The sequence below is a fragment of the Pseudonaja textilis genome, chromosome 1 (genome assembly GCF_049901715.1).
Source record: "Pseudonaja textilis isolate UNSWEBS1 chromosome 1, rPseTex1.2, whole genome shotgun sequence".
Classification (NCBI taxonomy): domain Eukaryota; kingdom Metazoa; phylum Chordata; class Lepidosauria; order Squamata; family Elapidae; genus Pseudonaja; species Pseudonaja textilis.
In genome coordinates this window covers 225,166,547-225,310,725 of record NC_141990.1, presented here as the reverse complement: position 1 = coordinate 225,310,725, position 144,179 = coordinate 225,166,547, and the positions used below count along the sequence as shown (strand labels likewise).

General features: G+C 38.9%; 5 protein-coding genes and 1 long non-coding RNA gene across 8 annotated transcripts in view; 2 read left to right on the top strand and 4 right to left on the bottom strand.

Moving 5' to 3' along the window:
* The window catches only part of TMX2 (thioredoxin related transmembrane protein 2), a 10,148-nt gene extending 7,713 nt beyond the window's left edge, over positions 1-2,435 (bottom strand). For both annotated transcript variants that reach the window (XM_026719729.2, XM_087920758.1), the window contains exons 1-2: positions 2,212-2,435; positions 52-112 (exon numbers count right to left, since the gene is read on the bottom strand). In XM_026719729.2, coding sequence (XP_026575514.1) covers positions 52-112; positions 2,212-2,400 — 250 coding nt within the window. In that variant the 5' untranslated portion in view covers positions 2,401-2,435. The remainder of the gene's footprint in view (positions 1-51; positions 113-2,211) is intronic.
* Positions 2,436-2,760: 325 nt separating this feature from the next.
* Positions 2,761-9,541, top strand: MED19 (mediator complex subunit 19). The gene is made up of 5 exons (XM_026719730.2): positions 2,761-3,014; positions 4,996-5,252; positions 7,289-7,385; positions 7,535-7,629; positions 7,818-9,541. Exons 1-5 carry the CDS (start codon positions 2,810-2,812, stop codon positions 7,884-7,886), a joined length of 723 nt encoding a protein of 240 aa, XP_026575515.1. The 5' UTR covers positions 2,761-2,809; the 3' UTR covers positions 7,887-9,541.
* Positions 9,542-28,811: 19,270 nt separating this feature from the next.
* ZDHHC5 (zDHHC palmitoyltransferase 5) lies at positions 28,812-93,852 on the bottom strand. The gene is made up of 12 exons (XM_026719643.2): positions 93,727-93,852; positions 72,463-73,765; positions 46,046-46,167; positions 44,637-44,794; positions 42,566-42,738; positions 42,282-42,384; positions 42,119-42,210; positions 36,035-36,167; positions 35,506-35,629; positions 34,387-34,499; positions 31,294-32,183; positions 28,812-30,429 (listed from the first exon to the last, which is right to left on the bottom strand). The coding sequence occupies exons 2-12, from the start codon at positions 72,564-72,566 to the stop codon at positions 30,264-30,266; spliced, it is 2,178 nt and encodes a 725-aa protein (XP_026575428.2). The 5' UTR covers positions 72,567-73,765; positions 93,727-93,852; the 3' UTR covers positions 28,812-30,263.
* A 3,517-nt stretch (positions 93,853-97,369) lies between these two features.
* CLP1 (cleavage factor polyribonucleotide kinase subunit 1) lies at positions 97,370-117,152 on the bottom strand. Of its 2 annotated transcripts, none has more exons than XM_087920707.1 (3): positions 117,039-117,152; positions 100,632-101,256; positions 97,370-98,674 (listed from the first exon to the last, which is right to left on the bottom strand). In XM_087920707.1, the coding sequence occupies exons 2-3, from the start codon at positions 101,235-101,237 to the stop codon at positions 98,003-98,005; spliced, it is 1,278 nt and encodes a 425-aa protein (XP_087776833.1). In that variant the 5' UTR covers positions 101,238-101,256; positions 117,039-117,152; the 3' UTR covers positions 97,370-98,002. The 2 variants fall into 2 exon arrangements, with proteins under 2 accessions (XP_087776833.1, XP_026575429.1); XM_026719644.2 differs by lacking the exon at positions 117,039-117,152 and adding an exon at positions 102,238-102,465.
* A 1,477-nt stretch (positions 117,153-118,629) lies between these two features.
* Positions 118,630-123,232, top strand: YPEL4 (yippee like 4). Its single transcript, XM_026719645.2, has 4 exons — positions 118,630-118,770; positions 119,044-119,087; positions 121,420-121,528; positions 122,122-123,232. The coding sequence occupies exons 1-4, from the start codon at positions 118,630-118,632 to the stop codon at positions 122,209-122,211; spliced, it is 384 nt and encodes a 127-aa protein (XP_026575430.1). The 3' UTR covers positions 122,212-123,232.
* Positions 119,258-131,947, bottom strand: LOC148128053 (uncharacterized). Its single transcript, XR_015740855.1, has 2 exons — positions 131,730-131,947; positions 119,258-119,418 (listed from the first exon to the last, which is right to left on the bottom strand). It is a non-coding gene; the product is annotated as an uncharacterized LOC148128053 (long non-coding RNA).
* Positions 131,948-144,179: the final 12,232 nt, after the last annotated feature.

Genomic DNA, 144,179 nt, shown 5'->3' with positions numbered 1-144,179 from the left:
TGTAAGATACAGGTGTAGATATTTTCCCTATCCACAAATAGCATTACTTACTGGATCGGCGATTCTTCATCATCACAATGGCACTCAGAAACATTAAGATCTCTACTTCCCGCTAAAAAGAAAGCAAAACTGGGTACTTAAGGAGTCAGTAGAAGGGGAGGAGCAAAAAAAAAGTTAACTAGACACAAGAACAGTGTTAAATGCAACATCATAGTATAGCTTTTCAACATCATAGTATAGCTGTGGCAAATTAATCTGTGATACCATTACACAGCTGCCCATTTTGAAAAAAAGGCCACAAAGCAAGCAGATGGATGTGCAATCTTTCGGTATGTGAATACAGCTGCAATACCATACATTGGAATCTAAATATATTTGGGGTATTTATTAAATTATTTACATAATCTGGATGCAATGACATTTTAAGATATTTCAGTAACTGCAAGGTTTATTAAATCATACAATTTATCTTCAGTGATGTTCCTACACATTGCACCACTTGTTCAGCGATTGCAGAATAGAATATTCTGCTCTTACAGAAACATCCAGATTATAAAATGTTTCATAAGAAATCATGTTAGCCTGATACAAGAATAGATACTTCTGCAGCCTCTTAAACATATGAATTTTAGAATATAAACTGTTGGATTAGACTCCTGTCCCAAGTAATTCAGCAATGTGATCTTAGCTGCCAATTAACTGCATAAAGAAGTCTATTACTTTCTCAGCAGGTGGTCTTCAGAGGTACTTAGAGGTACTCTCTACTATCAAGGTTAAGTCATTGATCCCCATGACATCCATGAATTGAGCCAACACTTTTTCTGAAACTATCCAAACTAGTAGTAGCAGCCACATTTGATAACAAAATTTTAATTGCACATTGGATGACCAAAATATTGCCGGTCCTGATCCTTTCAAGATTAATTTCATTGGGTGACTGCTAGTTCTAGTATTTTGAGAGGGAAAGTAGCTTCTCCACTTTATCCATATCACAAATGTTTTGTTTTAAATATGCTGACTAAACCAAAAAGTCCCATATGTTGCAACTTTTCCTCATGGGGAAGATGCTCCAGCCAGGCCGTTAATGGTTGATAGCCCCTTGATAACTGCCCAGTCACCTTATAGGTGGCATAAAATTTAATAAATAAAAGTCCTCTGTGCTTTTTCCACCTCCATTATTCCAGATGTGGTCTTATTATTAGTCTATATAGGGGTATTATGATACTGGTATCATTATTTTCAAGACTTCATTGTCCATTAACAGGCTGATTTTTTTAGCAGATGCATACCTTTTGTATATTGAACCTTTCACTTAAAAATGTCCTTAACATGGACATAGACTTCAATTAATTCTTGAAGATACTGAAAATGTACGCTTTTGTTCTGACAAACAGAAACCATTAGCTGGTCCCTGTACAAATCAGAGCTTCTTCACAATATATTGATCAAAGTAACTCATGTGTGGCTCTTCACATGGGCATGTATACACAGAATTAGAGAGATTACCCACCTACTCCGAACCTAAGATTAAACAAGCTTTTCAAAGCTCAGAAGACGTTCTTAAAAACTTGTGTGGACCTGCAGTGATAAGCTTCCTCAATTAAATATCTACAATCTCACCACGGATGGTGGAAACTTATTTTTCAAAACATTTGTACAATGTCCGCTTGAAAAAAGCCGATTTGAATGGATTGCACGACAGGTCTCCGCTTACTGGGGCGTGCCACGAGCGAAGACCACACCCCCACATCCCAAAATGAGTACTAGAAATTTAAAACAGGTGAAAATCTCCACCATGTTAACCGCTACACTTAAGGATCACATCCCTAGAGGCGAGAAAGGAAAACTGCCCGACACTACAGAGGGACTTCTCAGAGGTCGACCGTCATTTCTGCACTCATGCTTAACCGACTGTATGAGCTTTTAGATGCCGGAACATGCTCCTCCAAACGCAGCTTCGAACCAGTAAATTCAAGGCCTCACTACCATCGGCTCTTGGGAGACGGTCAAAGTAGGAAGCTGCTCGGATCCCGCTTGTAGCGTGATTCCTGGGTGAAATGTGGGAGCCCCGGGGCGCCCTACCCAGGACTCCGAAGCATGAAAAGGCCTGCAGGCACTTGCCGAAGAAGCAGACCCAGGAAGCGATGCAAGGCCAAACCCGATGCAGGCCACCAGGAGAACCGCCTGTGGGTCTCCGGAGGCCGATCTTACCCAGTCGAAGTCGCAGGAGTTCCCGTCTTCCCGCTGGCTGGGCAGTCCGTGGCATAGCGGTGGCACCTTCCGCACCAACAAGAAGGCTGCCGAAAGGAGGAGGGAGAGCGGGTAGTAAGGCTGCGCCAGCCAGCGGCAAAGCCCAGGCACCGAATAGAAGAGGGCCAACAAAGGGGCCAAAACCGCCATCTTCACCTCTCGCCGACCAAGATCCGTCGCAGGACGGCCTCCCGCCCACCCCGAGTCCCCTTCTTTTGCTTTTGATTGAGCGGTGGGTGACAACGTCGATCAAAGGAAAGGCGGGCCTCCGTGGACAACGCTATGCCCTCATTGGCTGGGAGAGTATCGCCCTGAAACTCTTCAGAACGGCAACCCGAGGGACGGCTTTCGTTCTCTGACGTGTAACATTGACGTAATTCCGCTATTTAAAAGGGTCTCGTTCTGCTAAGCAACCATCGTATCATATCGTATCAGTTCCAGGTAAATTTAGCCAATCGTATGCAGAGGAGGGGTCCCCGCCTTCCAATGACGCCGGAGCAAACGTAGAAAAACGTCAGATGCGAAGCCAATAGGAGGAGACTGCGCAAAGCACGCCGGGATGATGGAGAATTTTTCTGCTCTCTTCGGAGGGACAGAACCTCCTCCGTCTACAACAGCTGCCGCGCTAGGCTTTGGCCCAGGAAAACCGGGAGGCCCCGGCACTGGACAGCCTCCTGTACCAACGGTGACTTCGGTCGGAGAAGAGGCAGCACGCAAAGCGGCGGCAGCCAGCGGTCCCTTTTACCTAATGCGCGAGTTACCAGGTAGTGGCTTGTAAGGGGCGGGCTTCAGGAGCTCTGTAACCAACCGCCGCCTCGAGGCGGGCGTTGCTGTTCTGCTCCGTGTTGCTTGACGGATTTAATACATCACGGGGGGGATGTGCCAATAGAATGGCTCGCTGCGGCTGATGGGCAGTTGCCCCGCCTTTGCGGGGACTCGGGCCCAGCCTCTGTAGAGGCTTGACTGCTGGGCTGAAGCGCCGAGTGGGTGGCAACTCGCGCGACTGGCAGTTGCTCGGGCCACTGAACGAGCCGGGGAATGGCCTCGTTTGCGTGTCTTTGGCGTCCTCGAGTTAAAAGCCATCGAAGTTTCTTGTGGGAACGGTGGTGGGCGAGTTTTGTGGCATTTGTACGAGAGTAAAGGAGCGTGTGGCCGCTCGGTTCGTCCCGCAACTGTTGCTTCTTTGTGACTCATTTGGGCTACTACAGGCGCTGCTGCGTGTCCCTTCAAAAATCTGCCCTCCTCTGAAAAGTTGTACAACCCATCTTAAGTGGGTAGCCATGCCTGTTCGTGAAATTTCTGTCACTGAGAGCAAATATGCATCGGGTTACAAAGTTAGTCATTTTCTCCACTTATGTAAGCAGGACTACAGGTAGTCCTCTGCTTAACAACAGTTCATTTAGTGACCGATCAAAGTTACAGCGGCACGGAAAAAAGTGACATGACTGTTTTCTACATTTATGATCATTGCAGCATCCCCTTGGTCAGGTAATCAGAACTTGGACACTGGCTCATATTTATGACGGTTGCTGTGTCCTGCGATCACGTGATCCCCTTTTGCAACCACCAGACAAGCAAATTCAAGGGGAAAGCCAGATTCACTTTACAGTGGTGTTACTAACTTAACAACTGCAGGGATTCATTTAACAAATGTGGCAAGCAAAGTCATAAAATGGGGCAAAATTAACTTAAGAAATGTCTCACATAGCAACATAAATGTTGGATTCAATTATGGTTGTAAGTCAAGGACTACCTGTATTTTAGCTTTGGAAAGTTGTGCAGTGTTCAATTTTAGAGTTATTTTGGATCACGAATCTCTGGGACACTGAGAAAAATGGGAACTGAAAGTAGCAGATGGTCAGCAAATTGGCATATACCTACAAGTGAGTTAATTGACGTTCAGTATGGGGGAAGTAAATCCAGTAAGATTACATGCCACTGGGTGGGCTTCAGAAGAAGGGTATAAAACAAGGGTCTTCAAACTTGGCAAGTTTAAGACTTGTGGACTTCAACTCCCGGAATTCCTGAGCTAACATGACTGGAGGAGGAATTCTGGGAGTTGAAGTCTACAAGTCTTAAAGCTGTTAAGCTTGAAGACCCCTGGTATAAAAGGAGGGGGTAAATCTCAAATCATGGCCACTGATAGTAGGTATCCTTTATGGGGTTAGCTACTGTTTCTGGACCTCATTGCAATGGGTTATTGATATAAGTAATGTTATGATGGCTTTTCATGTTCCAAATTGCTCATGAAATAAATCTCTGATCTTAAAGTAAGATTTATTGCTTATGGTTTGTCTATGTTCCTCTTTTATTGGGATATTTTTATAACAATCTAAATGAGATGGTAGCCACTAGAGATCTTCACAGCATCTCTCTTCCTCTTTCAGTCATATACTCACTTAGAAAGCATTTTGCTTCCAATTTAAGAAACATTAGGGTCACTGGGTAAGGAGAGGGTGTGTCTGTTTTACTTGGTTTTTTAGCTTTAATATTTTCTTGAGTATAATGCATCAAACGATCTTATGTTAAGGCCAGGCTGTAAATGTTTTAAATAATTCAATTCTCACTGCTAGTATTTCAGGTCATATAAAATAGGATTTGTATCATTGTCATTGTTATTTGCCTGGTTTCAAAATCAGCTTCTACCAAATTTTAGGGGTTTCTTAAATTTTTTATCTGTGCTGTTAATTTAGGCAAAACAATCAGTAACATTGTTACTTTTCGATGTTATTCATTTCTTGCCAGGTACCACAGAACTAACGGGAAGCACAAATTTGATCACCCACTACAACTTAGAGCATGCCTACAATAAATTCTGTGGCAAAAAGGTGAAAGAGAAGCTCAGCAACTTTCTGCCTGATCTGCCAGGAATGATCGATTTGCCAGGCTCACATGATAACAGCAGCTTGCGTTCTTTAATTGAAAAACCTCCCATTTGCGGTAGCTCATTCAACCCTATCACTGGTGCCATGTTAACAGGGTTTCGTCTCCATGCTGGCCCGGTGAGTTATGCTTTGGATGAAAGACATGTTATACTAAAGGTTTTTAACTATTATAAACAAAACACACAGTGATGCCTCGAATGAAAAAGAAACTTGCCAAACTGGTAACTAAGAATATTACAGGTTTGTTTGTTATGGTCTGACAATTATCAGTTTAGAATCTGAATATAAATTCACCTCTAAGCATATTGATTATCAGCCATATGTCAGTAGACATATTTGTGGAACTACATTACAACCTAGATGCAAATAAATAAGTAATTTAAATGACAGACTACAGTGCAAAAATCTTGAATACTGTGTGTACTTTATTAGATATTGACCATGTTGTACCTTATAAAAAAGGAATTCAGGGTGTTCTGGGCAGTGTGGATGCTATAGTATAGACACCTTGCCAGCCCAAGAATCAAGTGGACTGGAATCTTTTAGAATATGGTATATAGCGCGTGACTATTGATTATGGTTCTGTATAGGAATGAGGAAGCCTGAGTTCTCCTTCTATCCTATGGATGGAAGCAAGCCAGATTCTTTGGGACCAGTCAGTCCTAGGAAAAAGGCAACAATAATCAACTTCTGAAAATGTTGCCAGAAAATGTCTAGAATATCTATGTACTTGCCAGGAATAAAGACTGACTTAAAGGCAACCACTGCCCCCCCACCCCCCAATAAAATAAAATAAAATAACTCTGGTTATACTCTATCAGAATAGACTTTTAAGGTTGAAGATAGGAAGAAATTCCAGGCAAAGCGGGTAAAAGAGGTTATCCTTTAAAAAGGAATTGTTGAACCTGTCTTTCACCTTATATTTATAGAATCTGTACATATTTATATTTCATATTTCTAAACAGTCTATTTCCCTCAAAGAGGGTCTCAGCATATGATATACTGAGCCATAAAGTTTGCACAGTACAGTGAAACAAGAACCACAGTGGCTATGTTAGCACAACATGTCTAGTTGTTCAAATAGAAGCAAGAGAAAATGATAAATCCTTGTTAAAATTGTCATCTCAAACAACCAGCAAATCTTTTTTGTTGATATATTTGTCATAGCTATTGGATTGGTCAAAAATGGTAATTATCTGTGATAAGTATTCCTAAGAGTTATGAGAGATCTGATCATAAGAGACCCTGTATCTGCATTTCATGTATTTATTCATTACATTTATATCCTGATTTTCTCTATCCTCAGAACAATCTGAGACGTTCAGGCGGAGGATAAGTGATAAGTCTAAGGTTACCCAAGTAAATTTCTCTAGCTGAGGGTATAGGTTTTCATGAGTTTTTCTCTCTCTAGTTCAATATTGGAGTGCTATACTGTGCTGGTTCTCATTTTGAAGCCAGAAAGCTTTGCAGTGCTGCATTTGTAAAGTTAGAAGCTGGAAGTGATGAAAATCTAGATTAGAATAATTTTGCTTTAGCACATAAATCCTTAATTTGCAATAAGCTAAGTGAATATACAGGTGGTCCTTGCTTAATGACCAGTACTTCAATAACAGTTCAAATTTTTTAAAAAATTAATTTTAATTTTTTAAAAACAGTTCAAATTTATGATGGTGCTACTTACAACTGGTCCTCATATTTATGTTTACAGTGTCCAACCAGTCATAGCCCCCAGCTCACAATTATGACATCACAATGTTCCACAGTATGTGATTGCCATTTGCAACCTTCACTGCCAGCTTCTAACAAGCAGAGTCAATGGAGAAGCTGGCACGAGGTTGCAAATGGCGACCATGTGATGTTGCACTTCATAACAGCAATCAGAAGTGCCAGAACTGTTGTCACTAAGTAGTCGAGTCATATGATGTCATGTTTTACGAACATTTCACTTAGCAATGGAAATTCTGGTCCCAATTACCATTGTGAAGAGTTCTGTACTGTCTGTAGTAGAAGTTTTTCTAATGGAAAATTTGATGGAGAATATTATTTGATCAGCTTGCAAAAAATATAGACCTGGAAGTCTATTATATATGTTTTCTTCGATGGTACTTGGGAAGTTCATGTATTGATGTGTCTTTCTGTTTTTGTTACACCAGTTGCCAGAACAATGTCGCTTAATGCACATCCAGCCACCTAAGAAAAAAAATAAGCATAAACATAAGCAGAGCCGAACCCAAGACCCTGTCCCTCCAGGTGAGAAGTCTATTTTTTAGGACATATGATAATAATGTCCCCACACACATATTGCTGATATAGAATTGTTCAGCCTGATAGCCTAAATTGAATCACTCCCTCCTTCTAAAACAAATATCTTCTTCAATTGCTCTCTCTTATTTTACCAGAAACGCCCTCGGATTCTGATCATAAGAAAAAGAAGAAAAAGAAAGAGGATGATCCTGAACGGAAAAGAAAGAAAAAAGAGAAAAAGAAAAAAAAGGTAAGTTGGAAAATAGTTTTCAGCTGTTGATATTTATAAGTTCATTGTAAAACAACAAAGTTAAGTACTTTGCTTAGAGTTTGGCATCAGATCTAAGATAGCTTTTTGGGCCAAGAAAATCTACATGGCTGTTTTTATTGCCTCTGGAATTTCTTATTTGTGTCTCTGTGTGTGTTTTTTTAAAATAGAATCGCCATAGCCCTGAACATCCAGGTGTGGGCAGCTCACAAGCCAGTAGCAGTAGCAGCCTCCGGTAGGATCCTACCCAAGATTATATTAAAGAGAGTTCTCCATGAAATGCTACAGACATATTGAGAGGAGGAGGAAGAGGAAGAGGAAGATTAAGGACAGGAAAACCACAACTACCTTGTATATCTCCTTTTCATCTTTCGGAGCAGTATATAAAAGATTATATTGGATGGAGCTTCAGGACTTCATAGCTTTCTCTACAAAGAACACAGACTTTGCTTGGGACATGGAAGCTGAGGCCTTTATATGGAAATTATGTACTGTATATTATTTTGTGTTTTGTAAAAAAAATGATCCTGACTAAGTTGGGATACGTTTGTTTCATATTTTAATTAAATCTCTGTTGGAGGAGATGCTAATGATTTCAAGGAATCCTGAGTACTGGACTTTTCCTGTGTTGTATTGCAAACAGTTCTGAATTATTTTGCAATTAATAAATTGTGAGCAGAAATTCCAGAAGTTGCTTGAGATATAGGTTGGATAAGTAGTGTGATAAAAACACCTTATGTGACTTAAGCTATTTTGGGTAGAGGAGAAGAAAAGACAAAATTTTAAATTGGCAGGAAAAACAATATAAGGTTGGATTTCACTTCCATGTTATTAGTTTTGTGAGGAGTAGATCTGCTTTAGAATAACATGAACAACTAATACAAAGTATTGACCAAAATCCATGTAACAGTAAAAGATGTCAATAGGAAATGATAATCTGTGAATTAGAGGACAAGATTGTTGTAAAATTCTTTTCTTCAAAGAATCACTTATAAGGTAAATATTTTTCTACACATTCCCTTGTTTAATTAAAGAAGTAGATTTAATTTTTGCCAGGAGGAAGGAGAAATATGTTGGGAGATTTAAATTGAATATATAAAGCCATTTCCAGGAACCTTATTTTTCATTCCTTCTGTTAAGCATATTTTGCTCTCTTTGACCTCACTATCTCATTACAAGTATGCTGGCAAAAATTATTACTTAAAACTATTTAATTTGCTTCTTTTCCTGTTCTAAACATCAGAGAGAATTATAATCTGGCTCCATTTTAAAATAACTGGGGAAAATATGAAGCAAAATGTTCATGATTGAGAAATATTTGCTCTTTGCTGCCTCTTCTTGCTTGCAAAAGAATAGTAAGGCTTTCAGCAATGCCTCTTAGGATCAATTTCATGTAATATGGGAGAACCCTACTAAAATGCTTTTGCAATTTCCTTCAAATAAAATTGTGAGTGGGCATTTAACTTAGGAACAGTACTGTATATGGGCAACTAGGCAGCAGCTTTTCATAGGACTCCTTTGCTTTAAGCAAAAAGACAGGTGGGCATTTTCACCTCTTTCTACATCTGCAGCTGATTTTGTTTTAGAGAAATCATAACACTATCATAAAAATAGCTTGGATGAACTTTCACCCCAATATTGTGGCCTTGATTGTAAAAAATAACCATTTTTGACCAAAGAAAAGGGTTAGGAAATACTTTCAGGGACCTTCCCTATCATATTTGGTTATTGAAAAATTGAAAAAGTTTCTTTTATAGCATTTGAATAGCAGATGGGGATGCTTGGGTTTATAGTATCTAAGTTTTCTAATGATTGATTCTATATTCTAAATGACTTTTATGCTCCTAGCTTGTACAGAGCAGCTTGCTTCATCCCAAAATAAATATGTTCCATGAAGTAGAGAAATTGTTACACCAATTTCAGGTGCAAACTATTATTCCTTGACTAATTGGCTTAAAGGGTCAAAGAAGGGTAGGTTTGGTAACTGATGTATCTTATGCAACAGCCTTAAACATGGTTATTTATGCTCTTATATCCTTCATTGATTCAAATAGGAAGGAAGTAACATAATAGAAATACAAGTTTACAGCTGATTATCTGAGGAGAAAGAAGCAGTTGAGTTTCTTCCCCCTTCCTTTTCCCTCCTGAATTGATGGTAAGCTATTTAAGCAACTGAAAGGTTAATTCAAACCTATAATCACAAAACCAATGATAGCAAATTGTGAACAGCTGTTGCTATACTTGTTATAACTGTTGGAAATTGTTGAGAGTCTGCTTGGGCAGGGAGGGGTTTGTGCTAGGTGAACTATAAAAGCTGAATGGAAAGTAATGCCTTCAGTGTTAAGAAACACTTATGGATGATAGTGTTGCTATGCTAGAAACTGTGTGTTCTTTATCATCTGTTATTTCACTTCAGTTGTTAGGAAGTTGCTGTGAGGAAAAAAAATTGAGTGGGCATTGTTTATGAAATGAAAACCTGAAATGGGTAATCATAAGTTAATTTAATCAACACACCATGGTAAAATTTTCAGTTGACGAAAGAGTCTCTCCAGTTAAAATTCACCTCCGAATCAGGTTGTTTATGGCAATCAGCATGTTGATATAAATCCTGTGTATCACTGACCTTCCCACCACCACCATATGTGGGAAGAGCTGATTTGTGTGATCAAGAATGAAGCAGATGACCTGTCAGCAACCTAAGAGTTTCAGGTGCAAATGATTGATAAACCTATTGGGTCACTCAAAAGAAATTACTATCAAGCTTGACATTTCGCACAAGAATATATGGATCACATTGCTGTATTGATATTTTCCAGTATCAAAGCACATGACAGATTCCTTGCAAGTTGAGGGAGAGATGATACCTTTGAGTAGTAAGAAGTCACAGCCCCGAGTGCTCCTACCATCCCTGGGATCACATTTGCCCTTATTTTCCACAGTCTTTCTAGTTTCTTCGAAAGGCCCGGTACTTTTCCAGTTTCTCATACTTCAGATTCCCCCCACCCCACCCCATCTTTAATATAACACATAAGCAGTAAATTTCAACTGAAAATGCAAACATTTTTTGATAGGGGGGGGGAATAAAAAAATTGGAATAATGTGACTACATAAGTGTTCATGCCTTCTTATAAGTAGGGTTGTGACATTCAGAAATAATCACATTCAAACTGATGATAAATAGAAGTCAGTACACACCTGCCAGCAATTAAAGTGACTGATCAAGTCCATATAAAGTTCAGCTGTTTTAGTAGGATTTTTTTTCTGACATTTACTCAGTTTTGCCTCTTACAGCAAAAGCCATGGTCTGCAAAGAGTTTTCAGAGCATGAAAGGGATTTCGTTGTTGGAAGGTATCAGAAGAAATGAGGCAAAAGAGTCCCTGCAGACTTTATCATTGCCAATTATAGGCGAGGCTGTGCTCATCTCTATTTCAAGGGCAATTGAGCCAGTGCCATCCGAAGATGTTTCTGAGTCGTGGCCAGCATGACCTCATGGAGTACTGCTATCTTTCCACGAAAGTGATACCTATTTATCTACTTACATTTGCATGCTTTCAAACTGCTGGGTTGGCAGGAGGTAGGGTGAGGATGGGAGCTCACCTTATTGTGCAATATTTAGGTTTCGAACCTGAGCCCAGTGTCAACCACAGACTTATCAAGCCACCCATATAAAGTTGAACTGTTCTAGTAGGATTTTTCTGGCTCGGTTGCCTCTTAGAGCAAAAGCCATGCCAGTCAGAAGAAGGGTACAAAAAAAATAATCCAAGGCATTGGATATATCATGGAACACAGTGAAGGCATTCAACAAGTAGTAGAGAAAATATGGCACAACAAGAACTGACTGCCCCTCCAAAATCAATGAAAAAACAAGAAGGAAAATGGTCTGAGAGACTGCCAAGAGGTCAACGGCAATATTAAAGGCGCTGCAGGAATTTCTGGCACATACTGATTGTGTACTAGATGTGACGTATTCTTCACATGTCTGACCTGCAGGGTAGCGGGGGAAGGCGGAAACAATTTCTTATAAAGAAAAGTATTTGAATTCAGTTACATTTTGTAAAACATCAAGCCTGACAAAAGCATGTGGAAAAATGTGTTATGGTCTGGTGAGACCAAGGTTCTGGTTAAATTCCAAAAAGTATGTTTGGCCCAAAAAACTTTGGCCAAAAATGTACAGTCTACCCACAGTGATGCTTTAGGACTGCTTTTCTTCAACTGGAAATGGAGGTGCAGGGAATTATGAATAGTTTCAAATATCAGTCAATTTTGGCACAAAACCTTCAGGCCTCTGCTAAAGTGCTGAAAATGAAGACAAATTTCACCTATCAACAAGACAATGACCCAAAGTATACCTCCAAATCAACACAAGAATGGCTTCACCAGAAGATCAAAGTTTTGGAATGGCTCAGCCAGAGCCTGGCCCTGAACAACTGAAAATATATCAGGTAACCTTAAGAGGGCTGTACATAGAGAGGCCTTTGCAACCTGAGAGATTTGAGGTGCTTTTGCAATGAATACTGGACAAAGATTGTTGGGTATATGGATACACCAACCAGGTTTGGGTTGAATAAATATGTAAACCTAGGATTAAGTGTTTTGTAGCTTTAAGCAAGAAACTGCAATGTCATTGTGGGTGCGGTTGCAGGCAGTAATAAAGGTAGGAAGGGAAACGTAATAGACTCGGCTTCTGGATGCACCTGGTTCTGTTCCTGGTCTGCTGCCTGCTGTGTTGGAACGTCTATCTGCTTACTTTTGGAGGCTACTGTGCCAGATACCATTTCACCTGAACACAAGGACTGTTTGCTTGGTGAGCTGAGGATTCAGCATCGTCCTTGAGAGAAAGGTATCAGAAGGAGAAGATTTACAAGCAGATAAGAACATTGTATTGACTGTTAATGGACTTGATAACTGGATAGATATACTGGATACTGACATATGGACTGAATGACACTTCTTAATCTCTGTGTGTATTAAATAACTATTTTAAAACTACAAACTGTGTTTTTGTCTTCAGTGTGTGTATACTCTTGGGCCCAGCCTCTCTCTCATTAGCCTGCCTGGCTTGACTGCTGCTGCACACTCTGCTAGGGGGTTTATCCCCAAACATTAACATTGGTTATGGGCCCAGCAGAGTGCACAGTCTAACTAACCAGGATATAGCAGTGAGAGCTGGTGTGAGTTGCACATTACTGTAAATACAAACTGTTTGTTAAATAGTTATTTTTCACAAGAGCAATGGCACAAGTAAATTTGCCAAGTCTGTCCATGATATCCAGACTAGATGGAACAAACTATGTTTCATGGTCAATGAAATGTAGTTTACTTCTACGAAGAGAAGGTTTGTGGGACATAATAACAAACCCACCAGATGTATCTAATTTAAATCCCAATGATGAAGAGGATTATAAACTGATACAGGACTATGAACGAAAGAATGAACAGGCTTTGTGCATCATAGGTCTCACCCTGTCTGACCAGCAACTCATTCATATCTGTGGAGTGGAAAATGCTGCAGACTGCTGGGAGAATCTTAAAAGGATTTATGTTCGAGACAGTGTAGGAGCTCATATCAATCTTACACGGAAGCTGTTTAGAACACATCTTGAGATAAATGGAGACATGTTAACTCATTTAAACTGTATGAAAAGCATTTTTCAAGAACTGCAAGAAAAAGAGCTTATATTTAATGAGTTGCAACAAGTATACATCATACTGTCTTCTTTGGATCGAAGCTATGATGATTTTGTGACTGCTTTGGAGGTATTGCCAAAAGACAGTCTATCAGTAACTGAGATAACTGGCAGGCTATTAGAAGAAGCCAGAAGAAGGATTGAACGTGACCAGCTGAGGGAAGATAAGAATAAGGAAGAGAAATTATCTTCAAAGCCTGAAAGAAACCAGCTGTGTAAAGGAAAGCACCCGGAAGAAAAGAATTTATCTTCGACGGCATACACAATTAAAAAGTGTTTTAATTGTGGAGGCAGAGGACATTTGGCAAGATTCTGCAGAAAAGTAAAACACCAGAATGTAAAGAAGCCAAAGAAATCCTTTGAACTGGCCATGCTTGGCAATTGTGATATGAAGAGTGATTTATGGGTGGTGGACAGTGGAGCATCCCACTGCATCACGAGAGATAAGACAAAGTTTATAAAAATGTCTACAAGCTCACAACGTATATCACTCGCCAATGGTTGGCACCTCAAGGCCAAGGGTGAAGGTATTGCTTATTGTCCATGTTTGAACCAGAATATAAAAATGTTATATGTACCACAGTTAAAAATGAATTTACTTTCTGTAAGAGTATTAGATAAACTAGGATATGTGGTTACATTTAAGAATAATAAGTGCATACTGGAAAGAGACGGCAAAAAGGTAACTGCAGCTTTAAATGGAGCATTATATGTCTTACATGATAGTAAGAAAGGGGAGGCACAGACTGTATTTAATAATATCAAGCCTCATGATGAATGTATCCATTTATTGCATAGGCGTTTGGGGCATGTGAATTTTAAAATGCTAAAACGTACAGTTGAGTTATCTGAAGGAATAAGGTTAAAGCCCTGTGATAAGTATTTGCGTTGTAATGTCTGTTGTGAAGATAAGAGTAAAATAATGCCTGCAAATAGGCTAAATGGTTTCAAAACTAAAGAACCTTTAGAAGTAGTATTTGCAGACATTATTGGTCCAAAGAAACCCAGTATGGGGGGTGCTCGATATATACTGAGCATTATGGACCATTACTCTAGATATGGGTTTTGCTACTTAATGAAAAGCAAAACTGAAACATATCAACATTTCTTCAATTGGTTAAAGTTTGCAGAGAGAAAGAGCAAACGGCAACTGATAACCCTGGTGACAGATAATGGTACGGAATTTGTTAATAGCAAATTCCAGAGTAGATTAAAGGCAGCTGGAATAGCTCATAAGACATCTGCACCATACAGACCACAGCACAATGCATTTGTTGAAAGGCGAGGCCAAACATTGCAGGCAATGACCCGTACTATGTTAACTGATTCTGGGTTACCTGATTCTTTGTGGGGGGAGGCCACAATGTGTGCTAATCATTTATTAAATAACGTAGTTAACTCAACCACTGGTGAAATACCATTCACCATGTGGCATGGCAGGAAGCCTGATCTGAGTTACCTGCACACATTTGGTGCACCAGCATGGGTGCATATCCCTACACAACTCAGGCGTAAAGGGCAACATAGAGCTAAACAATTATTCTTCGTTGGTTACCAAGCTAACCATAGGGCATATAGATTTTGGGAGAAAGGCACATCTAAGGTGTTGTGTAGTGCTAATGCCCAATTTCTAGAGCACGTAGGATGGGATAAGTTAGAGCAGGATAACAATAACGAGGTGATTATTGAATCATACAGAAATCCCATTAAGTATCCCTGTAACTTTAAAAATAATGTAAAGGAAGAAGTACAGGAAGAAGTACAGCCCCTAGAGGAAGAAATAGCTGAGGATGAGGAACAGGTAATAACTCAACCAAGCCCAATAATACCCAGAAGGACTACACGTATTTCTAGACCGCCTGATAGATACCAGGCTAACTCAGTGTGCCAGGTAAATAGAGTCCCAAATACTGTGGATGAGATTAAAAGATATCCTTCTAAAGAGAAAGAAAATTGGTATGCAGCAATTAATAAAGAATTGAAGTCTTTGAAGGATATGAAAGTGTATGAAAACGTGAGATTACCTAGTAATGAAAAACCCATTGGCTGCAAATGGATTTTTAAAATAAAAACAGACAAGGATGGAAACACAATCCATAAGGCAAGGTTAGTAGCCCAAGGCTTTAGACAAAGTGCAAATGACTATGATGAAGTATTTGCACCTAGTCTGAAAGCAGCAACTTTAAGGGCAGCATTAGTGTGGGCAGCAAGCAAGCAATATATAGTTAACCATCTTGATGTGGAAACTGCTTACTTGCACGCTCCACTAAGACATACTGTTTATATGAAAAGGCCTAATGGATTTAAAGGAGACAATAATAATGATAATGATTGTTGGTTATTAAAGAAGAGCCTTTATGGTCTTAAACAATCGGGCTATGAATGGAACCAGTATATTGTGAAGGAACTGACCAATATAGGGTTTAAAGCTGGTTTAGCCGACCCATGTCTATTTAAGAGAGAAAAGAATGGGAAAATATCATTATTATTGTTGTTTACTGATGATATTGCTCTGATAACTAAGACTAATGATGAAGCAAATGAAATAATTGCATCATTAGCCAAGAAAATAAAAATCAAGCAATTAGGGGAGATAAAGAGATATCTAGGTTTGAATATATTGAAAACACAGAAAGGTTTTAGGATATCTCAGGAAGATAAGATATCGAAATTGCTAATAGATTATAAGATGGAACTTTGTAAGCCTGCAAGGACTCCAATGAGTCAGGATATTGGCAAAATGGATACACAAAGTCCCAAATGTGATAAGGTATTATATCAATCTTTGATTAGTAGCTTATCATATATTAGCAATTGGTCAAGGCCAGATATTGCTTTCAGTATTAATCAGCTGGCACGACACAATAATGACCCGCTTCAATGTCATTGGATAGTATTGAAAAGAATCTTAAGATATCTTAAAGGTACATTACACCATGCACTGTATTTAGAACCAAAAGGTGATCTCATATTGAGTGCTTATGCAGATGCTAGTTTTGCAGCAGAAAGAGATACTAGAAAGTCGACTTCAGGAACAGTCATAATGCTGGGTAAGACGTTAATTGGCTGGAAGTCTATAAGGCAACAGCATATAAGTTTGTCTACTATGGAGGCAGAATTCTCCTGTTTATCTTTATTGTGTACTGAGTTGATTATGTACAAACAAATGTTGAAGGATATGGGTATAACTGTAAATTACCCTGTAGTTGTACATGAAGATAATCAGGCAGCAATTCAAATGGCCACTAATATTGCAGTTAAAACAAGAAGTAAACATACAGATTTGAGGTATCTTAATGTAAGACAATCTGTACAGAGTAAATTGATACAGCTCGAGTACTGCATGTCGGAGGACAATGTAGCTGATCATTTTACTAAAGCCCAAGGTGCTATTAAGCATCTAGAGAGTTGTGAAAAATATGGGTTTAGAATGTAAAGGCATTACATATTTATATTACCCAAAAGGGGAGAATGTTGGGTATATGGATACACCAACCAGGTTTGGGTTGAATAAATATGTAAACCTAGGATTAAGTGTTTTGTAGCTTTAAGCAAGAAACTGCAATGTCATTGTGGGTGCGGTTGCAGGCAGTAATAAAGGTAGGAAGGGAAATGTAATAGACCTGGCTTCTGGATGCACCTGGTTCTGTTCCTGGTCTGCTGCCTGCTGTGTTGGAACGTCTATCTGCTTACTTTTGGAGGCTACTGTGCCAGATACCATTTCACCTGAACACAAGGACTGTTTGCTTGGTGAGCTGAGGATTCAGCATCGTCCTTGAGAGAAAGGTATCAGAAGGAGAAGATTTACAAGCAGATAAGAACATTGTATTGACTGTTAATGGACTTGATAACTGGATAGATATACTGGATACTGACATATGGACTGAATGACACTTCTTAATCTCTGTGTGTATTAAATAACTATTTTAAAACTACAAACTGTGTTTTTGTCTTCAGTGTGTGTATACTCTTGGGCCCAGCCTCTCTCTCATTAGCCTGCCTGGCTTGACTGCTGCTGCACACTCTGCTAGTGGGTTTATCCCCAAACACTAACAAAGATTCCCAAGGCAAGATGAACCATGCTGATAGGCTCCTAGCCCCAAAGATTGAATGCTGTCATAAATCAAAAGGTGCTTCAACAAAATTTAAGTATGTGCATCTTTATGCAGCCACATTATTCTAGGTTTTTTTTCTTCTCCTTTTAAAAATTCAGTTTATTTTTCAGTTGAATTGCATAATGCGTAGCTTGTATAAAGGTGGGGAAAAGACTGAAATGATTTAACTTGGTCTGATTTTTTTAACATCTCAAAAACCTAGCATTTTAATGGGTCTGTAGACTTTTTATATCTACTGTTTGTGTGTATATAGTATATGTATGTAATATTGACTGATAAAGAGATAGACATATAGATGGTGGATATCCTTCAATATGGCACAAGTTCGTCTTACTACATTTCAACACTTAAGCCCAGGCTAAATGAGCAATTGGAAATAGAATATAAAAAAGAATCATCTTATTTAGTTCAGTTTTTTTTAACACAAAGTAGTTACCAAAGTACTAGAACTGTGTACCTAAATATTAGCAATGCTTTAATTATTTTTAATAATGAGATCCTCTCCCAAATTTATTACACCTAATAGCAGGTTAGAGTAGTGTAAAATATGCAAATGATTTCCAACTCAGCAACATCATACCAGAACTGTCCTTTGAAATGGTTTTGCTAAAGTAATGGCAATTTCAATGTCACTTGCAAAATAGCCAGACTTATTCACCAGGTATACTTGATAATCATAAAAGTTGCTGTACTGTACTTCATTAGCAAGCAGAACTTGGTTACACCTAGTGCAATTAAACCATTTTCTCACTGGCTGGATTTCATTTTTTATGATGTGATATACAGGTAGTCTTTGACCTATGGCCACAATTGAGCCCAACATTTTTGTTATTAAGCGAGATATTTGTGAAGTGAGTTTTGCCCCATTTTACCACCTTTCTTGGTAAGTTGTTAAGTGAATCCTTGCAGCTGATAAGTTAGTAACTTGGTTGTTAAGTGAATCTGGCTTCCCCTTTGACCTTGCTGGTCAGACGGTCACAAAGGGTGATCACATGACCTTGGGACACAGCAACGGTCCTAAGTATGAACCATTTGCCAACCATTTGAATGTTGATCACAAGATGATGATGGGGATGTTACAAAGGTGGTAACTGAAAAAATGGTCATAAGTCACTTTTTTCAGTGCTGTTGTAACTTTGAACGGTCACTAAATGAACTACTATAAGTCAAGGACTACCTGTACTGTTTGTGCTGAAGTATCTAGCAAACTTACTTCTAGCTCATGAAAATGCGCGCTTTAGTACACATGCTATGTGTACATGCTATGTGTACATAGTATACACAAATATACTATAAAGTATTGTAGTAAACAACTTTTCAAGTATACTGTAACGTACATTCCCCATATAACTACTATATTTTACACAGGTACTGCTATGTATTTTACATATAAATCAGTGTATTTTCATGAGTTGCAATGCTGTGCTAATTTCAGAAAAGTGTTTCTTTTTCTCTTTAACTCATCGAGTAGCTTGACTGCTTCCTTAGCATCCATCTTGATGTGTCACAGACTGATAGGCAACCTAAGCAGGAGTGGGATTCTACCAGTTTGGACCGGTTTGGGCAAACTGGATGTTAAATTTACATCTGATCCACTGAACCAGTAGTTGAATCGACCGGGCAGAGAACTGTTTGCTGGGAGTTTTGAATTCCATTCCTGAACCTAAGCTCTTAGAACAGCCAGAGCCAAGGAACCATTCTAAATTACCATCTTCTCTACCAATTACCAATTTTCTTCTTGTTATTCCTCGGCAACTGGCATTTAGTAGCACAAGGCCTCTGAGGAAAGAAATTGCATAGCAGTATTGATAAATTTACTCTCTGCTATCTAAAATAGTGGAACAATAAAATCCATATATTTACCAATGCATAATGTGGATAATCTCTATATTCTCAGAAATAAAACATTTTTCCATTTTCATATTTTTTAAATCCCTACTAGATGAGCTTTCCTTTGATGACAGTCATCCTTTCCTCTTAGAATTTTAAATGCTATCTTTGGTAACTCTGCTCTGCAATAGTTGAAGTAAAAGCAACCAGAACGTAGTCATAATGGTTTAAATATAGCCATTTCCCATTTTTACAGAAGCATTACGATATTGGTCAATTTTTCTACCAACCCATTCCTAATTATTTTTGTCATGGATTTTGCCTTTTTTCATCTCTTTCTGGGTTGGTCATTTTACTCAGGCTGTCATCCAAACGTCCAGTTTCACTTGTCGCTTTGGGACATTCTGGTTCATATTTCATCAGTGAATATATGTCATGATGTGTCATTTTAAATTTACATTTGATCATTCAACAGTTTAGACAGCTTGCACTTTTTCCTTTCTTCTGAACTCAGTAGCATCACCAGCAGCAAATGGAAGACTTCGTTCCCTCAGCAATGTCAGGATGTATTACTGTGTTTCTCCAACAATACGGCCTCCACCAATAGGAAGGCCCAGCATGTTTTATCGGCATAAAATCAAATTAAGCCCCTCCCCCCAAATTAAATGCTTGGGAGTAATTCACGAAGAATGAATTATGAAATGAATTATGAATGAGTTAATGAAATGAATAAATGAAATGACATTAATATGGTTCCCCAGGATCAGGACTTGATTCTGGGAAACAATATTAATTTCTTCATTTGGTTACAATAATATATCAAAAATATACAAGTTATTCCCTGTTTATAGCTTTCTTTTAACACCATGGATTTTTTTAAATACTTAAACTGTTCCAGAGAAAAAGATTAGAGGTATGTATAGCAACACTTCTACAGCTTTAATGTTTTTATTACTAAGTAAAATGTGTTATTGTGCCAAAAAAAAAAAAGGTTCACTACTGTACTATAATCCTGTAGGGTATTCAGCTATATTTTATGTAAAGACTATGCCCCCAAAAGAAGTAAGCAATAGTCAAACCATGAAATTATCTGATAAACTGAAGAATTAAGAAGAGACATGAAACACACAAATCATATAAATAGCAGCTGAAGAATACGGCTATCTTTAGCCCATCAAATAACTGTAAGGCAGGGATATGCAGAGATCTCTTTGGGTTAACGGAGGCATTTTATTTTGAAGGTATGACATGGGTGATCTCACAAAATAATGGCTATAAAAGAAGGCATAGCTTGTTGCAGAAAGTTACCATAATCAATTGTCAGGGCTCTCTGATCCCGAATTTCTTGCCTGTCTTTTGGACAGGTGGACACATTTCCAAACAGGATATTTGGGCTGTGATGATCCATCATTTGTGCTGTTTAAATGAGCATTTCTTTTTTCTCTCTGGGTTTTTGATAGGATTGGAGCCCTTCTTGTAAATGAAAATGCTAGAGATACACGTTGCTTTACAGCATGCCAGCTACTCATTTATTATGTTAATTTTAATTAAAATAATCTACTGTCAGATAAAGCAGGCGCCAAAGGTGGTGTCTGGAAACGGACTGGTGCCCACAGGTGCCACAATGCTTACTTCTGGAAATGCTGTTGGTAACGCTTGATGGTATCACGTGTATAGCTGGCATTATCAAAGAAAAAAAACTTACAAATAAAGAGAAATTGCCTTATGGGGAAGAACCATTGAGCAATTTGACCAGTTGTTCAAGAACGTTGGAGAACCTTCTTCAATATAGCCAAAGAAATATACAGAAGAAAGTGCAAGTTTAAAGGCCAGCAGGTCCAAATAGGGTAGGACCTTCAAGAGATACAATATTGCAAATTAATTTATTTATATAGCACCAGTTATGTACATACATTTACCAAAGGATTGATTTAACAGCCCTCTGTCCCCAAGTGACTTACAGTTTGCACAAATGCACACACAGAAAGGAGGTAAAGAAAAATGTGAAAAAAATATGCCGTAATTTCCAGCATCTTTGACTTAAAAAGAAGAGCCAAATCAGATATACTAAATCAGTCAGCCAGTAGTAGAGATGACAGTTCCAAACAATGAAAGGAAGGCACATTCTGCAGGAAAGGAGTCTCCATCATCTCCTGTCCTAGCTGATCTGGGAAGAAATAGCATTTATTTTTTTGCTTTCCTGACACCAACTTTGTATCAACAGTATTTGCATTCTATTGAGATCGAACTGATACTGCATCTTTTCACACATACTAGCAATTTAAGTCAAGAATTTATTCGTTTAGATATAGGCTGCTTTTTTTTTCCAACCTAGGAAACCAGGTAAGTTAGCCATATGTCATATGGAAGCCTCCCGCCGCAAGAAAAATATAGCCATTCTTGTCCTTCATCAAACTGGTCAAAGAAGGGAAGCCAATAATGAATAAATTTCAAAATTCTAAAGTGGTCTAAAGATTTCATGCATGTCTTAAGTGGCTCCATTTTCTGTTAGTCTGGATAAGATCTTCTTCCTCTTCCTCCTCTTCCCCTTTACAGATTGCTGCTATGGGTTTATATCAGCTTTTTATGAAAGCATTAGAAAAGAGTATCTACCATAATTTCCTTCACTTACTAGGTCCTTATTCTTCCTTTCCATCCCTTTGCTTACTGCAGCTCCTCCCAACATGCCGGCGTCATTTCAAAGCTTTAGTATACATTGTTCGAGCACTGAACTTTTATATTTTGTTCATGAAGACTTGCCCATTAACACATCAATATGGATTTTCCTGATACTGGGTTAAGCATTACACAATAACACATTGTGTAATGTGCACATTACATAATACACACATTCAGAGGTGGTATTCAGCAGGCTCTGACCAGTTCTGGAGAACTGGTAGCGGAAATTTTGAGTAGTTTGGAGAACCGGCAAATACCACCTCTAACTCTCCCTGCCCCCATCTATTCTCTGCCTCATGAGTCCCAGCTGATCGTCTGGGTCTTCTTTTGTTGCCCTGCACAGGAGAACAGAGCTGGAAAGCAGGTTAATGGGGTGGGGAAGGAATGGGGATTTTGCAGGAACCTTCCCCTGCCACACCCACCAAGCCACAGCCACAGAACCAGTAGAAAAAAAATTGAATCCCACCACTGGACACATTACATACGTGCACATTATTTTCATTCCATTTCAAAATTCAGAGATTAAGTTGCTTGCATACTGGCAGTACCTTATTAATATTGGACATAGCCCATCAATAATGTCAGAATTAAAATAAAATTTAAATTAAGCATGTCTTAATCCTCTGAATTTAAGGCACTTGTAAAATGCTTAAATTTGGCTGGGTTGTATCCAATATACTGTATTGTATACTATAGCTATATATTACCACAAAAATGCTAAATTACTTACCACCACCCTTTAGATTGAGAAATTCTACTATGTTAACATAGGAGAATAATTCCTGGGTTTACCTGAACCAGATGTCTTTTTAAAAGATGTTTTTTAAAAAGATCCATAATGTATAAAGGAAGTTGTCCTATTGGGCTGCTACACTGAACTCTTAAATCATTTGTGGCAGTCATTTGTGGCAATGTGCAAATTTTATAGGACATCATAACTTTATGAAAAAAATTGGAAAATGAACCAAGAATTAAGAAAAAATAGATTCAGAAGTAGCAGATTTATCTACTGTTGTAACCAATGTCTACAAATGGTTTGTGGAGCCATTCTGTGGAAATTATACCTGCCCAAAGTAGTTTAGAATCAGCAATGAAAGCATTTCTAGCTGTTTCTTTTTTATAGAGAAATTCTATTGTTATAAATTTTGAACATGGAGTGCTGTCTCCTGCAATTGGTTTATGATAATATGAAATCTTCTGCAGATGTGTATTTTTTCCTATACCACATTTTTTTTTCTTAGTGCAATCTTCCATTATTAGGTTGCTCTGATCACCTCTCATCTGCTCATTCAACATTTTTAAAAATTATTTTTTCTCAGCACATTTACAAAGCTCCATAGGTGTGTCTGCATAAAGATTATAAATAATTAATACCAATTTCTGTCAGCTTCATTTTTTAAAATTAAGGTGCATTCATAATGAAAAATGTAGAATCAATAAACATAATTTTGCCTGTTAAGTATCCAAAATTAGCTCGAAATTTACACATCCTCTTTTCTAAAAATCAGTTTGACTTTAATTATAGGTTATCCTTACTTGTAAAGTGTTCTATATATTATGTAATGTAATATATTTTCATCTAAATATGCAGAAAATGAGAGCATGCATGTTTGGTAATAAGTTGTAGCAATGAAAAAAATCCATTTGAAATAATTTGTAGTTACATTCTGTTTAGGTGGAAACATACTGTTCTCTTTATGGCCATGTTTGATCAAGTAGAAAATACTTGAAAAAGTAGCAAATGGAAGCGATAAGTATTTATAAAATTTTGCACTTAAAAGGGTTGGGTATCATCACCATGCTGATAATTGCCAGTTATCTCAACTCATGAATGTATGTATGTTTTTATGTATATACATATGTTTAAATTGATTTATAGTCATTCACTTCACTAATGCAACTGTGGATTGCTAGTAAGTTTTAAAATACAATATAAAAATACCTATTATGACCAACTAAAGCATCCAGCTGCTGAAGATATTATATAGCAACAGTACAGGCTATTCTACAGAACACCAGTTATTGTACTGACCCCATGCCTGGGAAGCAAAATCTTCAAAGCTTTCCAACAGATGGTCAGAGTCAGAGCTAACCTACTGTATATGCGGGCAGTATGTTGCAGAAGTCAGAAGCAGTTATGGATAAAGCATGCTTCCAGGGTCTTGCTATACAACAATACTTGATTGTAAGGATTCAGAGCGTGCCTATCTTGCCCGAACTAATGGGATGGGTAGAAACATTGGAAGCAAGGCAGTCTTCCAAATCTCTTGGCCCCATGCCATCTAAGGTTTTATATAGGTAGTAACCAGCAGCCTAGAAGCATATTGGGAGCCAACATGGCTTACAAGACAAAAATGTAACACGGTGTAATCATTTGACACATGGGCATAGAATGGAACCATGCAACCACATGTTGGACCAATTGGAAGTTTCTGGATGCTCTTCATGGGTAGCTTCATATAGATTGCACTGCAGTAATTCACCTGGAAAGTGACTAAGGTATGAGTAACCAGACCTCACGCCTCCTGATTCAGGATGGGTACAATTAAAGTAGTTCAACTCCCCGCAACCCACCCCGGCCACCAAACGTGAGCCAGGACAACCTGAAATTGTATGCTGGTTCTGTCTGGAGTACTGCAACCCTTTCCAGAACTAATGTAAATACTGTGTAACAATAGATCAAATTTGAGAGGTCCTAAAATCCAAAGCCAGTCCATTTTGCTAGGGTTGAACTGAAGCCCATTCATCTAGATCCCCATAGCCTCCAGTCACTGGAACAGAACCTTTACAGCCTTATCAACATACTGATGATTCCTTATCTACACGTCACATATATGTGAGGAGTCAATCTCTAAAGCATCCAACACAAGAGACCCAGGGAGCTGATATGTCCTCCCCATCAACGTTAACCAGGATTGACTTCAAAGGAGAAGCAACGTAATTGTGCCCCTCAACTCCTAACCCTTGGAGCCAGAAAGATGTCTGTTGGTATCAAAACACACTGAGATCAAGGAAAGCAAGGACAGCTGCACTACCCCCAGAGGTCATCTGTGTGATAAATGCTTTTTTAGTCTCAAACTCTGACTTGAAACCAAGCTGAAACAGTTTGGATAATCTGTTTCATCCATTGACACCTGAAGGTACAAGGAAACCATCTTCTCAACAACTTTCCCCCAAAAGGGAAGGTTAATGGCAGAAAATGAGTCTAGGGATGGCTTCTGAAGACAATAATGGTGGAACTGCCCCCTGCCTCAAGGATTAAATCACATGACCCAGACTCAAGCATTCTCTTGGACAACATTGGCTAGTCAAAATGTATATTAATCTAATATCAAGGTGACTAAAGTTACAGCCCCAAGAAATTGCATCTAGGTGATTAAAGTTATACCCTGAGCTAGGATGTCCTCAATTCAACTTTATGGATTCTGCACCAGAGCCCAACATGAAGTGAATTATCAGTATGTGAATGCAGAGGGAGTCTGATAGAATCGAACAGGCTTAGGCTCGACACTAGAAAGTCTACATAGTTATGGATTTTGGGGCTACCAAGCTTCAGAGAGATTTTGTTAGTTCTGGATAAAGATGTAATACCCAAGACAGAATTTGTGCACAATTTAAGAGTCCTTATACATGCCTAGCTCCTATTTGTAGGCCTTTGTGCAAAATAATATTGTGTCTGTTTCTGGACTGGGGGATTGTATTCAGTCATTCACATCTTCAGGATCTCTCATTTGGTCTACTTCAACATGCTGTCTATGACTGTCCAGAATTCAGCAGAACTATGAGTACATCTCTGTACATCCATGTAACATTGCTACAGAGCTGCACTAACCCATGTTTCCCGAAAATAAGACAGAGATTTATATTAATTTTTGCTACAAAAGATGCATTAGGGCTTATTTTCCAGTAAGGTCTTATTTTCAGGGGAAATGTGGTTACTTAAATGCATCTGTTTGGCTGATCTTAACTGGGGTTTTATTTTGGGGGAAGGGCTTATATTACGAGCATCCTCAAAAATTATGCTAGGTCTCATTTTCTGGTTGGGTCTTATTTTCGGGGAAACATGGGATTTACCAATGGGCTTCTGGCTTCATTTCAAGGTGTTAATAGTCACCTATAAAACCTTTTGGCACAGGATGGGCCATGAGTGTTTATGGGACTGCTTCTCCTATAAGAACCAATAGGGCTGATGTTCTGTAGATCCCATAAAAAACACATTACGGGGTCCAGAGGGGATGCTTTCTATGGCAGCTCCTTTTCTGAAATTCAGTTGTCTCAAACCCTGACAATCTTTAAAAAGGAGCTTAAGTTCCGATTCACTCTGAGGCACTGGCTCAATTGTAAATATATGAGTTGGGCGTCTGGCCCCACCATCATATACTTTGTTTCCTTTGTTAGATGTCTTTAACCCTTGCTGATCACCTAGGAAGTGGACAGTCATATCAATGAAATAACAAATTAGTATTTCTTTATTGTTCTGAAAGACAGTTCAAACTGCTGTATTTGAAGACAAATATATAACAATTTTATTGAATTTTTTATGATCTTAAAACTTTAGTAACTTTTACAACATCATTTACTTTCATAATTCCGTTTCTCTAGCCTATGACATAGTCCAGTGCATTAAATAAGAGTGGAAGCATTTTTATTGGTTCTTGGTCCATCAAATTATACATGCACATTCCCTTCCTCTAGATTTCTGCAATCATTCACCAAACCATTCAAAGAAAATTCATTTAATTTTAGCACTTTTCTGTCTCACATTACCTAGTTAATCACTTTTTAAAGATGTTTGGTGAATGAGGTTATATAGCGTTTGATTGTTTCAAGTTCACATTTTTAGTATTCTGAGTGAATTTTGCTCTCAACAGAAATTGTGCTTTCAAAACCTATTTTTTTCACTTATAATGTAGTTAGTTAACCCTTGGTTCAGAACTAAGGTTAAATTACATGAATAATCAGAAATTCCTAATCAACAGATTTGCATATTTTCCATGTGTAATTAGCCACAGTGGGGTCAAAAATATGCCTGCACTGTAAGGAAATCTATTTTTTGTTTATGGTCCCAACAAAAATAATTTAGCCCACATATTGTTTAAATTAGAAGATAAAATCTCACTGGTGTCAGTGGGAAGGCAAGGTGGTGTACAGTTAGTCCTTGTCTTACGATGGGAAGTGAGACCAGAATTTCTGTTGAACAATGCAGCCATAAAGTATGACATCATTCGGGGATGGTAATCCCCAGTCACAGCTGATGTTATTAACTGAATCCCATGACCGTTAAGTAAGGCAACTTCCTGATGGTTCCTACAATCAAAGTCAATGGGAAATCTGTCAGGAAGCTGCAAGTCCCAGGCCTGCAGGCTGGAGGAAAGAGCAAGAGTATGTGCAAGGATGTGGGGAATGGTTGGGGAAGGTACACTAGAGTCACACATGTGGGTTGAGAACGACGTATGAACAGGCGAGAGGCAATCCGCAGGTTGGATGTGCAAGAGGCACAGTGCTGTTCATGGAAGGTGCATGGGGTGCATGTAATGAGAATCACACAAGAGTGGAAGAAAATGCTAAGATGTGCTGTGGGTCAGGGAAGGTCCATAGATGGAGACTTGTAACCCGCCTGCCAACTTCCAGACTGGCTTTCTAAGGAAACCAGCAGGATAGCTTGCAAATAGCCATTATGTGATCACAGAGTGCTTCGCAACCAGTTTTAAGTGTGAACAGGTTGCCAAGCATCCAGATCACTATCGTAAGAGTACAAATGGGCAGGTTACCGACAGTCAGAACTCTATGGATTTGTTGAGGACAACTTGTAATTGTTAAAAGTGCCACCAAAGGATCAGAAAACTCCATACAGTATGTATTCATACAGTAAATATGTATTCTGAGCTGCAGTGGGGTGACTCTGGGACACTCACTCACAAATTTGCTGGTGTGGATTCAGAGGAATGTAATATGTGTCACCGTGAATTCCTGGGGAAAAGGTGAGCCTTAAAGGAAGAAACTTTTCACTGGCACCAAAAAAATAGACTGGAGAATTTCTAGATTCTTCCATAGTTTTTGTTTTGCTTCTCCCTTTTCCTACTGGGACTGCTTAATTTTATCCTCAATTTGATTTGGATTTGAAAAATGCCTCCTAAGACCTTATGTCACAAGAGGTTTGTTATTTTAATGTGCCATAAGACTCTTTGGTATTATCTCATTTGTATTCTAAAGTCTTAAAAACTTACTTGGCTGAGCAGGGTTTCTCTCCTACATATAAATTAGCATTGTATTTTCCTAACAGAAATAACCTCTAAATAGGATTAGAGTCTGAAGTGAGGTGAAGCCAGATTTAATAGAGAAGCATCTTGAACAGTGCTTGACAGGTTTTCTCACTGGGAGTTAGAAAGGCATTTTTAGATGTAGGGGGTGAGTAATCTTGTACCAGAGCTGCGTCCCACCATCCTAAATCCCTATCATTGTAATTAACTGCTATGTTCTCTAGGGATGAATGTAACAGATCTAGAAGCACTAAACTGACAAAACCTATTACCTGAAAAATACCCATTAGGGGCCTAACCCCTGAGGCAATTAGAAACTATCTGAACCAAGATCTATAATCCGGTTTATAAATCCCAGGTTACTTCATAATTGACACTGTAATTCTTGGGTTGTAAATGTTACAATGCATAGTGCTCACTTACCTGTTCAAGAAAACCTTCTGAATTAGCAGAATGGCTGCAGTTACAGTGGCCAAACTCCAGAAACTAGTGATCAACTGAACAATTCTGGGCCCACTGGAATCAACACTGATGACCACTATCCACATGTGTTCCAGTTAACAAAATAAAAACTACACAAGAATAGAGGAAGTGGCTCATTGTATTCTTTTATTCCTCATTTTAAAATGGCTAGTCATAATAAAAATAAAAGTGTGGATTAACGGAGGCCACAGTTTAGCTATTGCCATAGAGAAAGATTCAGTAGAGACTTAGACCGTTGGATTCTTGGGTTACTGATTTCTACTGCCATGGGCTTTTACATGTGATGAGAGATTTTTGGCATATGAAAAAATATTGCTTTTTGGTTAGTTTTTTTCTCTCTCTTTTCTTTCTCTTACCCAGTTTGGTAATAAAGAACTGTGCCACCACAAGAAATTCACATGGAGCATTTCATAAAAGCAAGGTAAAAAACACAGGAAACCACTTGGGAGGATTTACCAAATGTAAATAATATCTCCACACAAGGGACTCGGGCCCACTGCTACCCTTTCCATTTAGCACCTTAATCCAAGGCTGTAATGATACATAATGAATATTTCACATGCTTCCTGGTTTAGAGAGAACAACCTTTGCTCTCTGGGCATCATTCGGAAAGAGATTTGTCTGGATATTGAAAAAGTATGAACCCAAATTTTTCCCTAGTTTTCCTAAACCCTCCAAGATCTTCAGGAAAAAAAAAAATCGTGGGAAAATTTTCAACACCACAACCCAAAGATAGTAGATACCACGTGGTGCCTTTGTAAGCTCCCTCCTGGAACAAATCCGCCTGTTCATGCTTGGCCAGAGACAGAGATGACCAAGCCAGATCAAATGTCGTACTGGCATTTCTTCAGCCCTACTGGGGTAGTGGTTTTGCGGTGGTTTTCACTGAAAGTGAACCAAATGGCTATTCTGCTCTATCCCACCAGATTCTCCTGAATGTGGCTTATACATGGTTTCCTTAGGCCCAGCTGATGACATATGACTAGGCCTGCCTCCCTTACTTATGGGTAGATATAATTTCTTTTTCTTTTTATATTTATATATTTATAGATATTTATATATACACACACCCAGTAACTCAGAAGAGGAAAAATATAGAATCCGTAGTAATAATAAAAAAAAATTAAAAATGATCAACCCCTAGCGCACTAGGCGAGCGATTGCACAAGGTCCACAAATTTAACTGTTCTGTTGGTAGCAAGACAGGCTACAGCCTGCACTCTCTTCTGTGCGAGGAGGCTGACACCAAGTCTTCCCCTTCACTCTCGGCAGTGTGCGACAAACCGCAGTCCCTTGGTGACTGAGAGGGAAGAGTGCAGGCTGTGGAGGTGAGCAAGGCCGAGATCCCATTGTAGTGTTTAGAAACTCTCTCCGGTAGTTTAGTTTTATTGTCCCCTCTGTTCTCCCACCTACCGAAACCTGGATTTATTTCTTTATTTTTAAAAGTCCATGCATGTGATGGAGCAACCATTTGCCGAGCAACGTCCATGCCACCCGCTCATCAGGGACAGGACGCATGGAAATCAGCCAAAGAGGAGTAGACAGTGGGGAGATCAGCTCCTCATACAGAAATCTCATATGTGGTCCCCCCCACTCCAGAGACTTTCTTGACTCCTCCTCGAGTGGGACTGTTGAGAGGTGGCTGGCCAGGGATGGGTGAGGTTGAGCCCAGAGTCCTGGGCTGTCCATTAGACTTGCTGTAAGAGGGTCTCATCTGCACCTCGTCTCTGGGAAAAAGGAAGGATACAAGGGCATCAGGAAGTGAGCACTCATTCAATGGCAATGGAAATGGAGGATGCCTCACACGCTGATAGCTTAAGGAAGGAAAATCTGGAATACATATTGGCATTGCCTGGGATGCAAAGGGAAATACAACAGCAGTGGATTGTCAGCCCACAAAGAACTGACAAGGCAATACAAATATTTTAGCATCCTGGGACGGTGAAGCTAAACACAGAAGAGAATAGGACTCTACACACTGGGAATGCCACAGTTAGCCAAAATACAGCACTGTATGGAAGGGATAAAAGAAAGTGTACTACAGACCAAGAAAGGGTTGCAGGAAAGGGCACATATATCAAAAGGACTATTTCTTATAACCTGTTCCATCTGCTTTTTGAGTGTGGCCTCAAAAGTATCATAAGAATACACAAAAAATAGGGAAGAGAAACACAGAAAAATAGGAGGATGAATTGTATCAGTGTTCTTACATATGAGGTAGTAATCAGGCAGGCAATATAAAGATTCAAGCATCTCATATGAAAGCCAATGACCATCTCACAGACCCATACAGCTCACAAAAAGGAATGTGATACTATGCAATGTACCCTGCATTATAGAGCTAAGGGTGAGGAAATGGATTGGTTCACACACTGGAGAATGGGAAGGAAAAGGGAGGGAAGAAAGGGACAGACGAGAGCAGACACTATCTGTAGATCACTCCCAGCCGTGTCTTTCAGATGTTGCTGGAAGGAATCACAATTATCTTGGAATCCTTTGCCAGAGGAGTGATGGGGCAGATCTAAATGTGGTTCATCCTCCACTAAGTCAAGGAACACTTAAAGAATGAGACAAGTGTCACTTGTACTTACTTTGGTGCCAGTAAAGGCTGCAAGGCCACCTCCTCAGTCTCTGGGATGACAGCCTGAGGCGACTGTTTTTGGCTGCTGTAAGACATAGATTTGCCCATGTGAGAGGATGAAAGCTGGTCGGGTGAGCCCAGCGCGCGCATTCTAAGTGCATGTGGTGCTTCTGGTTTGCCAAAGCGAGGTGCCACTGGGCGGGTAAGCGGGTTTTTGCCCAAAGGTGAACGTTTTGAATCATCCGAAGAGGAACTCGTTCGTGGGGCATTGCTGGACCCCGGTGTAGACTGTATCCCAGAGTCCCCTAGGCCTGTATCTTCCTCTTTGGCCAGGGGTGGTGGCATAGATGACTGCTGTAGCAACTTCTCCCGTTCCTGCATGGAAGCCACAATATGGCGCGAAAGATTGTCATAGCGGACGGGGGAAGAATCACGAGGTTGCTGGTGCTTGGGTGAACCCGAGCTTGGAAAACGACTGTGCAAGTCAGCCTCCCGCTGTTGAGCAATACGGGCTGAAAGAAAAGGAGAAGTGTATCCCATGAGTGGGTCTGGCTCTGAACTTGCCTGCACAGACTCAAAATCAGGGCTATCAGAGGGTGTGAGAAGACTGTCATACGACAAACTCCCATTGCGTGTCTGGTTCACCAAGCTCTTGTAAGATGTGGAAGTAGTGCCTTCGGAGCGGATTGACTGAAGATGGCCCATTTCAAAGCCTGTGCCTTGAGCTGACTTGAGGCTGGAGGAGCGGGAACCACTGGATAGAGGATCAAAATGGAAACTCTTGCCAAAAGTGGGTGATCGAAAACTTTCTGGCTCCAGGCTTGGTTCTGAGCGGTAGCTGGGGTTTCGGCTGCTTTCAGCAATAGACGTTGGCTCCTTCAGACTGTCTCCTCGACTTAGCTATTATAGGGAATAAAAGAGGCAGGAGTCACTCGATAGCTTCCTAGACTGTGCACAGGAAATGACAAATAAAGTATGTCATCTTCTTCTTCAAGACATGCTATAGGCATATCAGAAGGAAAATAACTGTCTCAATATAGAGAAATATAGAGATTGATAATTTGCAAGTTATTCAAGTTACATGTTATAGTAACTTACTTACTGAAAATCGGCATAATGCAACACAATCCTGAATATTGAGTCCAGTATACACATATTTAAATTCTATCTCAGCTATAGATGCTGTGGATGAGATGGGTTTGGTTATTTTTCCAAGCCGAGTCTGTTATAATTATTTAATCAATTCATACAGTATCAAAATTGTACGTTAAGCCAGAATACAATAAATTTAAAAAAATCTGTTAAATACGTAATAAATCATACAAAACCTTAAAATATTTCAAATGTTTTACATAGCTAGTCTGATGATGAGACATCCTATATTGCCATTTGGGTGGGCAAGAAGGTAGAAGAAAAGGGATGCGGACAATTAGGGGAGCAAAACTATGGAAAAATATGCAGCCTGACTGCCTAACTTGGCTTCTGATGCAATCATGGTTAACAGATTCAAACTTGAGCAAGCAATGACTCTATAGTTGACAACAGCTGAAATTTTGTTAGATTTGTTTCTTGGATTTCTATCCCACTTTCATTCAGAAGCTTGAGGTGGATATACAGTGTTTCCTCTTTCTTGGAAGTAAGCTACTAGAATTTTGTAGAATTTCCTTTTGACTCAAAGGAGTTCACTATAAAACAAGGATGTCGAACTCGAGGCCCGTGGCTTTGCCAGCGAAAGGGGAGGGGCCCCATTTTCACTGACAGAGGGCTAGAAAAACAAACTAAATGCAAAATTAAACAAAAGGAGGAATGTTTTTCCTTTTACATTTGAGCATCCAAGAAGGGACAGGAAAGAAGAAAGGGAAGGAGAAAAGACAAAGAAAAAGAAGGAAAGAGAGCAAGGAAGAAAAAATAAGGCAAGAGGGGAAGGAAGAAGAAAAGAGAATGAAGAGGAAGGAAGGAAGGAAGGAAGGAAGGAAGGAAGGAAGGAAGGAAGGAAGGAAGGAAGGAAGGAAGGAAGGAAGGAAGGAAGGAAGGAAAGAAGGAAGGAAAGTCCTGCCTTAGCACTTGGCCACCAGCAGATGGCATGGCTCCTCTGGAGGACAAGGGTTTGGCACGTACTCTGGTCTCGCCTTCCTTGCTAGAGACAATGGATCCCCACCAGGGCCATCACACATGCCCCCAACACGAGTGATGACGAGCTGGCCATGCCCACCCCAGCCACCCCGAGGTCAAACACAACCCTGATGTGGCTCTCAATGAAATCGAGTTTGATACCCCTGCTATAAAAAGATCAACTTTTAAGAATATCACAATATTTCTGCTATTGTTTTCCTACATTTGTTAATATAATTAACCCTCTTAAAGTTACTTATATATAGCACTTTGGGCAGTTTAGGCCTCATGCAAGGAACTACAAACTAAAAATAGGAAGGAATGTTGATAAATAGCTTTCCCATTGCCTTTACTTGTCAAAAGGATAGGAAAAATGATCACATGACCCCAGGAGACTGCAACTTTCATAAATATGAGACAGTTACCAAGCCTCTGAATTTTGATCTCCTGACTATGGGGATGCTGCAATGGTCATAAATCTGAAAAATGATCACAACTCACTCTTTTCAGGGTCATTGTAACTTTGAACGGTCATTAAATAAACTGTTGTAAGTTGAGGACTACTTGCAGATATTATTTTAGAGTTCTGTATTTCTGGCATAAACTAAGTATTTTATACAGCACTAATGAGCAAAAGGATCTCTGGAAAATCTTCATTAACGCTCTCCAAAATCAAATGGTTAAAAAGTGTACCGCACAGTTCTAATTAGATTAACAGTACTGTTCTGAAATAAGAATTATATTTATATATGCAAAGTATTTCTCCTATACATTATTCAACACATGACTGTTTCAATTCCTTGATCTATCATTTTTTTCATCTGCTCCAATTAGTAGGTCTCAGAGCTCTAGTAAAAACTAAGGCAGATCTAACAAGTCTGAAGTGTGCCACCCTCACCCCCGCCTTTAGAACCAAATTCCCCTTCCAACACCTCGCTCTGTATGTTCGTTTAACCACAGTCTATTCTTCATGTTAAGCAAGCTTATTTACCTTGGCACTGGTGGAGTGAGGCATTGCAGCTGAAGCACTGCTGCTAGTATAGCCAGGTCGATACTTATACATGGTTGGAGTTGGAGGGCTGTCCTTATTTAGCAAACTGCTATCTGTAAAGAGAAAGGGACTTATAGTAACTAAGTTTTATGCGTGCACGCACACATAGACAATTTGGGTTATATAAATAAATTTATACACATGCAAATATATTAGATGTATTAGAAATATTTATTGATCTATTATGCCCTCAAATATTATTTTCTCTCTGTCTCAGTTTTCAGAACTGCTGGATGGGAGGCAGTAGTCCTGATCTGAGAACTCAAATGAAAACCTGCAAAACAAAGTGTCGAATACATCCACCCATATTTTCCTATATATTATAAAACGCACAGATGTATAATATAGCCCAAATAACAACTAAGATCACATCTTTGATTTACTACAACAATTGAGCCCGGAATTTTGTTTTTTAAGTTATGTAATGTGAATTGTTGCTGTCATAAATCAAGTCACCACATGCCTGCATTTGATTTTACAGCTGTTTTTATTACAGTAGCTAAATGAATTGCATGGTTATTAAGTGAATCATGTGGCTGCAAGCATGAATCCAGATTGTCCAATTTTTTTGCCATTTTGATGGAAAATGGCAAAAAAGTCACAAAGTGCAATGTGACCATGGAATCCTGCAACCTGTCATAAATGTGAGATGATTGATCTCAATCATCAATGCGATCATGTGACTGCAAGGGCGGTGCAACTATCACAACTTTGAGGGCATTTGAGGTCTTAACACACACACACACACACACACACACACACACACACACACGTATGTGTGTATTCTTCTTTTGAGAGTGGCCATCGTAATTTCATGTTAATGTATGCCACTGTGTACACAGAAAAGTAACAATAAAGGGTGTCTTGCTTTATCAGACCTTGCCTCAGCAGCATTATCAGCTGACCTTCCTAATTTCTTCTAAACTACTCATTAAGCTTTAAGTTCAATACCCACAAGCATTGCTACCTGGTTTTGCAGTGATGCTGGCGGTATTTCCCTGATACAGAAAACCACCCAGGTGCATAACCGACTGTGTCTCTCAAGCAAATCCCTCTTACCCTCATTGGTGGCCAGAGTTAAATGTGTCCTCAGACCTGTGTAGTGGCTGAGATCTGGTTTGGGTGGCGGTGGTGGTTCAGCATCAGCAGACTGGCTCTCTGTTACTTCAAGGCTTCCTTTGGACTGCAGAGGAAAAAAAAGCAAAGCACACTGGTACAATCGGAAAAATGGCAGGAATCCATGTTATGAATACTGCCCTTGGTTGGATAAAGGTGAGATGCTCTTAAAATGACCAATTACTCTTCCAGCATTTCCACAAATGTTTTTGTAAACTGTCCATGTATTAGTTGCTGGGTGAGAAATGAAAAGCAAAAACTCAATGATCTTCTAAGACACAACTTTTATGTTGTATTGGTTACACAGGAGGGAAATGTAAGTTCAAGTTCAACTCCTGAAGAAGCTAAAACAAGGAGTGATATTACTGAGGAATAATGCCTGAGGTAATCATTTAATACCTACTCACACTGCTGAAACCCCAAGAATAATTTGAAGCCGCTGCTTGTTGCAGCATTTTCATTTCCTCCTCACCTTTGTTCTCTTCAGTTCAGCCTGGATACCATTATCCATGATCTTCATAGCAACCTGTCCGTCTGATATTTCTGGCCGTAAGAATGGAGGCCTCACTAATACAGTCTGTTCTCCCTTTGGCCGCCCAAGATACCTAGTGAATAGTGAAAAGAAGATTTAAGACAGTGCTTTTAGTAAATTATTTATTTACATGGCTTAGCAAGGCAGTGTAATGTCAGAATAAGGTTTGAGATACATACATTTTGCAATCTGAATACATTTGTGTACAGGTAGTCCTCAAGATATGGCTGGTCTTTTAACAACTACCAGAGTTACGACAGCTGCCATAAAATGTGTCCACCCCCAGTGCTTTTTGATAGTTCATGGCAAAAACTGCTCATTTGCAGAATGGGTTAACACTTGGCATCAGCTACCCAAGCCCTGCTGTGCATACTCTACACCTCACCATCCACCTGCAGAAAACTCTTCCACCCAATAGCAAGCGTAATCTACCTGCTGGCAAGCCACCTGGGACTTGCAATTTCCTCTTGGCTTCCCCACTGACTTTATTGTTTGAAGCTGGCAGCAAGTTGTGAGAAGATACTCACTTAAAGACCCATGATTCTTGCTTTATCATGGCAACAGAACTGCAGGGATTGCTGTTGCTAAGTGATATGGTCACATGACATTGCCTTTATGACTGTATCACTTAGTGACTGAAATTTCAGTACAACTGCTATGGTAACTCAAGGACGACCTGTAATGTTGTTTTAAAGATGCAGAAAAATGATAGGAATGGAGAAGGGAGCAATGTGAGTTGTGTGGCTTACGGGGAAGGAAAGGGCCCTGATTCCCTTCATTAGTTGCAGCTGGGAAAACAGCGTTTAAAAAGGCAAGCTATGCACAGCAAAGTTGCTGGAAGCAAACCGTGAGTTATCTTTGTTTGTCGAGGGTTATCTGGGTTCCTGGCGTCTTCCCAACTGTGTGTGTTTTGTTGGCCTTTGAGTTCTGCAATTCCTTATTCTGCCCTGTCCAGTTAATTGCTGCAGCGTGGTTTGTATGGATTTTTATTTACAGGTTGTATGTACTTTGTTTTCAAACTGAATTTCCTCTACTTAAGGACTGTTCTTGGGAGAGTTTTTTCTCCAGCCAAAGGTAACTGGACATCGGGGGCAAAGTTGGAGGTATTAAAGGGACTTTTCTTACTTATGTGACTGTGTTGCCTTTGTGCCATGCCCCGGGTAATCACAGATTCCTAGTTGTACTGGTGTTTTACAGTTGTTAAAAAAATTAGAAACAAAGAATAAAGGACAAAAGCACAAAAACAAAGAAACCAAGGTGGCTAACATTCCCCTCCCCACAAAACTCCCCCTAAAACTAAACTTGGCAGTTTCTAGAAGTAAATAGAAATAATAAAGAAAGTAACAGATAAAATGGCTGCTATATAAAATTACCTTGCAATTCTAATAAAGGAATAACATACAAAACAGGATTACACAGTAGGAAATGGGTTCTAGCCTTTTATCTCTCCCTTTTTAAATTGATCTCATGGAAAGACATTGCTTTTGTGCACAATAGTTTATTTCAATATAATTTTATAAATGTGAATAAATGCATACACGGAACTTCAGTATTGTTAGGCAGGGAAATGTAGTACCTGTAGATTCTGATTCATTACAAAGTAGGTGTGTTGGGTGCACAAAAATAATCTAAATACATCTGCACAGTTAAGCAACAGAAACATATGTCTACAGAAAGCTGCACCGTCCTAATATATTTTAGATAGTGACAGAGGTTGAAAGGGAAGCTTGGCTTTATAGTAACTCATTCAGTCTTCCTCTTTAATCATGCACAGAAACATAACTAGTACAGAAGCAAGTTGCAATTGGAGGCCTCAGTAATATCATCACATATTTTTAATTTGGAGCTAATTAGTGTTCCTTATTATCTAAAGTGAGAGCCAGTTAATGCTGTTAAGGCATCAGGCAAGAAACTAGGAAACTGTGAGTTCTAGTTTCACCTTAGACATGAAGTGTCTTGGTGATCTTGGGCCAGTCATCTTCTCTCAGCCCTAGAAAGCAACGCCAAACACTTACCCTTGCCAAGAAAACTGCAGAGACTTGTCCAGACAGCCTGAGAATTGTACAAGACTGAATGGACTAATATAAATCAGAAAGATATTCCCCCCACCCCACCCCCACCCCAAGGAGTAGAATGCTTGGAGCAGCAATTCATCTTCTGCTCCAGGAAAGTCTTAGTTTAGATGACCAATTAATTGCTTTCATTAATTTGGAAAACAGGCCATGGGCACTTTAAAAGAGATTACTCAGTCAGCCTTTATACCAAATTAATACTCCTACATATTTAGATACTGATCAGCATGCACTCCTTACAATCTAGGAGAGGAAAAACACAGCTGCTCTGTCAAACATCAGTTTCCCCATCACTTTCCTAATTCAGGAAAACAAATATGTGATAGGCCTCACTGAAACTTGGTGGGATAATGCTCATGATTCATGCACAGTAGAAGGGTGTGATTTATTCAAAAGAAAGAGACTGAATAGAAAGGATGGGGGCGTTGCATTGTACATGAAGAAAAAATATATTGAACAAAAATTCAGCAGAGAATGGAAGTCCTATAAAAAGTATTTGGGTAACAAAAACAAAAAGAGAAAGGAAAGTGACACCACTGTAGGAGTTTTTTACCGACCACCTGGGTAAAGAAAAGGATTGGATGAGGCCTTCCCACATCAGATGATCAGGCTTTCTCAAAGTCGTGTAATAGGGATAAAAGGGGATTTCAATAAATAATTTATTGTTATCTCTTGCTGATAACTTTGTCAGAAAGTGGAAGAAAGAGCAAGCTTCTTTCTGTTATTGTGGATTTAATCTTCACCAACAGGAAGAACTGGTTGAAAAGATGAAGGTAGCTGGCACCTCTTGGGAAAATGAATGTGTTATCTATCCTTTATTTGTGATAATCAGAAAAGGAAGAACTAAGAAGAGTCCGACTGCATAGTGTACCACGGTACTAAAGAAATACCCTGGTATAGTTCTTGACTTATGACAATTGAGTCCAAAATTTATGTAGCTAAACAAGACAGTTGTTAAGTGAGTTTTGTCCCATTTTATGACCTTTCTTGCCAGGGTTGTTAAGCAAATCACACTGCATTTGCTAAGTTAGTAACACAGTTGTTAAGTGAAATTGGCTTCCCCACTGACTTTGCTTGTCAAAAAGTCCCAAAAGGTGATCACCTGAACCTGGGACACTGCAACTGTCACAAATCTATGCCAGTGGCTAAGCATCTGAATTTTCATTACATGACCACAGGGATGCTGCAACTGTTGTAAGTGTGAAAAATGGTCATAAGTCACTTTTTTCAGTGCTGTTGTAACTTCGAACGGTCACTAAACTGTTGTGCTGTAAGTCAAGGATTACCTGTAGTGCAATGACTGCAAAACCATTTTCAACTCCTGGATGACCAGTGAAGTTCCAGAAAAGAGCAAAGGTTATTTCCAATTTCAAAAAAGAGGAAGGAGGCAGACTCACAGAATGCCAAACCTGTCAATTGTAGCTCTGCCTGCTGCCTTGGGGACCAGATGGGGGTATTCCAGGCTGGAGGGAGCTGCTAGATTGATGGCAGACTCCACCCTCCTGCTCTCTACCAACCATTTTTTTTGCTTACCATATTGATGTATTATTCTCATTTTGTTCCTTTGTCACGGTTTACTTATTGTTCTTTTATTTTACTTCTTTTCTGTTTACATTTTTATTATTGTAAGCTACCTAGAGTAGCCTCATGGCAGAATAGGTGGCAAAAAATTTTAATAAAAAATAGAATTTGTCATCTCATACTAGGCAAGTTTCTCAAGCAGATGATCAAATAGCACGTTATGGGAGCAGGTTAATAATTAACAAAAGCCTTGGCTTTGTTACAACAGAACATTCTGGACTAATCTCATATCCTTCCTTGACAGAGTTACCACCTTATCAGATCAGGGAAATGCTATTCCACATAGAATGGAAGCTAATAGAAAACCAATGCAGCACTCAAAGCAAAGATGCATTGTGCTCCTATTAGGGAATAGGAACTGGATAATAGACTGAATTAAATGAAGCTTTCAAGTGGTAACTTTAAAAGCAACCCATGTTGTAATCTGGGTGAGTGGTGACAATGTTGTAAATCTCTGCAGTAAGATCCTCTTGCTCCAGTTAATGCTGCAACTGTTGCACCAGCTAAAGCTAGCCAAATGCTCTCATATGGCTTTCACCTACTCTTTAGGCAGAAATCACAGATCTGTTCCTTCAGGAGCAGTTCTTTCAACTGTAAGAGATACCGCTGGTATTGCCTGAGCACCCCAGTGGAGAAACAGTAACTTTGTCTTGTTAAAATTCAAAATTAAGTTTGTTCTCTCCCATCCATATTGTGAAGGATATGGGAAACAAAGCTCTATGAATAACAATAAAGGAACTAGGATTATTAAAAGGCAGTTGTTGGGGACATGTAATGTTACTCTTGTTTCCAAATACCTGAAAGGTTGTCATACAGAAGAAAGCCAGATTTCTTCTGTTGCCACAATAGCAATAGCACTTAGACTTATATACCGCTTTATAGTACTTTACAGCCCTCTCTAAGCAGTTTACAGAGTCAGCATATTGCCCCCAACAATTTGGGTCCTCATTTTATCCACCTTGGAAGGATGGAAGGCTGAGTCAACCTTGAGCTTGGTGGGATTTGAACTGTCAAATTGTAGGCCACTGGCTGCAGCAGAAGTACCTTGCAATACTGTACTCTAACCATTGTGCCACAAAGTTCTCTCACAAGCTGGAGAACCAATGCAGATAGCCCTTGTTTAACAACCACTTGTTCAGCAGTGGTTTGAAGTTACAATAGCACTGAAGAGAGGCGGTTATGATCAGTCCTTGAAGTTCAGTGGTTCCCGGGGTTTAGCATTCAGGTGCTTACAGCATCTTGTGGTTATGTGATTGCACATGGCAACATTACCTGTTACTTTCCCACAAGCAATGTCAATGGGGAAGTGGGCAGAGGAGGTTGAAAGTTGATTGGGTAACTCTCCCATCCATATACCTTCTTCCAGCCCTTCTGCACTTATGCCTTCCAACCACCCCCACATACTCAGTGAACCTTACTACGCTTGTGCCACACTTCCCTGTCCTTTGTGCATCTTTGCACACTCTTCCCAAGCCTTCCTGAGATTGTGTCTTTGTGGCCACTTGCATAACTGGCAGCAGCCCCTTACCTGCCTGACAGCTTGCTTACAAGACACCTGGGACTTGCCACTTCCTGCCAGCTTCCCCACTAATTTTAGTTGCTGGAAGCCAACAAGAAGTTGTGATGAAGTTATAGCTTAAGAACCCACAACTGTTGCTTAATTGTGATAACAAGACTGAAGAAATTGCTGTCCCTGAGTAATGCGGTAATATGATGTTGCACTTTATGACTTAAGTGACAGAAATTCCAATCTCAATTGCCACTTTAACTCAAGGACTACCTGTAGGTTTAAATTACAAAGAAGGAGGTTCAAGCTAGACAAACATGAGGGAACTTTCTGCCTGTACAAGGTATAAGCCAATGAAACACGTTGTCACATGGAATGGTGGGTCCTTCTTCAGAAGCCTTCAGACAAAAGACTGGCTGGTCAGAGATACTCTAATACAGGGGTGTCCAACCTTGGCAACTTTAAGACTTGTGGACTTCAACTCCCAGAATTCCTCAGCCAGCAAAGCTCTAATACATCCTGTACCAAGCAAAGAGATGAATCCTACAGTTTCCTATTCTAAGAGTCTATGATTAAGAACTAAAATGATTGTTAGCAATTGCTTTCTGCAACCCAGCATCTCCTTGCTGATTCATTCATAGGATTAACCATGTCTATGGAAATCATCCAGGTCATGGTTGTCCCAAAGGTGCTTTTCCAAGAGGCAACTGGATTTTCTGGTCCAGAAAGTCCAGTTGCCCCTTGAAAAAGCACTTTTGGGACAGTTAGCCGTGAGAAACTTCTGCTCACTTTTCACATTAACAGTGAAAACAGTAATCCTCATTTCTCCTCTTCTCCATCTTACTTTGGCGGAACAGAATTTACCTGGGAGCTGGAGAGCTGCAGAGAACACGACTGACATTCTTACAGCAGCCATTGGTAAATGGGTTTACTCCACCTCGGAACTTGCCTGTAACCTGCAAAGATCAAAAACTGGTTAGGCAAAATTCAGTGAAATGAACAACAAAACAAAATGGGAAATACATACTTGTTCATTGGTAGTGCGACCTCTGGCTACTAGTACCACATGGAAACCTGTAAGGCCAGCTACAGGAATAAAGAACAAACCAGCCACACACATCACGGCCATACTGCAGCAAAGTCAAGGAACAATCCTGAAGGATCACAATTGATTTCTTATCTGGAGATTCATTTCCCACCTGATAAGTGGCACTGTCTTAAGGAGATCTAAAAATTCCTTGCCAGGGTTCATTTTTACTGGAGAGCTCCTTTTTTTTTGGGGGGCACGGCGGAAGGGAGATTAAAGGATACGTAACAGCCATACGGATTCCAGAGAGTTCTTCCACTTGATATAGGACATACAGTAAACCGAAACCAAACACACCCATGATGTGAGCTGTAAGTGAGAGCAGGAACAGGAAGAAGTAGCGATAATTGCGTCTTCCTATGCAGTTGTTCACCCATGGACAGTGATGGTCAAATTCCTTCCATAGGAAAAAAAAATGTGTTAGGAAAATAATCCCTCTATAAAGCCAGACTATAGTTTTACATTAATAAAACCATTCTAAACTACATCACATCTGACTACAAATCAAGTATTTATTTCCATTCATTATAGAATGTAAAACATAACTCCCATAAGAATGGAATAACTACAATGAACTCGTAGACCTTTGATCTGATTGACCTTATGCCTTTCCTCTCTTTTCATGTATTCTGTGTATTCGTGCGTGTTACGTGTGTGTAGACAGACAGATGAGTTTTGACATAAAGAATGTCAGGATATATATTCTTCTACAACCACTCTCTATACAGTTTGTAACATCTAGACAATTTCCCAGGCTTCACAAGCAGAAATAACAAAGTTACTAAACATGTTCCCAAACATTACTGTTTAATTGCTCAGCAGAGAAAATCTGATTCAAATAGTTTCATTCATCTCAGATAACTTTTCTTTGCTTCAGCTCCACAGTGAAATTCTGAAGCATAACAATGTTCTGTCTACACTGACTATGATGAAACAACCAGGGAAGAGTAACCCCACTTTTTGTCAGACTATTGGAATGCTTCCCTCCTTGGCTGATGAATAACCTCCTTCAGACACTGTTTTAAGAACTGCATTCCCCTTCCCACCCCCATATTAGCCAGTGAAAATATGAATGTCTCCCGAGGTTTATATCTGAGGCAACCCATTCTCTAACGCTGTATTTCCAATGTGCCTTGGCCAGCCCCCTCCCCCCCACCATTTTGGCAAATGGATTGTTGTAACTGAAGTGCTTTCCTTCCAAGATGCTTTCAATCTTCAGAGTTACCCTGCTATACACCTTTAAAACAATCCTTTTTTTTTTTTTTGCTCTGCCAGTCTAAACCCCTCCACATTAACAAATTCTCAATGCCATCTTTAGTAGTTCCAAGATCTTAGAAGGAGCATCTTGTGGCATCTGACAACTTTGGTGTTGAGCTTGGATAATTAATATGTGGTGGCTTATATGTATTGGTATTGCCTGAAGACAAGAAAAATAAACTTACGTTCAATGACTGGTTATACCGTGTTTCTCCAACAGCAGCGGCGGGAACCGTGGAAGCATTTCAGCTGCTTCTTGGATGGGGGAGCCGCCTCTGTAACTTCCATGGTTCCCGCCGCTGCTGCCGCTGTTATTGGAGACGGCGATGGCAAGAGAGGGACAGCTGCAGCTCGGCCTGGGCACTTGGAATGCAGGAATGGACCGAGGCTGGAGCACCAAGGGTTACAGCAGCAGAAACGCTCCCTCGGCTCTTCTCACGCCCACCCAGCCGCTCGGGATTAAACCAAAACGCAATGCACGGCGCTCCCAGGTACCTCAAAATGTTTTTTTTTTCCTGTTGTTACGGGGACAGGGGAAAAGTGGGAGTGACTCAGACGCTGTTGTTGGAGACGGCACTAGTGTGCTGGGGGATGGGTGGGAGAGAAATTAATTCACCCCAAAAGACATCCTAGCCATTTGGGGGGCTCAAAAAAAAAAAAACAGAGAAACAGGGTATGTATCTTGTGACTAAGGTATAATCTGAAAACAGGTGAAACTCCAATCCTACTTAAGCTAAGCAGGTCTGGGGCTATTCAAATGCTGGGTGGGAGGAATCTGAAAAGCTTATGCACATCACCTTAAATTCCCATTTCTGGAAAAAGGTGACTAAAAAAAAGGAACACCATTCTTTCTGAAAGCTCTTATTCCCTTCTCCTCCCCCTTTTTCTTTCTCAAGATTACATTATAAAACCTGACACTCAATACTCAATTTCTGGGATTGATGAAAAACAGCCCAGATTAATGCCAAACACCATCCCATGTAGAATAAGCATTTCCAATTTCTTTAGTGGAGCTCTCTTCTCATTTTATCTTCTTACCTCCACACAGTTATCACAGACACTACAATGGGAGCAGCGTGGTGGCCGGTAGAATCTGCATGTTGCACACCATTTCATGCGTACTTGAATACCCTTTATTTCCACAGTTTTGTATAGGGGAGCTCGGAAATCATCCTCCTTATCCTCATCTTCTTCAGCTACATGAGAAGAAAACCATCAAATGCAATAGGAGGGAAAGAAAAAAAACCCGAGAATCAGTATCTTTCCACCTTCCAGATTTGTAATGATAAATATATAACTGATGGCAAGAGAGATTTTTTTCAGAATGTGGAAACCAAAATTTATTATAGGTAGTCCTCTATTTATAACTGTTTGTTTAGTGACCATTTGAAGTTACATCAGCACTGAAAAAGTGACTTATGACTGGTTCTCACACTTATGACCATGGCTACATGATCAAAATTTGGGCAACTGGCATGTATTTATGACTCCGCACTCTCCCAGGGTCATGTGACCAAGGTTTGCAACCTTCCCAGTCAGCTTCTAACAGGCAAAGTCAATGGCAGAAGCCAGATTTGCTTAAGGAACGCATGATTCATTAATCAACTGTGGCAAAAAGGTTGTAAAATGTACAACTTACTTCAAAACTGCCTTACTTAGCAATGGAAATGTTGGGCTCCCTTGTGGTCATACATCAAAGACTAATTTTATAGGCTGTTGACTGAAGCAGTCAAAACAACCTGAATTATATAATGTAAGCAATGCACCAATAATCTAGCCTGTAAGTCAGACTCCCTGGCAAAAGGAACCAGGCAATAAAGGAAAAGAGCAATGCTATGTGTTCACTGTTAAAACTGACCAAGTATTTAAAATTCTCAATATTCATTCTTAGAGCTATATTAGAAAGGCAAAGATTTGCATTTTTACAGGTAGTCATCCACTTATGATGGAACAGAATTTCCATTGTTAAGCAAGGCAGTTATTAGGTGAACTACACACAATTTTATATCACATATGTTAAGTGAATGATGGCAATTGTAAAGTAAATTGTGTGGTCATTAAGCAAATCCAGCTTGCCCCCACTGACTTTGCTTGTCAGAAATCAGCTGGGAAGGTCACAAGTGGTGATCATGTGACCCTGGGACACTGCAACCATCACAAATGCATGCCAGTTGCCAACACCCAAATTTTGATCATGTGACTGTGGGGAACGCCACAACAACCATAAATCTGAGGAACAGTTGTAAGTCACTTTTTTCAGTGCTGTTATAACTTCTAACAATCGCTAAATGAATGGTTGTAAGTTGAAGACTACCTGTATTGTGATAAAAAAAATCTTATACAAATGTAAAAAAGAAAATGCCTGACAGATGAAAAAAATGAAATAACCGTAGTCAAAATCCCCATTTTTAGATGTATGATTTGCAAGAAACTGGAACAATGCTTACCTCTGGGGAATATGCCAGGATCCATGAAAGTGGCCATACTGAAGTTGGCCAGCACAAAAAGGAAGACCACAGCATTGTAAATGGGTATGATTGGGGAGATGTAAATGCTGAGTCCTGGACACCTGTACAAGAAAAAGCAGCCCAAAACAAAAAGCATTACTCTCTCAACTTTATTAATTGCATTTGATATTCAAACATTTTCCTTAATAACTATATACTGGCAGTTTGTCATTGCAAATTTGTTCAGAAGCTCATGGAACCAATTAGCAGAGAGAAAGTATTATTATACTCAATTAACAAAATTACCTAAATATATAACATTTAATCTGAAACAAAATATGATTTTCTAACCTCACTGGACAATTTGTAGCTAACCTAACTCACAAGTGCACCTTCAAATTTATAGTAGACCTACTGTACCAGAGTAGACAATTTCGAGGTGATACTCCTTCAACATGTATATTGGGCGTATATTGCATCCACTATGTAGAACAATAATCTCTTCTCCCACAAGAGAAGCTGTGCAAGAATGCTATTTAGATTGTTACAAAAACAATGCACTAACCCTGAACATCAGGAAAAGGAATCAGAACACTTATACAACATCTTGCAACAAAATGGATACCACCCTGCAAATTTATCAAAAAGTGCCTAACCACTCAACCCTTTACAGCACAACCAACGCAAGCTTTGAAAAAAGATAACTTTGCTATACATCAAAACATATAAGAAACAACCAACAAACTATTGCAACCACATCGCCATCATAGTAACACACCAACCAACTAAAGGCCTCCAAAATATCTTAAGTACCGGTAAATCAAAACACCCTGTAGCCCAGAAAAACAGGAATCATCTACAATCTACCGTGTAAGGACTCTAATATAGCCACTATGTAGGACTGATGGGCAGAAGACTAGGTGTGATGATCCGTAGTCTCTCAAAATAACCCCAAACCCAAAACATACATTAAAGTCTGGTAAAGTCTTCAACTTAACTTCACTGTTTTATTAGGCACAGTTTAAAGTCACAAAAGTAAATAATGAGGCAAAAGGAAACCAAAACAAACCGCATTGACGAGAGTTCCGAAGCAAGCCAAGATAATTAATCATACATTCCAGGAAGATAACGGGAAGAGTCCATGGGAAGAACACCAACAAAGATAAACCTCTTTCAAAGGAAACACTAAATTTTGACTCCAGCAATTCTGACTACGCAGTTACAAACTTATATACATAGCTCCCAGCTGCAAGCCACAAAGAGGATCATGGTAATTTCCTCCTGAGTAGACCTCGCTTTTCCCTGATCCTCTCCTCCCTGCGTGCCCTAGGGTGGATAGGGGATGGGCCTGGATCCTCCTCTGATTGCTCAGCCGGCCTCTGACCTCCCCAGCTTCCTCCACCGCCTCTGGAGCCACACTCCCACTCCCTGTTGGCTGTTCCTCCTCTTCCTCAGAGTCCGTCTCCAACAGGGGCATGACACTAGCAGAGTGCATCCATCCACACCAGCTAGTAGTCAGAAGACATGATGAAAACTCCTTAACTGCACAACACATGGACAATCTTAAGCTTAAGTTTCAACTAGGAAATATGAGCATCCTAGACCAAGATAAGCCCCCTCACCCCCAAATGCTAGAGAATTCCTGGAAGCCTGGCACTGAGACAAATCAGCTATCAGCAGGCACATGGAAATAAGCAACATTTACATATCAATCAAAAATGACAATCAAAAAGCTAAAAAGGAAACAAAAGATCAAAAACACCTCACCAGCAAGGAACACTCAGATAAGCAGGGATTAACACCAAAATTAATAGCAGAACAACTACCAAGAAGTAACCAAATCCCTCAATCAAGGGACTACCAACTCAGACAAACAATCAAGCAATAAACAACAGCCACTTTTAGCACTGAAGATGTTACTTACCTGGGTAACAAAATGTTTGCAAAAAAACAACAACCAAGCATAGAGAGCACCAAGGACTCTTCAGTTCAAGCCTGAGCTACAAATTTATTTATTGAATTTATATTGCCGCCTATTTGCCCATGGTGTCTCAAGGCAGCTTACAGAATGTAAAACCATATTTAAAAATAAAATAAAAAACTAACAAAAAGAATCAAATTAATAAAGTACAACAAAATCTGAAAAAAATAAAAAAATCACCCAACTTCCCCGAGATGTTCTCTTCTTAGTATTAAAACCTATCTGTATCTTTTCATAATATTTCATAATATTATAAAGCAACAATTTCCCACTTAGATTCAGATTCTTTAGTCATTAGAAGATCTCATGCAGAAATACATCACCTACTGAGATATTTCTTTATATCCAGATTGCTAAACCTAGTATTCATTCAGTGATGAGCTTAACAAAATGAAATAATTCTCTATTCCAACTGACAAAAAAGCTCCTCAATAATGTTGCCATTACATTCAGCTCAAAAGAGGGAATATCTTTTTTTTTTAATTTATTGCCATTGACAATAAATTTCTACAGAGGAATGTGCACTGTGGATGTGACAGATTGGGCTCCAAACAATAATAAAAGTATTATACCCTACTGTCTCCTTTCCTGGGAAGAGCCACTTTGATAATAGTTCCACCAGTCATTTTTTCCCTGGAGAAATCCCTTTCTGTTCTTGGTTTACTTGGGAGAAGGAAAATAGCAACCTTTACATCAGGAAGGGGATAGTCCTCAAACAGGGGTCCTCAAACTTGGCAGCTTTAAGACCTCGGCCATATCTGGCTGAGGAACTCTGGGAATTGAAGTCCACAAGTCTTAAAGTTGCCAAGTTTGGAAACCTCTGGTCTAAAAGCTTCCCACAAAGTAAATGTGCTAATTAGGTATGAAATTAGAACAAGGTTTATAATAAAAGCTGCAAAAGAAAGGGAAAAAATGATTCCCAAAGAGGTTTATTTCAGTCACTATCCCTTCACTCATCTCTTACCTATTCTATAACTCTCTATTCTTCTTCATGGATTTCTGCAGGTTGGGGTTTCCTTTCTTACCTAGCTTTTTCAGCTAGCCATCAATATTTGCCTCCTTTTAAATAAAAAGCCTTCTGATAGGCTCTTCCATAACTGATTAACTCAGGCCCCCTATTTATATTGACTAGTCAGCTCACTTTTTATTAACAGTGTACTTTTCCCTGCAAGTCTAGAACACAATAAATGTTGAACCAATCAGTGGTGGGATTCAAAGATTTTTAACATCGGTTTGGCGGGTGTGGCTTGGTGGGTGCGCTTTGCACACGTGCGCCAAATGCGCAGGTGCAGAGGTGTTTGTGCAGGTGCAGAGGCATTCAAACTCACCTCCTGCAAGCCTACACTCTCCCTGTCGCTTCAGCAGCCACCGTGCAGCACTCTTCTGTGCCACGCAAAGCAGCTGCATTTCAAAAGCAGGGAATAAAGGTGAGTATGGGAGCCCGGGCGGGTGGGCCCAACACCAGAACGGCAGAGAGAACCAGTTCAGACTCTGCTGTTCATCAGTGCTACCGTCTCGGCAGAACCGGGCCAAACTGGTAAGAATACCACCACTGGAACCAACCAATCTGACCATCACAGAGAGTTCCATCTCAGGAATGCTTCTAAGAGAACAGACCACATCTTATATACATACTAATTTCTCAGTGGGGAAGATCTGATGAAGATTACAGATCATTTCAAAAGGGGCTGTATTCCAATTATATAGCATTAGCAACTGTAGTGAATAAGACAAATCCCATTCTAAGAAGTTCAGACACTGACCATTGAGCAAAAATTAGCTGATCTGTCAATCTAGGTAGTGGCCAGAGACAATTGAGCCTCAGAAAAACCGAAGGCTGAGAACCAAACAAATGAAGTTTAGCTTGAGCTGAAGACAAGCTCCGTTTTCTTTCTGTCTCTTTTTCCTCCATGTCTCAGGAGTGGAAGTACCTTTTCAAAATGGTGGAATTGAAAATCAGGTTAAAAAAGAAAAATACCAGTCCATAGAAATGTGAATTAGAAATCAGGGAATTATACTGCATGCTGAGGAATAATGAAAGCAAGAAGTAGATCAGATTATTCTATTACTTGATAGTGGTTTTCATTGCAGAGCAGTGTCTGATTCTGACTGAAGGAACAGAAACGGAAATCAATCTTTAAAGAAGTCATTCTTCATTTTTTATTTTTTTTCTTTGTTTGTCTCTTTTCAGTTTCTTCTTTAATCTGTATTATGTTAATGTACCATAACATAATCTTGATGGACCGATAAGATTAGCGTTAGCACACATTTTTCCTTCTCCAGTCAAGTTGGGCAGTAGGGATGGATTTCAGTGGAATGCAGGCTAGTCAAAAAGGCAGAGAAAGATAGACTGGTGGGAGGGGAGTTAAAGCACATGATGTAGCTGTAAATGCAGGTGGGGGGGGGCAAGCACCCACATTTTTATCACAAGGCCCTGAAACGTCTTTAACTTCAAGGACTGTTTGAAAACTACTATTTGTTCAGCACTATTTAACTTCGAATGGTTGCAGAATGAGTGGTTGGTAAGTGAGGACTATGTTTTTCCTCAATTTACTCAGTTCTGTGACATTGTAATCACTACTGACTTTTTAAATGTAAAGAATAAACAGTTGGGCACCTAGTCAAAATACTTTGCTGGATATCCTGAACTTTCTAAAAGCAACTGCAACTTGCTTTGTCAAAGAAGAGGACTTAGCAAGAAAGGAAAACAAGACAAGCTAGTCTGACTAGATGGATAGGGAGAACAAGAATATGTTGCACTAAAGCTAATGACTGGAAGGGAAGCACAGCAAAAGCCCTCTTAGAATCAAGCTAGATAATCCTTAAATGTTTACTAATGTACTGAAGATATTAATGGAACAGAGATAAAACTATATTAGAGCAAACTCATTTTAATTTTTAATGGAACAGAAAAAAAAACCTCTCTGTGCTTTAATGAAATAAGGGAATAAATAGCCTTAGGATCCAAGACAGCTTACCTGAATGTAGATATAATGAAGTATGAAATTTTATCATGGGCAGAGACTTCAGATTTATCATTAATAATTCAGTTCAACATTGCTTCCCCATAACTGAATATAAAAAATATCTACCTGCTTTTGAAGCTAAAATACAAATGATTCTACACCGAATAGTTGCACATAACTACTACCTTCTATAGTGAAAGGATGAAAATAATATAATTTTATAAGCCTTCCAGTGCATAATAAATTGGGTTTAACAATACAAAATAAGGATCTGCAGGCTATTATTCTAATTTAACTGGTCCAATGTAAGAGTAGTACAAAATATCAAGCAAGTATAAACAAATAACAACAAAGACTCAAATATCTAATAATGTTAATCAGTGGCATCATAACAGAGACTAGACCTCTTTGGGCTCAGAGCTTCACCACAGAACATGGACAAGACCAGTTACTACCGGTTCGGTGACTACATTTTGCATGCGCATATGTAAAAAAAAAACATCAGCTGTGCCGCCTGGAAAGCTGAGCAGCGCTGCGCGGGGATGTGCAGTGTTTGAAAAGCCTCTTTTCCCCTGCTTTTTCAACCTCAGCTGTGCCACGCAAAACAGCTGAGGTTGAAAAAGCAGGAAATAAAGGACAGGTATGAGCCTGGGCGAGTGGGTGGGTCAAACAGCAGCAAACACAGAACTGGTTCTGTGTCTGCAGCTCTTCAGAGCTACCGGCTCTATAGAACTGGGCAGATCCGGTAGCATCCCACCCCTGGACAAGGCTTAGGATAAACTTTAAATTATTACCTAGAAAATTACAGGAATTATAACTCAAAATAGTTCAGTGGAAATCAGATTAATTCCCGTTTTAACTATCTAGAAGCAAGTTAAAAGAGATCTTTTCTGGAGAGTGTCTGCAGAATATCTGTGAACCATTGACAGCCCTTTAGGATTGACTTGAGTTACAAAGTAATAGTAAAAATGTTATGGTGGAACAACTGGAGGGAAAGGATCAAGCTGCCCTGGGTCATGGAAGAAATGTCACTAATATTTTCATATGTTGGAAAATTAAGAGATAGTAGACATGTTCAATAATTAGTAAGAGATGGTAAATATGTCTTTAGAAGCACCAATTTCATATAATAATTACAAGAATGGTGTATGATCTTACAGCAGGGTCTCCCAAAAGTTGATATGACTATTCCAAGGGTTGATAAATATCTGAGGGGCAAATGGGGGGCAGTAAATTTCTGGGGATCATTTGGTGTTCAATAAATAATGGAAGGTTGATTTAGGTTAATTAATCTATTGGGTTTTCACACTGCGTCATAAAAGTCTCTAGAAATTTTAGAAATACGCAGACATGATATTAAGCATCTTGGTTAGTGCACATCCCTGGAAGCACACAAGAACAATTCTAGTGTAGTTGTATTGCCCTCCACTTTAATTTCAGGTTCTTTTTATCCTCTTAAATGTTCTCTTTTTCCATGACAGCATTTACACAGCACAATTTCCCCTTTATTTCCACACCCAAATCCCACACAAACCAGTTTGAAGCTGACCTTCAATTGTTTCAATTCTGCTGTTCTTGAAACTGTGAAACAGTGAGGGAACAGCTAATCAGCCAGTTTTCTTTCCAGCTGACCAATAAGATGGGTTGAACTGGCAGCCACAGCTACTAAGAAATATTACTTATTCTCCATCATAGATGAAAATACGAAATCACTTATTGTGCACTGCTTCAGTTTTTCAACCTGTGTTGTACTGTCTGACCATTTGTAAAAAGAAAAAAAAGCAACTGTAATGAGGAAAGTGGCGAAGATAACATTTCTTTTAATAAAAGTCTGCTAGCAATGCTGCTGAAAGAATACTTGGCACCATTTTGCAGCTTTTCAAAATAGTTATAAACATAGTTATAGGCTGCAGTATAAGGCCTTCATGTGGCTCAAGGAGTGGGCAAAGGGAAAGGAGTACCAGTTTGGTTACTTGGGCCCAGAGACAAAGTGAAAGAAATGTCTTTATGCGAGGTGTGTGTGTGTGTGTGTGTGTGTGTGTGTGTGTGAGAGAGAGAGAGAGAGAGACAGACAGAGAGACAGAGAGACATGGTATTCGGCAGGTTCTGACCAGTTCTGGAGAACTGGTAGTAGAAATTTTGAGTAGTTCGGAATACCACCTCTGACTGGCCCTGCCCCCATCTATTCTCTGCCTCCCAAGTCTCAGCTGATCGGCTGGGTCTTCTTTTGTTGCCCTGCACTGGAGAACGGAGCTGGAAAGCAGGTTAATGGGGTGGGGAGTGAATGGGGATTTTGCAGTATCCTTCCCCTGCCACGCCCACCAAGCCACACCACACCCACCAAGCCAAGCCTACTGAACCAGTAGGATTTGTTTTTTTTAATCCCTCTACTGTGTGTGTGTGTGTGTGTGTGTGTAAATAAAATATGGAAAATCATGCTGAACAGTTGAATTTGTAAATTGTGGAACAGACTAGAAGAAATGTGATAGGATTACAACACTACTTATGTAAGCAAGAAAATCAAGTTTCATTACTAAGTTTTTTTTGAAGTCCTTTGCTAGGACAGTTAGCTTGCAGAAGGCACTGAATAAGAGCTTACTTTGCTCAAGAATTGGAAGGCATGATGAAACAAGAGCAGAGTCAATTGAAAAATAGCTTAGCAGCCCCAGTATTGAAAAGAAACTCTAATTTTGTTTGATTTTAAAAAACTAGTATAGCACCAAAACAAAAACAAATTCAACTTCCAAGCCAGTATCAAAGACATGGACAGATCCAAAGTCAATTTCGAAGTGTACAAGGAGTAAATGTCATGAGCTTCTAATCTTTAAGAAGTTACAGACAAAATAAGATTTAAAGGATAGAAGAGACAAGTCTGTGTATTTACATTAATTTGGTAGCACTGAGATAGCACCATGGAGACTGAGGGTAACTTAAAAAATTATTCCCAGTTAAGAGGAATGAAAATCAATACTGGATATTAAAACAATCAATTATAATAAGTTTTGCACCAAAGGGATAAACAATCATCACACATTCTACAGCAGAAGGCCTCCAACGTCACAAGTTGTCACCACAACCCCTTTGAAACATCCAGGTCTTAAGAACATAAGGACACAAGCAGGACTCTGTTGAATCAAACCTCTGGCCCATTTAGTCCACAAGTCTGTTCCCACAAGAGAAAACCAACTGCACAATATATTTAGATTTCAGCAAGGCATTCGACAAAGTAGACCACAACCTACTTCCTAGTAAGCTAGAAAAAAGTGGAATAGATAGCACCACCACTAGATGGACTCGCAACTGGCTGGCAAACCGTACTCAACGAGTAGTCCTTAATGGGTCTAAGTCTACATGGAGGGAAGTAAGCAGTGGGGTGCCACAAGGTTCCATCTTAGGCCCAGTACTCTTCAATATCTTCATTAACGACTTAGATGAGGGAATAGAAGGAGAACTTACCAAATTTGCAGATGATACTAAACTGGCAGGAATAGCTAACACCCAAGAAGATAGGCTCAAGATCCAGATGGATCTTGACAGACTAGAGCACTGGGCTGTATCTAGCAAAATGAAATCCAATGTAGAGAAAAGTAAAGTCCTACACTTAGGCAAGGAAAACCAAAAATACACATATAGACTGGGTGAAACCAGGCTCAATAGCAGTAACTGTAAGAGGAATCTTGGGGTCTTAGTGGACAACCAGCTAAATATGAGCCAGCAGTGTGTAGCAGCAGCAAAAAAAGCTAATGCAATCCTAAATTGTATTAACAGAGGGATACAGTCAAGATCAAGGGAAGTATTAATACCACTCTATAAAGCCTTAGTAAGACCACACCTAGAGTACTGCATCCAGTTTTGTTCACATTATAAAAAAGATGTTGAGACTCTAGAAAAAGTACAGAGAAGAGCAACCAGGATGATTAAGGGACTGGAGGCTAAAACATACAATGAACGGTTGCAGGAACTGGGCTTGGCTAGTCTAATAAAGAGAAGGACCAGGGGAGACATGATAGTGGTAGTCCAATATTTGAGGGGCTGCCACAGGGAGGAAAGGGGTCAAACTATTTTCTAAAGCGCCTGTAGGCCAGACAAGGAATAATGGATGGAGATTGAACAAGGAGAGATTGAACCTGGAAATAAGGAGAAACTTTCTGACAGTGAGAACAATCAACCAATGGAACAGCTTGCCCTCAGAAGTTGTGGGAGCGCCATCAGTTAAGACTTTCAAGAAGAGATTGGACTGCCATCTGTCAGAAATGGTGTAGGGTCTCCCGCTTGGGCAGGGGGTTGTACTAGATAACCTACAAGGTCCCTTCCAACTCTGATTATCTATTATCTGTTCAGGAAGCTTGCTAGTTTCCCAGAAGATGGCCTTCAGAGGCAGCTACGTTGCCATCAAGACCAGTAGCACTGATTCCTGTGACATCTGTGAATTGATGCAATCTTTTCTTGAAGCTAGTCAAGCTGGTAGCCAGCACATTTTGTGGAAGCAAATTCCAAAGTTTAATTATACATGATGTAAAAAAAAATTCCTTTGCCTATACTGATTCTTCCAGTATTGAATGATCCTTATTTCTAGTATTTTAGGAAAGGGAAAAAAGTTTCTCGTCTATTTTATCCACACGTTGCATGATTTTGCACATCTCAATCACAACCCCTCTCGTTTCCCTCCTTTCTAGACTAAAAAGCCTCAAGTATCACAACCTTTCCTCACAAGGAAACTGTTCCAGCCCTTTGTTTATTTTAGTTGCCTTCCTCTGAACTTTCCCTAGCTTTATTACATCTTTTTCTGAAGTACTGCAATCATACATTATTCCAGATGCAGTTTCATCAATGATTTACTGTACATAAGGCCATTAAGGTGTTGGCATCCCTTTTTACTATACCACTTCTTGTTAAAACCTAACATAGTGCTGGCCCGTTTTTCCAACAGATACACATTGTCTTGATAGCGTTATAGAATATTAATAAGTCAAAGCTATTCTAATCTCAAATTGGAAGTTATTCCAAAGGGGGAGGAGGGATGTCTGAGAAGGCTTGTCACCAGGATTCCTACAAATCACATTCACTGAAAGAAGGGTTCTGATTAGAGTCTATTCTTCCTGATCTTATGAATGAAAAGAAATCAATGGAAGTCTGAAATCCAAAAAATATTCAGGCCACAAGCAATGTAGGGCTTTACGGTATATGTGGTGGGCAGTATCTTGAATTCCATATGAAAATAACTGGTAACCAGTACAGCTCCTAAAGCAAAGATGTTACATGAGGATGCTTAGTGGCAGCTGTTGTTATTGTGCTACTGTATTCTGAACCATTTGAGGTTTTTGTGTGATCTTCACATGCAGCAACATGCAGAGTGCATTACAGTATTCCAAATAAAAAGTGACACAAGCTGGGAATGATCATAAATAAGGCTTTCATGACCAGTTAAGGCCTTAGCTGATGTCACAACCATGTCTGATTCCCGAGTTTGCTAAGGGCCTTTTGTTTAATGTAAAACTGCCATATTCAGAATCTTGCCTATTCTCTTTGAATCAGTGCAAACATTTTATGTCAAATCTCCATTTCAGACTCCAAACCAGGGATTCTCAGCTTTTCTACCACAATCATCTATAAAGAAAAATGAATACATACAGCCCTCCCTGCACTATGAATAAATCTAATGATTTCAACTGGGGTTATACTTTAATATACCAGTACTTTTAACAATTAAAGATGTTATAGTTGAATGTGCTTTACATGGGGTTGAGTTTGAAAACTAGTCATAAGATATAACTGGTCCAGAATGTACCACCTTCTAAAACAACCTTCCCTAAAAATAAAAATATTTGAGATTGAACAATAGTTCTGTAACATTGCTGGGCTAAGCAATGGCTTTTTTAAAGGAAGAAGCACACTATTGCCACTTCCAGGATTGGAGGCAGCTACCCCTCCCCCCCCAATGCATTAAATCCTGGTTTGACCCAATCCCGTTATCTCACTTTCACCAACTAGAAAGACCAAGATCCAGACTGTAGGTGGCACGTGGACCCTGTCCATTTTTTCAGAATCAACATTTTCAAACTAATCTTGGATAATATTACATTGAGGCATAGAACTAGTGTAGCGGGCATCCAGCTCAAGGGTGAATCTGAATGATTTAAGACAGGACATTTATAATAAATGACTGACTGATTGAACTATCTAGTCTATGCTAATATTAGCATTTTCTTTCCTACAAATTTAAACCGGCTTCCCCTTTATTAATTTTTTATAATATGGTATTTTTTTGGCAACAAAATTGTACTTTTAAAAAGCTTCTTTCATTGTTTGGAATATTTTGTAGCTTCTATTGCCACTTAAAATATATGGAAATATTTAATTGGTAGTTCATTTATGCTACTCTAAATTCTCTAACTTCCCTTTTATGCAGCTTTTTCACTGTACCATATTTTTTTCTAAATTAATCATACCAAACAATATCATACTGCCATACTGCTACTGTTCTGTTCATCAAACAGAAATTATACCAATAGAAATCATATTATATGTACTCAGTTTCCTCTGGTAAAATAAATTCTTCCAGATTCTTCTAACAGGTTAGGGCGAGGGGAATTACATAAAATATTTCCAACTGTAAAACTGCAGGGAACAATACAGAAAATAAAAATGTGGTCCTTTACTTGCAACTATTTCAATTGACTTTTTATAAGCAATGGAGGATGGACTGGGAATCAGTAAGAAATCTTATTTATCAGTTTGAAACTATCAGTCCACTTGCTCCCTTTGCTCAGAATAAGTATTTATCAATACAGGGAGTCATGGACTTTCAACTGATTGCTAAGCAACTATTTAAAATGATGAGGGAACTCCACAGAGCTACTTACAAGCCAGTTCCGATGGCCATGACCTCTTACGGTCAAGTGATCATATTTTGGGAGCTGTGCAGCCAGCCTGCATTTATAACTGTCATATCACACAGTAACGTGATTGCGTTTTATGATGCTTTTTTGCCAGAACTGGTGTCTACTTCTGATTTCTGTCAAAAAGTGCCCATTGGATACAATGGATTTGCTTAATGACTGCAGCATTTATTTAACAATCACAATGTTTGCTTTGCCACTGCAAAAATGGTCATAAAATCAAGCACAATCACACGGTGACCCACATAAAAACTGCCATGATTTAGGACTGTACTTCTGGGTTCAATTATGGTTGTAAATCAAGGACTACTTAGATGTTAAGTTCTATACAATAGCATAGTAAAATGCTACAAAATGATATGACACTAACCCTTTAGTTTCTATGGAGATACTCAGTCATCCAGGTCATGGTTGTCCCAAAGGTGCTTTTTTTCAAAAGGCAACTGAAAAAAGCACCTTTGAGACAACCCTTTAGTTTGTTTGTTTGTTTTAACTTTGCATCTAACTGTTATGGGCCAAATCCAGATTTACACCAGAGAAATTAATTTTGTTATGTCATTCTTTTGCCCTCAAAGAAGGCAGCAGGTAGCCAATTTTGGAATCTATTAACAGGCTCAACCATAACTTGCATTTGGATGGAGGCTCAGCTGGGAATTCCAAAGCTATTGCTTGTCTGGCAAGTTGGAAAAACATTCCAGATGACAGTGGCAAACTACTTCCCTAAGACTACCAAGGAAACTGCATAGATATAAACAACAGTGCTAAACTAGATTAAAGAGTGTCATTATTTTTTTAGACCACCCATTAAGAAGCACCAAAGTCACAAGGAAGCATTGGGAAGAGGTGGGGATTTCTGTAGTGGATTTTTAATGTTGTAAACCATCTGGAGTTACCTGTGAGTTAGGTAGCCATATAACTTTGTATATTAAATTAAACATAGACAGAATCTGGGTTCCAAAATTTAATTAAAAGATGGGAAGTATCGATTAAGACTGCCTTCTGAAATTATGAAATTTAACTGAGAACAGAACAAAACAAAGAAACAGGGGCTAGCTAGACAATTATCTGACAGGGATGATGCTGTTATAAGAGGGGAAGTGGAGGAAAGGGTTAAACAGATTTGCTGAGAAAACTTCCCAGGTATCTTCCAACTCTAATTATTGATGATAAAGTTCACAAAAGAGTCCTTTCTGTGGAAAAGCCTGGGCTCAAAGGCCAGCAGTTTTTCTCCTTGAAGCTGATGGTATAATACCCTAATCTGCTTTGTTGCTGAGAATTTAATCCCACAGATTTAGGGCAGCATCTGTCCCTCCTTCCCAAGTCAGAGCATTCTATGATAAATAGATTTATACAGCATGAGCCAACAGCCAAGATAAATGTATAGAAAGCTTGACAAAATGGCATATGTAGCAAATAGGTTAACTTTAAAAATTGCTTCTAAAACTGATAGGCAATCAGCAACCGTTATGCAAATAATCGGCAGACTCCTACTTCTTTGCATCAAAATATTGTGAAAAAGACTCAAAAAGATTTTTGTCCTAATGTATGTATAGATATAGTGGTTCTGAATAACATTAGTTCATATGACAGAATTCTTATCAATTGCCACCCACATACAGTTTGCTAAAGAGGGCTTGATGAATGTTCTGCTTGAGAAAAATCAGTTTAAGCAGCTACCCAAAGCGTGACATAGTATGAAAGTTGGACCAGAACCCCAAAAAACCTGTCCAACATTAACAGTGGGGATGAAACACTCCTCCCCATATATTTTAAATTCTCCCCAGGATCAAACTCATCCATAAGGCAAACACTAATTCAATTCCATCTTTATTTTTTATGGGTCAGTGGGAGGCAGAAAGGAAACAAAAGCAATGGCAAAAACTAAGTATATTTTGTTTCTACAATATTTAGATATTGTAGTAAAATATACTCTGAATATGTGTGATCAAAGTGCTTTGTACTGTAAGTACTGTAGATACTTCTGTAGGTACAGAAGTATCCCCAGAGTATCATTCTAAATAGAAAAGAGACAGGAAAAGAACACAAAAACTTCCATCTTGGTAACTGAGATAAAGAGCAAAATTTGATAGGAGTACCACATGTAATCATCAATCATATTCTTTAAAAAAAAAAAATCCAACAAAGATGGAACTTAAAATATACCAAAAATTGGGACGCAAAATTTAAAAAACCTATTATTTTATCCACCATTCAAAAGAGACTCTATTTCAAGCACAGAAAAAGAAAAGAAATGATAATGGCACCTAACTTTCCAAAAACATGAATTACTGCCTAAACCAGAGCTGTCAAACTCATGGACCAGATGCATCACACCCTGGCCATGCTCACAATTGGTTTAGCGAAGCGGGGGGAAAATCACGACATGTCTTGTGACACAGTCGTGATGCCGCGCGTTTGACACCCCTGGTCTAAACTAACCATGGCCTTTAGTGAAATAACTTTTGGGAAGAGAATAAAGACACTGTTTGGGTGAATTGTATACCAATAACTGAAATATGTTTGCATTGATTACTAATACATATGAGAAAATTCATTCGCCAATCTTGGCATTCAACTAGAGTGCTGGCAAGTACAGATAGTCCTTGGCTTATGAGGACTTAGTGACTGAATCACTTAGCAATCAGTTATTATGCCTGGCCAAAAAAGGGGGACTTATGACCAGGAGATGAAGTTCCAACAGTCAGACCCCCAACACAGCCATGTGACCAAACTCTGGATACTTGGCAGCATGACTGCATTTATGGCTGTTTGCAACTGTGGCAAGGAAAGTTGCAAAATGGGGCAAAAGTCACTTAACAACAACAACAAAAAAAATTGGCTTCAACTGTGATTGTAAATCGAGGACTATATGTAAGGAGTTATAGATAGAAATTTGTAATATTTTTTGCAATTCCTTCTTGTTGTAAAGGTATCAAAAAGTTGGTTTTCAATGGATGGCTGCTTTGAATTTGTGAGCTATTTCAAAAATACCTACTGCATTTAAAAAAACCTATCAATTAATTTAAGAGCACTGTTCAGTTTTATATGCAAGCAATATCATAAAAATATACGCAAGTGATACAGTTGGTTCAAAATGCAAACACTACCACAAACATTGCTATGAAAAATTCTAATCAATAAAGATAATAGTGAAAGTAAGTCTTCTAAGCTAAAGATTTAATCTTTTAATGCCAGACTTTTTTGGGGGGTGGGTGGGGGTAAACCAGACTTGGACCTTTATATTGGAGTGAAAGTCATTAAAAAACGTACAATGTAATGCATAAATGGAAAGTTTAACACTATAGTTCGGCAGTGATATCATTATACAGCTGAAGTCACAAAGAAGCCATATGAACATATATCTATTTTTTGTAAGTAACAATAAGTTTTGATATAAATATTACTATGGAGTTTTGAAGCCTATTTGAAATTAAAAAGATAGAGACTACCCAACCTGGATTTTCCCATCGACTCAATGGAGAACTTAATGGAGTTTTATTTCAATTACATATACAATGGTAAACCATGTACAAACACCACCAAAAGGTAGATATTGAATATTTTTAACTCTCATTTATATCCTGCTTCATTCCATAGATCTATTCTTGGAAGCTACAGTTGATTTCTATTTAAAACTTGTGCTGGGGACAAAATTAATTCTGACCATTCCTTTCAAACTTAATGTAAAGGGGTTTATCTAACAATAATATAATTTCTACTATGAAATGAAGGGTTTTATCAATATTAATATTTTAATGGAAGGATTATTTACACATAATATAATTAGAAAATATACCATTTTCATTATAATATAATTGTTCACAATTGACCAATTCTTGAAATTTTGACTATTTTAACTAGCCAACTCTGTAATTTAAATAGTCTGCTCATTTGAATATTAAATCTGAGCCAATAACTTTCTAGATTGTCTAGGCAGCCTAACAATGAAAGCTAAAATTAAAGAACTATCAATACAGATTTCTACTAAATGGATACCCCATATGAAGAATTTATGTCTTGATAAATCAACCTCATGTACATGACAAATGTAAATATTTTTTTTACTTTTATCTTGCCTTTTTTCATATACAACTCAAGGCAGCGAACAAACCAATACTCCTTTCCTCCTATTTTTTCTACAACACCCCATGAAGTGATTTGGGCTGAAAAAGACTGGTCCAAAGTCACCCAGCTGGTTTTTCATGCCTAAGATTAGAACTCACAATCTACTGGATTCATGCAGTTTTTTATCTGACACAAAATTATGTGACTAGAATACATATGATTTTTCACATATTGTATTTGACTTGGTGACAAGAGTTAGCAATTCAGACAATAACATCACTTAGAAAGCCACTATTCTTGGATTTCAATATTAAAGGCCTGTAAGGTCATCCTATCCTTTTGTTGCGTATCTGGGAGTATTTAAGAAAACAGTTCCTTTAGAACACGGGTGTCAAACTTGCCTTGTCACTTTGATCTCACAATATGACAACATTTTTTGCCTTCGTGGAAGTGGGGTGGGTGTGGCCTGTGTGTGACGTATCTGGCCTGTGGGCCGCCAGTTTCCACCCCTGTTTTAGAAGAATTGTTGTTTGGAGGTTCTCGCAGGGGAACACAGCTATCGAATAACCTTGACCGACAATCGGTATACTTGTTCTATCTGGGATGGTTATCCTCTTCCACTGAGCTTTTGGAGTGACACATTAAGCTGTGAGGGAAGAAGGGGACAGCTATGCAGATCACCTGAATATACCCTGGTGATCAATGGGGTGGTCGATATTGCAGCCAGGTTACCCTCACATCTAGAAGATCTGCTTTTTAACTAATGTGATCCATTCACATCTGCTTTTTAATTTCTTCTTATATACACAAGAATTCTCATGTTGGATCTATAGCATAGCTTGAGAACCACACACAATCAATTTTTTTTTAAAAAAAAATCTTGTTAAAGGCCTTTAATCTGTTTTAAAATTGCCATTCCTGGGCTTACCTGTTCTCTTTAAACTGATGTAAACTCTCTTTGCCAAATCTGTTAGTTTGAGATTCAAAGCAGGGGTTTTCAGCTTTTACAATACACAACTTCCTATGGTGAAAAATGAACATATACAGGTAGTCTTCGAATTACAACAGTTTGTTTAGTGACTGTTCAAAGTTACATCATTGAAAAAAGTGACTTATGAACATTTTTCACACTTGCGACCATTGTAGCATCCCCATGGTCACTTGAACAAAATTCAGTGTCATGGAGTCATATAAGTCACCTTTTGCAAATTTCTGACAAAGTCAATGGAAAAGCCAGATTCACTTAACAACCATGTTAAGTGAATCTGCAAAAAAGGTTGTAAAATGGGGCAAAATTCACTTAACAAATATTTGACTTAGCAACATAAACGTTGGGCTCAATTTTGGTCTTAAGTTGAGGACTACCTGCATAATGTTCCCTACCCCTTGAATAAAACTAATAATTTCAATGGGGTCAGTGTTGTCTCCTAATATATTATAGACTATATTTTAACTATAGCTTCATATTTGAATATGCGGGTTGACCCTGAAGACTGGTCAGAGAGCAACAACGCAAACAGGGTGCCTATGTAACACTGTTGCACAAGGAGCACTGGTTACCATTTGGCTTCTGCGTGCATTTCAGGGTATTGGTAGTTATCCATTAAAGCACCTCAAAGTACAATAAATAAGTAAACTAAACACAGCTGTCCAATATTTATATTTGTCCTGTTAAGACTGGATAGGGAATGGCATGCTTGAGTTCCATCAATTAAGCAATGTCATCGTATGGTGGGAGGCATGCTTTTTCTATTGTTATTAACTTGCCCTTTAGAACAGTATTTTCCCTGAGATTTGACACAGCCCTGTTTCTGCTGGCTTTCAGGAAGACAATTAAGACCGGGTTCTTCGCACAGGCTCCTTGCAAATCATTGAGTATGCGGAATGTTTGGGATTGATTGATTTTCCTTTTCAGCACTGTCACCATTTAAAATGTAATATTGGATTTTAATTGCTTTTAACTTTGTAAGTTGCCCAGAATTGTTTGGCAAATGGTTGGCCTTAGAAATGATTAAATAAAATAATGATAGAGCTGTTTTAACAGCTTTAAAAATAAAATGGATAAAAATGCTGAACTTCACTAACACGTAGACTTCTACAGACACTCCCAAAACCATGGACATTAGAAACCATGCCAAGAAAATGCCAGAGACAAATAAATGCTTTTGAGAGAATCCACACCTGATTTTTGAGGTCAGTGCTAACCGATTACAGCATAAGCTTTTATGAGCTACAGTTCATCAGATACAGTGTGGCTAGATTGACATAGGATTTAAATTGGGGAGAGATGGGGGAAACTGCGGGGAGGGGAAAAAGAGCTAGAGGTTAGCTACATGCGAAAAAGTTTATGAATGAACAATTATAACATGTTAAAAGTCACAGGGTTTTTAACACAGTAGATTGTTAAATAAGGTGTTTTTAATCTGTCTCCCAGGTAACCTGTACTTGCATAACTAATTACCCTCCCTTCCCCCATCTCATCCCAATTTAAATCCTGCATCAATCTAGCCACTCTATGCATCTGATGAAGTGAGCTGTAGCTCATGAAAGCTTCTGTGCCTTAATAAAACTGATTGTCAGAAACTACCAAAGTTCTGCTCCCCTCTCCCTCTCAAGACTAATACTGCTCTCCTCCAAGTATCTGTTATGTTATAATAGTTTGTCACATAATCAATAGATGGCAGTTGTTATACTTAGCAGAAATTTTGTCCATTTCACAAATATTTTAAACAAGGTTTTCTCCCAACTTCGGGTTGTTTGCAACATCTTGGTTTGAGAACTCTTCTTCTAAAGCTTAATGTTCCTGGCTGTGCTTTAGTTCAGGAGTAAGTAGCTTGCATCCCTCTCAAGTATGCTGAAAATATTGCAAAAGGGATTAGGTTACCTTTCCCTACAAAACAAATGAGTGGATCAATTCAGGGGGGAAAATCGGCAAAAATTAATTACTAAGAATTCAGTGAGTCAATGAATTCTATATTTAGTTTCTATTTTCTTCTTTGAAGGTTTTTTTCTAAATAAAATTATATAAAAGTTAATTATTATGCCTTCTCTTTTTTCCTGAAAGATGAAAAAAAAAACCTGTAGACTTAACTTGGAATAGCCAGACTTTCAGGATGACAACAGATACAAGAATGATTCCAACATGAAACAACCTTTAAATACATTCTCAGAATTAGTAAAAATTGTTTACTGGAAATAGAATGATGTTCCAATTTTCTCATGAGCTCTAAAGTTTGACTATAATTCTAGGACAGGAGTTTTAATTCCTCTTTTTTTCATGACTATCCTGATTCACATATTCCACACCCTCCAGCCTATTCTTTATCTTGTTAGAAACAAGACATTATTAGGTATCTATAGAAAAATTAATTTGGAAAATAGTCCAAAGTTCTCAAATTAATCAGGAAGGCAAAAACAGTCTAGAGTTCTTACAAAGGAATCACCATAACACAGGAGAGTAAGTAAACAGCTCATACCTGTTAAGTTTCTGATTGACTTCATATAGACTGTTGGACTTGCAAAACTTGTTTAAGCTGGGACTCATATTCAAAATGATTTGCAATTCTCGGAATTAATTAAAAAAAAAACAGCCACAGCAATATGAACAAAGCATTATGTAAAGGCACTCTTGCCCATTTCAGTCATAATTTAATAGACATTTAAACTTAACTCAATATAAACTCTTAAAGTTTGGGATAAAAAATGTTTTCTTTCCACAATCTTAAGGAAGTTTAAACAAGTTTTGGAAAAAATGTGACACTCTACCATAATCTATCAGCTATGAACTACTATGTTACAGAACTAGAAATTATTGTGCAACCTGTGGCAAACTATAAGACAGCAACAGTACAAAATTACTACCCTAAAAACTTTCCTCCAATGATGAAATTATCTCTGGAACATGGCAAGCATTTATCAATTTGCACAGACCGCTCCACTACAGTGATCAAGGAAAATATATAACTAGTTAATGCTGCTTTAAATGAGATTCCTGAAATCAGATTAATTTATTGAATTAATTTCATGTAATTCCTAGATAAGGATTTTGGTGAGCCAATTAAACATATATAGTTTATGAGTTGTAAGGATCTTATATAAGATAAAAATGAGACCACACAATTAAATAACTTCTATAAAAATATAGTTATTCAATTGAAAATCTTTTCCCAAGCATTTCAAGTTCTAGTCCTGCCTGGGCTGGGCAACCATGGGCCAGCCACATTCTCAGCCCTTAAGAGGCAAGTCCGTTCAGGCTTTGAAGGTCAACCCGTTTTCTAGGGACGGCTTCTTTCCAACAGAATAAGCATTACAAACTAGGAATTCTGCAATAAAATGCCTTTCTCTGAATAATCCTGCTGGAGAATATATGAAATCAAGAGCACCACTAGTCCTCGACTTATGACTATTTCTTCAGCAACCATTCAAAATTACAGTACAATGGCACTGAACAAAGGGGCTTACAACCCATACCTGAAGTTACAGCCACTGCAATGCCCCCCTGCAATCACGATCAAAATGCGAGTGCCTGGCAGCCCACCTGCATGGGAACTTCAACTCTCCCACTTGCCTATTTGCCCCACTCTATCTATATATCCTTTTAGTCCTCTGCTGCCCTACAGTTTGTTGCTCCAGCTGATCTTTGCTAACTTCTTGTTTCTGCTGCTGACAAAGCATCTTTCAGCTGCAGGGAGGGAAAAGCCCCCCCAAAATCACAGAACTGCAGTGCACCAAAAAAAAGCTTCTTTGTGTTGCACTCCTGGGATGAGCTGGGTGGCCTTTGATTGCAAACAACCCAAAGAAGCAAAAAGCATCCCCAAAGCCACAGCATCAAATAAACTCTTCATTCACACTGTAAGTCCGGCCACCAAAAAGCAGTGATAGAGCACATCATCAGAAGGTCCCTTTGCATTGGGAAAAATTAGCCAAAACCAAGAGTTGCGGTATGCCAAAAAGTTCCTTTGCTTTTTTTCTTTTTCTTTTCAATGGAAAGGGATATTTTTGGTGCCGTGGCTCTGAGGCTGCTTTGGGCTTTTTTGTTTTTTTGCAACGTGAAACCTAGTCTTGACCTGACCCTGCAACCAGGCTTGGCAGACCTTGTGAGCAGCTGGAGCAAAACAGTGAAGGTCAGGTGGGGTGGCAGAGTGCAGGATGGCAGAAATCTCAGGGTGGAGAGGACAAGTGAAGCTGGGACTGTGTTGGGATGGATGCAGCTTCCCAGGGCATGGTAGGTAGTCTCAGAGCTGTGTAGTTCTTACTAGGCAGGGTGCCTGGTGGCCAAGAAGGCAGAGATGGGGGAGGAGATAAATGTGGGGGGGGGAGGGGGTTGAGACAGTTGCTTACTTTATTGAGGTTTTGGACTGGGAGGGATCAATGGGGGGGACATTTTGATTACTGTACCATCAGGCTCCAAGTGTGAGGAGGAAGGGCAAGCAGTAAAAATGAAACATTCTAAACAGATTATAAATATAATATTAAAGAGCATCTGTCATTTCAGATCCATCATGGCAATGCCTATTAGTGGGTATCCACTCAACTACTGCCTGTCACGTCCCTCACCTTGTTGTGCCACTTCCACATCACCAGCCATCCCATTAAAAGTGAATGGGACTGTCGGTGAGTCAACAGTGGGTCAAAGGAGAAACTGCTGCGGGACAGATGACAGTTGCTCTTTAAAAATTATGATTTAAATCAAGTTGATTTAAATAAAGCCTTTTTACTAGTGATTTCAATCAAATTGATATAAATCAAATCCAACCTGCCTTTGACATAATAGGTATGTTCTAGGTTACTGTTGATATAATACTATATCTAACTACTTAGTAAGAAACAGAATACTAGTTTATTTACATAGTATGTGGATAATTAGGTAGCAATGTTTCAGTTATACAACTGTTTTTAATTTTAAAAATCAGAGTTTACAAAAGTTGAGGAAACTAAGAAAACCTCTGTGTGTATATATGTATGCACAAGGAAGAATTTTAAAAAGATGTCTAGATTTAAAAGTATCAATGTTAGTCCTTACAAATCATAGGAGCTTATTTTGCTGAGCAAATGCCATTACAAGGTGCCTCCATCTTCACAGTGTTACTAACTAGTAATCTGCAAATCAAAGTGGAGACAGCAAGACCTTCCTAGAATAAGAGGTTCTTGGAAAACCAATGTTTCTGATTTTATTTTCCTTGTGTGTCAAAGGTTACATGTTATTATTGGATTTTAGGGGTTGGTTAATTGTTCTTTTAATTCTATTTTACTTTTCTATTATAAATAAACCAGTCAGACCTTTTTGGAACAAAGAAGTCAAGTAGATCACAAAAATAAATGAATAGTTTCCAAACAAATAGTTCCAAATTATTTACAATATTATATACTGTTACAAATTACCCTAAGACTGACTCTAGAGAAAAATGGCAGTGATACTGCAGCATAAGTTTAATATGTATACAGTCAAATTGGATACCTTAGGGCAGGGGTGTCAAACTCAAGGTTAGATCTGGCCCATGGGGCTGGCCTGGAAATAGCAAAGGACCACCCCACAGGAGGCCTCGCATGCCCCCTGCACCACATTTTGGCCTGCAGAGTATTGCAGGAAGCTTCCATCCTGTCTCCCCCACCCCCCACCCCACCGCTAGCCCAGAGAGACAACTACAATGCTGATCTAGCCCTTGAAGAAATCCAGTTTCACACCCCTGCCTTCGGAGGGGTACTGCTTGTAATCCATCCTAAAGATGCATATAACATGTTATAGGTAGTCCTTGTTTAATGATCCCTCATTCAGTGCTGAAAGAGGAGAATTAGGATTGGTTCTTCTAACTGCAGCCTATCTACCACCACGTGATCATGATTTGGGCAAACTGGCATGAAATTCTAACAGTTATAGCATCATATGGTCAGGGGATTGCCATATGTGACTTTTACTGCTGGTTTCCAACAAGCAAAGTCAATAGGGAAGCCAAAAGGAGATTGCAAATGGATCCTGTGATGTCACACCTAACAAGCATGCAAGGACTGCTTAACAGCAGCAACTGGAACTGCTGCAACTGCCATTGTGGGCGTAGTTATAGAATATTGAGTTTTGTGACTGTCATTTAGTGACAGAATTGCCAATCCCAAATACTGTCATTAAGACAGGATTACTGTACTTTAGTATTGATGTTGTCATAGCATGAACTATGTTGTCCTAATCAAGGAATAGGTAGAGTTGAAATATTAGCATCCAGATTGTAATAAATGTTCCTAGCCAGCTAGTAATAAGTGTTCTTATGCCTCTAGTAAAAAAGATGGTGCCAGGGAAACTCTAGATTGCAAATCTCTTCTTCAGAAGTACTATATTATCAAAGGATGTACAATTACTCAACAACCTCCTCAGATTTACTGAAGATAAGAAAGGTACAGTACTTTGTACCTGGCATTGGCATGCTTGCTATATTTGTCTGAGTGTATTTAAACAACCATTATTTTTCTTGGGTTCACACAGTAGTATATTATTCTTGCCTATTATGTGAAACCAAAAGAACATGTAACTTCCTTAAAGCAGGCACACTCGAAGCCACATCTGAAAAAAACTTTCCTGCTGTTAATTCAAATAACTGCCCCCGCATTCAGAGCTAGCCCAATTCCCAGGCCTAAGAACCATTCCCTATTAACATTTTTATCCTAAAACTTAATTTCAGATTAACTCTCATCCAGTATGTTGCTTTTACTACCAGTTTAGTCATCCTGATGTCATTAAGAAATAGGGCTAGATGTCATTAGCATCCTGGTATACTCTGCTCCAAATTACCCAGTGATGACAGCCAACAGCTTCATATAGAAATTAAATAGCATTGGAGACAAGATGGTGTCTGGGCAGTGCAGTGTACAGAAAGACTGCAGAGAGTCTGCCCTGCAAACTGAAGTAGAACTACAAAACACACCATAAAGGATGTATTTTAACAGTTTTGTGAATAATAGCACATAATGTCTTTAATCTACATTTACCAGCTTTACTGAGTCTGATACCAGACTTTATACAAGATTAGACCGTCTACTAATGTTAACTGGCAATCTATAGTAATTGCTAATTTATACACCTTTTTAAAAACGAATATATAATCCCTGGAAGAACAAATTGAAGGACAGCACCCTCATTCCATGCAGCTTGCTGGCTCTTTTGTTGAATGCAAGGCTCCATGAATTACTCCAATCAGACTGTGCTAAAATGTAGAAGACTAAGATATCATAGATGGACTAATCTAAAAACATTTAGCTCTGCATATTTTCAACAGCCATTGGATATGATTAAACCATTCATTATGCGCCAAAACTGCAGCCTGTTTGCAGTATTGGGTTTATTCATAGTTTTGCAACTTCAAAATTAAACATTCATACTTTGCAGGGTACAATCTAATATAAGCTTACACACACACACACACACACTCCATGTATATACAGAAAAGGAGCTACCTGGAAAGATATTTACATCAAAGCAGAAACTGAACAATATTTTAACAAATATCTCTAAAATTAAATTAAAATGACAAATATACTTTGATGTTAAATTACACATGAATTGCTTTATTTTTTATGTTCCATTTTTAAAAAAAATATATATCATTTTAAAACTTTGTTTAATGACTTCAATGTTTTAACTTTTATTCAGCTTTGAAAGCAGTTTTTAAAATATGTATTTGACAAGTCATATACATTTTTAAATCTTTGGTGAGCCTATTGTTCTCTAGCTTTTCGTATCATGTTCATTTTTCTCTTTTTTAGGTCCCCTCCATCATTTTTCTTATGTATAGAATAATATAAACATTTTATATTTGCTCAGTTGGAAGTTTGTTCAGTTTGGAGATCACCTATTCAAAAACTTGAAATACACACCTCCTATGCATACTCATATGGATGATGAGGTGCAACATCATCATCATATGGCAGCATGGGTGAGGCAGCTATAGCCTGTAAAACTAGTGAAACCACTTGCTATTAGTAAAGCTTCTCTTCAATGTATGCACTATGCCAACAAGCAGTATATACCTAGCTATCATGTAACATGATTTGTTTGAGAGACAGTATCTCATCCATTCTCTTCAGTAGTTATGCACTTAAGAAACAAGTTACGTAAACATGGTATGTAGAGTATATTTCTCAGCATAACCAGTTTTACTAACTTTAACTTATGTACAAGAGTGCATCACTCTTAATATCATATTACCATGCATCATGCATATATGCACACCAATAATTCTTAAATGGTAGACTGGCACCAATGCAGCTTAAAACATTTGGGCTACATTAGAATATATTTGAAATATATCTTGTTAGAGATAAAGTGGCACATTAAATATTTGCTTGATACAGGAAATGGCTCCATATTCTAATTTTAAATGTTAATAGAAATACCACTGTGATTTAGCAGTAGTTTAAATTCAAAGGAAAACGTATGCATCTACACTCATGCATCTGTTGACAATTCCTTTAAAAGTTTTGTTTCTCCTTGGATTCACAAGGTTACTCCAATAGTAACATCCCAAAAGATGTGCATGATTTAAAGGACAGCGAATGGGTCTTGTCTATATTCCAAATCTTTTTCGTTTAAATATAAAACAATACGCAGCCTCACTGTTTACATAAGAGATAGATAAATAAAGCCAGGTATAAACCTGAAATTGCCCTCATCTTGTATGACTAAAAATAAATTTAAGATTAAAAATGCCACCATATTATTTAATTAAATGCACAGAAATAGTAGTTATTCTTTTAATTATATCAACTATTATACTAACGCTTTTATTTAATTTAAAGGGAAAGTCACAATATTCATAATAATCAAATAATAATCAAGAATAAAAACTTAAAAGGATCACATTTGCAGTAGTTTTGCATACTATTAAAGCAGCAATCTGTTCCAAATAAAATATAAAGTTTTGTGTAAGAGAAATTGATGTTGAAATGTATGTCAGTATAACATAAAATCTTTCTTCTGATAGTAAGGCTTGAAAGAGTCCAGTTTTGGTAATACTGCTAAGGTGGCTTTAATGATTGATTTGTGGTTTTAAGGCAATGTAGAATGGTGATGATCCTTGCCAAAAATCAGTAACACATGGTACAAATCTTCATCTGAAACTTCTGGTAGGAAAACTGCTGTTCTAATAGCAAGAAACTTATTAGGACAATAATTAAGAGTTTTTATTAGAATTTTACAAGGACATTTATCTATAAAATTTAACTGAAGACTGAATAGTGAAAAGAAGCTCACTTTATTCTAAAATGTGTTAAGTGTGATAAACGTGTTGTGATAAACACATTGGTAGTATTGTTATATATAGTTATCTAAGGAATTCAGTGAAGATTTTCATTCTCCTTTTATTTTGCATCAATCCTATCTCTACTTCTGCAAAATTAATGAAACAGAACACACCTCTGATTTTTATATACTCTTGCAATGGGTGCAAAGACACCAACATCATATCATTACTCCCCAGTTCATTCCATTGCACATCCCAGTAATAGATATTTCTGACTCACGTAAAAGCGAAGAAGAGAGTGGTGGCTCCTACTAAGAAGATTGCAGCAGCTGATACCGGGACATACTTGCTAGGTTTGAATCTCTTTCCAGATGCTGCTGGCATGTTGGAGCTTTGGTGGATGATCTGCCCTGCAGCATAGCCCAGGCCCAACAGGAGTCAAGAAGGGTAAGAAAATTAGGGAAAGAAGCTTTCTCAAAATACAAAACAAAACAAGAAATCAGGGGAAAGCTTAAAAGATTGTCCAAGTTCTCCAATTTGTCTGTTAAGAGCCAGATCTTATTCACAATTATAATTCAAGATGGCATTGATCAAAAAATAAATAAATCTGGATAGAATTATTAAATGAACAGAACAAGATCCAATCAGGAGAATAATAAACCTAATCCCAAGATTCCTTTCGAAAAATAATAACATAAAACTAAATTCTGGAAAAAGTAGTCGCCATGTAGTTTCTGGAGAATATCACCTTCTAAAGATGAAAAAAATAGTTCAATAAGGCAGAAAACTGCAGCTGGATTGGAATTTTTAGTGCAAGATGAGAAGATGGATTGGACAAAAATTCCAAGAAAAATGTTGTACTAGATATAAGCTCCAATGGTTTTTGATGTATTATTACTTCATTATTATTTTCAGAAATTGCACAATAATTTTCGAGGCAGAGTTTTCCCTTTCTAATCTGTTTTCAAGATAAAGCAATGTATTGTGGGTGATGTTTAGGGATAGTTACATTACTGGTAAATATGCTAGTCTAGAACACATGTTTTTCTGCCTCTAGAATGCTCTTTTCTCCCAGGGTTAGAACCCTGCCCCTTGATTTCATCAGAAACTAGGGCTGAGTGGCAGTTGCTTGCATTTATTTTTCTCTTGAATGCTAAATCCTAATAACAGCTGGTAGAAGGCTGAGCTGAAAATCCTTTTTCTTCCAGAGGAATTGTGAGGAGCAAACTGAGGATTGGTCCTGTTTTAGTCTTCTTAAACCCTTAATAAATATACTTTTTACTTTTAAAAATAGAAAGTAAGTTTTGCTTCTTTAAAATAGAAATAAGTTTTGCTTCAATTTTACAGAGAGTAAATCCAGAACTGGAAGCCTCACAATTTTCAAAGATTGTCATAAAAATAAAACAATTGACAGAAAACAAAAATGCAGTCTTCTTCCAAACTTATGTCCTACAACATTTTGTCTGCTCAGACTGATCCACTGTCACACTTCTATGACATATAATATTAGTCTTTATTCATATTTGCTTTAATAATCTTCACATCATTTAAAAAAAAATGATATCTGGAACTCTTCTTTTTACCTAGAAAAACAAAAGAAAAACATTTTTATTTGTAACATTTTTTAAATGAAAGAATGATTTATAAATAACTCTCTTTTGTGTGATTTGGTTTCTGAAGCTACAAATCTGGAATAATTCTGACTGTGAGATATGGCACACTTTATATTCAACCCTCAAACATCCAATAATTATCTTTAATTTGGATAAGTTTAATGTTAATAAAATTAATACTAAAAGATTATGTCTAACATAAATGGAAGAACTTATTAAACTTCAAATCACTCACTTTTTACATGTTGACGACTGAAATATATTAAGCAATTATACAACATTATTCATCTGCATTTCCCCTCTTTTTTTCTCTCTATGCTAGAGTGGACAGGAAAAGTATTCTGCTAACTTATTTCTTCTACTAGCAGGCAGAAAGCATTGGCTAAACACTGTACTTCCAAACTACCTTTTCAAAGAAAGACTAAAACCTTGTTGGTCAGGAATTCCATAACACATTTTGAAATATAAATTCATTGCTAAATCAACTTTTAAAACGGATGTGCATCATCTACTTCTTTCATTTGCTTCCTTTATATACATTTCCATATGCTCTCTGCAACTACTCTCCACCTTTGTCATATTGATTTTCAGTTATAAACTCTAATCAGATTATCCAAAAGTATAGAATCAAGAGGTGATATAACGGTAAGGTCTGCGAATCTTTTAGAATTATCCATATTTCTTTAGTATCATAATTTACAATATGATCAGAGATTCATTTAAGTCTTATTAATGAAGAGATTTTAGCAAAACAAACAACCCAAAGATCTTGATGTCTTTATTGATCTCATGGAGCTAGTATGAGCTGCCTCTGTTAGAAAAATATCTAAAAACCTAGACAATCAACTCTTTTAAGAAAGTGAGTTGGATCAAATATTAATAAGATCTGATCTTGGTGGGCCCCTCTCCAGAACAAAACCAGATTTTTTGTTTATCCCCACAGTACAAGTTGTGGAAATGAATCATATCCTGATCAGAATAATAGTTGCAGATATGAGCCCAAAAAAGACTATAAAACTACTGACAAAGATGTTGGCTTTCTTCAATTCACAGTCCAGTAGAGTGCGCAAAAATGGAAAAATGCAACACCGCTACTCTTCCCAGAAATTATCATCCAAAAACATTACCTTAAAATAAAGTTATATTATACTACACGAATAAAGAAAAAGGGCTTGCAGGCCACTAAGTAATGGAACTTCACAGTAACAGCATCTGCAAATCATTCTTATGTCAGGAAAAACTTAAAGAGAATATACATGGGGGTAGCCAAGGATTGTGTCAAGTTTACTTGGCTAAACAGTAGGCTATGAATAATGCTTTGATGACAGTTGAAACAAATGTGCAAACTGTTGGCATTAATGAGAAATGTATTTGGAGAAAAAAATCTCACTGCATTTCAACAAAATAAGTTCATCCCAATTATGACACATGATGCGTTTTGCAGGTTCAGGATCTAGTTGGCTTATAATGAATTCTGGACTTACCAATTCTACAAAAAAAGGTCAGAAGATATATAGAATAAATAACACAACAAACTTATAGTAAATATTGAGAGAACAGAATAAATATTGAGTTTTGGAAAGGCTGAGTCAAAGTCCTACCCTTAACAGGTGAAATATAGAATATCCTAAAGCAAATAAAAAGACAAATCAAAAAGATATGTGAGTTGAAGCAATTTTTCAAAGAGGAATGGGTCAAAAATGGTAATGTGTGGGAGAAAATATTGTGCCCCGCCCCTCCACAGTCACGTGACTGCATTTTGGGGCCCTTGGTAACTGATATGCTCTAACAAGAAAATCCTGTTTATTCCTTGAACGTGATTTTTTTAAAAATTACCCCATTTCCAAAAAAAATGCTACATAATATAGAAAGATGGAAGTTGCTTTGTAGGCTAATTTTTTCTTTTAAGAGTGTGAATTTGTTAGAAACCCAAGCACCTTTTTTCCTCTCTTCTATCTATAAATCACATTAAAATATAATCATGGTTCAACTTTCTCTACAATCCGGGAGACCTGGAAATCAAGCTCTTTTTGGGTTCAAAATTAAAATAATGTATTTATAAGCCATATTTGCATCCAAAGGCAAGCATCGATCTGAACCAAATATCACTATGAAAATAATGTACATATATAATATAAATGATAAAAGCCAGGTAAAAGCATCACTAAGAATGTATACTGGGGATCAATCACAGTAGATGTTAGAGCTAGACAACATTGCATGTTGTCATTCTATATGTCTGACACTGTATTACTGAGCAATGTGAGCGATCAATTTTGTAAATTATTCATTAAGAACAGCAGCTACTTCTGCTGGCAGAGATGATTAACTAGTACATGTACAGTAATAGAACATTTTTTGAAATCCTAGCAATTTACACAGGCAGAAGCCAAAAGGCAGTGAACTACAAAGGAGGAGAGCAGAATGAATGCAATTTCGTTGCTGAGCCTTGTTATTACTGCAATTTTAGTCAGTTTCATATGCCCTAGTTCCGTGATGGCGAACCTATGGCACAAGTGTCATAGGTGGCACGCAGAGCCATTTGTGCAGGCTCACGAGCTGCAGGCAAACTTACCTCACTGCGCATGCGCACACCTCACGGCTGATTTTCAGAAAATACCGGAAGTGATGAAACGGGCCTAGTTTTTGGCCTGCAAAGCCTGCAGAAGTCTTCCTCAAGCCTCTGGGAGACCAAAAAAAGCCTCAAACCGGCCAAAAATCAGCTGTGAGGTGCAGTGCAAGTAAGGGGGCAGTGGGGGTGGGCAGGCAGGGATTACCTGCACATGTGTAGGGGATGTGGGGGGAAGTGCACATTGCCTTCTGGGTGCTGGCACGTGAGCACGAGTGTGCAAGCGCATGCACAATTTTTGGCATAGGAGCCCAAAAAGGTTTGCCACCACTGCCCTAGTTTATCATTTTCCATTGCATCAAGCACAGAGTTAGTGTCAATTTCAGTAATAACCCCTTCTATGCATTGACAAATATTTTTGAAATAAAATACAAATACAGAGCTTAAAATACAACATAAAGCAAAATACAACATCAGCATAAACCATGAAATCCAAGTAAATGCTTTGCTGATTTAGTAATGTTCTCAACCAGAATCTTCTAGGCATTTATGGTAATAATGTATGTTCCTGAAGGCCTATCTTTTGGTTTGGTGAACTGTTGATTGATAACCTGAACACTCTCCCAAACATTTTAAACAAGATTGCTGGAAACTTGACTTTACTATATACACAAACTAACAGCTTGTAGTGGTTACTAATTTATTGAAATTCCTTTTAAACTGAAATTAAGGACACATGTGAAAAAAAGAGATAAAAGTTAAAGACATTTCTAAAATCCTGTCTTCAGTTGCTCTACATTTTATGATTTTATTAAAACTTTTAAAAAGTGAGTTAAAAAATAAATTTCCTAACTCCCTAAATAAGAAAAAGAAAGACAGAGAGAGAAAGAAAAAAAGAAAAAAAGAAAGAAAGAAAAAGAAAATTGCAAGGAAAAATGTCGAAGGAAAACAGAAAAAAAATACAAGCTATTAGCAGGTTTTGCAAACAAAAAAAACATTTGTAAAATGTTGTAAAATGTGGTCATGTGACTGCAGGATGTTCAAGTGGCCATAAATGCAGGCCAAATGCCTAGGGCCTGAAATATGATCATGTGACTGTGGGAGGGCAAAAGGTGTTGGAACTTCAGAACTGGGTTATAAGTACCCTCAAGGAGATCCACCATAACTCTGAACAGCTACCAAGTGACTGGTCATAACTTGAGGATTACATGTAAACATCAAAGACATAAATCACAAGTTCATATTTTTTTTTCATTTTTACATAAAACATCTACAAGGGGTTTCAGCAATAAATGTTGTGTCTAATCAAAAAAGTTAAATTATCTCAGCAAGATGTGTCCATTTCACCAACCATTCCTCCATAATGAATACTATCGATTTTTTTTCATTATTAGGCATATAATCAACTGTTCACAATAGTCATATATTAAAATAATCTTTCATGGGTTTTTCCCATTTATGCATTAATCTAAAAACAATATTGATTGAATATTAATCTTTCAAATCCTCTACACTGAAATATGTATTTGAACCCAGTTTTAAAAGCTTTTTTACATATCTACCAAGCATGATAAAATGTCTCCTTGTATCGTTTACACTGGCAACCTACTTTTGAAATATCTTTTATATGTTCTACGGTAGATCATTTCTCTGATATCATATACCAACAATACATTATTCAATAAAAATTCCTTTAAGATCCTAACAATGTAAAGTTTGACCTTTTAAACACATATTTTCCCTGACCCATTTATATATTATAACCAAAATTCCTAGCTCATTTCATCAGTTCTTCTGTTTCAAATTCCAACAAAAGTGTATACATTTTAGCAATTACATATTTATTATCAATATATAACTATACTTCAAATTCCTGTTTCACTTCATAGCATATTTTTTTTGCCAGTTTGAATCCTTCCGATAACTATAAATAGGAAAACCATCGACAACTACATCCTTCTGCTATTAATTGTTCTCTTGATTTAATTTTAAATTCCCCTTAATGTTTTTCCGATGATTCTTGATACATGAACCATTTGTCCTTGCCTGTTGCTTCTTTTCTATTACAGGCTTCTAAGACTTAGATCCATAAAGCGGGGAGGGGTTGGACACAACATGTATTCCATCTATTCCATGTTCTCAGTAATAAAATGATTTTGAAATTTACATTAACTTTAAACTTCTTTATATTATAAATATCCATGTTATCCAAACCCCCGGTCATAATCTTCTAGCTCCAAAAGTCTCTTTTTTTCTCAGCACCACCCATTCTTTAATCCAGACCAAACAAGCGGCAAAATACAATTTGAAACCCAATCTTCCTCTTCCCTTTGCATCTTGTAACACTTTATATTTAACCCGATTTTTTCCCTTGCCAAATATACTGTATTTAGATGAATTTTTCTGCCACTGTTTAAAAGTACGATTGAAACCAGGTACTCACTATCTGAACAAAAGCGTCAATCTCCCTTCTAAGGCTGAGATAGGTCAGGTGATGGGTTGCTTTTCTCCTAGCTGATTGGACTGAGTCTGTCAAAATGCTGATTAGCCTAGCTCTGCCCACTGTGGGTGGCTCCTCCCAGCTTTCGACTCAGTCCTCAGCCAGGACGGACGCAATCGATTGCCTCTTCTGTGCCTTTTTCAAGGCAGCTTTGCTCAACAGAAAAGAGAAAAAAAGTTAAAAAAACATCGCTACGACTCTCAGCTATTTGTCAGAGCCGCAAAACAGTTAAGGGTTGCTCTGGCAGTCCGGAGCAGCCAGCAAAGGCCATGGGGCCACTTTTCAGGCCTCTGCGGTGAAGAGCCCACATGATTGGGTGGCCATTTTGGAGAGTGGGCGGCATTAGCCTGTACTTTCCAGAGCTGCGGGACCATTTTCGAGCCTCCACGGTGAAGAGGGAGGCTGCTATTCAAGCACCCAAGGAGCTGCCCTCCAGCGAGCAGTGAAAGGCCGAGGAGCCTTTTTTCGGGCTCTTTGTTGAATCAGGGAACCTCGTGGCCGGCGGTGGCCATTTTGTTTGGAAGGAGGTTCGACCTGCTTCTCCAGTCATTCCAGTGCCAAGACCAGCACTACGCCATCGGCCTCTGGAGGCTGCTGGTCCAGAAGACTATGAAGGGTAGGCGCTGTACAAATTGTTTGTTTCGGTGGGGGACCTGTCCCTGTGTCCGAAGTAGACCAGGGCCTCCAGGCTTCAGGCCAGGTCTGGTCTATATTTGGAAGCCCTATTAGGCCCCAATGGGTGTTAGTCCCATCAGGAAGTGTTAAAACCTCCTACTGAAGTGGTATAGGGCTGAAGATAAGTGGTTTGGAGCTAGGGGATAAGCAAGAAGATATCCCCTATTTAATTCCCTTTGCGTGCTTCTCCTCCTTGCACAGGGTTGCAAGTCCAAGAAAGGCCTTCTTAGTTCAAGACGGAGGACACCCCTAGAGGCAGCAGGACCTCCAAAGCAGGAAAATCCCATAGGACAGCTTCATCTGCTTCAAGCAGCAAACAAAGGAAGCAGGCCTTGCCAACGAAGAAGGCCTCTAGGGCGAAGGAGAAGGATGCTTCCAGGCAGCAGAAGGCCCTAGAGAAGCAAATTGCCAAGGTACAAAAAGCCTCAAGGATCAGATCTCCAGACAGAGACTTCTCATCACAGTGCAGTTGATCTCCAGGATCAGGAACCTGGACTTTCCTCCAGGAAATGATGATGTAGTTGAAGGTGATTCCACACCTTCTGTTGAGGGAAGGCCTTATGAAGATCCTCAAGGAGGTTTCAGGGCGGTACCTTGGCAGGAGCAAGAGTGCAGTAGGCCTGGAGTGGAGGCCACTTTTACACATACTGCTGCTGGCCTCAGACCTGCTGAGCCTTCTGAGTCAGAGATCCCTGTTAATATGCAGCTCTTGATAGACAAGAGCATCAGAAAGGGACTCTCTGAAGGCATTCAATGGTTTGCCTGCCATTCTTCAGTGTTATCTGAGGCGTCTGTGATTCCATCCCGTGAACGGGTGGCTCTGTTATCAGAAAGAGGTACCTTGATTCAGAAATGTGATTCTCCAGCTGCTTCGGCTTATGCTCCATCTGTTACTGCTGCACCTTCCTTGATAGGAGAGACAGAAAAAAGGGAATCTGACAATGTCTGAGGATGAAGGTCTCACACCTGAAATTCCAGTGTTTTCAGGCTTGTTTAAACATACGTTATTCACCCCTTTATTCTTCAAGGCTAGAAACACTGTCAACCTGAAAGATGCTGATGATGAAGATTTGTGTGTTCAGGCTCCCACTGAGTCAGATGCTCTTTTTGATAAGCCTATCATAAGGAAGGAGGTGGTATCATCCCCTAGGCTTTTTCTGAAAGTAGTTCAGAAACAGCTGGATTTGCTGGCTTCAGGACCATTGTCTTCTGACCACAGATTCTTCAATCTCGGTCCAGAGTTCACCAAGAGCCTCCAAGTGCCCATAGTAGATGCACCTGTAGCAGCCTTGGCTTCTACCTCTATGGCTTCTTCTGATCCGGAAGATGTCCTCAATGCCAAGGAGAAAAGGATCGAGCAGTCTTTGCAGAGATCTCACCAGGCAGTTGCCTGGGCTGCGAAGGCATCCACAGCAGTGTCGTTCTTCACTAGAACGTCTCTTAAATGGCTGAAGCAGCTACAGGACGGGATCCCGGTTGCAGACATCCTAACTCGTCAAGATCTTAATAAGATAGTAGCTACAGCAGAGTTCATAGTGAATGCCACTCTTCACAGGGCCAGGTTTGCCACCAAAGCCATAGCTTCTTCCATGGTGGCTAGGCGCATATGTTGGCTGCATAATTGGCAGGCTGATGGCAGGAGAAAATGGAAGCTAGCATCGATTCCTGTACAAGGTGACAAGCTATTTGGGGAAGCATTAGACCTGTTCCTGGTGGACACCAAGGATGAGAGGAAAGTGCTTCCATCACTTTACAAGAGGGCAGAGAACCGACCTGCCCCATACTTCAGGTGCCCAACCTTCTGGGATGAATCTGGATCCAGCTTCCATCAGTCTGTCAAGTCCCCCTCCATCAGATCGATCAGGCAAGGGCAGACAGCAGTTCTTGGGCAAGTAGCCCTTTCAACGAGGAAGAAGTTGCCCATACCATTGCCAACGCTAACAGTTCTCAATCTTTTCCCAATGGCAGACGTTTAGCTAGGTTTGCTGACAAATAGGGAGAGATTACACCAGATGCCTGGGTGTTAAATACTGTAAAATTAGGCCTTTCATTAGAATTCTACTCCACTCTTCCGAGGTTTTTCATCTCCTGTCCTATTTCTAGAGATAAGGTGAGAAGGGATCATGGAATCAGCTATCCAGCATTTGCTGGAACTCAGAGCCATCCAAACGGTCCTGGAAGACCAACATGGAAAACGATTTTATTCCAGACTCTCTGTCATCCCTAAGGCCTCGCAGGTGGGGTGGAGAGCAATTCTTGACTTCAAAAGACTCAATAAATTCATAGTTTACAGGTGTTTTAAAATGCATTCCCTCCAGAATATCCTGGAGAGCGTTAGGCAGAGGGACTTCCTCACTTCCATTGATTTGATGGAAGCTTACTTACATATTCCAATTTGTCATTCCCATAGGAGTTTCTTACGTTTTTGTTATCAGGGAAATCACTTTCAATATAGGGCTCTTCCCTTTGGGTTATCTTCTGCCCCTAGAGTTTTCACTAAGGTTTTGGCTACCTTAGCAGCGCACCTGCGTTCTTTCCTGTTGCATCTGCAATATTAGATGATATTTTGATCTTATCCTCATCCTTTCAAGGGGCATGGAACGACCTGCTACTAGACTACTATTTCGGTGCTGCAGGATCTGGGTTTCTCAATAAATGTAAAAAAGAGCCAGTTTACTCCTTCCACTTGTCTGCTTCATTTGGGAGCTACTACTGACACCCTGGTTTGTCAAGTTTTCCTTTCCCAGGAAAGGCAGAACAGCCTGTAATTGCTAGATACACATATCCAGAGAGAGGGTTCAACTCCATTGGCTCATCTCTCCCAACTTTTAGGTAAGATGGTATCATGTATTGGCACTGTTTCCTGGACCAGGCTTCATTCCAAGGCCCTCCACTGGTTCTCTTGCCTCATCAAAAATTAGGTAAAGGTGCCCAAGAAGGTGGTACAATCTTTTCAGTGGTGGTTCTCCAGAGCATCTCCAAAGGTCTGTCCTTCAGGGTGGACGACAGACTCATTCTCACGACCGATGCCAGCTTGTCAGGTTGGGGAGCTCATCTGGCTTCTCACATGGCTCAGGGCATATGGTCGACTGAGGAAGAAGCCCACAATATAAATTGGCTGGAACTTAGGGCTGTCCGTTTAGCTCTCAGAAAGTTTAGTCAACAGGTCTCTGGCACACATGTCCTAGTCATGACAGACAATGTAGCCACCAAAGCCCATATTAACAGGCAGGGAGGCACCAGGTCCCAATCCCTTATGATAGAAGCTGAGGCTTTGGGTAGATGAGCATAACAACACCTCCTGTCCATCTGGGCTGAGCATATTTCTGGCACTGATAACATGCAGGCAGATTGTCTCAGCTATTGACCACTCGGAATGGAGGCTACACCCTTCCCTCTTTGTACAGATTACTCAGAGATTTGGACTTCCAGTGGTGGATTTGTTTGTTACACCGCTCAATGCTCAGTTACCAAGATTTTTCACTAGGTTTGTCATCCTTGGGGCTGAAGGGACCAACGCTCTCCATGGCAGGTTGCCTCAGGGACTGTTATATGCTTTTCCTCCTTTGCCTCTGCTATCAGCCGTAGTACTTAAGATTTTGGCAGAAAAAGCAGAGATTATTTTAGTAGCTCCTTATTGGCCTCAGTGCCCTTGGTTTGCAGACTTGATGGGTCTCTCAAGTCTGCAAACCAAGGGCACTGAGGCCAATAAGGAGCTCATCCTTGGCAGATTCCTAAGGAAGATATCTCTCTCCACCAGGAGTCCCTGATTCATCCAGAGCCCCAGTGCCTACAGCTGACAGTTTGGCAATTGAGTGGAGTGTGTTAAAATGCACTCATATCTCCAACAAAGTAACCAGAACCATTCAGGCCTCCAGGAGACCTTTTACCATCTGCATTTATGATGTTACCTGGCAAGCTTTTTCTTGTTGGTGTTCTAAATCAAACATCCAGCCTTTAAAGGCTTTTGTAGCACACATTTTGGAATTTTTACAGGTGGGCTTGGATAGAGGCCTTTCTCCCAATACCTTTGGTCGTCAGGTGGCAGCTATATCTTCAGTGCTGACTTGTGGCAAGTTGGAGTCCTTAGCACACCTTCCTATAGTCCATAAGTTCCTCAGAGAGGCGGCCAATCTTCGCTCCTCAGGGTCCACAGGTACTCTACATGGGACCTATCAAAGGTGTTGCAGTCCCTGACTAAGGCTCCATTTGAGCCTCTCAAATTGGCTAGACTGCATCTCCTTACACTTAAGGTAGCCTTCTTGGTGGCTATCACTTCAGCCAGGAGAGTATCTGAGTTGGTCGCTCGTTCAGTTCACCCAGACCTGTGTATATTCCACCCTCACTGGGTGGTTTTAAGGTTGGATCCAGCATTTATTCCCAAAGTCAACACCTTGTTCCAAAGATCACAAGAATTGGTTCTTGCAGATTTCTGTCGCAAACTGGTCCATGACTTGGAAAAATCTTGGCACACTCTAGATGTGCATAGGGCATTAAAAATTTATCTCAAAAGGACTTTAGAATTCTGCAGAATAGAATCCCTCTTTTGTTCCTTCCAACCTGCCACATTGGGGGGGAAAGGTAACTCCATCTACAATCAGCAGATGGATCAAGTCATGTATCTCCAGAGTTGCACCCTTCCCGTTCCCAGAGGCATTACGGTTCATTCCACTCGTAGTGCTGCTACAACAGCGGCCTGGGCAATACGGGCATCAATTGAAGAGGTCTGCAAGGCAGCCACTTCCACATCCCCATCTCCTTTCATCGGCCACTACCATTTGGACGCTTTTGCTTTGGCGGATGCTGCATTTGGCAGAAGAGTTCAACAAAGAGTGGTCACGGAGCATGGGGATCAGGACCAGACTTGAACCCTTCCGAGGACAATCCAGCTTTGGTATGTCCCATCACCTAACTTATCACAGACTTACAAGGGAGAATGGGCGTTGTTTTTCCTGAACACCATTTCTCCTTGAAGGCTAGATAGATCAGCCCAACCCTGATGGATCTGGTCCGGGATGTGAACCGATAGGAGGGGCCCCCGATGACCCGGTCTCTATTTGTATTTCAGAGGCAGTCCTGTCTGTCACGATGTCTTTTCTGAAAGCTGGGAGGAACCACCCACAGTGGGCGGAGTTAGGCTAATCAGCCTTTTGACAGACTCAGTCCAATCAGCTAGGACAAGAGCAACCCATCTAGTCTTCAAGGAGAAATGGCGTTCAGGTAAGACATCACCCATTTTTATCAGAGTGATTCTCCCCAGTGACCATTTTAATTTCTTCCATCTTAACATGTCATTCTTAATCTCATCCAGTGTCTTAACATAATTATTTTGAAATAACATAAAATTCATATTTGCCATAGTAGTATCCAATCTTTTTTTCTCAATCTTAAAATCAGTTTTCTCCATCAGTTATATTTGTTCTAATTTCATATTTTTGTAAACACCTTTGTCTTCTAATTATTTGTAAAATCTGCTAAAATAGCAAAGACCTTTAATCTATCCATTAATATTTCTATTTCTTTTAGTGGACCTTCTAAAATTAACACTAAATCATCCACAAATGTTCTTCCTTTTTAAATTTTAACTCTCACAATCCTGTTCAGTACCCCAAAAACTAAAATAAAGTGCTGACAGCAGTCCTAGTTGTCTTCTTTCTTTTTGAATTTCACAAAGGTTTAGTTCTATTATTATTATTTAATAAATATTTATTTATTCATAATTAATAATAATTAATAAAGTATTAATTTTATTTGCCATCCATCTCGCTACAATGTGGCTGTGAGTGACCTATAACATCAAAAGCAAGAAAAGCTCCTTTGTTATGGACCCTGTAATCCCTTAATTCAGAATAGAGTCAGGGGCAACTGTATGGAATTGAGCATTTACTAGCCGGATGCCCTTCCTGACAACATGGAGTTTACAACAGATATATTTTCTTTGTACCATAGGAGAGAAACATCTGCCACTACCTAAGTTTGAACTCGCAACCTTCCAAGTGAGAGGCAAGCATCTTCACCACTAGGCCATCACACCAATCAAAAAGCAATAAAACTGTAAAAAATAATTATTTCGAATAAAAAATATTTTTTCTTTCTGTGAAATACAAATCAGTCTTACCCATTTAATACGATTATCTCCAAGGTTAATTTGTTACAAAACTCTAAACAAAATAATCCAAGTCAAATTGTCAAAGACCTTCTCTGAATCTAAGAATATCAATGCAGCTTGTTTTTTAATATGTTTCTTTAAGATTCCAAAATATTCACTTCTAATATTACCTTGTAATTATCTTTTAAGTAAAAATGTACATTGTAAAGATTGCAAAATTTTATCCTCAAAAAATCAACAGGCCAGCAATCTACCTGGACCAAAATAGACTTTCTGTTTTAGTCCTTTTGATAGCTTCAACAGTGTCCTTATAAGTCCATTCAAAATTTGTGTCCCATGCTGTGTAATCTTCAGTAAATTCTCTTTATGAGAGTATTCACCCGCTTTTTCTGAGAAATTTTGACCTTTATATAAAGGTGTATAATATTAATGAAACTATTTTGCACATTTAATTACTTGTTACTGCAGTGCAGTATTCCCTTCTTGCAAATTTAATATCACTTTTTTTGTTTTCACATTTTATATCCTAACCATCTCCCAAATTTATTTGATTGCAAATTCAAAATTTTGTTTTGCATTATCCATCTTTATTTCCATCTCTCTTACTGTTAACATAATTGCCTCTACAGAAGCTTAATTTGGTGAGTAATAATTGACATTCCCTGGGGATTTTTAAATTCCTTTTATCTCATCCAAAATAATTTTTCTTGCCTTTTCTTTTTACATTCACTATTACATAATGTGAAATATCCTCTTATGAAAGCTCCATTTGTGTACCAAACCACCCTTACTTCTGTGCCTTTATTGTTCTTCTAAAAAAATTACTTCAACTTTTTACAATCCTCGTTTCTTTTTGTAACATCATCTCATCAAATCTCCACCTAAAAGATCAATTTTTCCTTTTAAAAGTTAAAGCCTCTAGATTGTAATCTGAAAGTCTTCGATAACATCTGAACTTTATAAACCTCTCAGAAATCCAAATCACATCTATTCTTTAAAAATATGTTTCAGAAAATCTTTTGTCTCACCATTTTTACATCTCCATACATCAACAAGCTCCAAAACAGGGGTTGCCAACCTTTTGGACCTAAGGGACCACCAAACTCATGTTTTTAAATCCTGCAGACCAGAGACCCTGGGAAAATCCCCAAAAAAGTCCGCAGGAAAATTCCCCCCCCCCCTCTATTCTTACCGATCGATCATTCCTTATTTGGAATCACAGGATACCATCTCCAGCTTCGTTCTCAAGGGGAGGGAGGGAGGGAGAAGGAGAGACAGAGAGAGGGAGAGAGACAGAGACTGACTGACTTACTTTTGGCTTCATGCCAAAAAGGGAGAAGGAGGGAGAGAGAAAACTCAGTGCTATTATTTTTAATTGTTCCATTATTTATTATATATTAATATTTTACACTGTCCCTACACCTAGAGTGATTGTACTGCCTTTCTTTTGCCCAGGTATTTTTCAGGGTTTACATGTCAATAGTCCAGAGCATAAATACAGGTGCATTTAACAGAGCTGAAAGGGACTATGGAGGTCTTCTAGTCCAACCTCCTGCTCAGGCAGGAAAACTGAAGGGTACCAAAATCTGAATAGAGGTCCTGGGAAAGGTGTCAGAATAACAGAATAGCACTTAGAAGGGACCTTGGGGGGAACTCTATACCATTTCAGAGAAATGACTGTCCAGTCTTTTGTTAAAAGCTTCCAGTGTTGGAGCACCCAGAACTTCTGGTGGCAAGCAGTTCCACTGGTTAATTGTTCTCACTGTCAGGAAGTTTCTCCTTACTTTTAGGATGCTTCTCTCTCTGTTCAGTTTCCATCCTTCTGGTACTTTGGAAAATACATTGCCCCCCTCTTTCTGGCAGCCCCCTAAAAGCCTGTTGCCTATCACCCTCTTGGGCAAAGCATGTGAGCCATTTCCTCCTTTCAGTGGTCCATGAAAGTACATCTATAGATAGATAATAAAGTCAACAAAAGGTGAACAACATTTTTACAGAACTATAGATATGTTGAGGCTGGGTGTGACAAGGAATGGCTGGGAGGGGCCAGGCAAGCACCCCTTGACGTGAGTGACATTGAGTTGGCCACACCCACCCAGTCACATGACCAAGCCATGCCAACCAGTCATGTGCCCACCCTAGTCACATGACCACCAAGCCACGCACACCCAGTCATGTGACCTTAAGCCATGCATATATAAACAATTGAATTAAGGTTGATAATCAGGCGCTTAAATACTTTCTTTACCAGGAGATAAAAGTAATTTAAAATGATGTTAATCAACATTAATGCTTGCACGTAGTCCCAAAATCTAAGAGTTATAACTCAAAGATCTAAGAAGCCTTAGATATAATAAAAGTGATTGTGGAATTCCTTACACTCACAGCAACTGACAGATTATTGTATTATATGCCCAATAGGGAAAGAAAATTGAAATGAAAATCCAGTACTCCAATTTACTAAGTAGAAACAAGAAAATGGAAAACCAGGAAAGGAATGGAGGAATGTCTAGATAGGAGAAATATACCATAAATCAGATGCATCTGAAAACTGAAAAGGCAGTTTATAGAATTTAATGTGAAACATTATAAACACAGGTGGAAAATCCATTTTGCAACCATGGAACACACTGTTAAAAATCAGCTACTGAGGGATCCAGATTGAATGGCTATTCCCAGGAACAGCTGAGCTCGAATCTTTGCATAGAAGAATCCAAACAAAGGTTTAAGATAAATTTTACTTTTAAAAATGCAAAGAAATCACAGCTGCTTTTGAAAGTTTAGAACCAAACTTCAGTAAAAACCAACTTGGGCAGTTCTGGATGCTGCGAAGAATAGGCAATAACCAAAGCTATTGTAAAACTGTTTTGTAATGTTTGTTTTTCCCTTTTCCTGCCCTCAAAATCCTCTCTGACCTCAGGTGAACAATTTTGATAAAGTTTCCTACTATTTCAAAGGACAAACATATATGAAGGCTGGAACATAACCATATAAATAGGCATATTAAAAGAACCCCTTTAAAATTTTCCTAAAAATCCAAACCCATCCATGTCTATATATCTCCGCTTAATTAGTAAACACTAGGTTTGCAAAAATATTTAGTGAGGGCCTAGCCTTTAAGAGCAAAATATGAAAGCTATATCACAACCCCCGATTTATTACTTTCAAAAAGTGTAACATTTTATACAAGTTAATGGTATTTAGATGTTAGGCATGTGGTTGTCTTTAAAAAATTATGCTGTATCAGCCATCAGCTTCAGACAATCTGGTAATTCAGTACATGAATAACTTCTAAGTGACTCCAGCCGCTGTGACTAAATCATATACCAGATCTGAAATTTCAGAAATATCCGTATACTTTATAGATGGATTCTGTACTTCTCATAATTCAGCATTTTTTAAATAAAATTGTTCAGATGTATTACATTAATATTAATTCCAAATGAATGCCTTAATTCCAAACTAAAGTTAATTTTAAGATACAATGTTTTTCTCCTGGATAAAATATGGAATTTCTTAAAATAATGTGAGGTGAAATGGGAAATATGTACTTTGCCCATTCTCCTATTTTAGTTCCCAAACCACAGCAAACAGTTAATTCAAATACTTATCTTCTTTTAGTTATTTCATAGTTCACACCAGTCTAACATATTTAAAGCAAGGACAAGGCCTGTTCTTATCTTCCCTGCGTGCAGAACATATGGAAATGGTCTTAAATTATAGGAAAAGAGTTTATGAATAAATTATAAAATACTTTGACAATAGAATTGATTCTGGGTTGAGGTATAAGCTATTATTCAATAATGCGTTCAAACAAAGTCCAAACGTGTTCATGACTAGATCCACATTTATATGCTTCAGTTTGGATTCCTACATTAGTTTTAGTGCTCTAAATGGCCTTGTTCAAGTCTAAATAACTTGATAAAAATAATGTAAAGTTTTTAATTTTCTTCTTGTCTATTAAAGTTCCAGTTTTAAAAATCCTTATGCGCGTTAACCTTCAGCTATTGTATTTTACGCTGCAGACACTTTTTGTCTTAATCTGAATCTTTTCCTGCAGGGGACATACAGGACAGCTTCCTGATGATATCTGATAGTTGAATGTCAGGAATGCCTTTTAAAGATCTTACTTCCCCAGTGGGCACTTTTTCACTCATACAAATTTAATTTAATCACAAAAAATCAATTTCCTTGTTCCAAGAAGTGTGACAAACAGAATTTTTGGAGGCTGTAGTACATATCTCTTTAATGATTCTGAAACAGAGTACAAAGATGCTATGTAGAAAAATTATTCACCAACCTTCATGTTCTTGTTTAAAACTGTTGTTTGAATTGATGAATTTCACACACACACACACACACACACACACACATTGTTATATTTTCATTTTATATGCAGCTTCAAAGAAAAAGCTACGAGTCAAGAAGGCAAGTTAATCTGTTTAAAAGAAAACTTGATGGTATAAAAGAATTTATATTTGATGATATAAAGGAATTGAAAACTCCATGGAATAACTATTAATATAATGTGCCATTCCACCAAGATTTCATTCTTGTGACAGATGTTATAGACAACTGTATCTGAAATTAAACCACCTATTTTCACATGAGTTATCATGAAATAATGCCATATTCCGTTTTGTATTAAATTTCACACTCTTAAGTCCAACTAAACCAAGTGTCTAACATTGTCATTCTATATGAGCAGTAGATGAGCAAAAAATACTGATACTTTTTATCATACAGCTTACCCTTCAATGCATCATGCAAATTCTGAATTGTAAACTGCTATTCAGAATGGGAAAAAGGAAACCAGATGCCACTTAAATTTGGAGGGGATAAATCACTAAAGTGACTCACCATCAAGTTAAATTAAATTGAATTTGTAGAAGTTTTAATACAAAATACTGAAAAAGTATCAGAATGCTCCTCTTGTTCTAGGGTCATTATCAACTGGCTCAAGAGCTAACAATAAAATTACCTAACAGCAATCACTATTAAAGGCTTATCCACAATTTGTGTTAAGTAACAGATTAATCCAGGTAGCCTAATCACTATAAGGATCTAAACACATAATTTTGGAAGAGGTAAATATTATTCAAAATAAATTGCAGGTATAATTTTTCTCCCAAAAGTTAGTTAGGCTGCATTCACATAACATAGCTAACCTGGTTTGCTGATACCTTTGGGTAAATATTTACTCCAGGAATATGGTGGCAGACAAATGAGTAGCCATCTTTTCAGGAAGTCCAGCTGTTAGGAAAATAGCTGGAAAACTGTCACTTCCTGCATTATGCTCCTTAAGGAAAAAGCAAAAACTTGACAACCTGATAAGGGCTGGTATAGAAAGGGAGATTATGCATCTGCTATTATAACTATTCCTAATGAACAAAGGGGTGGGGAATTAAAAGAAGAAAGCTCTGTCATAAGGAACACTTACAGGTGCCCCATTTTTGTGAAACCACTCTGGGCACTCTTTAATAGCAGGGAAGTATCAACACTTGGTTACTTATCCTTCCTATTTCATTCAAAGTAGGATGGTTAGTTAATCCAAAACAACTTTCTCTAACAATAAACTGATTAGGTTACAGGTGGTTGCATTACATGTGAACTTCCCCTTGACTTAAACATTTCACCCAACTAAAATAGCTTTTATTTCTACTGTAACAATTTGGGGTTTTTTTTTCAATTAGCTACCAAAACTTCCACTGCATCATGTCGTCTAAATACCTATCATCTATTCACTTTCTTACCGGCAGCAAAACAAGTTTCTCCTCATACGTAGGCTTTTTATTACAAAAATCAGCTTACCGGCAAATGTCTTTGTCATGTTTGCCTTCTGTACTATATGAGCCAAGGCCGCCTAACAATTGGATGATAGCTAGGAAGTACATAAAAATATAACATATTCCTTTACTTTATACTTTTCCTGACCAAAAAAACTTTATAAACAAATTGTGTTGGCCTCAGTCTAAATACCTTGCATATAAACTATTTAAATATATTTATTCTAATGTGCAAAAGCAATATGAAATTCTTACATATGTAGGCAATTTTAATTCATTAAAAATAAAATTGAAAATATATTACTGCAAAACAAATAAAAACATGAGCAGCAATACCACTTCTGGGAGTAGAAATTTTCATAGCCCAGGAATGTTGTCAGAGCACCTATCTTACTGCAAATAAAAGAAATTAGAGAAAAATCTCTAAATATTAATCCAATGAAGAAACATAAATTAGAAAATTGCAGAAAAATATGAATTCTGAATCAGAATTTGCACCAAGTAATATTATTGTACTCAAAAAAGGGACAGTGGATATGAGATTAAAAGCAAAAAGCATGACTGGTATTTGCCCAGAAGTAGTAGAAGAAAGAAATCCCTAGTGAAGATGAAGTAATAAAATTCTGATATGCCATGAAATGGATAGGCTAACCCTAGAGATGAAAAATAAGGATGAATCAGAATATTACATAATTTGGAATAGATTTTATCATTGGTGGAGACAGAAAGGACGGACCTAAGATGGAAAGAATTTGTTGAGAGGATATCCGAGACTATGAGACTAAAATAACACTGAGGATGTTGGAGGATGTAATTAAGGATGAATAAATGTATATATGTGTATACATATATGTACAAAGATATATAAGATGTATATTATATTACACTAGAGTGATGACCAAAGTTTATGTCAAAATGATTCCACCACGTTCAATGTTTTTAAATGTTATGTTTAATAAAAATATTTTTTTTAAAAAAGCAAAAAGCATAACAAGAAATCAATGAAGTATAGAGTGAAAAATAACAGACTAACCAGTCATGTAGTACACAAGAACATGTAACTTGGAAACAGGAAAAAAGTAATTAAGAGAATATGAACTAAAAGTAGACTAACAGATTTCAGTGTTCATCATCAAAATATCACTCTAAAATGTTTTTGCACATCTGTTCTGTTCTAATTTCAACGACATTAGAACTGTTTTTTAAGCAAAAGGTCTACAGGAAAGTCTTTTTATCAATTACCAATATGACCTTTTGTGTAAAGAAATTGTTACATTTTCCTGAATGCAAACTTTCTAGATGAAAACATGTGATCTGTACACTAGTTAGCAGTCAAAAATAAAGCTTCTCCCAAACAACTCTAAGAGAATAAACACAGTTCGTTTTTCTTTTATTTGGGAAGAAACTGAAACTGAGTTCCAGTATGGAAGACTGTGAGCAAAACGATACATAAATGTATCAGCAACGACAAATTATCCGACAATCTTTTCTCCTACACTGAACTCCCTTTTTATAAGGATTGATCATACACTCCCAATACAAAACGCAAAAGAGCTTGAAGGAGGAACCCAATTTCCTCCCTGTTTATGAGATACCTGCACACCTCGAGGTGTCGCCTACAACTATGACCTCCACGCTTAATAGTCCCTATAAGTGATCCTTGAGGTGCAGCCTTGAAAGAGGTAGCAATAGCACTTAGACTTATATATCGCTTCACAGAGATTTACAGCCCCCTCTAATCGGTTTACAGAGTCGGCATATTCCCTCCCAACAATCTCCTCATGTAACCAACCCCGGAAGGATGGAAGATCGCTGGGTAAAGATCAAGGTTTCTGAAGCAGAACTCGAAAGGAGGGTGACCGGCACGAAGTTTGGAGGAATATCGATCCACCCGCCGGTTCCATTGGTGGGACAAGACTACGGGGAGCGGTAAACCTCGGAGCGGGCTGGGAACCGCAGCAGGAGGCGTCGGAGCCCATTCCGGGTGTGACAAAAGAGCGGCGAAAGCAGCGAGAAAAGAGGTGCGAGGCGGGGTCTTCTTCGTGGCAGAGGCCCTCGGGGCTGCCTAGCCGAGGCAGAAGTTACACTCGCGGAAGGAAGCGGGGGGAGTGTGCGCGAGAGGGGCCGAGAACCTCCCTCGCCTCTCGCGCCTTTGCATCCCGAAGAAGAGCCCGAGAGCCGTTAGGCCCACGGAGCCCTCACCCCACGGACGAGGAAGGACCCCGCTCTACGTACGCCGCTCCCTAAAGACGAGACGAAGGCCTTCCTTTGCCGCCTCCAACCTTTAGCACCTACCCGCCAGCGCCGTCCCTTCCGTAGCTGCCGCTCCGGGAAACCAAGCACTCGATCGGTCGCTCGGCCCAAGCAGTCACAAGAAACACCAGCACGGGAAGTAAGGCGCGCATGCGCGTTCTCAAACCCGCTCGGGCTCGCCGGTTGGTCAGCCTCCTGCCCGTAGGCGCGCGCGCAGTCCCCTTTCCTCTACACCCCTCCTTTCTTTTCTTCGAGCGCTCCTGCGGACATGCGCAGTAAACTACGTTTGGCGAAAAGCGAGAACGGATTCGTTTGCGTAAAGGGGCGGAACTGCGCCGCTAATAAATCACGACTCGGGGAACGAGGAGCTCCAAAGCGGGAGCTAAAAAAGTAGTTATTCGCATGCGTGTGACTGACGTTAGGCGTCTGGAAGCATCCGGGTCAATCGTTTGCTTGATAAATTAGGGGGGGCGGGCTAGAAGACTAGCATGGGCGTGCATGTAATAGTTGCGTATTTATTTTTATGTTTCGATAGAGGATCGCTGTGTGAAATCGCGTATCTTTGAAGAATTTGCAGAGATTCACCTGCAGGTTACTGTTCAGAATGTCTTGAGCAGAATCTTCAGTTGTATTTCTGGTAGAGGATCTCATATGTATAGAAATCATGTTTCTAGATTCTAATATGTCCAAGTAAGGAAGCTATATAATGGAGTAGCCTGGATATTAAAGCAGGTCTCCAGATTCAAGATTCACAAACTGCCTTTTAGCCTAACAATTGTTTTCCATAATAGCTACCCTGCTATATTGAAACTGCTGTCTGTTACATCAAGTTATGGCTGACTCATTCAGACCAAACGTATGGCTAGATAATTCTGGTTCAGGGAGGATTTTGTTTAAGAGGATCTGATGTTAAACTGTAACTGTAAAGTAATGACTAAGTTTTTTCTTGTGAACTCAATACTTGCAGTTTAGAAAGCATAGTGCTACAAAATTGGTACATATACTGCGAACTACTTTCTAATACATGAATTCAGAAAAATATTTTGTTCAGTAATGCTGCTTTTAAAGATGCAGACACATTGGAGAGATACAGAAATGTGTAATGCAATTACTACGTTGCAAATAATAGGAAAGAAAAAAAAACTATTTTATATCCCTAATACTCTTCGAAGAATATAGGAAAAGGAATTAATCCAGATTTTCTTAGTACATGATTTTGACCATGGTGAGATTTCTACTATGATCCATTTTATTAGTTGTCTCCATGCTAAAATTATTTTGTTATTGCAAAAGCTTGTAACATTTTTTTATCTGATAAGTGAAAATAGATTTGGGCTGAAAGACAGTCTCCTAAAAGAGGAATTTAGCATGTTACAAGGCTTTTGAGGCTTTAAAATAAATTGACCATTACACTAATTTTAGAACTTGCAGATTGGAAGTTGCCATACAGTATATTTTACATATAGATGCCCGGGATATTAGCTAGAAAAAACTTGTTTCAAGAGCTCGACAGAATACTTGCATTACAGCTTTTGTTAGTAGAAAATTGAATCATAGGAAATAGTTACCAAACCGATAACTGTAATCTCAGGCACTATGACAGGATAATCTATTTTGTAACCATAAAATGGTGGCTGACAACTTACTTGCATACATACAACCATTTGAAAACCATAGGTGGCATCAGTAGACTTATTACTCTACATCAGGGTCTTCAAACTTGACAGCTTTAATACTTATGAACTTCAACTCCCAGAATTCTTCCTCCAGTCATGTTAGCTCAGGAATTCTGGGAGTTGAAGTCCACAAGTCTTAAACTTGCCAAGTTTGAAGACCCTTGCTTATATCTTGAGATTCTATATGATCAGGCAGAGCAAATGTATTTGAAAATGTTATTCTGAGGAGGAAGCAGTAATGCAGGCAGAGACAATTGCTTATTCTTCAAAATTTGACAGACCCCTACGGAGTTAAACAGATAGAAGAGACATCTGCAAAACATCTGTCCAAATTCTAGCTTCAATGCTGGATCAGCAATTTCACACCAGTTACCTCTCTCAAAGAACTCAGCTGAAAGTTCAGATCAGATTCTAGGCGCTTGAGGAGATAAGACTAGAGAGAGAAAATATATATCTATGCATGAATCTAATTACTAGAGTGACACTATAGAAGTATCCCCTTGTTTTTTAATGCTTGGAACCAGCTGTTCTTACCATTCTGGGCCAAAACTTCAAGGACTAAATCAGGCACAGTAACTCATCAACAAGATGTGGAGATTTTGAAATGTAGATTACATTACAGTATATCTACAAGTTAGCCATTCAACAGTGAAAAACATCAGCAAACTAACAGAAGGCAATGCAGAATACTAAAATATTTTGATTCACAATTCAATTAAGGGCTAGCATTTTAGTATGTAACTTTAGTCTTCAGAAAAACAAAAGCTTGCTGGCTGAGGGAAACCAATGGTGCATATTATTTTGAACCATCTGGATGAATTTCTCTGAATAACTGTCAGTATGCAGAGTACAACAGGAAGACAAGAAACCTTTAAAAATAATTTTTACTGTAATTTAAAATTACAACAATAACAAAAATAATATCAATTAAAAAACCATAAAATGGCCAAAGGGAGAAAAATGAGAAAAGAGGAAAAATGAGTTTGGAGAGCCGATCCATTCACTGGCTCTTTTCATCACTGACATTGGCTTGGCTCTCTGCAATGCTGTCTTCGGTCTGCTATTGCTTCCCCAGGGATCCCCAGAAAGGCTCCACTTAAACTCAGCCCACTTAAGGCTCTGCATTTATTTTATCACCTGAATGAGTAGCCAACATAATCATATTAGTTGCAGGACTGAAAAGGCATGATACAGGGAAAAAAAACTATCAAAATCCTTATGGTGTTCTAGACTATACCCTTTATAAAGAGAATTCATTCCATCTTTGTATTGCGACATCAAGATGAGGGGAACGAAAAGCCATCTTGTTCATAGGGGACAGTTCCGTACACCTCTGTAGAGCCATTTGAATTAAAGGGAACTATTGATGTACCTTAAAAATTAAGCTGGATTAATATTAGGCCAGTTTAATGATTATATTGTGGAAACTTTGTTTAAACTTTAAATCAAAGTTTAAGACAGTACTGTAATTATTGCACTGCTGTCATTTTTGACATTAAATTCTCTAGAAACTAGGGAAGAGAAATATTCTTACATGGAAGTATGCTGTTGAGGTGGTTACATTTTAATAAAGGAAGCTCTGACCATTCCCAAGTTAGTTATTTGTTGGATTTCCCTCCCACCTGGGTAGCTAAATAAATCTTAGCCAACAGAGAATAGTTAGTTTTATCTAATGAGATCTAGGAAGAACAAGCATTTTGTCAAGGGTTGTTTTAAAGATGCTGCTAAAGTTCAGTAAATAAGAATTACCAGTGGATCAGCAGGGAATCCTGAATCATATGATGAGTGGATTTTTGTTATTATTAAGGAGGAAGGGACAAATGGGAGTATCTTGGCTACTTGAACACTGTGAAATCTGTGTTTTCATTTTGTTTGCATGTAAAACTTCCTTTCTCTTTGCTCTAATATAGTGTAAAGGCAAAATAACTTGCAAGATTGTAAGATCTCTTTTTGTAAATTCAGTTCTTGCAGGTCCACATCATAGTGTTACATAAACAGGGCCACAAATATGATACTCATGTGTTTGTGATTTATTGAAAGAGAATAGGTTGACTTAAAAATGATCTGTAATATGAAGGGAACTGGGATCACAAACTGCTCCAGTTTCCTCAAAATGGAGAATAATTTAATTTAAACTACAATTATAGTTTTTAAGAATTGGAACCTCAGTGAAATTAAAGTTTCTAATCCTGTAAAATTTTCTAAGATTGCCTGCAGAATGTTGTCTGCAGAATACAAATACATCTATATGGGGAGGTCGGTGATAAGAGGAATCATTTAAAATATACATCACTAACCACTTCCATGCTTACACATTATGGTTGCCTAAGGATGAACATATTAGGCATAATCCCAGTTTCAGAAAAAGAGGCTCAAGAAAAAATGCAAATCGAACAATTTGCTAGTCCACAACTCTATCTATTATAGTTGTTCATGAGCCAAAATCTATGAATCTTCTCCGATTCATGTTTGAGAATTATCTAATGACTGATAAAAAATAGAACTGATTTTCCCCCCTTTCAAATAACTTCTACTGTACACACTTCTTATGCCTCTTTTTGGGGCAATTATTCCATTTAAAATTGTAATTTTATTTGTAAAAGAGCTACTGGGAACTCGATGGAGCTTTTCCAGTCAGGGCACTACTTGAGATCCATGAAACGAATGTCCATGATGAGCAGGAAATTCTTTGGCAATGGGCGTGGTGCTGGTGAAAGCACTGTGAAGACTTGGCGTTCCAGGTCTACTCCAGTTACCACAATGAAACCAGCCACACTGGTCTCAGAGATGTTCTCATCAGTGCCATCAGCAGTACTAACACTTAACAGATGATGAACCATGTCACGACCGGGTGTAACTGGGACTAGCTTGAGTTGATTGTCTTCTTGTGACATGCCCAGGGGCAGACATGAGTCAGGGATAGTGGGAGCTCCCACTTTATATATCTTAACATCAGAGAACTTGACATCAAAAGCATGTGGATAGAAACATCCTCGGAAGCCATAGAAGTATTCACGTATGCGGTCATCACGAAACTCCCGCCGAAAATCTTTAGAGCGCTCTACTACTCCACCTGATTTGGGAAGTAGCACAGTTCGAACAAAGTGAGGCAGATCTCGTTTCAGTTCATTGTAGAGGCGTTCTTGATCCAACACTACAACAACATCAACTTCAAAAGCAGAAGCAGCATGTACAAGTGCCTGATATCCAGATCCCTTCACCCAGCCACAAGTATTGATGATACAGCCACTGATTGAAGCTCTGCGGTTCACTTCACAGCGTTGATTAAACACGTCAGCCAAACGAGATGTGATCTACAGAAAAAAACAAGAAATAGACGCATATAATTAACAGGAAACTACAAAACTCTTGGGATAAAACACTTAGGACATGAAGTGAAACTAATCCTTTTTGAAAGCCTCAGCCCTTCAAAAGTTCATTTTTGTAAGTTTTTTTTTAAAATGTATGAAACTGCCCTTAGACAAAGACCATTTATTGTTACCCTAGCCCAGGGGCGTCAAACTCAATTTCATAGAGGGCCGCATCAGGGTTGTGTTTGACTTTGGGTGGGGGGGCATGGCTAGCTCGACATCACTCATGTCAGGGGTGCCAGTGGGGGCCCAAGCACTGGAAAAGAACTCATGGCCCTCACGAGTTCCGTTTTCGTAAGAGGTCCCGCGGGCCAGTCAGCTGTTTCCAGGGCGGCCCTGCAAGCCAGAACTAAGTACCCCGTGGGCCGGATCCGGCCCTCAGGGTTTGAGTTTGACACCCCTGCCCTAGCCCATCAGAGCCTAATTTGGTTTCTTGAGCCTTCACATTATCCTCAATATTTTAGCCAACTACTAAAACTCATGAGCTTAAATATCTTCCATTAAGTTATAACCCTTTCCCTCTTCTTAACAGTTTTAAGTAGTTGCTTCCACAAAGATCCTGAAAACACCACTCATATTTCAAATCTTTACTCATTATGTAACCTATTCCTCAACCTGATAAATCTTGGATATATCCTAATAAATCTTGGATAAATCACTACTCCGCATCCTGATTCAGGGTCACCAAGCCTGCATTCCTAATCTTTATCATGAGTATAGCAAGACTTAACCTAAAATTATGTTTGAATCAGACTTCCAGTTAATCAGTTACATAAACCAGATTAACATAATAAAAGTAAATAAACATCAATTATAGATGAAGATTGCTTATACCTGGCTGTATTCTTGATTCAAGCTTTGTTTATACATTATACCATAAATCAGTGTCCCCCAACCTTTTTTGTGCCACGGCCCCGTACCGGCATCACAAAATGGTCCGTGGCCTGGTACCGGCATCAGCACACATGACAAGACAAGACAAGGCGAGCCGAGCGACCGGCCAGCCAGCCGTCCCCCGCTTCTCCCCGCCACCTTCAACTCCTCCTTTGTACCTTGTACCTGTGGGCTTCAGGACGGCTTCAGGATGGTCGCTTGGCTCGCCTTGCCTTGGGTCCTGAAGGAATCCTGGCGCCTTAGTTTTGTTCGAAGCCGCCCCCCCACCCCTTCGATGAAACTAAGGCGCGAGGATTCCTTCAGGACCCAAATGCTGCTTTCCAACCGGAAAAGCTCACCTGGAAGCACTTTCTCATCAAAACAAGATGGCGGCGCCCAGCAAACCGGCGGCCTGGTAGAAAATGTTCCACGGACCGGTACCGGTCCGGGGCCCGGTGGTTGGGGACCCCTGCCATAAATCACAGCTAAACCTTTCTGAGATATTTTTTTAAATTACACCTGTACAAGATACACTTGTCAAAGTGTCAAAAGTAGTAGAGTTCTCATATCTTTACAAAATCTTAATAGTTATATATAAATAGCTTATACTCATCAGCTTCAAAATTCAAGAAAGAGAAATTCTACCCTTTCTCTATGAGTGAGTTTTGTATGGTAAACAACTAATCATGCTATTTTCTCTCTCATTACCTACTATGTTAACACAGGCTATTTCTCTGATAATGGCCAATCACAGTCATAATTGGAGCAAAATGACTATAATCATCTCCTGCTTATACATACCATTTAGTAATCAAGGGAATGAAAAAAATTGTTTTATAGTTCTATCTTTTCTCCATGTAAATAAAACAGGAAAAGCTATTCCACAAAGGTCCAAAGAAACCAGACAAGTAGTTAAAAATGGTGACTCAAATCTCCACCCCAAAGTTCTATTCTGAGATCATTTATGGAGCCAAACTTTATGCAGAGATCCTTCTTATAATTGCTTTTTTCATCACACAATACTTACTTTGTTATAGAGTTTAATGTTTGTGCCAGGTGTGGTGGACCCAAAATGATAAACTAGGGGGGCTTGAACAGAGAATCCTTCTTCAACATCTGCAGGTCGCTCAATATAGAGTGCTCCCATAGTCCCTGGGATTGAAATTGAGCCCTGGCCTACATCCAGTTCCACAAATGTGGGTCGGCGTCCAAGACGCACAGCATAATTCAATAGCAGGCGGCAGACCGTTGACTTGCCTACATCTGTGGGGCCCACTACCATCACCCGAGGTCCCCGCTCATCTTCACGCTCAGCCTGCCACCGCATCTGCTCCAGAGCAGTGTGTGTGTTGAGGTAGAGAAGCATGGGTGTATCTTTGGAGATATAGGCTACTTCAGTCCGACCAGTTAGTTGCACAGAACAACCATGCCAGGTAAATACAGCAACTTTAGCACCAGCATCGAAGGTGAATTTCTTGTTCCGTGTCAACTCAGTTCCAAAGATTTCAGCCATGCCTGTCATAAGTTCCAGCTGGACAGTTTGTGAGGCCTCAACTTCAAAGCGGAGTTCAGTCTCCCTCTCCAGCTCAAACTTGGCAACCAGTTTCTTTTCATCTCCAGTCTCTTCTGCCATCTTGTTTTATTCACAAATTCTACAAGGACAAAGCATAATTTAACAAAATCATTTAAGTTTGTTGTTGGATGCCAGACTTACTAAAAAAAATCAAATTCTCTTTTTATATGAAACAGTGAGCGCTTCTCCCCTAAGTATGTCCTCCAAAAAGGTGAACAAATTTTGATTTCATATTTATGGTCTAATTAACTGTCCTAAATTGGATCTCTCTTTGTATGCTAGATTACAACTCTTTTTAGTAACAGATACTATTGCTGCTGGTTGAAACTCATAGGAACTTTAGTTTCAATATCTAAGAGAACCCAATTTGGAAGAATTTAGGATAATTGAGTATAATTGGAAATTCTCAATACTTTCCCAGAGAGACCAACCATTTTTTGGTAGCCATGATGTTGGCCTAAACCACTTTGATTGCTTCATAATGCTAAATCCTTCTAGCGAATGACCTGACCGTATAAACAAAAAGTCATTCCCTTTTCTTTTTGTAGCACATAGTAAAATGCACTGTGTATTGAAAGTGTGCATACATATCTGTTATGACTAATATTATTAAAAGAAATTCTCTAGAGCCACCATGGGCTTAAATTACAATTGCATAGCTGCTCTTTTCAATATACAGCTCCAGTTTCTGAGGTTCCAGTTAAAAGTTCTTGCTGATGGCTTAACAAAAATGAAGAAATAATTTCCTATTGAGATCTTCCAGGATGCAGTCTCTTTGACAAAACTAGGATTTCGTTATGGTTCCCTATACAGGTCATCATCAGGAACAATAATGCTCGGCTTTTCAAAACGAGTTGGGGTTTGCCACACAGCTAACATCAGATGAAAATTGTGCTGTATGTTCTAGTTAGTAACATTCTTATTGCTTCAGCATCATAAAAACTCATTGATGAAATCTTATCTATATGCTCGCTGGCAGCTGACCACGACTTCATGACATGTAATCAATCAATCAATCATAAAAGCCCTTCCTTTGCCACCTCCAACCTTTAGCACCTACCCGCCACCGCCGTCCCTTCCGTTGCCGCGCCTTCGCCGCCGCTCCGGAAAACCAAATACTCGGTGGGCCGGTCGCTCGGCCCAAGCAGTCACAAGAAACACCAACACGAGAAGTACGGCGCGCATGCGCGTTCTCAAACCCGCTCGGGCTCGCCGGTTGGTCAGCCTCCTGTCCGTAGGCGCGCGCGCAGTCCCCTTTCCTCTACACCCCTTCTTCCTTTCCTTCGAGCGCTCCTCCGGACATGCGCAGTAAACTACGTATGGCGAAAGCGAGAACGGATTCGTTTGCGTAAAGGGGCGGAACTGCGCCGCTAATAAATCATGAGGAACTTAAAAGCGGGAGCTTTTAAAAGCATTTATCGAAATAGAGATTTCGTTACCAGGCTAGCAGAAGACGCTCGCTTGCCTGGCAACGAAACGTTCGGAAACCAACCCACAAGCTCGGAGAACGAACCTTCACCCTCAAAGTAGTTATTCGCATGCGTGTGAGTGACGTTAGGTGTCTGGAAGCATCCGGAGCTAAAGAAGTTTCTTGGATAAGAAGCGAAATGTCTTCAAAGAAAAAACAAGAAAATCCATTTTCCTCTTTTGAAGAATTTGCAAAAAGAGATTCTCCTGTAGATTAAACTGTTCAGAATGTCTTCGGCAGAATGTTCTGTTTCTGATACATGTATAGAAATCATGTTTCTAGATTCTAAAATGTCCAAGATACTTTTGTATAGTCCTGCTACCCATATGAATGAAAAGAAATACATGTGACCTCTGGTAGTCCCATAGTTGTAACTTCAGTGTTTTAAATACTGTATACCTTTTGAAAACCTGTATTATAGTTAGTATTGATTCAATGCATGTTACAAGGCTTTTGAGGCTTTAAAATAAATTGACCATTATATCAATCTTGGAACTTGCAGATTGGAAGTTGCCATACAGTATATTTTACATATAGATGCCCGGGATACTAGCCAGAAAAAAACTTGTTTCAAGAGCGGGACAGAATACTTGCCTTTCAACTTTTATTAGCAGAAAATTGAATCATAGGAAATAAAAGTTACGAAGCCCATAACTAATTTCAGGCACCATAAAAGGAAAATTTCCTATTTAATAACAATAAAATGAAGATTGATAACCTACTTGCATACATACTATCATTTGAAAACTATAGTTGGCATCAGTAGACTTATTGCTTTACATCTTGAGATTCTACATACCTGTAATCAGGCAGAGCAAATGTATTTGAAGATGCTATTCTGAGAGGAGGAAGAAGCGGTAATGCATACAGAGAAAATTGCTTATTCTCCAAAATTTGACAGACCCCTACGGAGTGAAACAGACGGAAGTGACATCAGAAAACCATCTATCCAGTGGTGGGATTCAATTTTTTTAATTATCAGTTCTGTGGGTGTGGCTTGGTGGGCATGGCAGGGGAAGGATACTGTAAAATCTCCAATCAGAGGTGATGTTTGCCAGTTCTCCAAACTATTCAAAATTTCCCCTACTTGTTCTCCAGAACTGGTCAGAACCTGCTGAATACCATCTCTGCATCTGTCCAAATTTTAGCTGCAGTACTGGATCAGCAATCTCACACGTTACCTTTCTCAAAGAACTCAACTGAAAGTTCAGATCAGATTCTAGGCACTTGAGAAGGAGATAGGACTACAGAGAGAAAATATATAAATGTATGCATGAATATAATTACTAGACTGACACTATAGAAGTACCCCCTTGTTTTTTAATGCTTGGAACCAGCCATTCTTACCATTTGGGGATAAAACTTCCAGGACTAAATGTGGTACAGTAACTCATCAACAAGGTGTGGAGATTTTGAAGTATAGATTACATTACCGTATATCTACAAGTTAGCCATTCAACAGTGAAAAAGCAACAGTGAACTAAGACGGCAATATAGGATGCTAAAATATTTTGATTTACAATTGAAGTCAGGGCTAGCATTTTAGTATGTAACTCCAGAAGCACAAAAGCTTGCTGGCTGAGGGAATCCAATGGTAGATATTATTTTGAACCAGCTAGATGGATTTCTCTGAATATCCGTCAGTATGCAGAGTACAAGAGGAAGACAAGAAAGGTTTCACCTCAACATTTTAAAGCAATGTTCATTGACATTTAAAATTACAATGATAACAAAAATAATATCAATTAAAAAAACAAAAAGGCCAAAGGGGAGAAAAGATAAAAAACATGAGAGGAATTTGGAGAGCCAATCCGTTCACTGGTTCCTCTTTCCATCACTGACATTGGCTCTGCTCTCTACAGTGGAGTTTTCAGTCAGCCATTGCTTCCTGAGAGATTCCCAGAAAGGCTTCACCTGAACTCAGCCCACTTAAGGCTCTGAATTTATCACATGAATCATGAGTATTCAATATTACTTGTAGGACTAAAAAAGCATGATACAGAAAAAGAGTTGATATCAGAATTCAAATGGTGTTCTAAAATACAGTTGCTGATAAAGTTCTATGGAGGAATCGTCTGCACTTCTATAACTGTCTGGTTTGCCTCTGCAACCAAATGAGACATAGACTTCAACAGATAATTAGAACTGCAGAAAAAACAATTGCTACCAACCTGCCTTCCACTGAGTACCTGTATACTACATGAATCAAAAAGAGGGCTGTGAAAATATCTACAGACCCCTCATATTCTGGACATAAATTGTTTCAATTTCTACCCTCAAAACTACACTATAAGGCACTGTACACCAGAACAACTAGACCCAAGGACAGTCTCCCTCCATGCCATCACTCTGCTAAACAACTAATTCCCACAACACTGTCAAAAACTACTTAGTAAGACTGTATTAATATCATTCTCATCTTTCCTATTACCTATCTCCTTTTCTACTTATGAGTATAACTTTGTTGTTTGTATCATTAGGATTTATATTGTTCTCTGCACTAATATAGTGCAAAGGCAAAATAACTTGCAAGATTGTAAGATCTCTTTTTGTAAATTCAGTCTTATAGGTCCTAGAAATCATAGTGTCACATAGACAGGGACACAAACATGATACTATTCATATTTTTGGAATTTATTGAAAAAGAATAGGTTCAGAGTTTTAAAAAATGATCTGTAATATGAAGGTACTGGAATCACAAACTCTGCACCAGCTTCCTCAAAATGATGGAAAATAACTTAATAATAACTACAATAATAGTTTTTAAAATTTGGAACTTCAGTGCAAAAATTCTCAATACTTTCCCAGAGAGACCAACCATTTTTTGGTAGCCATGATGTTGGCCTAAACCACTTTGATTGCTTCATAATGCTAATTCCTTCTAATGTAATGACCGTATGAACAAAAAGTCATTCCCTTTTCTTTTTGTAGCACATAGTAAAATGCACTGTGTATTGAAAGTGTGCATACATATCGGTTATGACTAATATTATTAAAAGAAACTCTCTGTCAGTGTGTGCTCCCTTCAAAATCCAAGAAAGAAAAACCCAGACTCCATGGATCAGAGCAAAGTTATTCTTTTACTGGAAATTAAAGCGGAAACTACAGATGGAATTCCAAAACTGAGAATTTGGCGCGCAGATCACACATACAAAGAAATGGAATTGTTCCCACCCCCCAAAGTCCAGAAGTCTCTTCCAATTAAAAGTTCTGAATATGATCATGTGGGCATCTTCAGGTGGTGATGAGGCCTCTGTCCGTTGACCTTGACATATTTTGATAAGACATCGCAGCTGCGCAAAAAGGGATAGAAGCTAGCAAGGAAATGGAAAGTTGAAAAGAAGAAATCATACACCCCCTCCTTTTGCTTGCCCACAGTAAAGGAATGCAAAACACCTCCAGCTCTCTTCTGCCCCACAATTACCCCTCCCCTGTTGCTAATGACAGCCGAAAGAATTAAGCCTAGCAGTAGAGAAGATAAAGTAGGTAGGATATGGGAGAGATAAATGAGATAGATAGCAGTTAGGGTACCCGAAGAGATCTTGAGGCTGACATTCGGACCCCCCTAGAAAAAGGACATTAGTCCCTGTAAGAGAGAAAAAAAAATACGTTAAGCATTGCATACATTTCTATGGTTTATCAGGATACTTAGCATAAAAGTTCTTTAGCAGTTCAGGGGCCCTAATGTCTTTTTCGTTCACCCACTCAGCATGGGATGGGGGAAAATGTTTCCAGGCTACAAGATATTGAAGACGACCCCTCCACTTCCGAGAGTCCAAAATCTCTTTAATCTCGAAATGTTGTTCACCCTCAATCAACAATGGCACGGGGGGATCAGTCTGGGTCGGTCTCAATGTACAGGTATGTTCGGTTTTAGCAGGCTAACGTGGAAAACCGGATGAATGCGACGAAGAGTTTTTGGTAGAGTCAACTGAACCGTCACAGGATTCACAATCCGCTCAATAGGGAAAGGCCCCACATACTTAGGACCCAACTTTTTTGATTTCTGAGTGGTTTGCAGATATTTGGTTGAGAGGAACACTTTGTCGCCTACTTGATATGACTTTTGTGGGGCTCTCTTCCTGTCCGCAAATTTCTTATGGGATTTGTGCGCCTCGTCCAGAGCTTTACGAGCGACGGCCAATTGAATTGAAGTTGAGATATCCAGTCGTCCAATGACTGGACATTGGGTTTCTCACGAGGGAGTTCAGGTATGGGTACAAAATCTTGCCCCGTGGCCACTTTGAAGGGGGTAAAACCAGTACTGCTGTGGACAGAATTGTTATACGCCACCTCCGCAAAAGGTAGTAGATCCACCCAGTTGTCCTGCTGATAATTTATGTAACACCGGAGATATTGCTCTAACACCCCGTTAGTTCTCTCACAGGCCCCATTAGTTTGGGGGTGGTGGGCAGAGCTTAAACCCTGGGTGGAGCCTATTAACTTCAAAAATTCCCTCCAGAAGTTCGAGGTAAATTGAACCCCTCGATGAGAAACTACACGCTCAGGGACGCCATGCAGTCTGTAGACATGTATAATGAACAGTCTGGCTAACGACTTCGCTGAGGGAATCTTGGAGCAAGGTATGAAGTGTGCTTGCTTGGAAAACAAGTCGGTCACCACCCAGATGACTGTGTGCCCAGCACTCTCAGGTAAATCTACTATAAAGTCCATGGAGATTTCCTTCCAAGGGGCAGTTGGCCTGGCCACATTCTGCAACAGACCTGGCGGCTTACCAGGAGGTCTCTTGGCTGAGGCGCAGACTGGACAGCTTGCTACATAAGTTTCAATGTCTTTTTTCAATGAGGGCCACCAGAACTGCCGCTTCACCAGGTGTAAGGTCTTCACGAAACCAAAGTGACCCGCTGCCTTGGAGTCATGAGTCTGTTGTAACACTTGGCTCCTCAATGTTTGTGGTACATACAGCTTCGCACCCATCCAGGCTAAATCATCTCTAACAGTGCAGTTATTTGCATTTGCCTGGAACCACTCATCTGTTTTCAGAGCTTCTTTAAATCGTTCGATCAAGTCATTGGAGAGATCTGCCTCTTGTTTCCTCTTTTGCGCTCTGGTGACCACTGGTGCAGCCAGCTGTGTGGTGGGCACAATCGGACTTATCACTTCTTTTCGAACACTGTTGTATTGTGGCATTCTAGATAAAGCATCCGCCATAAAATTCTTTCCTCCTGGGATGTATTTCAGAAAGAAATTGAATCGCTTGAAATACTGGGCCCACCTAACTTGCTTAGGAGATAATTTCCGAGGCGTTTTTAAGGCCTCCAGATTTTTATGGTCAGTCCATACCTCAAATGGGTGCCTCGTGCCTTCCAGAAAATGCCTCCAAGTCAGTAGGGCCCAACAGACTGCAAAAGCTTCTTTCTCCCAGACAGCCCATCTACGTTCAGTGTCAGTTAATTTACGGGAGGTGTAGGCACACGGTTGTAGTGTCCCCTTCTCGTTTAACTGAAGTAAGACCGCTCCTACGGCCACATCGCTCGCATCAGCTTGGATCACGAAAGGGGCATCCATGTCTGGGTGCTTTAGCACTGGTTCTGCAGCAAATAGTCTTTTTAGCTTCTCGAAAGCGGCTTGGCACTCCATGGACCAATTCAACGGCTGGCTGGGCTTTGGCTTCACTTCTCCCTTTGTTTTTAGGAGGTTGGTGATAGGCATGGCTATTTTAGCAAAACATGGGATGAATTGCCGGTAAAAGTTGGCAAATCCAAGGAAACTTTGAAGCTGTTTATGGGTTCTCGGTGGGGCCCAATCCAATATGGCTCGTACCTTCTCCGGGTCCATCTCGAGGCCCTCGGGTGAGATACGATATCCCAGGTAGTCGATTTTTTCTTGATGGAACTCACATTTGGACAATTTGGCGTACAATTTGGCAGCACGCAGTTTGTGCAGCACGGAGCGTACCAGTTTCACATGTTCGTCTCTAGTCTCCGTGTAGATAAGGATATCGTCTAGGTAGACCAAAAACCCCTTGTATAAATGTTCGTGGAGCACCTGGTTGATCATTTGCATGAAGACGGCTGGTGCACCCTGTAGGCCAAATGGGAGAACATTGAACTGGAAGCAACCCATCGGGCAGTTGAATGCAGTTTTCCACTCGTCTCCCTCTTTAATTCGGATTCGGTAGTAAGCCTCCCTCAAGTCCAGTTTCGTGAAAATCTTCCCCTTGGCCAGGTGGGCTAGCATGTCCTTCATTAGAGGAAGGGGGTACACGTTCTCCACGGACACCGCGTTCAGGTTTCGATAGTCCACCACCAAGCGCTTGGAGCCATCTTTCTTCTCGCGGAACAACACAGGGGCCGCCACTCGAGGTCTGGCAGGTTGGATGAAACCCCGTTTCAAGTTCTTGTCGACAAACGATCTCAATTCCTCCAACTCCCTTGGGGTCATCGAATACATCTTTGGCTTTGGGAGCGTCACCCCTGGTAGAAATTCAATGCTACAATTGGTTGACCGATGGGGAGGGAGCTCATTGGAGGCCTTTTCATTAAACACCTCTCTTAGGTCCCAGTACTCTTTCGGGATTTTCTCCTCCCCCTCTATGCGCTCGGCCCCTGCGGAAGCTGTCTCAGCAGGGCTTTGGGGCTTCGGATGGGTTTTCTCCTCACTTCCCGGGGGGGTTGCTCCTCCCCTTCCGGAAGCCGATCGGTGTGAATCCGTATCCACCCCTCTCTCCAGTTCACTTGGGGATTCCATTTCCGAAGCCAGGGCAATCCCAAGATTAGGGACTGTTCCATCCCGGGAGCCACAATAAAACACAGGGTCTTGCTGTGGGTTCCCATGGTCATCTCTAGGGGTTCCGTTATAAAACATGCAGGGCAACCTCCTGCCTCAGACCCATCCAGTTGGCAAAAGGATATGGGCGTTCTCAAATTTCTCAGTCCGATGCCCATGGCCTTAACTACTTTCATGCTAATTAGGCACCTCGTGCACCCCGAGTCCAATAAGGCCAGCATCTCCCCCTCGGTCCCTGAGGTGGGCACCCTTAACTTAATTGGGATGGTAAGGGAGCCCCGGTTAGGACTTACCGGGACGTCGCCTTCTGAGTCAGTCTCGCTCTCGTCGGGGGGAGTCGGAGGCCCCAGCTCTTTTTCCGCTGGGGGAGCGACCTCTACAACCTCCCCTATCTCTAGCCCGGTTTTGCAAAGCCTGGTTGGGGAGGTTTCGGGCTTCCTTCCTGGGCCCCGTCCTCTCTTTGGATCTGGTTTGACCCGACAATCCGCAATCCGGTGGCCCTCCTTCCCACAACGAAAGCAGGCGGTGGATTTAGCCCTTGCCGTCATCCCTCCCTTTCGGGGTTTAGGGGTCTCTCGGAGCCGGGGGGGGAGCAGGTTGCTCCATGCGGAGCCTCCTCTGCGTCTGCTTCGGGCTAGATCTATTTCCACTTCTTCTGCTAGCAGGTACCACAACTGCAAGTCATGTGGATCCCTTCTGGAGATGCACATGTGGTATACCTCTTCATTTAGGCCATCTTTGTAGGCTTCTATTAGAGCCTCCTGGGACCAGCCTCGGATGCGGTATGCCAGCTGTCTGAACTCTTGGGTGTAGTCAGCAACTGATCTCCCCCCTTGAGTTATGGTTTTCATTCTGATTCTGGCCCTTCTCTCTGCCAGAGGGTCTTCAAACCTCCTCCTCAAAGTAGTCATGAAAACATCAAGGCTTCACAGTTGGGGGGAGTTATCATTATACAAAGTCACCACCCAGTCTGCTGCCAACCCCTCCAGGGTCCTGGTAACACATCTTACTTTGGCTGCTTCAGAGGTAAACTCCCTTTCATATTCTGCCATATAGCTTCCGACCTGTACCAGGAAAAACCCCAAATCCTTGGGATTTCCTCCAAACTTCACATCTAAGGGGGGCAGGTGGCGTCTTCTAGGCATTACACCCATTGCTGGGGCTCCCCGGGCGGCGGCTGGTTGTTGCGCTGGTGTGGGCTGGGCTAGGGGGGTGGTGGCAGCCCGACTTCCCCAGGCTGAACTCGCTCCCCCTTCCCGCCAAATTCTCAGTTTCGGAATAATGTCAGTGTGTGCTCCCTTCAAAATCCAAGAAAGAAAAACCCAGACTCCATGGATCAGAGCAAAGTTATTCTTTTACTGGAAATTAAAGCGGAAACTACAGATGGAATTCCGAAACTGAGAATTTGGCGCGCAGATCACACATACAAAGAAATGGAATTGTTCCCACCCCCCAAAGTCCAGAAGTCTCTTCCAATTAAAAGTTCTGAATATGATCATGTGGGCATCTTCAGGTGGTGATGAGGCCTCTGTCCGTTGACCTTGACATATTTTGATAAGACATCGCAGCTGCGCAAAAAGGGATAGAGGCTAGCAAGGAAATGGAAAGTTGAAAAGAAGAAATCATACACCCCCTCCTTTTGCTTACCCACAGTAAAGGAATGCAAAACACCTCCAGCTCTCTTCCCCCCACAATTACCCCTCCCCCCGTTGCTAATGACAGCCGAAAGAATTAAGCCTAGCAGTAGAGAAGATAAAGTAGGTAGGATATGGGAGAGATAAATGAGATAGATAGCCGTTAGGGTACCCGAAGAGATCTTGAGGCTGACATTCTCTAGAGCCACCATGGGCTTAAATTACAATTGCATAGCAGCTCTTTTCAATATACAGCTCCAGTTTCTGAGGTTCCAGTTAAAAGTTCTTGCTGATGATTTAACAAAAATGAAGAAATAATTTCCTATTGAAATCTTCCAGGATGCAGTCTCTTTGACAAAACTAGGATTTCGTTATGGTTCCCTATACAGGTCATCATCAGGAACAATAATGCTCGGCTTTTCAAAACGAGTTGGGGTTTGCCACACAGCTAACATCAGATGAAAATTGTGCTGTATGTTCTAGTTAGTAACATTCTTATTGCTTCAGCAGCATAAAAACTCATTGATGAAATCTTATCTATATGCTCGCTGGCAGCTGACCACGACTTGATGGCATGTAATAATCAATCAATCATAAAAATCACTGAAAAATTTTAAAGATTTATAGTGTGAGTTGATTAAAGCAAAAGGAAGCATCTCCCAAAGGGATTTCTATCCCATTGTTTCATCAAGTACCAAAACAACACATGAGAAACAGCGAGACTAAGGCAGCGCCAAGAATGAAGTGTTCCCAAGAAAGAAAGGAGCCATCTGGTGGAAGGAACAGCTTAAAAGTTGAACCACCCTTATAGTAACAGAGTCAGAACCATGAAGAAAGCAGCAGAAATCCACCAATTAAATCCACAGGGATCCAACCACTCGAATTGTCTTGACAACGGAAGTGCCAGTTACTCCGGAAGTGAGGGAAGCATAACAATTAGACAGCCACTTGATAGCCACTTGTTTCAAGGCAGCCTCCTCGTCCAGTGGCACAAGGGAAATGTTTGTTAGTGCACACAAATCAAAATGAATGAGGAAATCCTGTTTGCCTGCTTCTGGGAAATGTAGTTTTATGTCAAACGATTAGGATGACTGTCAGCCTGTTTCTTATTGTCAACGCCTCAAAGAGCGCTTCAGATATGTCTTCCTTGGATATCTTAATATAATGACAGGGGCCTTCAAACTTGACAGCTTTAATAGTTATGGACTTCAACTCTCATAATTCCTCCTCCAGTCATGTTAGCTCCGGAATTCTGGGAGTTGAAGTCCAAAAGTCTTACACTTGCCAAGGTTGAAGACCCTTGAACTAAGAAAATCCTTTTGTCACCATAGGAGGTGTGCGGTGGTTGGTGGCTTGTCACTGGAGTCAAATTGTGGTATTTCTAGGAAAGGGATAATGTTTCTAACTCCACACTTCTACATACAATAGTATCTTCAGCTTAATAAATATTACTTGGTGGTTTGATCCTTGCAAAAGGCATACTTATTTTATTTTTATTTTATTTATTTTGTAAAGCAATTATAAGATAACAGGTATAAGCATAAACATAGTTATGGATACATGAAATGGATACATATAAGAAAAATAAAAAAGAAATAATAGGACAGGGATGGTTGGCACGTTGGTGGGCTTATGCATGCCCCCTACTTATTTCTCTGTATTGCTACATTATGATTAACTATGTTTTTGAAGGGAGGAGCTGCTGAATCTTCAAGTTCTCAGTACAAAAAGTGACTCTACCTGCTTATTTCTTTTCTAGGGAGAATGACTAAAATAAGTAAGCCAGAATTTTGTGATTTTGCCTTCCAACGTTATGACTGGTTTTATATGGTCCAATATATTAGTTGCTTTGATCAATCTGCAATCCTAAGAAAGTGAATTCTTGCACGCACCTGGTCTCTTCACTCTGAACTGTTAGTTTGACATTTCCATTCCCTACAGTGATAATAAGCTTGGTCTTTTTGATGTTCAGGAAGAGGCCAAATTTCTCATTTCCATCTTTAATCCTTAATCAGATGATTCTCGCCTTCTTCGGTTTCTGAGAGGAGATTGTATCATCAACATATCAAAGATTGTTGATGTCCCTTCCTTCAGTCTTCACTCTGAATTTTTATTCTTCAAGTTCTAGCTTTCTATGATTACTTCAGCATACAGGTTGAATAGGAAAGGTAAAAGTATGCAATCTTGCCACACTTTTTTTTTTCTATATTGAATCAATCAGTGTCTTCATGTGATGTTTGCAGTGGCTTCCTAATTTCTGTAAAGCAACTGCACCAATTAATCAGATGTGTTGGTACCCCTAGATCTTCTAGGGCCCTTCATAGCTTGTCATGATCGGCACAATCAAAGCTCTTCTTGTAGTCAATAAAGCAGATGCAGATATTCTTTAGATATCCTTGAATACATTGCTAATATGAACCATGAGGTCAATTGTGCAGTAATTGGAATCACCCATTTTTGGCAATGGAATAAACACTGATTTTTTTCCAATCTTTTGCCATGTGTTCATTTCCCAAATTTTCTTGCAAAAGTCTGTGATGGTTGTGAGTGGTACAGGGTTCAGCTATTTCTGCACAAATGGTGACACCTAGGATCTTACAAAGATGAATTTTTCCTGAAGGATGACTATTTCTGCTTCCCTTTCCTCATTATCCTGAGGAAATAGGCCTCTGTTGTTGGCAGACAGCCCTTCTGTATATTTTTGCCATCTGTTCTTGAAATCTTGTTGGTCAGGCAGTACTTTCCATTAATTGTGATGATACTTTTATGAGCAGTAAATGGTGTTTGAATCCTTTTGATTTGTGCAAATGCATTCCCACATTTCATTCAAAAGGAAGTTATAGTGAGTGTAATGGGGATTACAAATCAGTGAGCATAAGATTGCAGTTTTATGTCATATTCTTTTTTCATATCATGGTACCAATGTGCTGGTGAAATATAACTTGACTGTTAACTTTCATTTTGGCCTAATGTGAATTAGATAAATTTAAGCTGTCCATTACTGTATTGCTATACAAATGACGCTCATTTAGTGACCACAATTAGGATCAGCAACTTGGTTGTTAACCAAAGCAATCACTAAATAAATCCACAACTGTGTTTATGATCTTATTTCTGTTTTCCTTTGCTTTCCAGATAAATTTGAGGACTGGTCACAGAGATACTTTTTCATCGCAGTCATAACTTGAAACAGCTGCTGCATGAGGAAAATGATCTGAAGACTACAGTACCTGTAATAGAACTATAATGGACAATAGAGATAAAAAAGTTCCTATTAAATGAATGTAAGGGAAGGGAAAACTACTAGTCTTGGACTGGTATACTTCATTTCCAGATTTAGTTGCAACTTCCCTGTTGGATTAAAGCAAATGCCTCAGAGTTCTGTTAGTTCTATTCTTCCATTAGCCACCAAATGTTTCTGAGAAATGTGTTAGTGCCCTTTAATTCATGCCGGCTAGTCATTAGTATTCCTATAATACTAGCCAAGATTGATAGCCACTAATAATCTTATACAATAGATAAGAAAACTGCAACTTTAAGAGGTATTGATGCTAAATTTGATGACATTAAAATGAAACTGGACAAATTCATGAAGGGTATGTTCAGAACTTTAACTAATCCCTTCCTCCATCATTCATTGTCACCAGTTTTAGTTTTCATTTACAGTATCTTCTTTATACCATGTGCTCATTTTGATAAAGTTGAAGCTCACAAAATTTATCCCTTTTAAAACGTGCAATCTATCAGATTCCTTCTGATTTTTGTTTTTGAACTGTAAGCTATATAGTCAGTGAATGGTTGCAGTCACTCATACGTATAAAAAATATTTGTATTTTCATTTTAGTTAATGATCTCTGACAATTGGATAGATAGCCTTTGTGACAAGTAGGGGGAAAAGACTGCTTTGACTATAAGCTAAGTTGAAACAGACCAGAGAGGTTGTAGAGTTAAAAAAAGAAAATATTGGGAGCAAAGAAACTAAAAGATAATACAAGAGATTTCTTTACATTCATAAAATTTAGATGCTGCCATCTCACTCGCTCCCTTGTTATAGCCCTATTATATCTAGCAAAAATGAAGTCATCTTTGATACATTTACCAGTGTTCTTGTGGTCATGAAGGGAGGATGGAAAGTTAAACAGCTTCCAAATGTTTCTATGTCCAGCATGACTGATGAAGGCCCTGAAGACAATCAATTTGGAATAGCAGTCCAAATATTGGGCTAGTGATTGTAATAACAATGTATTCTCAAAATAATAATTTCCACTATTCCATTGTTTTCTAAATGTGAATTATCAATTAGAAGTTAGTACTGATGAAAGTAGCATGATGCATACTAGTCAAATTCTAAATGCAATAACAGTCCTATAGAAGTGCCACAAAGGTTCCAAAGGCACATTTCCTTCCAATCTTAAAATTAGGATAGACTAAGTTGTCTGCAATTTAGTGAATTATAGGGTAGTCCTAGAATATTATCGAACATAGCAATTTAGGAGTAGGCTTACTTACGGAATTTCAGCCTGTGGCTATCAAGGTTTCTAATACATTCTTATTGGTTCCAAGATGTGTTGTCATGGTTTTCAGTGCCAGACATAATGATAGCCCCTCAAGACAAGCAAATAAGATTTGCTGATTGTAGATGCCCTTATCATGAGTGCCAAACCTATCTTGAAGAATTCTGTATGACAAATTCTAAACTATTCTAGAACCTGCATATATTTAAGCCAACATGAATTGCTCAGTTATATCATTTCCTGGGTATGTATGGCTCTTAGTATTTTATGTCTCAGTAACATAGTCCCTGCTTGCATGGAGGCAGGCTTGGGTTGGGGATTCTTGGTATATATTTGTTGATAAGTGAAGGAAGGTTTATTAATCTTTGTAATGGGATCGAGTTTTTCTTTCTACTGTTTAGAAACCGAACGACTGCAATTCAGTGCCTACAGATGGCAACACCTAAACTCCTACGTGGTTTTATGGGGCCAAAATCCATATACTAAGCAATTATTTACTTTTGAACTCCAAGCCCACAGCTGGAAATACGTTCTCCTTTGAGATATTCTAAATCCGCGGACCTAGCCATGAGGGGATGTCGGTTTTGAGGACATGAGAGGAAGGTTGAGCAATGTCGAGGCTGGCAGGAATCGGAAGTTGAGTAAGACCAAATTCTGGGGCTTTCATATGCTGGAGCATCACATGCACCGGAGAAGGAGGCAGCGAGGGTCCCGGGAGCATTTCCCGAAGAATTGGACAGGCTGGGGTCGAGGGATGGTCTAGACTCTAGAGTCTAGACGAAGCGCCCCGAAAAGCGAGATTGCAGCTTTCCAGCCGGCGGTGACCCTTACGCTGCGTCTCTCTCCCTGCGTCAGAGTTTGCCCAGGCAGCAACTGAGGGAAGAGCGATTCCTGCGCGCCTTTCTCCCAGTTAGGGCTCCGGTCCGCCTGTCTTCTCTCAGCTGCCCCTTCCCACCCACCCATCCACCCACCCCCCATGCCGGTTTTCTGCCCCAGAGTGCCGCGTGCCCTGCCGGGGCGCCCTCTCTCCCCTCAGCGTCCCTGTCGGGGTGACTCGAGCTCGTCCCCTCCTTTCCTGATCCGTGTCTCCGACCCCGCTCTGACGTAGCGGGAGACCGAAGGGGGGGCGGGGGAGAAGAGGAGGAGGAGGAGGAGGAGGGATGGATGACTCACAATGTTATGATGCGGTTCCACAACACACCGCCACATTCGGCTACAGACGGTGCACAAAAACAGCCCTCGGGTTGCTTCTGAACCTGCTGCTGTCCCCTTGCTACGACCCCGCGCGGAGCCTCAGCTGGAACAGGCAGGGCCGGAGAAGAGTCCCCCGGGAAGCAGGTTTCAAGGTGAGCTGCGGAGAGGGCACAGCAGGCGTCGGCGCAGCCGAAACTTTCCCTTCCCTCCCGCTGCGTTTGGCCGACCCTTAGCCTGGCCTAAGAGCTAGCTTTCGCTGGGCAGCGGAAAAATAAAAGCTGCCACCCTTCCATCCTCTCACCATTATCCCCACCACGAGCGAGTCCCGCGGGGAACTTCCCCACGTCGCCTTTATTTTCTTTCCGCGCAGGCAGCCACGTGAGTCAGACTCTGCGGTGATTAACGCGGCTGGTCTTCGGGCTCCTCCCACTTTCACTTATTTTCTCGCCCCCACCTCCTTCCTTTCTTTCCCCTCCGTTCGCTGCTCCTTCTAAGAGCGGGGGAAGCGGACGGGAATGGGGGAGAATGGCAAGCGACGCAATACAAGTTGCACCCGGGCGTAGCGAGGCGATCTTTTTTATTTATTTATTTAACTGCATTAAATCGAAAGCCGAGCGGTTAGGAATCTGGAGTCGCTGACAGATTCCAACCCTCCCCATGTGTGATTCGCTGCGGGACGGTACGAGGGTTGCAAATCGCAAGAGGACAAACGCGCAGACGGGAGGGGAGGGGGGAGCTCACGAAAAGTCAGCTTACTGAGGTGTAATGCCTGCTTTTGCCGGCAGGGAGCGAACTCGAGGAGGTGGAAGCTGTCAGAACTGGGGAGTAGGCGACTTTGAATGAATGTGCACGGTGAGCCGTATTATTGAGTCCCTGGAAGAGGACTTTCGTAGGCACGGATGATTGGGGGTGGTGGTGGTTAATAAGTAGGAATGCAATTGGGGAAAGATACATTATTGGTAGCTATTGCTAGCAGCTACTCAGGAGACCTTTAAGAAAGGTCTGCGCATTACAGTAATTAAACTGAATGCTGGCTTGTCATACTAGAAATAATATAATGAAATATTACTCAACGACTGCTTGGTAGTTTTTGGCAGGTCATATTTTTATATATGACAAGAACTTCAAATTATACGGCTGTCCGTCTCAACATCATGACTGATATTGATGACGCTGGGTTACTGACATGACTGACAGTGACAAAACAAACAAAAACTGTTTCTAAATCAGCTGGCCAATTAAGATGAAGAGAGTATTTTTAATTAAGGTAAGGGATCTGGTTCAGCCCAAATGTTCAGTATTAAGCACACTTATGAAAAACTTAGTTGTTGAAGTTTGAAAAGTATGTAAAAAAAAAGCATACTGCTTTGTTTTTATACTCACTGACAGGGAAATAATTCATCATCATTATGGCAGCTGAGCATCTATTGTAAGATTCTTGGGCCAGGGAAAAATGAAATCTAAATATGTGTAGTTTTCTTCACCTTGAAAGAACTCATGAAACTGGTTTGTAGAATAATGTGACTTGAGGATCTCCTTTCGACCAGCTGAAATCACTTAACAATTTTATTTGATGCATCCTCAACTTTAATGCTCGTTTTTGAACATCCATGACAAGGTCCATTCCTTCTTTCCGTTTCCCAGCCCCCAATGGTCCAAGAAACTTTGCATTGCTCCTTTGCTTATTCCTTCCCCTTTTCTCTCACTAGGTGCCTCCCCTTTCGGTCTGGTTCTCATCTGGGGGGGCCCTGGCAGTGCAGCCCCCCCAAACTTCACTTTTTTGAAAAACGGCTCTAGCCAACCTGCTTCGCTGCTTCACTTGTGATCGCTTATGTGGGGGCTGCACAGCGCCAGCTCCCCCACCTCGACAAGGCATCGCTCTCCAGCCTGTCATGCCCAGCTGTGAGCCAGTGCCACCAGCTGCCTGTCTCCCTACCAAAACTTTCCGCAGTTACCTGCCCCGGTGCCACCGGACTTACAGCTGTGTCCACTGCAGGGCGCACTTGGCCAAACATGATGAGCTCATCTCCAAGGTACGTGTGCTCTCAGGATCACAATGACAAGCTTAGTTAGAACTACCCTTTATCTATGGCCCAACCAGACTCTGGCAACGTGCTTCCTCACAGCATTGCCTGTTCTGGGATACCTAACTGCAGCTCCTGGGATCCTCCAGCAATATCAGTCTGTCTTAAGAACAGCTTGATCTTTCTTACAACTTGGGATCCCTACTGAGCGGTTGGGTTTGGGAAGGGGATTCAATCATCTTATAAGGGAGAGGACATAACTTTTATACTTTATTTCCACAGTCCTTCCAGGGAAGTCATGGTCGCGCCTATCTTTTCAATTCTGTGTGAGTGTCCTCCTGCAATTGGTTTTATTTGGTGGGAATGGGATACAGGTGAGGAGCATGCAAAGTGGAAGCAGGCTTTGGGTTTTTTTTTTTTTTTTTGCCTTCGAATGGAAGAAAATAGCTCTTTTGCAAAAGAGGAGAATTTTAAGTATTGGGAGATCTATTTTATATATATATAAAAGTAAAGCTATTGGAGTGAGATGTATAATTCAGTATTCCTCCAAATAACCTGCACATGACATGTATCTGTCATATCTCACTCAGTATCTTCTGTATCACCACATTCTTACAGCTGCAGCTCATCTGTCTCCAAGGCTAATTTGTTCGAATTCTGAAATAGAAATAGGGAATAAAACATATGAATAGGCTTCCCAGCAATATATTGGGACATTTCTGTCCTATTTTTGATTTTGATAGATTATCATTGCCATTCTTTAATTTGGCAATTGACCTCCAATATCATAGCATTTATTAGGCTTTATACATAGAACCCAACCTATTGCATTGTATCATTGGAATTCTCTCTTAACTCCACAACCCAGAGGAGGATACATTTTTGGTTTTAAAGAACGGTCTATTACTGATTCTAATTATTGGAGATGACATCTCTCCTTTTCCTCTGATCAATGCTTTAAGCAGTTCCTAGAAAGTGGTATTTTTCTTAACAATTTCTTTTTCCTCAAGGAGAACTCCCAAATGTTCATTCCTCTGTTCTTTAAAAAAATCAAATTAATTCCAAATTCCCATACGTGACTAACTAAAGTTCCATTATGAAATTTGAAAGAGAGATTTGAAAATTGCTGATCAGCCTCCTGATTTATAATACCAATTTTTGTAATGCCTACTAGGGGTCTTGAAATTTGGCAACTTTTAAGAATCGTGAACTTCCAATTCCCAGAATTCTGCACCAGCATGGCTGGCTGATGAATTCTGGGAATTGAATTCCACAAACCTTCAAGTTGCCAAATTTGGAGACCCTGATGTATAAAAAGTTTACAGTGGCAGGTGGTTTTGACAAATGTATCATTTTCATTCTCTTTATTTCTAATTGGCCTTCAGCAGAAGAAAGCTCAACTACAACTCAGTGGGACTGAGTCAGAGATGTAACATACCTCTGACATGGATAGTGATCCCAGCCAAGCAATTGTTCTGGACCAGATTCCTTTGGTTCCAGAAATAACCACTCTTCTTGAAGTGAAAGGAATATAGAGGTTGACTATAGCAAAAGATCTGTTTGACCACCTCTATTGGAAATTACGAACTACCTATATATTCTTATTTGGCAGTCCTGATGAGTTTTCTGCATTAGTTATTCAAAAGCTGACTATTAAGTAAGTGATGGTTACATTGCTCTTGTGATAATCCTTATCTGCTTCTGCCTTCAAATGTGATAATGTGAAATAAATCTAAATAGAATAGTATTCCTTCCTCATTGATTTTCAAATAGCTGCACTGCAAAACCTCCATCCTTATTACATAACTCTGCATAACAGTAGTTAGAAATAAAATGTTGGTACTTCAGGAAGGGGAGATTCGTAATGCAGTAGAACCCAAATAACTGAGGCAAGATCAAATTAAACAACATCTAACTTTTTCTTTCATTCTACCACAATGTCCTGACTCCATTTTACAGGAGAATTTAATTACGTTCTTGATATGTATTAATTTAAAACAACCAAACCATTAGTTTGAATGTTTAAATAGGCATGCATGAAAATGTGGGCAACATTTTCATGTAGACTTTTTTGTGTTTAGCCAAATTCACAAAACAAAGTCAGGAAAATGAGAAATTGAAATGCATAAAATTAGTAATTACTTTGTTTCAGTAAAATAGAATTATCCAAGTTGTCTCTGCCTAGACACTTGTAATCAATACTATTGATGTGCCCCAATTTTTAATATGCTGAGCACTTTGTACTGCCTGTAGACCCTTCTTTTTACCACTGGAGGCCGCTCTGAGATTAAATTTAGAATCCTTTTTCTATTTCTTGTGTTGGGTTTTCAGATTTCCTGGAAAAATGTTTATTTTTTTCTTTATAAAGTATAAATGCCCACATTGTAAAAATCTATTCATAGCATTGTCATCTGGAAACTGAAACTACTAAACTATTATAGCCAAGTAAGTAAATCATAGTCCACCTAATATATCTTCAGTTACTTGAAAAAAGTTTTGTTTTAAAAAACTTTCTCCTAAATGATCACTTCAGGTATCATAGGACAGGGATATTCCTCATCCCAAGGTGTTTTTTTTTGCAAGCTATTGTTAGGACAGAATTGGGGCCCTAATCATGGTAAAGACAAAATGAGATGTTGACTTTTGATTTGATTACAGGGTTAATGTGGGTTGTGGTCCAGCAGAGCAACGTCTTCTGCTCACTGGTCTCCATTCAGTTGCTGATATATTTTGTGAAAGCTGCAAGACTACACTGGGATGGAAATATGTGAGTAAATTCCCTTCAAAAAGGTAATTCTAGCAATCAAGTTTTTGGAAAGCACCCAAACCAGGGAGATTTAGGAAAACAATCCTTAAAGGAGAATATTTGTAGCTCAGGATTGAAATGTCCTTGCTGCACTGTGAACTTGGTTATTTTCTTGCAGATGTTTCATTACCCAAACTAGTTAACATCATCAGCACTATCAAAGCAATCCTTGTGAACCCATCCAATTGGGAAGACTAGTGCAAATATTCTAGCTTTTCTACGATCTCTCTCAAAACCATGGTGCTCTGCATTTATTATTTATTATTGCTGCTTGTCACACCATCCCAATGGAAGATGCTTTGCTATCTTTCACCTATTTCATCTCATGAAAGCAAAGTTATATTTTTGTTATAGTTTTTATAGTTTTAGAGAGGGAGAGGCATTGTCTAAAGTAGGTAGGTTCATGTCTAATAGGAGAGAATATTTGTAGGTGGGATTGACCTGTGGGATCCTTCATGTTAAGATTGGTGTTTGTTTGCAGACCTTTCATTACCCAACTAGGTAACGTCAGTTTTTAGAGCTGGGTTTGTATCTCCTATTTCCTTCTTTGCCAGGAACAAGCCTTCGAGACCAGCCAGAAGTACAAAGAAGGGAAGTACATCATTGAGATGTCACATATGGTGAAGGACAATGGCTGGGACTGAGAAGGAAGTCTGGGTTCATACCCTCCTGCATAGCATGCCGAGCCCTTTTGTAACCCCATTGCCACAAGTGGCTCCCCAGCACAACCAACCCAGCTATCCTTCCATCAATCTCCTGCACAGCATCATCCAGGGGAATGGAGCTTCCAGGATCTTTCTTCAAAAACCTCTTTCTGAAATGCTGGACTCACTGTTTGGAGGACTCTACCTGTCCCCTAGAGCAGAAGAGGAAACATGCAGGTGGTAGAGAGTGGGAGACTAATGTGGGAGATTTTGGATTGGTTTCTCCTTGGCCTGTGTAGGTTATGTTACATCTCGCTAGCACTTGTCAGCATAACACTGTGGCATCCAGAACTGAGAACCTGGAATCAGGTGTGAACTTTGCAGTCCATTGTGTAAGAAAAAAAAAATACTTAATGCAATGTGACATAAAGTGTGCTTTGGGGAAGGTCAGCCGACAGTTTGGTGCGTAAAAGCTGAAGAGATCATCTCCAGTATCTCTAGCTTAAATAAAGAAGGGCTGGGACAGAACTTCAACTACTGGTACGGCCCTAGATAATTGTGGGCAGATAATGTTGACAGCATTGAGTTGGACAGAGCAGTGGTTCAGTGCATTATAAGGGGTTCTTGTTCTCCTTTCTAAGGAGAAATAATGAGTTGTATATCAGCCTGCTGATATTGGGCACTGATGGATGACGTAGGTCACATGGGGAGATAAAAGATATCCTGAAATAGGGGACAGAGGAACAAGTCTCTCCAAATGGCAGTTATCAGTCCCTTTCCCAGACACTGCAATGGTATTTTCCCCAGGTTTATTCTATGGAGTCCATTAATTTAGGTGTGAACCACCACGTGCTTGTAATCCCTGAGCACTACGTCCCCTCCCTCAACTCTCTTAGCATACATGAAGGGTGGGGCAGTGGGGGGGGGGAAGAAACAACATTTTAGCACTGTCACCAGCGCAGGAATTTTTTTGTATAATAAAATTGTTTTATATTTTAAAACAAGCAATCCATACTATCAATAGCTTCTGTCATCCTGCTTCTTTTGCAGATTTAGTACCAAGCCAGAAGTTCTGTTGATGGGAAATTAGCTTTCTGCTAGTTAAACTTTTCAACAGGTACGGAATCCAGAAATATTTCCCGACTGCATAAATTTGAAATCTTCATACCAAATTATCCCCAAAACCCAAACCGGTATATTTATCCCCTCAGACAAAACTGCATACTCAAAATTATCATAATCTGAAAATTGGCTCAGATTATGCCTGGATCTTATTTTATGAATAAAGAAAGTGATTCCCTTTTCCATAATCTTTAGCCATCTTCTAGCGCACAAAGGATACCCAATATATGTGAGCAATCAACATTCGGTGGTGGGTTGCTATATTATCTCAAAGACAACAGAGAAATGACCAATATTTCAGCTGCTGCTCAAATACCAAATATGTTGGTACCCAATTTATCCAAACCCAGCAACTGAAATTGAAAACTCCTCTGAAAGACATGAATAGATAGCTCTTGTCATAGAAACCACTCTTCTAGCAGGACAAAATGGGGATTCCCCCCCCCCCCATTATTCCTACTGTAACAAGTCTCCATGCTTGGCCTTTCATCTTTACCATCAATGGAAGTATAAAGAATTCATGCTGCTGTGGCCACCAACCCAATGCCCTTTTTACATTGCACTGCTTGGTCGGGCTCAGTAGCACAATGTGAAAAGAGCCTCGGGCAGGGGCCGTGCCCAGTGCATCCGAAGGCCCTTTGCTTTGTCCACAGGAACAAGAGAGTTACTTCTCATAATCTCACTGAAGGGTGAAAAGGATCACACAAGAACTGTGATTTATCAATGCACTTTCTTTAGTATGGGCTTCTATAGAATACTGGGCTGCTACACGGTACATATTAATCAAACCATTCTCTTTAGTTTTCATCCAGCAGGACTATCCAGTTTTATGTTTCAAGAAGACTGTTTGGGAATTCGACCTAGAAAGGGGAGGGTAAAATGAAGGGAAATAACTTGCATCTACCATCAATTCTCCTTACTACAACACAATTGCAATTCTAAAGCAGTGTAGGAGTTAACTTAATTGATTCTACCTTGGAACAGCATTACACAAAATAATCAGTTTTCTTTACAAGATTTAAAAAAAAGTTTAGAATTCATAATATAAGCCTATATTCAAAAGAAAAGCAATCAGTTATAAAATAAGCATTTTCTCAGCTGCATTACCAAACAAATGAGAGGCACAAAGCCTGAATCCTCAAGATCACATATGGCCTCCCCAAAAATTAAGACTGCACACTCCAGAATTCTTCAAAAATTGCCACTAAATTTGAATTTGCATTATGACAATAGAGGGCTATGTTAAATACATTAGGATATTTAATTTTAATTTAAAAATTGTTTAGTTGTTGAGCAGCTCTGGCTTCTTTTTATGGTTCTGACCACTTAATAATGCAAGATCTCCAACCTCTCAAAGGCAATATGTGACTTTCTACTAAAGATTGTGCAATCTTGTGCTAATGAAAACCATTGGGTCCAGAAAGTAGATTCTACTTGTCATTACATTTTTCTTTGTGTGCTCTTTAAATCCAGTCCCTCCAGAATTTTTCTTATCTGAAATCCCATCAGTCACTTTACTGAATAATCTGGGTCTATACATGGTAAAACTAAACCCCGTTTCTTCTAAAGATAAGCATTCATATCTTTACAAATATTTATTTATAGGAAATCTTAAGACAATCACAGTTTATTTAAATTACAGTTGATTTGCCCTTTATCTCATCTAGACATAATTAATTTATAATTTTCTGGATGTAATTTTTTTTATACACAAGTTTTGCCTCCACATCTCCCATATTCAAATGTGAAGGATCAGAACCAACCCATCTTCGCCACACAGTTGAAAAACAGGAAAAGAGCAAAGAAAAAGCCCACAGCCAAGCCTATTTTTCAATTCTAAGCTAATGTCGCTATGGACACTCATGGGAGGGGGTGGGCATAAAGGACACTGGATCATGATATCATTGTCAAGCACAGGAAATGAGCCAAGGTAGTTCAAATGAATACAGGTTTATTGCATGCTAACCCTCTCTACAAGAATCTGAAAAAATGGTTAGTCAAATTGGCAGTTGATAGGGGTCAATGAAATTCATGGTGGGCTGGATCATTAGATCACTTGTGGGTGCGAAGAGATGCCAGACTGATAATGCTCTTGACCCCTCCCTCAGGCTCAGCCTGGTCATTGCCTACATTATGTAAATAACATATTTCACAAGTATATAATTTCTGTCATCTATGTCATGACATAATGATGCATGCAATTTTGTTTTGTCAGGTGGGAACATCAGGCCTACGTGTTAGGGTTCAAACTAGCTACTCTATTGTTCTATGCCTATTTCACAGGAATCTCCTCATATTGGCAGCTTTCACCTGGGAAAGACGAGATGAGGGGGAGTCAGACCTGGCCCTCTTGTATTTATGTAAATGAGTCTAGATTAATTCCCCTTTTGAACCGTCTTCTGATTAGGATAGATGTCCTCCACTATGATTTGATATATTGTAGCTGTGGATGTCTTAAATTCTCTATATTATTCAATACATAAGAAACCTTTTATACAAACACACACACACACACACACACACACCCCTTAGGTCCGTGATGGTGAACCTATAGCACACGTGCCGGAAGTGGCATGCAGAGACATCTCTGCCAGCATGCGAGCCATTGTGTGTGTGTGTGGGGGGGGGGGTCGCATGCGCATGCTCTGGGGGCAGGGGAGGTGTCACGCATGCATTGCATTATGGGTGCACATTTTTGGCACGCAATGACAAAAAGGTTAGCCATCACTAGCTTAGCTCAATCATTTGTGTTGATTTAAGCCCACATATGTTGCATTTCTTTACTACTTTCACTAAGCAAAGACATAAATTCCAATATAACAGCCATTGTATACATATGAAATCTTTAATATGCATCTGGATCATCATAGAAGATAGCAATATGCAGTATTACTATTTAGTTGGAATAATTTTAACATTCAGTGTTTCTATTGCAAGTAGTACTGAAATATAGTTAACAGATACTCTTTGAGTCAAAAAAAAAGTCAAGTAAATAGGTAAGCCAGGACATGATAGCAAATAAAGACTTAAGGCAGAAGGTTGATAATTCCAAAGCAATGGTCAAAATCAGCTAAAGCTAGGAGTCTGTCATAGCACTGCCTTCACAAAAAGCCACACTCTGTCATGTAACAAACCCTTGGACTTTGATTCATGTAAATACCCAGTGGAAAAAGTAACTCAGAATGACTTTCTCCAAGATAACATCTTATCAAATTGTTTTGCCAAGTGATCTCTAATATGTAGCTGAGAGAATAATTGCATTATTTAACCAAAGAAAGTGCTACTTGAAAATTGCTTCCAGCTGCATAGTAGTTTAGCTGGAAGCAACAACACAACAGAAAGGAAAATAGATTGTTTATACCTAGTGTTTGGGGAACTGATGCAACAGGATGTCCTTGTTTTTCATTGACAGGTCGTTCACCTTATCAATGATGTTGAACCTTATCACCAGATATGAAGGAAATAGAATTTGGGAAATAACAAGTTTCTAGAGCAAAGGGACAACAGAATCAGCTATCAGATTTTGACAAGAAGTGAGAGACTGCAAAACCATTAAAATCTTTTCTATTCTGTCCTACATCATTTTTGGGGAACGTGGGAAACTGCATTTCAGTTCCTGTATTATACACATAAAATATATATTTTGTTTGATTGCTGGAACCAGCTTTCAGTTGCAAATGTATTGATTAGAAATTACTGCAAAGAGCTAACCAAGACATAAACAGATTTCAGTGGATTGCTGTTTTTCCTAAAGAGTTCCTTCCATGCCATTAATACATTGCTGATAAAAATACCTTTTGGAAATAGTTATGTTAATAGTTAGGTATTCATTCAATATCTTTATACTAAAAGAACAGTTATCGAATCGCAAATGGATAAGAACTATGAGGCATAAACAAGCCATACACTCCTGGAAATTATAAAAGATTATGAAAACAGCAGACTATGTAGATTTAAGTATGAAACTCAGATTGATCTAAGAGAAATACACTTGAGAAAAGAGAAATATACTTGAGTTTGATAAAATCAACTCAACTTGAATATTTTTTACTAATTTCAGATGTGTGATTTTTATAATGGGACAGGTGGGAAAAGTCAGAAAAAAATAAGCATAGCATTTCTTGGTTTCAGATCAACAATGAAAGAGGAGGGCAGATAAAGAATAAAAGAGAATGAAACTTCCAACTGCAAGTAAAAATATTTTATTTAGTGCAAAGCATTCCAAAAACCATATTCCTGATCTGCTCTGCAAAACTAATGCTATCAATAGCAAGGATATTATTCATGAACAATTAAGAAAAATGCAAAAAGTATACACCTATGTATAGTAGTTGTTTTCTGAACAATGAATATATCCCCCTCTATGAAGAAGTTAATACCACATTCACTCATATCATGTCATGCATGTGGTAAATTATTCAAAATCACTGGAATTATAAACACATTCCATCAATCTTTGCTTAAAATTAACACATATATGATTGCTTAGAGCAGTTCAAACTAAGTCTTCTGGTATCATTCCATGAAATTACATACATGATTTGTAGCATGAGGACATCACATCGTTGTAGTTACTTTGTGGAATTATATAACTATGTTTCACACAAAAACAATTTTGGTCCAGATTTATCATATACTGGTAGAATAATGCATGGATTGAGGAAAAAATGTACAAATCAATTAAAACATATATAAAGCATAGACAGGATAGATGCTAAAGCTAATTACAAAAATTCTATTTCACAATGATTTTTCCATGTTAAAAAATGAATGTGAGGGATAAGTGTAAAAACGGAAAAGAGTGTTTATTGGTGTTCAGAAGCAAGTAGTTATTCACTTCTTAGAAACAAATATCTGTATATAGCTTAGAACATGAAGCTAAATATACAAACTAAATAGAAGTAGTACGCTTATTAGACTTCATTCGATACCTTAGCATTCAGAGGCAAGTTCTGGATCCTCTCCTCTAGCATGTACAGAATGTTCTAATTCTCTTCTCACACCTAAATGGTCTCACTTGAGCTTAAGCATGTGGATCAACAGCTGTTCTCTACACCATAGCTGCCTTAAAATGGGAAGTAAGGGATCAATACTGGCTTTCAAAATATGTAGCTCCTTATGATATTTTAAGCATTCAAGTCAGACATTGATACAGTGTTATATTTCCATATAAATAAAAATTGTTCATTTAGCAAAGGGATAGCAATTGGTTATGAGATCTCTAAAGAGCCACTAACATTTCTAATCTTATTGTAATATTTTTGGATATCCCACAGTTACAATTTAATTTCCCTCAAACAGACTACAAACTTAATTTTCCCACAAAACAAATTACATTGGGTTATATACTTCCCTGACCTTACAATAATTATGAGTTGAAAATCTTTCTAATAGAAAGGGCAATTCAGCAGCTCTCCCTTCACAGGAAGTGTTTAAGCAAAGGCTGAACAGTAATCAATCTGGGATATTTTAATTTGTTCCGCTATAATGAACAGAGGGTGGTCTTAATGGTCTAAATAGCCCTTGCCACCTCTACGATTCAATTAATTCATGTATTACACTGTGGGAGTGCATATTTACCAACGTAATAACTCATAGCTGAAATAAGCCAGAGAAGGAAAAAAACGCCTTAACTTTTTTTCTTAGCTACTATTCTGGATGGATGGACAGACAAAAAGAAATAAAATTCCCCCCCCCACCCCCCCACCCCCAAGTTGACTGGCAACCTTTTTTTTAATAGAGGCTAGGTTTGCTTGTTTTGAAGTATCTCATCACAATGCCTAACTTATGAAGATATATTCTAAATATTAACTAAGCCCATTTCAAAAGGCTATTAACTTCAAAGGGAATCTTAGTTCAGATTTCTTTAATATCTGGTAAATATTTAGCAAATTGAAACATTCTTTTTGGGTTTTAATTATAGTCATTTCCCTTTGTTTAAATTGAACATTCTTTATTTTAGACTTTATAAACATAAACTCTATTATGTTTAAATTGAATTTGCATTAGAAATGATTGGGCGCTGTCTTGTCCAATGTAATTTAGCCACTAGTACTATAAAATTGTAAATTATTTTTGAAAACAGTAATATGTCACAGTGATTGTATTTTATTTCATGCAAGACAAGTCACTTATACTAGGATTAACATTCTCATTTTTTCTAAAAATGAACATAGACCGTCCTTTCTTTTCTTTTTTTGTTTATACATCCTGAAATTGTCTTTCTGTGGGTAGATGCTTAGCTATATGATACATTGCAGAAAACTCAGCATTTCATCAGGTGGGTATGGCTATTAATCTCTCCAGACAGGACAAATGTACCTATGTAACAAATATACATATTATTCTTTAAACAGGAATCTTTTGTCTCTGATGCAATCATACCATGAAAAGAACACCTTTCCCCACCCCCTAAAGATTGGAATTTCCAGCAAGTTAAATTATTTAAAGTAAAAGTAAAGTAAAGAGAGCTGCTTGGTTGGTAAAGTTTTAAAGCTTTTTGGAACTATAGAATTTTGCAGGTACCCACTGAAAAGTACTTCAGAGAAATTTCTTTTTCACAATACTGAAAACTTGCAGAAATCCTGCAAAACCTTCACATTTTAATATTATTTCTCTATACAGTATTGCACTCTAGGCAGGCAGAAGTATGCCTATATGGGGTCTTTCAATAATTATTCCAACAGTTTAATGTTTTCGTAGTAATTCATAAAGTTTATCAAAGGATTCAGAATTGTGCAAACCATTGTAATTCTCCGTGACACTCTACGAAAGTGAAAGCTGGAATTTAAAGAAGCAGAAAGAGTGCTGACACCTTTGAAAGTTGGTATTGGAAACTCTTGATAATACCATGGATAGATAGCCAAAAACAACAACAACACCCCAATGATTCATTGAACAAATCAACCCAGAGTTCTCCTTTGAGGCAGAGATGACCAGGCTCAAATTATCCAAGTGTAGACATTTTACAATTTACATAAATACCCAATTCTCTGGAAAAAGTGGAAGGAAAAAAAAAGGATGACCAGCAACAAGTTGGTTGGACTTAGTTAAGGTGCAAGGAGTGGAACATTGGGACATTTGAAAGAACAGGTTAGGAATACATTATAATGCAGAAGATCTATGTCATGGGTGTCAAATTCACAGCGTCATGTTGCCATCACATGATGTATTGCGATTTTTTCTCCTCACAGTGCTGGAGCGGGTATGGCCTGCGTATGATGCATCCGGCCTGCGGGCTGCCAGTTTGACACCCTTGATCTATGTGGTCACTCGGAGTCAAAACAACTTGATAGCACACAATCAATTATCAAAGGAAAAAAGAACTAGGACAATTCTTAAATTTGTGTATTACCGTTAGTCCTTCCATCCCATACATAATTCAGAAATTCGAGTTATCTTGACAGAGAAGTGGTATACATATTGAGAGCATGGAAAATATGATGCTAGAGAACAAGTCTTTCCACCTTCTACAATGTGTAGGTATATTCCAGTATAGTTTGCATTTCCAGTGCCAAGAATGCACAAGTGCACACATGGAAGGCATACAGGTTATAATACTGGATTCTACTGACCCTGCACAACAAACATTCCCCATCTACAATGAATAATAATAAAGCTTGGGAACTCTCCCATTTTCTACTTTGTATTAACATTCATCAGTGAGCGTAAACTATTATCAGAGTAACCCATGTTCTAAACCACAGCAATAGTTTGGGCTTACTCTATTGTATGAAGCTGGCCACTACAGTCTGTAAACCATTGTTTGGCTTAGTGTTACATGTCAATTCAGCAAAATGTGATTTTCCCAGTTAAACCACACTTAAGCAAACCCAGCAATTAGTATACTGTACGGGGCTAAGCACTGAAAGTAAAATGCTTTGAATACTACCAAAAGAAGGTCTGGAAATACTATTAGGAGAGAGCCTGAGGAGACCCAGAGAAGGAAGTTACTCTCACCATACTTTGACTGTAGGGCTAGGGCCATTACCCTAGTTAGGCCAGACCGGGACAGAGATTAGGGGCACTCATCCCTTCTCCCAGTTATAACCAACGGCAGGAAGTGTTGGAGAGGAGAGGGAAAGCCCTTCTCCGTATTTTCGGCCATTCCTCACACCTCTTCTATTTCAGGGCGTCGTCGATGGGGCTGACCGGTATCCGAAGCGCCCAGCCGGGTCGCCCCCTCCCCGGGTCTCCAGCAGCCTTCTCCCGCTTTCTCTCTCTCTTTTTCTCTCTCTCTTTTTCTCTCCTTAGACCGAATAAAAATGTAAGCTCTCTGGATTTCAAACCTGCGCCTGAAACACGTTTGTGAAAAGGAAGCAGGATCGGGCGAAGAAGCGCCTTTGCCTGTGCTGGAGGGACAACCCCTTTGTGCCCGGGAGCGAGGCCATCTTTACCCTTTCGGCAGCTCTCTGGCTTGTCCTCGTCTCTCGCATGGCCCCGTGGTGGAGGTTAAAACTTTGGCGTTTTTCCCCCCCGCTTTGCCCGGGCGAGAAAGTGGCGTTTCCCGAGTCTCTCTCTCTCTCTCTCTCCCCGCATTCCGCTCCGTCCATCTTGAATACTTGAGATTCTTGAATGGAGCCTGCGGGATACGCTGCGCGCGGCTCAGATTGGCTGCCCGTTAACCCTTTGCCTTCTCATTGGACGCAGGGCTCCTCTCGACCACTCCTCTTTCCCCCCCCACCTCCCCCGACGTGAGGGCCTCCCCTTGCTACGGTCGTTCCTTCTCCTCTGTGGCGGGTTGTTGTGCTTATTTCGGTAAATTAACGGAGAAGCTCGCGCTTAGGACGAATGTACGCGAAGAAGATCGGCGACAATCACGAAGACCTCAGCCTGTTCTTGTGGTTTACCGCCTCTCCCACCTTTCTTTGAATGCAAACCTCTGACACAGCAGTAGGACTTTGCATGTAAATGCAGCGGACTTATTTTGTCTAGTTTATGCGTGGAAGGAATAGAGACGCGGAACTGTCGGTGGCTCCTTATTACTATTAGTTTTTTAAAAAAAATAATGCTTGCATTTGTGGCCCACCTTTAGGGAACAGAGTCTCCTGTAAAGCAAGTGTGTGAGGATCGTTTGAGATTTAAATTTACAGAAAAGTACTTAACAACATCTGCCCTATAACTTCATTTCCAGAAAATAAATTGTATTTACTCTTTTGAAGACATTTCTAGTGAGTATTAGATTTATATCCTACCTTTCATTCAGGAATTAAGACAGCTTACAAAGCCTCTTTTCTTCTGCTTTTTCTTGAAATAATTCTGTGCAATAAATTGGGCTGAAAGAAAATAACTGCCCCAAAAGTTACCAGTTTGAGCTTCTGCGTCTGAAGAATACATGGGTCAATTTTAATCCAATTGTTTTAATCAATTGTTAAACCATCACCACTCACCTGCTTCTTTATTACAGTATAGCACAAGCTGTTATGGACTATGATCCAGTTCATCAAATTGGCAAGTACTGTATACATGCATAGGTGTAGAGGGACAATAATGTGGGCATTGAAATGAGATTAGAAGAAAATGAAATATTCAGAATAAAAACCTTGGCAAGCTTAATTTTATACGTAATTTTCAATGCCTATTCACAAGAGCTGCTAATAATATATATCAAAAAACCAATTAACACACAGTGGGTGTAAAATGCATTATTTCGATTTAGATCATACATAGTAGGGTTGCACTTCATGATTAATTGGAATTCAAAAGTTTCACATTAGAAATCCACTTCACAGAAGAGAAAACAGTTCCTGTCAAGTGAAAAGACCTTGGTTTTTCTCTTCGGAAATTTTACTGGGAAATAGGAAACGAAAAAACATCCTAGAGTAAAACAATAATGAACCATAGAAATGCCTTTAACTGTGTTAGTCAGGTCAAACTATGAATTATGCCTAGAAAATATGAATCCTAGAACATCTCACTGTCCTCATATGAAACCTATAGGCTGATGAGGAAGCCACAGTATGGGCAGAATATGGGAAAACAGATGCAGTGCAGGTGGTCAAAGAAGTGAGACAGAACTGTGTTCTCTCCATTTATTTATTTCACCAATATTCTGAATATATATTAAGGGAAGTAAGATTACATGAAGATCAGCATGGTTCTAAGACTGTAGGAAGAGATGAACTTCTCGTTTGCAAGCTTCGGCAGCGGCAGGAATCTGCAATCATGCACGGTTCCTGCTGTGCTCGCCGCTGGAGTGCCCCCGATCCAGCCGGATTTAGGGGCTAATAGTTACCCCATAGAGGTGACTGAAGACAGGGGAGATTCAGCAGGGGTCCGGGGGAAATGCAACCCCCTTCCTCAGCTGGCTAAACTCCCTTTTCCAAAAGCGGTGGAGCGGCGGTCAGCAATCGGTCAGAAGCTTTCATCCGGACAAGAATGTGCAGGAGGAAGCTGAAGAAAGTGAAAGTTTTTGGCTGAACCGGGATAAAAAGTAACATCTAAATACCTTGGAAACTCAACTTCATTAAAGATACATTGTTCCCTAGAAGATTGTAAAAAGCGGCGGGTGAAAGTTAAAAGGGAAAGTTTGTTTTTTCTCACTTTCCTTCCCTATGGAGATAGCAGATGGAAATCGGAAAAACCCATTTTGGCATCAACAGGTAATCAAATTTGAAAACTAAAAGCCAAGGGAACATTAAAGATTTCTGAACATTGGAATTAAAAAAAATTCCTTTTTTGCTATAAGTGGGAAGGGAGAGGTAAAGAATTAATATTAAGACGTTGCTGGAGGAGATTGCTTGGAGCTTATAAGATCAGAGTTAAATTGTAACAAGACTTCTAAAAGATACATTTTGGAACTTTGCAATAGAACTGTACCCCAGGAAGAGAAAGTACAAAAAGAAGAAAGTGCTAAAACAGCTTGTGTTTATTTGGATTGCTTGGTGACTTTGGGACTTTTGGAAATGGTTATTTGAAAGATTAAAAACATTTGGGTTGTTTAAAAAACTTTCAGAATGGCATTATCTGTTGAAGAACTGAAAATGGAATTTAAAAAGCTAAAAGAAGAGGAACAAGAAGGGAAGGGCTCTTCCGGATCTGTTTTTCACTTCTTAGAAATGTCGATTTCTACCTACCAGGAATTACAAGAACAAGAAGACTGGGATGAAGAAGAAGCCATCTTTAATGAACAAACAACTTTAGCTGGGGAAGAAAAAGGAAAGGGGGGAAAGAGAATGGAGAATTTAAGACTTAAAAGAACAACCAAAAAAGGGAAAAATAAGGTGAAAAATCAATACAATGTTAGAAAGCAACAGAAAAGAGGAATGCAGAAGAGAGTGGAGATTAAGAGGGAGGAGATCAAGAGATGGGGGAGTAAAAAGGCTAGATTGGAGAAGAAAGGAAGGGAAAAAAGGAAGAGAAGTTACAAAGGTTTGAAACGATGTAAAGAAACAGTTTTTTTTCAGAGATAAAGGGTAAAAACATAATTAAAAAAGAGATTCTGCAAAAGTACATAAGACTGTATTGTTGTATTTGTATTTGAAATAAAGTTAGAAAACTGGAACATTATATGATTTAATAAAATATTAAAGGGAATGTGTAAAATGCTTAAGATTTAATGATAGAGTTTAATTTGCTATGGATTATTGTTTTAATTATATTATGAACTTACTATTTTCGTATTTTAAAATGTAGTATGTAGCTTTAGAATGTACTAAGCAGAATCAGAATGAAAATTATATATTATTTTAAGTGTTAAATTTAGGGGAAAGATATAAAAGCATCATACTTCAATCAGTGATTGCAGGAGAAATTATGTGTTAAAGAGAAAAGATAAGTAGATAATTACAGAACGGACAAAAGATACAAAAATAATGATTTAAATTGAGATGAAATATATAAAATAGAATTAAGAGAGTGAAAAGAGGGGAGAAGCCAAAAAGAAAATATAGAATGGTAAATAAGATATGAAATGGTATACAAAGTGAGCATGAATTTGATTTATGTCTGTACAAAAAGATGTAACCCAGGACCAAGCTGCTTTCCAAAAAGAAGTTTTATGTTTTCATGTTTTGTCTTTTATTTGTGTATGTTTGTTTATTGAAAATTAATAATTTTTTTATTAAAAAATAAAACTGTAGGAAGAAACATCAAACACCAACAACTTGTGCTATGGTGATGACCCTTATAGCCAAAAATGCAAAGAATCTGCAATCTCTAGAAATAAAAGACAAAGACATTATAAAATGAGGGCTAAAATTATAATTATTCTCCTTCAATGTACTACATCTTGATGTCAAATATATCCCCAGATACTTAACCTTGTTTGTAACTTGAATTTTTAACAGTTCTGCCAACTCTTCCCTTTGTTTCAACAACATATTCTTTGACAAAATCTTTGTTTTATCTCTATTTATTTTCAAACCAGCCACCTCCCCATAGACCTCTATCTTTTCCAACAGTTTCGAGGCTGTTTCTATAGGATCTTCCAAGATAAAGACTAGGTCATCTGCAAAGGCTTGTAGTTTAAATTCTTCCTTTTTAATTTTCATTCCTTTTATAGTTTTATCTTCTCTGATATTTCTATTCAACACTTCCAAAGTCAATACAAATATCAAGGGAGAAAGAGGACAACCTTGTCTTGTGCCTTTTCTTATATTAATAGGATCTGTAAATTCTCCCTCCATCATTACCTTAGCTGTTTGTTCATTATAAATTGCTTCTATTGCCTGAATAAATCTTCTAGCAAAGCCCATCTGTTCCATTAAAAGTAACATAAATCTCCAATTCACGTTATCAAATGCCTTTTGAGCATCTAAAAATATCAAAGCCATTTGCTTTTCAGGATGTGCCTCATAGTATTCCAGGGTGTCCAGAATTACTCTCATATTGTCTCTGATTTGTCGCTTTGGCAAAAACCCATTTTGGTCTGGGTGGATAAAGTTATTCAAGTACTTTTTAAGTCTTTCTGCTAATATTGAAGCAAAAATTTTATAATCTGCATTTAGTAAAGAAATCGGTCTATAATTCTTGATTTGCAGTAGGTCCGCCTCCTCTTTTGGAATAAGTGTAATGTAAGCCTCTGACCATGTTTTAGGTATCATCTTTTTAACATAACTTCATTCATAACTTCTAACAGTGGAATACACAGTGATTCTTGAAAGATTTTATAAAATTCTACAGGAAACCCGTCTGGACCTGGTGCCTTTCCATTATTTTGTTTCTTAAGTGCTTGACTTAACTCCATCATTGTTATATTACTTTCTAGCATTTCTTCAATCTCTTTAGGTATCTTAGGTAGATTTGCATTCTGTAGGTATTGTTTAACTTTCTCCTCATCAATGTCTTCTTTCTTATACAAATGCTTATAAAAATCATAAATAATCTCTTTTTTTTCTTTGCTGCCATAACAAATTTTACCTTGGTCGTCTATTAACTGCGGTATTTTCCTCGACTCTTTCTCCTTTCTCAATTTATATGCTAGCCATCTACCTGGCTTATTTGCATCCTCAAAATAATTCTGTTTAGCATTCCTAATTTTCTGTGCCAGTTCTTCTTTCTCTATTAAATCCATTTTATGTTTAGTTATATCCAGTTTCATTTTAACATCTTTTCTGTGTGGCATTTTCTGTAATTCTTTTTCAAGTCCCTTATATTCATCATCCAAGGCTTTAAGAGTTCGCTTTTCCTGTTGTTCTTTTTCTTGTATAGTCTATTATCAAGCCTCTAACATAGGCCTTCATTGTGTCCCAAACATTCTGTATTGAGGTGTCTTCTTTTCTGTTCTCTTTAAAGAAGAAGGCCAATTCTTTCTCCATCCATTGTATAAATTCCTTATCCTTTAAAATAGAATTATTTAATGTCCATCTCGATCTTTTCCTTTGTCCCTTCCATTCAATTGTCAATGGGTTATGGTCAGCCCAAGTACTTGTTTCAATATTTACTTCTTGAATACTAGACATTAAATCTGTTGAGATCCAAATCATATCCAGTCTGGACCATGATAGATGCCTATTTGAATAGAACGTAGATTGCTTAGATTTATCATTTCTTTCTCTCCATATGTCTTTTAAAGTTAATTCATCTATCATTTTAAAAAAGGATTTAGGAAGAGTTTTCCTGTTATGCTTTACTGTTGTTGCAATATAGTCAAGTCTATTATCCACAATTCCATTAAAGTCTCCCATCATAATTACATTAGCATAGTCAAGTTCGGCAGTCTTAGTATGTAATTTTCTATAGAATTCTTCCTGTTTATCATTCGGTGCATAAATTGCAATCAAAAGTATCTTTCTATTATTGTCCATTATTTCTACCATTAATATTCTCCCATCATCATCTGTATAAATCATTTTTGCTGGAATGGCCTCTTTAATATATAAAACCACCCCTCTTTTCTTGGATTGTGTCAAAGAGGTAAACAATTTCCTAATTTTGGTTGTAATAACAATTGTTCATGTTGCTTTTTAATATGAACTTCTTGTAAACAAATTATGTCGAACCTTAATTTCATTAATTTATGGAAAATCTTCCTTCTCTTAGCAGCTGAGTTCAGTCCATTTATATTCATTGTAATCAATTTTTTTTCTTCCATAATTATGTTTTATATTTAGATTTAACCACTCTCGTGGGTCTTGCCTCACGTTGATCTTTAATATCCACTTGTCCACCTACTGCACCTTCTTCTTTTCCAACCTCCATTTGTTCCTCTTGAGATTCAATTGATGGGACCTCCTTTCCTGCTCCTCCTTCTCTGCCTCCAAAAACCTCTGCGCAAAACAGTTCTGCTTTCTCAATTGAATCAATTCTATGTCTCTGTTCCTGCCACGTAAACATCAATCCTTCTGGAATCAACCACCTGTAAGACACCTCTTTTCCAATAACCTTTTAGTCAGGAATCGGTATTCTCTTCTCATCTCTCTCACTCTTCTAGGTATTTGTTTTAAAACCAAAATTTCTTTACTTTTGTATTTCAGTGGCTTCTCTCTTGCTACTTGCAATATTTGTGTCTTCAAAGATTTTTAATAAATCTAATATGAACTTCTCTGGGTAGGTTATTTCTCATCGCATATCTTGTAAAAACTCGATATATCTCATCAATTCCATCCATCATCTTCTCTTCTGTTATCTCGAGCGCCTCCGCCAAGATTCCTACCATTATCGCAACCAAATCTTGTCCTTTTTTTCTTCTATATTTTGGAATCTAAGATAAAATTCTGATCTATCCAACTCCCACTTCAACATCTCACTTTTTTCTTGTTCAATCGCTGTTAATCTATTGTCGATATTTCCAATTTTCTCCTCTCTTTGTTTGCCTCCCTCTTCAACATTTTGGAGTCTCTCTTCATATTTTTCCATCATCTGTTCCATCCTACCTGTTCTTTGTTCAATAGTATCCATTTTTACCTTAAGATCTTGAATTCCTTGCATAATCATCTGGAAGGATACTCTTTCTTGTTCTTTTTCTTTCTCTTTATCTTGCTTTAACAATGTCTGAATTGAACGCTGTCCAGATGGTGGGGAGGCAGAAGCAGACATAGAGGCACCCGAAGATATAAATTTCTTACTCATTTTAAGTGGTTCCAACTCTTCAAGTTTTTTCAAATTTTAATCCACAAAAAAAAGAGAAAAAAAATATGAAATTTTAATCCAAGGTAAAAAGGCCAACAATAAAAAGCCAAAAGTGAGAGAAAAAAAGAAAAAAAAAAAAAAATTCTTCAAATTCTTCCTGACCTTAGTCCAATAAAAAAAGAAAAAAAAACCATAAAAAAAAGTAACAGTAAAAATAGAAACCCAATAATAATAATAAACAAGACAAAGCCAAAAAGGAAGAAGGGGAGAAGAAAAAGAGAAAAAACAAAAACAAGACAAAAACCAAGAAAAATAAGTTTCTTCAGATTCCACACCTTAGTCCAGCCAGAAAAAAAAAAAAAAAAAAAAAAAAACCTCAATTAAAAAAAGAAAAAGAAATAGTCCGCTAATGTACATTAAAAAAAAAAAAAAGGAAAAAAGAGAAAACAGGATCCAAATAGGCAAAAGAAAAATAAAATCAGTTAAATCAAAATAAAATATAAGTAGAAAAAAGAAATTCAGAGGCTTCCCTTTGCAAATAAATCAAGCTTAAAAGTCAGGACCTTGATGTTAGTGAAGGGGTTGGCAGAACTCAAAAAAAAACAACAACACTGCACTCTATTTAATTATCCAAGGCTCTAATTATAACTCCCTTCTCTTTCCCACAAGCTTCAAAGCTGAGCCATGTATATCCAGAAAGACACCTGTAATAATATTCCACAAAGTGCTTTCCTCTATCTTATCAGGGGATGTCCTTGAGAAGAAGAGTCTATTTTTTTTTTTTAAATATTTCCGAGCCTCTAGGTGGCAGTGTTACAAAGTATCATAGTTCTCACTTTCCCCCCTCCTCTCCTAAGGGAAAGCCGACTTGCAATACACACAAAACAAAAACCGAAAAATCAAACAAAATCAAGAGAAGCCTCTAGCCCAGAAAAAAAAAAAATAAAAAGTCCAGAAGAAGAATAAAACATATGAATATATAGAAAAAAGAAAACAGTCCAGTTATCCAATAAGTAACAATAGAGTCCGGAAGCAAAGAAAAGAAAAAAAATGGATTCTCTCTTTGACGTTTCCCTAAAAAAACGCCGCTAAATCAATTTTGTCAAAAAACAAAACAAAAATCACACAGGTTTCTTCAGATAATTAGAGTAAACTTTCCAAATTCAAAAAATTAAATAAAAAAAAGAAGTTCTCACCCAACCGACAAACTCTTTCTCAAACTCTTTCCGTCTGAGTCGCCCGGCCTCAGCAGCATGGGGCTGCCTCTCCGCCGCTGGCAAGAAGAGCTTCACCCGGGCTCTCCAGGGATTTTGCGGTATCCCGGAATCCTCAGGATATGCTCTTCACGATGGCTGTCCCTACGGGACAGCGTAGGTCCGTTGGACCGGCCAGTGGCGGAGATATCGGCTGCAATCGAGGAGCTCGATTGCAGACCGTATCGCCACGGCGCAAGCTCCTCCCATCTCCCCAATTAAACTTAAACAACAGATAGCTCAAGACTTGAAAAAATGGGAGAACTTACAATTGTCATTAATAGGAAGGATTTCAACAATTAAGATGAACATTTTACCCAGAGTCTTATTTTTGTTTCAAACAATACCAATTAGGCTTGGAAAAGAATATTTTGAGGATTTAAATAAAATTGTTTTGAAGTATATATGGCAAGGTAAGAAAGCAAGAATAAAGTTAAAGCTTTTACAGGATGCTAGATTTAGAGGAGGGTTTGGACTGCCTAATTGGGAGTTGTACTACCAAGCTGCAAACTTGACGTGGGTTAAAGAATGGATAACATTAAGGAAAACCAGATTGTTGACATTAGAAGGTCATGATTTGTTGTTGGGCTGGCATGCTTTTTTATGGTACAAGGGAACTAAAACACAGGGGTATTTTAGAAGGCATTATATACGGGAGTCTCTGTGGTTGAATTGGGAGAAGATAAAAAAACAGTGTTATTTGAAAATTCCAGTTTGGTTATCGACGATAGAAGCGTTCTCTTATCCTATAATCTATAAAAAGGAACAAACAGTTAACTATGGGGAATTATTAGATGAAAAGGGTGAACTTAAATCGATGCAAAAATTGGAAGAACAAGGTATACGGATGAATTGGTTTTCATATTTGCAAATATATTCAAAGTACTATGAGGATTCCAAAGCAGAGGGATTTTATGATAAGCAAACTGACTTGGATAAGATTTTGATGGGTACTGATGAAAAGGTGATTAAAAAATTGTATGGTTATTTATTGCAAATTAAGCTTGAGGAAGAACAAGTTAAAGAAACTATGATTGCGTGGGGGAGGAATTTTGGATATGGGATTGATTTAGAGAAATGGCAGAAATTATGGTCGTAAAATTATAAAATGACAATGTCTACAGCCTATAAAGAAAACTTGTATAAGATGTTTTACAGGTGGCATTTTCCCCGACAAGGATAGCAAGAATGTTTAAGAACAAATCCGAAAAATGCTGGAAATGTCATCAGAAACCTGGTTCATACTATCACATGTGGTGGACTTGTGAGGATGCTAGAAAATATTGGACTAAAATCCACATGTGGCTGGAAAAATGACAAAGAAGCATATAGACTTGAAACCGGAGTTTTTTCTATTGGGAATACTACCAGATACTTATAGTAAAGAGTTGAAATATTTGATTGTAAATGTATTGACTGCTGCTAGGATTGTATTTGCAAAAATTGGAAAAATGAGAAAATTCCATTGCAAGAAGAAGTTGTAAAGAAAATTTTGGAATGTGCTGAGATGAGTAGATTGACTTTTGAAATTAGAGAGCAAGAAGATAAACAATTTTATTTAGTTTGGGATCTTTTCTATCAATGGTTGAATGATGAAATATTAAAATATAAAAGTTAGATAATAAGGAATAATAATGACTTTATTTTCCCTTTCCTTTTATTGGTTTTTGATACTATATTTATATAATAGTTTTCTTTGTTTCTTTCTTTTCATATTTGGGATAGAATTGGTATGATTATAAGATTTGTTTTAGAATAAAATATTTAAAATATAGTTATCTCATAAAGGCATGACCGAATAAAAGTTTAGTCAAATTTTTTTTTTTTTCTTTAATAGAGATACTAGGATTTATAAATTTGTATTGATAAGAGTATTATATAAAGTAACTGTAATTGTGACTATGAGGTGAATGCACAAAACCGATGGACCAACCGACTTACGGTGTGTACAAAAATATGGGGGAGCTGATACTTTTATGTTTTGTTGTTGTGTTTTTTATGTTAAAAAAATAATAAAAATTTATATTAAAAAAAAAAAAAATGAGGGCTAAAATTAAAAGGTGTTAGATAGCTTCTGCCTTTTAAAATCTGCCATCAACAGTAACAGAACAAATATGCAACAATTTTGCCATATAATAAAGCTTGGTAAAATAGCCATGAAGATCTTGAAAAAGATATTCATATGCTGTGATGTGTCTACACCTACAAAGATTAGAAAAGTGCAGACTATATGGAGGTAAATATTGGGTGTTAAAGAAGCACAGCAAGAGTACTGATGCTTTTAAAATTTGGTGTTGGGGAAAACTTGTTCTCAGCTATGACACAGTTTATCCACGTTTTGGGGCACTCGTTATTCTCCTTTTCCTTGAGAAAGAAAGCCCAACAGAACCTTTAAAGTTAGATGATGTGCTAATCTTCGCTATAAACTCTCTCCTCCAAGCTGCTTTCATTTTTGCAGAAGTAAACTATTTTTTCTTCAGCAAGCTGAAAGGCATCCAGAACAATGCTATAAGCTGGTAGCAGTTGCAAAATAATAAGCTAAAGTAGTTTTTAACTAAAAATAACTATAGGAATAACTAGATTTTAATTGGAAAAAAATATGTCAGAGAAAGCACATACAGAGACTATACTGATATTTCAGTTAAAATTGCAGTGTCAGCAGCAGTTGTGATGTTCAAAAAAACAAATGGTTTGTTCAATGAATAGAAGTACTCCAGGTCAACCCTCAGGCATTCTCCTTAAATAATGACCTCAACTGACCACAGACTAGAGGAACCAAAACATTTGTAGCCAAAACACTATTCAATACCAGGATCTTGCATGAAGTAGTAACCCATTTCTTCAGAAAACCCAGCCTGTCAGCAAACTAGTTGGGACACACTGTATTTACATCTAAGTAATAGAGTATTGCTTCATAGACAATACTCATAAACATAGACAATTAGAAAACCAGATGGAACACTTTGTATTTATATTATTCAAACTAAAAGACCTTGGAGATACTCTGTACCACCCATGTATGAGGCAAATTTCTGTATTTTCATTTGTTCAAAATCAAATGCCAGTACCTTGATCAATGATCTTTGTTGATTTGCATTTATTAAACTATGGAGATGCTTCTTGTTTATTGGAGAGATGGGGTTTCTTTCCTTTTCTCCCACTGGAAAGTTACTTCAGTGTTTGCCAGACTGATGAGACAACACTGAACCAGGAGTGAAAATTATATGTATGTATGTATGTATGTATGTATGTATGTATGTATGTGTGTATGTGTGTGTGTATGTGTGTGGGTATGTGTGTGTGTGTGTGTGTGTGTGTGTGTGTGTGTGTATATATATATATATATATATATATATGTTTTCTGAGGTTCTCGCGGGTATTTATATGTGGATCTTTGGTTGTTCGGGTTTTCTCCCGCGTAAGATTCGAAGTATCTAGGCAACGTTTCGATGAAGTCTCATTCATCACCCCTCTCACCTGTCATCGCTAACCTCTACATGGAACACTTTGAAACACAAGCTCTAGAAAAATACGACCACAAACCCAAACTCTGGCTCAGATACGTAGATGACACCTTCATAATCTGGCCACATGGGAAAGAAAAACTGAACAACTTCCTCACACACCTCAACAGCCTACACCCCAAAATACAATTCACCATGGAAACAGAAGCCAACAACCAACTTCCCTTCCTAGATGTCTTGGTATACAAAAGATCCAATGGCTCCCTAGGACACACCATCTACCAGAAGAAAACACACACTAACCGCTATCTACATGCACTCTCACACCACCACCCAGCACAGATCAATTCCGTAGCCAAGACACTCATCTCCAGAACAAAATGCTTAGCCGATGAACAACACCAAAAAACTGAACTACACACTCTCACCAACGTACTTACAGCCAATGGATTCCAAAGAAAGAAGATTACCCACCTAATCCAAAAAAGAAACCCCAACCAAAATCCAAGACAGAGAACAAGAAAATGGCAAAGCCCTCCTCCCATATACAAAAGGCACTACAGACAAAATCAGCAAGATCCTCCAAAAACACAACATCAAAACAGCATTCTGCACAAAC

Excerpts from the sequence above, each read along its gene's own strand:
- CLP1 (XM_087920707.1), bottom strand. The coding sequence starts at position 101,237 with ATGGCAGAAGAGACTGGAGATGAAAAGAAACTGGTTGCCAAGTTTGAG. Across the intron at positions 98,675-100,631 it reads ACATTAAACTCTATAACAAA|ATCACATCTCGTTTGGCTGA; the intron begins GTAAGTATTGTG and ends TTTTTTCTGTAG.
- MED19 (XM_026719730.2), top strand. The coding sequence starts at position 2,810 with ATGATGGAGAATTTTTCTGCTCTCTTCGGAGGGACAGAACCTCCTCCG. Across the intron at positions 3,015-4,995 it reads CCTAATGCGCGAGTTACCAG|GTACCACAGAACTAACGGGA; the intron begins GTAGTGGCTTGT and ends ATTTCTTGCCAG. Across the intron at positions 5,253-7,288 it reads TTCGTCTCCATGCTGGCCCG|TTGCCAGAACAATGTCGCTT; the intron begins GTGAGTTATGCT and ends TTGTTACACCAG.
- ZDHHC5 (XM_026719643.2), bottom strand. The coding sequence starts at position 72,566 with ATGCCAGCAGCATCTGGAAAGAGATTCAAACCTAGCAAGTATGTCCCG. Across the intron at positions 44,795-46,045 it reads TCCTGGCATATTCCCCAGAG|CTGAAGAAGATGAGGATAAG; the intron begins GTAAGCATTGTT and ends CTTCTCATGTAG. Across the intron at positions 32,184-34,386 it reads CTCACTCCACCAGTGCCAAG|CTAAGTCGAGGAGACAGTCT; the intron begins GTAAATAAGCTT and ends TCCCTATAATAG.
- YPEL4 (XM_026719645.2), top strand. The coding sequence starts at position 118,630 with ATGCCCAGCTGTGAGCCAGTGCCACCAGCTGCCTGTCTCCCTACCAAA. Across the intron at positions 119,088-121,419 it reads GCCTATCTTTTCAATTCTGT|GGTTAATGTGGGTTGTGGTC; the intron begins GTGAGTGTCCTC and ends ATTTGATTACAG. Across the intron at positions 121,529-122,121 it reads CTACACTGGGATGGAAATAT|GAACAAGCCTTCGAGACCAG; the intron begins GTGAGTAAATTC and ends CTTCTTTGCCAG.